General features: G+C 44.1%; 1 protein-coding gene across 2 annotated transcripts; it reads right to left on the reverse strand.

Moving 5' to 3' along the window:
* Positions 1-60,636: 60,636 nt before the first annotated feature.
* LOC115471400 (T-cell surface antigen CD2-like) lies at positions 60,637-120,857 on the reverse strand. Of its 2 annotated transcripts, none has more exons than XM_030205104.1 (5): positions 120,694-120,857; positions 107,485-107,805; positions 100,943-101,197; positions 74,477-74,590; positions 60,637-61,556 (listed from the first exon to the last, which is right to left on the reverse strand). In XM_030205104.1, the coding sequence occupies exons 1-5, from the start codon at positions 120,749-120,751 to the stop codon at positions 61,156-61,158; spliced, it is 1,149 nt and encodes a 382-aa protein (XP_030060964.1). In that variant the 5' UTR covers positions 120,752-120,857; the 3' UTR covers positions 60,637-61,155. The 2 variants fall into 2 exon arrangements, with proteins under 2 accessions (XP_030060964.1, XP_030060963.1); XM_030205103.1 differs by having other exon boundaries at positions 60,637-61,559.
* Positions 120,858-121,896: the final 1,039 nt, after the last annotated feature.

Genomic DNA, 121,896 nt, shown 5'->3' on the forward strand with positions numbered 1-121,896 from the left:
TTTGTGGATGCTCAAACCAGCAAGCTTCTGGGCTAGATCCCTCCTGAGGCAGGCACTCAAAAAGCACAGTTTCTTTTCTTGTCTGGGCACTCAGTGCAAGGGGGGGGGGGCTGTCTCTCTGTCTCTTCTTGTGGGGCTGCTTCCCATAAGCCTCTTCTTTACAGGACAGTCTCACGGCCGGCTTTCTCCTCTCTGGACAGGCAAACACTCACACAGAGGGATGCCCTGGGGGGACTTCTGGGATTCAGGGACCTCACCAAGCTGCTCTCTCTCTCTCTCTTCAGCTCTGCACTGCTCCCAACACACTCCAGACCCCCTTCTCTTTCCCCTCTGCTGCTCTCTCTGCCTGAGTGCCCGTATTTCCTTCAGGACTCACCAGCTCTCTCTTCATCTGGAGCTCATCAGTGGGCCCTCTATCAGCCTGCAGCTGCCTCTTCTTGTCTTGATTGGATCTTATCCTCATCCAGCCTGCCTGAGCATGCCCCTCTCTGCCTGAGTCCGATTTCTTCTCTCAGGCCATGCTTTCAGCCACCTTTCTTTGTCTGTAGCCTCGATTGCCTTCTTGGTTCCCAGGCAGCCTCTGCTGCGTGCTGCACAGTAAAACTTTTTTTTTTCTTCTTTGTTCCACTCCTCCTGCCCCTGGATTGGCTCAAAATTCGCACCAATCTAAGGATCAGACTGCCTCCTGCCACACCATTGGTCCAAATTCGTGCCTCTTAGCAGATCCTGGCTCCTATTGGCTGACTCTCACTCTGTCCCCTCCTCTACTTCCAGTTCTCAAACAGCAAATCAGGAGCCTTGTACTGTGCTCTCAGACAGCCAATCGGAAAGTTGGTAACAAGTCTGCCCTTCTCTCACAGTTACAAACTGTTGAAACTTTATTGACACACATCTAGCAGCCACGAACATCTGAGTTCTTTGTACAACAGTGCTGGAGCATTTTAAACACTCTAAACATTCTAACAAAAGGTGCTAGCATTGTTGCTGGCTCTCAGCTTGTCCTCTGTGTCTCCCTGCTCACTGCAATATGCCCCCTTCCCAGGATAGAGGGGGGGGGGGGGACAAGGTAAAAGCTTCTTTTCTTCTCTATATTTACAGTATTCTCCCACTTAGTGCATTAGACCCTGTGTGTATTCAAATCTCAGTGGAAGAGTAATAAAATCAGAAGGGACTGGGAGATTTAAGTATGGGATTGGACTTTATTGAGTACAAACCTTAATTAAATCATTCATTAAATATTTTTACTAAGGCAATATTTAGTTGAGTACTTTGGACATAGGCTTTAACAGTATTAAGTACTACAGATCTGTTAATAAAAAATATAAAGTGATATTTTTCATTGGACTAACTTAATACATATTTTGACTAGCTTTTAAAGATTAAAACGTTTCTCCTCAGATCAGGACATTATGAGCAAAATGTGACAATATCAGAATATATAAGCAAATCATAAAAGCATTCCAATGACAGGCTGACGGGGGGGGGGGGGGGGGGGGGGGAGAGAGAGGGAGAGATGTCCACATAGCGTACTGGTACAAATCTGCAGTTCAAGCAGTTTAACAGGAGGTCTTTTGATCATTTTGCCTGATGGTGCTAGCAAGAGTTCCCTGCCCAAATAGAGTTTCAGCCCATGCTTAGAGCCACAATAGAAATGGACCTGAAAAATAAGAATAAAAAACACTATGGGAATGGCCTCCCGGTAGACATTCATCTTAAGATGTTTTTTTCAAAATTCAGGTCTGCTTTGAAAACATATTATTTTGCTTCTAGCCAGGGTTGGCATTGGGAGGAGAGGGGGGGGGGGGCAAACAGGGCAGATGCCCTGGGCCCCACAGCTCCAGAGGGCCTCATGGTCCACACATCTCTTCCCCTTCTCCCCACCACAGTCTGTGTCCTCCTCCCTTCCTGATCTTCTTTAAAAATCCACACAGTCACACAAATAGAACAAAAAAAAAAGTGAAGAAAGCCAACCATTATGTCCAGGGTGACCAAAGTTTATTCTTCAATAATAAATGTTGGCAGAATGACCCTACACAGGCCGTGTTTTGACTAACACGTCTTTGTCAGGGATGTCTTTCAAATCAGGACATTGTGGTTGGCTTTTTCCACTTTTTTGGTTCTGATACTTGACAGCAGTGAGGCAGCCATATGGACTGAGGCACTGTGCAGTACAATCAACATGGGGGTAATTGTAAGAAGCATTTTCTACATATAAAGCATATATGTGTGCAGAAAATGACTGTTAACATAATATAGCATAACAATAGTCATACTGGTTCAAACCAGTGGTCCATCTACCCAGTATTCTGCTTCCAGCAGTGACTAATCCAGGTCACAAGTACCTGATAGAAACCCAAATAGTAGCAAGATCCCGGAATCCCAAAGAGTAGCAAGATAGGAGGCAATGTTCTGTTGTGGATTAGGAATTGGTTATTGGATAGAAAACTGAGGGTAGAGTTAAATGGCTATTTTTCTCAATGGAGAGTGAGTAGTTGAGTGCGACAGGGATCGGTACTGGGACCAGTGATATTTAATATATTTACAAATGATCTTGAAATCGTGAGGTGATTAAATTTGTAGATGACTCAAAACTATTCAAAGTTGTTAAAACACATGCAGACTGAGAAAAATTGCAGGAAGACCTTGGGAAATTGGAAGATTGATTGGGCATCCAAATTGCAGATGAAATTTAATGTGGACAAATGCAAAGTGATGCACATTGGGAAGAATAATCTGAATCATAGTTACCTGATGCTAGGGTCCAACTTGAGAGTCAGCACCCAAGAAAAAGATCTAGGTGTCATGCTAGACAATATGCTGAAATCTGCCCAGTGTGTGGTAGCAGCCAAAAATGAAAACAGGATGCTTGGAATTATTAGGAAAGGGATAATAAATAAGACCAAGAAAATTAAAATGCTTCTTTATCACTCCATGGAGCGACCTCATCTTGAATATTGTGTTCAATTCTGGTTGCCGTATCTAAAAAAAATATATATAGCAGAATTAGAAAAGATTCAAAGGGTGACCAAAATGATAAAGGGGATGGAACATCTCTCATATGAGGAAAATTTAAAGAGGGTAGAGCTCTTCAGCATAGAAAAGAGACAGCTGAGGAGAGATATGATTGAGGACAACAAAATCCTGAGTGAATGGGTAAAAGTGAATCGATTTTATACTATTTAAAAAAGTACAAAAACTAGGGGACACTCAGTGAAGTTACATGGAAGTACTTTTAAAACAGATAGGAAGAACTATTTTTTCATTCAACAAATAGTTAAGCTCTGGAACTGATTGCCAGAGAATGTGCTAACAGCGGCTAGCGTATCTGGATTTAATAAAGTTCCTGGAAGAAAAGTCTATAGTGTGCTATTGAGATAGACATGGGGGAAGCCACTGCTTGCCCTGGGATTGATAGTATGGAATGTTGCTACTATTTGGGTTTCTGCCAGGTATGTGTGACCTGGATTGGCCAGTGTTGGAAACAGGATACTGGGCTAGATACACCATTGGCCTGACTCAGTATGGTTATTTGTATGTTCTTATGACCCCAGGACAAGCAGTGGCTCCCCCCACCCCAGCAAAAAAATTCAATTCATAATCCACCATAACCGCACTATCCTTAAAAATAGAGGACCATCAGATAGAACAGGAACCATTCGACAGACCCCCAAACTTCCCAGCTGTCCAAAATAACTATTTTCCTTTGCTCGCTTATCAGAGCGCTGTAACACAAGTGAATTGTTAATGTCCTCCTCTACAGTGCTTCAGCAGAGCTTTGTTCACAGATCTGTGGCAATTTTTTCTGATGTGCTTAGGCAATCAGTGGAGATGTGTGGAGGATTTGTTCTATTGGCTGTATTTTGAAAGCTCAAGCTAATATGGACTGCTGTTTGACATATATGATATACGCAATTGTGTGCCTTTGCGGCTTGATATATGTAGGTCACACTAAGCGGAGCATTTGGCTTCATTTAAATGAGAGCTGATTATTTACAGCAGCATTACCTGCCTCTTTGGTTGCTTACTAGTCACAGAAGAAACATGAGGTTACAGATGTGAAATGAAGCATCACTGAACCTATTCCTAATATTGCAAAAATTGGGGACTGTGATAATTTGTTGAATTACTGGGAATAGTTTTAGATATTCACCCTATGATTTGTTCACTTGCAGGATCATGTGGAGCTTGTGATCAAAAATTTCTATTTTGAATGCCCTGATGCCATGTTGTTTCCCTCGTAGAATGGTTAAGCCATGCACAGCGAAGAGTAGCGATTTGAAGCAGAAGTGCAGAATGGAGTTCCTGAGGCAGAGCAGGAGTATGAAACATGGTGCTATGTTTTGTTATTTTGAACCAATGTGGAGTTTATGGATCTAAGGGACTGGTTTTATTTACTAGAATGAGTAGGGTGACTCCTGCTTCCATCTGATGGTCCTTTACTTTTAAGAATACTGTGGTTATGATGGATTATGAATAGATTATTTTGATTGAATATTGAGGATATGTGTATTTTTTGTGACATGTTTTTCTTTCATATCATTGTTTTTTTTTATTTTTATTTTTATTTTAGCTTTTATAAAATAAGTAATTAAAAAAATATTTGTAGGAACCTGTTATAAAATTAGTTCTAACATAATTACTAGGATGGTGGATCTCAGAAAACTATAATGAACCATCCACATCCTGCTATTGAAGAAGTAGAACTTGCCAAGAGATGGGATTTCCAGGGCCATGAGCTCTCTAATTTGGAAACAATAAATTAAAGTCATAAAATTAGCATGTTTAGGAGTTGCCCCGGTGTCTGTTCATCTCAACCACTTTATTTCTTCTCCTTCCTACACAGCCCAAATTAGCAGGGCCATCTTGCAGGACTGGCTTAACCATTTGGTAGACTCAGCAGTCAGGTAGTGTCTGCTTCTAGGGGGCATTAGAGAGCAGCTGAAACCAAGTCAAAACAATAGATTCCTGCAGACAACTCACTCTAGGAACCATCAGCATCCTACTATTACTTGCAGAGACAGCTGGAAATTTTCAAATAGCCCATTTACTGGGGTAAATAACTTCTGAAACCTGCCCACATATTTAAAGCAAAGTTTAATATTGAAAAGCATGATATCTGATTATTACTTTTTACAGGATCATTTTGAGAGGGATGTGTCAGAATGGTCATGATTGAGTTTAATTATCACCATCATGAAAATTTAATTTTGGAGGGCAAGGGTACAGGTTCTCCTAGGAGTGGAGGAGTAGCCTATTGGTTAGAACAACAGGCTGAGAACCAGGGAAGCCCAATTCAAATCCTATTGCAACTCCTTGTGATCTTAGGTATATTACATAACCCTCCATTGCATCAGGAATAAACTTAGATTATGAGCCACTGAGCCCTCTGAGGACAGGGAAATACCTACTGTATTTGAATGTAACTCATGAGCTACTACAGAAAGAGGTGTGAGCAAAATCCAAAATCTATCCTTTGCACCAGCCCTACTAACTAGGCATTTTAGCACCCAGGACAGGCAAACATTTTTGCTTCCTTCCCTGTGGCTCTGCTCTCTCCACTTTGATCTCCAGTCCCCTTTCCTCCCTCCCTTCTCCCCTCAAAGGCTGGAGGACAGCAGCACTCTACCAGGCCTTCCCTCTCCTATTGTCCCATACCCACATACATTATTCACTCAGATCACTGAAATGCCCTAATTAATCCTTATTTGTGTCTCAATTATATGTCTGGTGGCAATGTGTTTTGCTGCAAGAGTGACATGAGCCCTGGGAAGACCATGAGAGGAGTGTATGTGATGTCACAGACAAGTATAAGAGTCCCTGAAGAAGCTCATCACAGTAGCTTGCATTCTCAGGCCTTTGTGTGTCCAATAAAAAGATGATATATCAGTCTTTTGTCTTTGCCTGCTATTTTAGGACAGGTAGAGAACTCAAGAATCCAAAGCTCCAGACCTTGAGGGATTGCGCCTCAGCAATCAAACTGGTTGGGGTAAAGAAAAAGAAGAAAATTCCTTCATCTGTGGTGGAGAGAGCCAGAAGGAAGAAGTCCCAGGTTTCAGGAGAAGAGAATTCTTAGTTCTATAGACCTGCCTGAGTAGGGTTAGCAGTCGAGCATTAGCCTGGTTGGATTCCACAGTTCAGGGTCCTAGTACTCAAGTGGATTGAAGAAGCTACAGGGTCCAGATCTATAGGGATAGTAGTCCAGTTTCCCCCAAAGGCTTGAGGAAAGTCACATCCAAGTGAAGATGTGGGATAATATTGATTTAAATGTCCCCCCTTGGTTTCAAGGAAATCTGTGAGTGAACTGGAGGAGGAAGTGCATTGAACAGTCATGTAGGCAAGATGGGTGAATTCTTGGATGTTAGAGGAAAAATAGTAAGCTGTTGAAGCATCATGCAGATCACAACGAGCTCTTGACTCTGAGAGTGGCGAGAAGTGGAGGATTCCTGAGAGCTGGAGCAGTAAAGATCCTGGAGTGGCAACTGTGAGGAGGAAGAGGACTCCACTGAGGGAGAAGAAAAGAAAAGCATCGCTTTCCAAAGGGGCTGTATGCGAGAAATGGAACATCCAGGCTGTTTGTTAACATTTCCCCCTGTATTTTTGAAAAGGCTGTGCTGAAGTCAGAGCCTTTTGTAAAATACACATAAGGACACTGGCAAATAGACATGCATTTACCAGCAGTTACAGTAGGAGCAGCAATTTTAGAAAAATATATGCAGGAAGGAAGAGCAATAAATAGAAATAAAACAAAAGAAAAAAAGGAAAATAAAGATGTCATCTTTTTTTATTGGATTTAATACATTTTTTGACTGGTTTTTCAAGGGCAGAACCTTCTTCCTCAGGTCAGGACAGACATCTCCCTGTAGCTGTCACATCTAAGTGTTGGTAATTCTAGATAGAAGTGGCAATTTTGCAGCAAGGTTGCGCAAATGGCAATAGTCTAGTCAGTTATGCATGCAACCAAGTATACTTATATGTAAGTGACCTCTTATAGAATACCAACTAGTGGAGAAGTACATATACATTATAGAATTATTATACATGCGTTTCATGTATATGCTTAAGCATGGGCATTTTTACACGAGCTATAGAGCTGGTGTACATGATCACACATATTTGTGCACGGTCTCTATCACTTGCACTAGTATTTTGTGCAAAAAACTAGGTTTAAAATAGGTGCCCATATTGGCACCTGTTACAAAATTATTCCCACAGTGGCCAGTTTCAATAAACTGTGGGGTTGATATTCAGAGTCATTAAAGATTTTTTTTAAACTTCAGAGACAAAAATCAAAATTGGAGGATTAAGCAGAATTTCCCCCTTAATCCCTCATTTAAAGCCCTGACCAAAACCAGCATTTTATGAAACTTATGCATGTCTCAGAGCTGGTGCACAAGCCACTGCTTACATGTTTTAAAATATATGTGTTGTTCTTGTGTAAATTGGGAAATATGTATGTACATTTTTGGACCAATCAAAACATAGCACCCGCACTCATAGCATACGATATGAATGTGATATAAGCTATGCATACTTGATTTTTCCCATTGGCTGGATCCTACGTATAGTCTCTCCTGCCAGTTACAATGGAAGCAGAGAAACGGGGAAGGGGTAGGGGGAATTAGAGACCTGCAGACAGATGTTTTAAACTCAGAAAAATGCCATTCTATGTAAACAATCTCTTGTCACATGAACAGCCAATTCTACAATACCCTTTTTATTATTGTGTCGTGATATGGTTATGATTTATTTAAACTTTCTATACTGCCCAAACTAGCTAGTAGAGCCGAGCGGTGTACAAATAAAATATAGAAAATCAAAAGATAGAAAAGAACTACAATTAGTGATAGTACAGAAAACATGCACACAAGGAAAAAGGTAAAGCACATCCAAAACCATAGCTGACAGATTAACTAGTGGGTTCACAAAAAATACAATGACACAGTTTCTTCCAGAGTAGTGTAGTTTATTCACTATAGCAATGTTGCTCCCAGAGGTAGAGAGGAAAGAACATGAGGTAAATGTTACAATATATTAAAAAAATTACTTTGCAGAAATTTACAGTACTAGATGTTATCAATAGTACTAGATGGTAATATAGAGGGGAATAATCGAATGTCGCCGGCGAAATAGGTCGCCGGCGATCTATTTTGGCGGCGGCGCAACAGCTGGCCGGAACCGTATTTTCAAAAAAGATGGCCGGCCATCTTTTTTTTCGATAATATGGTGTGGGCTGGCGAAATGCCTTGGATTTCGCCGGGTTTGAGATCGCCACTCTTGTTTTTCCGCAATAATGGAAAAAACTGCCGGCGATCTCAAACCCGGCGAAATCCAAGGCATTTGGCCGTGGGAGGAGTCAGCATTTGTAGTGCAATGGTCCCCCTCACATGCCAGGACACCAACCGGGCACCCTAGGGGGCTCTTCAAACATCTTTTATAAACAACCAAATTAGCTTCCAGGTGCATAGCACCCTTCCCTTGTGTGCTGAGTCCCCTAAATCCCCTCCAAAACCCACTGCTCACAAGTGTGCACCATTACCCTAGCCCTAAGGGCTGAAGGGGGGCACCTACATGTGGGTACAGTGGGTTTTGGGGGGTTTGGGAGGGCTCAACATTACCCACCACAAGTGGAACAGGTAGGGGGGGGGGATGGGCCTGGCTCTGCCTTTCTGCAGTCCACTGCAACCAACAACAACTGTTCCAGGGACCTGCATACTGCTGTCAGGGTGCTGGGTATGCCATTTGAGGCTGGCATACAGGCTGGCAAAAAAGGTTTGTATTTTAATAATTTTAGTGTGGGAGGGGGTTGGCGACCACTGGGGGAGTAAGGGGAGGTCATCCCCCATTCTCTCCGGTGGTCATCTGGTCAGTTGGGGCACCTTTTTGAGGCTTGGTCGTGAAAATAAAAGGACCAAGTAAACCCGGCGAAATACTGCTTATCGCCGGGATTTATTTTTCCATTATCCGTGAAAGCCGGCCATCTGGTAGCCACGCCCAAGCCTGCCCATGTCCCGCCTTCGCTTTGCCGCCAACACGCCCCTTTGAACTTTCGTCGGCGCGGCGAGGGGAAAGTGGCGAAGCTATCACAAATGTAGCTTTCGATTATATGCTTTTCGCCACTTTTGCGAAATCGCCGGCCATATCCCGATTTGTGTCGGGAAATAGCCGGCGATTACTTTCGATTATAAGCTGGATACTGTTTGATTAAGTGTTTGGATGTTAAAGCACAGGTTAGTAAGTGTTCAAGTGCCTCTAGTGTATTTCTAGTACTTTCAAACAGAAATTACACTATAGTTTGAAAAAAGCCAAACAGTTGGCAATCCTAAACTCCTGAGTCCAGAGCACATCTAACAGGGCAACCCTAGACATGTGGACACAGTGTATGAGCAAAGTTTGTCAATAGCTTAATCGTGCCCTGCCCATGGAATGTAGGAGTAGTTGGAGACTAGTATAGGGTTGGGCAAGTTGTGGGGTGGTGTAGATTTTGAGGGCAGTTTACAGGGTACTGAGGAGGTTGGGGAAGTAGGTTTTATGGAGTGGGGCAATCTGCAGGGGGTAGTTTCAGGGCATGAAGGCAGTTTAGTCATGTGGCAGTTCCAGGAGATATTTGTGGGTGTGGGGTCAGTATGTGTGGTAGTGTGGCAGTTGCAGGAGGTAGTTCTTGGGTTTGGAGCAGTTGCAAGGATAGCTTTTGGGGATAGGACAGTTTGCAGTGTGGTGTGGTAGTTGCAGGGGAGTTTTTGCATATGGGGCAATTTACAATGTGATATGGCAGTTGTTGGGGGGTAGCTTTTGGATTGTGGGGGCAATTGCAAGGGTGGTAGTTTGGTGAAGCAGTTTGGTGATTTGGAAGAGTAGGGAATTCCACCTTTTAAACTGCATTGCCCTGCTCTTTAACTACTACAAAATCTGGAGTTCCTTTTCCTACAGAAATACATTGAGCCATTTTGTGTGTGTGTGGGGGGGGGGGGGGGGGGGGGAGCAGGGGGAGCATATTTCTATGGAACCCCTAGTCTGATTTGGCCCATTTTGAAGTCAATGAGACAGATTCAGTAAATGGTGCTCAAATGTAGGTGCTGGGAAAATTCTGCACGAAACGCTATTGTGTTAAGTGAGCTTTGGGATGAGCACCCTTTAGAGAAGAGGTTCTCAACCCAGTCCTCGGATCACACCTAGCCAGTCAGGTTTTCAGGATACCCACAATGAGCACGCATGAGAGATTTGCGTACCCTACCTCCATTGTATTCAAGTTTATCTCTTGCATATTCATTGTGGGTATCCTGAAAATCTGACTGGCTAGGTGTGACCCCTGCTTTACAGACTAGCGCTTTGCTTAGATTCCCATGCCCAACTTTGGGTGTGAGGTCTTACACCTGCTGAAACCTGGTGTAACTCCTGGTGTGCAAATTACACATGTAACCCTGGTATTCTATAACACTGCACCTATATTTTAGGAATGCCCCTGACCCACCCTGCTCCTCCCATGGTCATGACCCCTTTTGAGTTGTGCACAAGACAATTTAAGAATGCAGTGTTATAGATCAGCATGCAGACAGATGCAGACACAAATTCAATTTAGTGCCAATTAACATTAATAATTTATTGTTGAAACCTTGTTAATTCATTACATTGCAATAAACTTCGATACAGCTTGTACCACTAAGGTTTAAAGTACGTTATAAACTCAAGAAAACCGAGACCAAACTCAGGAATTACAAAGTAATAATAATAATTTGTAAAGGATTAAGCTAAAACCTAACATAAAAATCTTTCTAAAAGAGTAGTAGAGAGAAATTTCCTGAAAGAAACGTTAGTATACGTGGAGGGGCATAATCGAACGGAAACGCCTAGCTCCATGGGCGTTTATCTCCGAGAACGGGTCCGTGAAGGGGCGGGCTGAACCGTATTTTCGAAAAAATGGACATTTTTGAGTTGGGCGTTTGTTTTTTTTAGCGATAAAGGAAACTAAAAATGCCCAGCTCAAAAACATCCTAATCCGAGCCATTTGGTCGTGGGAGGGGCCAGGATTCGTAGTACACTGCCCCCCCTGATATGCCAGGACACCAACTGGGCACCCTAGGTCAGTGTGGTGGACTTCAGAAAAAGCTCCCACATGCATAGCTCCCTTACAACGGGTGCTGAGCTCCCAACCCCCTCCCCCAAAACCCACTACCCACAAATGTACAACACTACCATAGCTCTTAGGGGTGAAGGGGGCACCTACATGTGGGTACAGTGGGTTTTGGAGGCCTCCCATTTACCAGCACAAGTGTTACAGGTGGGGGGGGGGGGGGGAATGGGCCTGGGGCCACCTGGCTAAAGTGCACTGCGGTACCCACTAAAAGTGCTCCAGGGACCTGCATACACGCAGGCCTCTAGGACTTGTTGCTGCTGTATAACATTGGCACACCAGTTGACACCTGAAGACTAATCTCTCCAAAAACGTCCTTTATTGGAATAACCGCGTTTACTCACAGTTAAATGCAGATCAGAGGTTGTGCCCCACTGGCAACGAGTCTCCCTGGTACTGAGATGAGCAGTAGGTCAGAGCTGGCAGAATGCTGTACAATGCCCTCTTTCAGCCACATTCAAGGGAAGAACTAAGTTCTGTAACGTGGCTAACACAGGAAAGGGAACTAAAACTGGCTTACAAAAATGGCCACTACCGCATGGACTACAACAGGAAACACAACAGGGCACACTCTGACCCAGTAGGCAGGGGGAAAAGCGCCATGGAAGAAGAGCCTACCAACTACCAACATCGTGAGACTGTAACACAAGCTAATGAAATCACAGAGCCCAATACCCTACACCCACCACAATGCAATGCTGATGTGACCCTGTACTGCACCTGAGAGCCACATCTGACCCAGGGAAAGGCTGTGACAGGATCAAACACATTCTGCAGGATATTGTCTAAACTTAATGATAAGTTTTCCAAAATTCTTGGTGCTTGAAAGGCCAACAGTTGTTTAAGGAGGCTAAAGGCCTTATTCTATAAAGGTTATGCTCCTAAATTTATGCTTCTGAATTTGTGCCCCTAAATTAAGAGCATAATCTGTTTTCGAGCATAGAATATGCTTGTAATTTAGGAGTATAAATTATGCTCATAAATTTTGGAGCATAAATTTTAGAAGCGTAAATTTAGGAGCATAACCTTTATAGAATAAGGTCCTAAGGGCTCTATTTACTAAGCCACACTATAGGCGCACTAGTGTTTTTAGCACATGCTAACACTGAGACATGAATGGAGAACAATTGTTTGATCTTCTAAATCTATTAAAAGTAGTGAATTTCACATAAGACAATAAATATTCTGGGCATTTACAACTTCAAATAACACACATGTGAATTTAAATAAAATTCTCGCCTCTATAAGCAACTAGTGTAATTCAGTATAGAAGCAATCCTGTCATATTTCTATAGGGAAAAAATTAATCTCACTGCTATATTTTGTATTGATTGACGTTTCTGTAACTGAAGTTGGGAGCTCCCAGAAATAAAAGGTTGCAATAATCTAATTTAGACAACAATAATGATTACACAAGCAACCTAAATTGGTCAGTCTCAAAATACTTCCTTACCCGTCTGAGGTTCCTCAGTAATATAAATGAGCTCTTTATCAAAGTATTAAGATGAAGATTCACAGATAAAGTCTGATCAATATATATGGCCAATAATTTTACAGAAGATTGCAGGGGATACTGATAGCATCCAACTGAAATATTGTCATCCATTGGGTCAGGTTTGTAATCCAAAAGCAAAAAATTAGTTTTGTCAGTATTTAATTTTGTACCTCAGCATCCAAGCACTAATAAGCTCTAAACAATTGTTTACAATGACTAAGATTTGTGCTAAGGATGAATAAACAGAAATTAGTACTGTTATATCATCCGCATAACTATAAGTGATAAAACCACTTTGAGACAGTTCTACTCTCAATGTATGGATGAAGACATTAAACAGAATGGGGGAGAGGGGAGATCCCTGAGGAACTCCACAGGGATTACTCCACCTTTCAAACAATCCACCACACTACTTAACTCTGGAAGTACTTGAAACTATAAAATCCCTTAAACCAATTCAGAACCTTATCAACAATTCCAATTTTGTTAAGCTCAAAAGTAAAATATTATGATCCACTAAATCGAAAGCCGATGAAAGATCAAATTGTAGTAAAAGGGCTTTACTATTATCTCTCAAGATACATCTAACTGTATCAAATAGTGAAATGAATACTGTCTCCGTACTGTGGCCAGATCTAAATCTGACTTCGAAGAATGCAAAATATTAAGAATATTTAGATACTTGTTCAGTTGGGAGCATACCAGGCCTTCTGCAATTTTAACAAATACTACTACTACTACTACTTAACATTAAATAAAGGAATAGAGGCAATTGGCCTATAATTAGTCACCAGATGGCAGGGTTCCTTTATATCTTTAAATCATTAATTTATGCGTGCATCTGCTCTGCATGTCCAAATCTGAGCACCCGACTTTGGATGACCAATATGGAATCTGGGGGAATGTGTCTTTCCTCTAGGCAATACATACCTCCAGTCTCTTCATATGTTTTATGGCGCAAGCCTCATATCATTTTTGTTGCCTTCCTCTAGACTATTTCTAGTCTTTTTACATCCTTCACAGAACTGAATACATTACTCCAGGTAGGGCCTCACCAGCTACTTGTACAGGGGCATCAACACCTCCTTTCTTCTGCTGGTTACACCTCTCGAGATGCAGCCTAGCATCCTTCTGGCTATGGCCACTGCCTTGTCACACTGTTTTGTTGCTTTAAGATCCTCGGACATCATCACCCCAAGATCCCTTTCCCTGTCTGTGCATATCAACCTCTCACCTTCTAGGATATACAGCTCCCTTGGATTTCTACTCCCCAAATGCATCACTTTGCACTTTTTTGCATTAAAGTTTAATTGACAAACATTATTAGACCATTCTTCTAACTTTTGCAGATCCCTTTTCATGTTTTCCACTCCCTCTGGGGTGTCCTCTCTATTACAAATCTTGGTATCATCTGCAAAAACGCAAACCTTACCTTTTGACCTTTCAGGAGTGTCACTCACAAATATATTGAACAGAATTGGCCCCAGCACCAATCCTTGAGGCACTCTGCTACTCACCTTTCCTTCCTCTGTGTGGATTCCATTGACCGCCACCCTCTTGCATCTGTCTGTCAACCAGTTTCTAATCCAATTCACCACTTTAGGTCCTAACTTCAGCCTTTCAAGTTTATTTAAGAGCCTCCTGTGAGGAACAGTATCAAAGGCTTTGCTGAAATCCAAGTAGATTACATCTAGTGCATATACTCGATCCATTTTTCTGGTTGCCCAGTCAAGAAACTCAATCAGATTCATTGTCACGATTTACCTTTGGTAAAACCATGTTGCCTTGGATCTTGTAACTTACTGGATTCCAGGAAATTCACTACCCTTTCCTTCAGCAATGCTTCCATTACTTTTCCAGTAACCTAAGTGAGGCTTACTGGCCTGTAGTTTCCCACTTCTTCATTGACCTAGTATTGAAAAACTAATACAATTATGTATACACTACCAAAAACAACAACAACCACAAAAAAAACGACACTGGCTCTAACTAGAGTTGTTGAACTACTGCCCTCTTTTCAGACTATGGTCTCTATCCGAGGCATCACCTGGAAGTCACAAAAAGCCAAAGCAAATAGCATTACATCTAATTGAAATGGACTGCAGTGAGGCATGACTGCAATCTTCTGCTTGGACACCTCATCTGCCATCGCCTGTCTGTTTTTGGAGTGGTTTAGAAGGGAAATAAATGTGACAGCTGCTGTTTTGGCCACAAGCTTTATGGGAAATCAGCTGGTCTGTCCCCATATGTGATTCTTCACAGGGATCCATTTTTTCCCCTGGACCAATACAGCTATTAGAACTTATTCCAGTGCCCAGATACTGAGCTGGGGAAGAGATGCAACTCAACTGCCCTTTGCCTTGGCATTTGCCACCTAGCAGAGCACTGGTGGCGTGTTAAATTCCCTTTATCCAGTCTCCTTGATACACTTTGCTTCTGTTATAGCAGGAGGTAAAGATGAGCAATTGCCATTTCAGCTTGTATCCAGACCAAAGGAAGCATCACTCTTTTCAGTTGGTGTTTCCAGCCAGACATCTGTTGGTCATTTTGGCAGAAAGTTGGGCAGCAGCAGCCAGCATTGCAGACAGTCAGTATTTTGCTGCCCATCTGCAAATGGGTTGGGTAAAACACAGCAGAGCATGCAATATTATTCCTTGGGTAGGAGAGACATTTCAGAATTCCTCAGGTCTTGAGACCCTGCTAAGGCAGTGTGTGAGGAAGGAATGAGGCCTTTCTGTTGTATCCTGTGTCTATGATTCATTAGGACTCTGTCCCTGTCAGGTCAGATACACTTAATTTAGTTACTAGAGTGTTAAAAAGCACTTCTTAATACTATGCAAGGCTTTGTTGAGCTGTAATGAGCAGTGGCAGGAACTGAATTAGGCCAAGTCCATTGGTGCGTTCTAATAGTATTATGTCACCATGGGGATACCAGGCACCAGCGAGTCAGCCAGAGCAGTAGTGTAAGAATATTATCTGTGGGATGTTAGGTGCTCATAATTCAGCCCCTGTGGCATCTGTTTTTTAGAAAGAATCCCACAGTACTGAAAGGTGCCCAGTTCCATAAGCATTTGACCACAGAACGTTTCTTGTTTTCTGTGCCTCTGTAGGAGTGCTATGCTAGAAGCATAGCCAGGTTTTGACATAGAGGGGGAGCAGACCTTTTGTAAAATAGGAGTCATTGTGAAGCTGAAGGGCTGATCTGTATAGGCCCATTTTATTCAAAATCTGGGGGAGCGGCTGCTCCTGTTGCACCCTACCTAGCTACACCTCTGGTGCCATCCCCCCTCTCTCACAGATGGTACTAAATAACAAACTTCAGATTAGTGTTACCATGTCTCCACCTGATAAATGCCAACATCTCTGTATGTAAGAATCCTTGTAGGACCCTTAATTAGCCCACTATGCTCCTGTGTTCAGGACCATACCAAGTCAGAATAGAAAGGAGGTGTATACCATGTGGTTACAGCATTCTCTTTCCTGGGTTGACTGCAATGGTACATCCTGCCCTTAATTACTCATTTGAATTTAACACACACTTTTTTCAGTAGTAGCTGAAGGTGAATTCTAAAAATGGCATCTAAAGTTGGGCATGAAATTGGGCACATGGTTATAGAAAAGAGTCAGTTATGTGTGTAACTTAATTGGCTAATTAACCCTAAATTGACACTTACTGTATTTGCTCGACTATAAGCTGAGATTTTTGGGCACAAAATATTGAGATCTTAGCTTATAGTTGAGTCAGCATGTCTTTCTCCTCTCCCCCCTTCCCCCCTCAGTGTGGTGACCAGCATTTCTCTTACAGGTAAGCCTGAACATTGATGCTGACACAGACACAGACACAGAAGTAACTGCAAGGAGGGCCGGTCGGGGCCTTGAGCATCTGTGCATATTCAAGGCCTGCCAGCTCCTAAGGAGAGCCAGCAAGCCTCGAGCATGTGCAGATGCTCAAGGTTCCGGACCAGCCCTGCTTGCAAATTACTTCTGTGTCTGCATCAGCATCCAAACACCGGCCACTTGGGGAGGGGGGGTGGGGTAGGTTGGAAAAGAAATACGTGCCAGTAACCACAGGGGAAGGAAAGGAAAGACAGAAGTATAGGGCGAGAAATGCTGGTCACTGCGGGAGGAAGAGGCACGGGGAGACGGAGAGAAATGCCAGTCCCTGTGGGAGGAGGAGGGACAAGGAAAAGGATTAGAAATACCAGTCACCATGGGAGAGGAATAATTGAATATAAAGCCTCGGCTTATATTTGAATTAACATTTCCCCACTCCCCCCCTTTTTTAAAGGGAAAAATGTTATCTCTGCTTATATTCAGATGGGCTTATATTTGAGTATATACAATAACTGGCAATAAGTATCAATAATTGGCCTTAACAAGCACTAATTGGAAATAATTTGTAGTTATGTGTATAAGTGATGCCCGTATTCTATAAACCGAGCTCCTAATTTTTATGGTGCGCAAAGGGGGCGTGGACCTCCCACATGCTAAGTGCAAATGCCATAACATGCTGTTATAGAATACTAGCGTTAGTCCATATTTTCTCATCTAACTTTAAGCGTGAACATTTACACCTGTTCAAAGGTTGACATAAATGCTCGGGCCTAAGTACTGACAGGTGTGTAAATGACATTATGTAACATGACACCTAATTGCTTGACATGCACCTGGCCCACCCATGCCCCACCTTAGTAAAAGGACCCCTAAGGAGTGGAGGAATGGCCTAGTGGTTAGGTCTTGACATTCAGAGGTGGCCAGTTCAAATCCCACTGCTGCTCCATGTGACCTTGGGAAAGTCACTTAACCCTCCATTGCCTCAGGTACAGACTTAGATTATGAGCCCTCCTGGCACAAGGAACCACCTAGTACACCTGAATGCAACTCACCTTGAGCTACTACTGAAAAAGGTGTGAGCAAAATATAATAAATAAGTGATCAATTAGTTCACCTAAGGGAAACACTAGCCCTGCCTGTGTACATTTTTCACATTCTGCTGTGTAAAGATATAATTTAAGATGTCTTAAACTAGGAGTTTATTTCACTGATCTGCACTTCTGCTGTGAAATACCCCCAGGGAATATATGCACTTACATTTATACCTGCTTTTTAGCATGCACAAATTTAAGGGTTTAATTTATATACTTACTGCTGAAGTTTCAAAAATGTCCATGTAAATGGAAATCCTTTCACAACCCAACTACCGGAAATGTTTCCACTCCACCTGTGCAAATAACATGTGTGAAGACTGTACATGCGAATTAGGCAGTGTCATACCTACTTTAGTTGCCACCCGGGGCAGAGAACCCCCCCTCCTCTGAGCAAGATGCTACACGGAGCATGTACGTGACTGTTGGCTCTGCTGGTCTCCTGCCCTGAACAGGAAGTTGACGTCAGCAGGGCAGGGGACCGACAGCACCGACAGCTGTATATCTGCTCCTTGTACCTGGGGATCACCGCCCTCCCTTGGTACGCTAGAGATATTGGGTGCATGTTTCTAAAACCACATATCTTTGAGACCTCTGATATCAGATAAAAACCAATTGGCCCAACAAGTCTATCCAGTTGAGATTCTTGACTTTCTTTCTGAGTCTCTACAATTTTGGGGAGATGAGTATACCAATTTTTATTCTTAAAACCAGCGATGTAACCAGAACTGATTTTTTGGCTGGGTCCAAAGTTAACATGAATATGTATTGGGCAATGTGGATGTAGACACCGCTTCTGTTCTCCTGTAATTGGCCTGGGTCACTGCCACTGAGTGGACCTGACTGTAAATTGGAGGGGCCCTGGCCCACTTGGGTTCACTCATAGCTTTACCCCTGGTTACAACTCCAGGTTCCCCCCCCCCCCCCCCCCCCACACACACACACTTCCCCTCCACCACCACTACATGTCTTTTATCCAAACTTTTAACCCTTTTTCTACCACTGCCCTCCACAGTCCCAAGTATGCCCAGAATCTTTTACTGTGCTGGCCTCCATATCTCTGCTGGTAGGCTGTGTCATTTTCCTCGTTCTTAATCCAATACCCAAGCCCCCTGAACACTGTCTTTCAAGCTTTGAAATAATCCATACAACCACCAAAACTAGTGAGGCTGTTGTCCAAAACATCCTTCCTCATGTTCACTGATGTTTGGGTTTCAATCATGATTGCTCTATATGGATTACCCTAGGCTTTTCCAAACCCTGATGAGGTTATATCACCAGTGGTGGAGGGAGGGAGAAGACCAGAGATCACGTAAGAGCTGTGACAGCTCAATACACAGGCATAAATGGACAAAGTGGGTGGACCGTGGTTCAGAGTCGGCATTAGGGTAAGGCTGCCAACTGGATCCAGACTCTCAGAACAGGGTTGATCCAGTCCTGGGTTTACCCGGTTGCATGCAAGGACATAGTTCTGATTTCCTCATTGCATTCCCTAAGAAAAGCAAAACTGCAAGCCCCAGCATGCACTGGAGTAAACCCAGGACTGCACCAACCCTGTCCTGTGAATCTGGATCCAATTGGCAGCCTTGCGTTAGGGAGATGTAAACAGGGCCATCGCCCTGGGCCCCTGTGCTACAGGACACTCCAAGCCTGCCCAAAACTGAAGAAGGCACAGCTTGTTGACAGTATTTAGGGCCCCCTTCCACTTTTCTGCCCTGGGTCCCAGCATGTCTAATATTAGCGCTGCCAAGCATTTTCCATGTTTCTGAGAGCATCTGAAAAAATTAAGGGTCTGATATTAATCCCAGTGGTCAACCTTTTTTAGAATATAACCGCTGCAGGTAATAGAACATCAGATATTCAATGCCAAGATCCAGATAGCAGCAGCTGCCTATCCAGTTAGTGGCAATATTCAGATACCTAACCAGATAAAGAAAGTTAGGTTAGCCATCTGAATATCACTGCTCGCTGGATAACTGGCTCCAGCCGTGCTCTGCCCACTGACCTCCCTGGTTCTGCCCAGATCACTAGCCGAGAGGAAATATTTAGTGGCTCTATACGGTTAGTGCTGCTAACCAGAAAAGTGCCTTTGCGTATCAGCCGGAAAGTATTTTTGTGTAAAGTCAAATGCAGCACTAGCAGCCCCTGCTGGATTGTTTTATTTTTGCAGTGCTAACGTTGGTTCTAAGATTATATGAACATTTCATTTTCAATCTGTGGCACTGTAGCTTGGGAGAACTGGAGGCTCATTTTCAAAGCACTTAGCCTCCCAAAGTTCCATAGAAACCTATGGAACTTAGCCTCCCAAAGTGCTTTGAAAATATGCCTAATAGTCAAACTAGGTGGGCCAAATGGTTCTTATCTGCCAAATAATTACTATGCAGTCAATATTCAACTGAATTATGTCCTAATCGGGTCCTGGCACTGAGTGTCTGACGAGAGTTACTCAGGTACTGCCAATATTCAGAGCATAAGTAATGCCATACTGGGAAAAGACCAAGGGTCCATCGAGCCCAGCATCCTGTCCACGACAGCGGCCAATCCAGGCCAAGGGCACCTGGCAAGCTTCCCAAATGTACAAACATTCTATACATGTTATTCCTGGAATTTTGGATTTTTCCAAGTCCGTTTAGTAGCGGTTTATGGACTTGTCCTTTAGGAAACCGTCCAACCCATTTTTAAACTCTGCTAAGCTAACCGCCTTCACCACTTTCTCCGGCAACGAATTCCAGAGTTTAATTACACGTTGGGTGAAGAAAAATTTTCTCCGATTTGTTTTAAATTTACTACACTGTAGTTTCATCGCATGCCCCCTAGTCCTAGTATTTTTGGAAAGCATGAACAGACGCTTCACATCCACCTGTTCCACTCCACTCATTATTTTATATACCTCTATCATGTCTCCCCTCAGCCGTCTCTTCTCCAAGCTGTATAGCCCTAGCCTCCTTAGTCTTTCTTCATAGGGAAGTCGTCCCATCCCCGCTATCATTTTAGTCGCCCTTCGCTGCACCTTTTCCAATTCTACTATATCTTTCTTGAGATGCGGCGACCAGAATTGAACACAATACTCAAGGTGCGGTCGCACCATGGAGCGATACAACGGCATTATAACATCCTCACACCTGTTTTCCATGCCTTTCCTAATAATACCCAACATTCTATTCGCTTTCTTAGCCGCAGCAGCACACTGAGCAGAAGGTTTCAGTGTGTTATCGACGACGACACCCAGATCCCTTTCTTGGTCCGTAACTCCTAACGTGGAACCTTGCATGACGTAGCTATAATTCGGGTTCTTTTTTCCCACATGCATCACCTTGCACTTGCTCACATTAAACATCATCTGCCATTTAGCCGCCCAGTCTCCCAGTCTCGTAAGGTCCTCTTGTAATTTTTCACAATCCTGTCGTGATTTAACGACTTTGAATAACTTTGTGTCATCAGCAAATTTAATTAACTCGCTAGTTACTCCCATCTCTAGATCATTTATAAATATATTAAAAAGCAGCGGTCCTAGCACGGACCCCTGAGGAACCCCACTAACTACCCTTCTCCATTGTGAATACTGCCCATTTAACCCCACTCTCTGTTTCCTATCCTTCAACCAGTTTTTAATCCACAATAGGACATTTCCTCCTATCCCATGACCCTCCAATTTCCTCTGTAGCCTTTCATGAGGTACCTTGTCAAACGCCTTTTGAAAATCCAGATACACAATATCAACCGACTCCCCTTTGTCCACATGTTTGTTCACTCCTTCAAAGAATTGAAGTAAATTGGTCAGGCAAGATTTCCCCACACAAAAGCCATGCTGACTTGGTCTCAGTAATCCATGTTCTCGGATGTGCTCTGTAATTTTGTTTTTAATAATAGCCTCTACCATTTTCCCAGGCACCGACGTCAGACTCACCGGTCTATAATTTCCCGGATCTCCCCTGGAGCCTTATTTAAAAATGGGCGTTACATTGGCCACCCTCCAATCTTCCGGTACCACGCTCGATTTTAAGGATAAGTTGCATATCACTAGCAGTAGCTCCGCAAGCTCGTTTTTCAGTTCTATCAGTACTCTAGGATGAATACCATCCGGTCCAGGAGATTTGCTACTCTTCAGTTTGCCGAACTGCCCCATTACGTCCTCCAGGTTTACCGTGAAGTCAGTAAGTTTCTCCGACTCGTCCGCTTGAAATACCATTTCCGACACCGGTATCCCACCCAAATCTTCCTCGGTGAAGACCGAAGCAAAGAATTCGTTCAGTCTCTCCGCTACGTCTTTGTCTTCCTTGATCGCCCCTTTTACCCCTCGGTCATCCAGCGGCCCAACCGATTCTTTTGCCGGCTTCCTGCTTTTAATATACCGAAAAAAATTTTTACTATGTTTTTTGCCTCTAATGCTATCTTTTTTTCATACTCCCTCTTGGCCTTCTTAATCTGCGCCTTGCATTTGCTTTGACACTCCTTATGCTGTTTCTTGTTATTTTCAGACGGTTCCTTCTTCCATTTTCTGAAGGCGTTTCTTTTAGCCCTAATAGCTTCCTTCACCTCACTTTTCAACCAGGCCGGGTGTCTTTTGGACTTCAGTCTTTCTTTTCTAATTCGCGGAATATGTATGGCCTGGGCCTCCAGGATGGTATTTTTGAACAGCGTCCACGCCTGTTGTACAGTTTTTACTCTCTCAGTTGCCCCCCTAAGTTTTTTTTTTTACCGTTCTTCTCATTTTATCATAGTCTCCTTTTTTAAAGTTAAACGCTAACGTATTTGACTTTCTGTGTACAGTTACTTCAAGGTCGATGTCAAAACTGATCATATTATGGTCACTGTTATCAAGCGGCCCCAGTACCATAACGTCTCTCACCAGATCATGCGCTCCACTAAGGACCAAGTCTAGAATTTTTCCTTCTCTCGTCGGCTCCTGCACCAGTTGCTCCATAAAGCTGTCCTTGATTTCATCAAGGAATTGTATCTCTGTAGCGTGTCCCGATGTTACATTTACCCAGTCTATATTTGGATAATTGAAGTCACCCATTATTATCACATTGCCCATTTTGTTCGCGTCTCTGATTTCTTTTATCATTTCTGTGTCTACCTGCTCATCCTGGCGAGGCGGACGGTAGTACACGCCTATCACCATTTTTTTCCCTTTTATACATGGAATTTCAACCCACAGCAATACATGGTTAGCTACACAGTTAATCTAGGACAGCTTTTTTGCTACCCTAAGTTAACAGAATAGTTATCTGGACATAACCGCAGAATACTGGTGGTACCTGGGTAACTCCGGCAAACACATAGGCGGTTCAGTCGATATTCAGCACTTAACCAGCCGTGGGTTAGTACATGAAGATAGGACTATGATTTATGTGGCTCCATTTATACACTAAACCTGGCTGGTTAAGTTCTGAATATCAGCACTTAACTGGCCAAGTGCTGACTTCGCTCAGGAACACCTCAAAAATAGCCAGTTTTCACTTAGGCGCTAACGCTAATTTTCAGCAGAGAAAACTGGTTAAGTGCAGCTGAAAATTATCAGATAGCCCCAAACAAGCGATTTAACTGGTCTGTGGCCATTTCTGGCTGGTTACATTGCTCTGATTATTGACCCAAAAAACTTTTAGTTATAACGGTACACAAAATTCATATTTTCTATTTTACATCCTGTAGGCCGAGTCCCATCTTGCTCACTATATTCATGAAGTGATGGCACATGTGCAAACTGCTACCATAGTTAGAAAGAGCTGGGGGGGCGTGTCAAGATGGCGGTGCACTCGGATGTGTTGTGAGACGCTCTTCAGAACGCTGATACCTGTTGCTACTGAATTTTTTAATACCTCTGTTCTAATGCCACATATGAAAAGGAAAGGATTGACGAGAGTGGGACTCCCGCCTTCCTCATCCTCGTCGCCGATTCAGCGAACTCTGGAGCGTTTCCTCACCGGAGGCCCCCAGCCAGGAATAAGGGGGGTAAGCCCCATAGCAGAGGTAACTGGAGAAGAGGAACCTCTGTGGGGAAATGAAATATCTTTGTCTCCCCCCTCAGCTTCGAAAGTGCCTCCATGCCCAGCAGCGACAGCATTTAGGAAAGGAGATTCGAATCTGGCCAGAATTGTGAAGAATGAACCCCTTGGTCGGGATCCCGATTTGCTGCAAAAGACTCTGGAGTTTGAGGCCCCAGATTCTGCTGGTGCCTCAGGAAAACCAACGGAGGTAAATTTAGAAAAGATTTGGTGTATGGTACAGAAAATGGATACAGCTATACAAGAATTTCGAGGAGAGGTAAACGCTTTAACTTCTAAATTTGGAGAATAACAAGGAATGTGTCACATTTTCAAATCTGGAACTGGGTTGTGAGTCCTTGGGCCACTGCCAAGGAGCGGCAGTGGCAGGCAAAACCACCCCACACCAGGGGCAAGGCAGAATTCTGACAACAGTTAGACTTCACCTGTACCTGGCCACTTTCCACCAGGAGTTAAGCTCCCAGCTTCAGATGGCCAACAGGACTTTGCAGGGCAGGGCAGGAGCTGGATAACAGCTAGGCAGCAAAGGGACTGAGTGTCAGAGGGGAAAGGAAGGAACATGGGCAGCAAGGCAGAAAACTGGGCTAGACAATACAACACAAGGCAGGGACAGAAACTGGAAGCTGCAAGCAGCCACTGAAACAGGGAACAAAACACTGACTAACAAGACACAGAACTAAAAGCTGCAGAGCAGCCAGCAGGATACAAACAGACAAGGACTAAACACCAAACTACCACTCAGAGACAAGCAAACAAACAACAATCAATCTAACTATCCACAGACTAGCAAGAACAGACAAGAATCAAGGCAGGCAAAAACTAGAACTGGAAACAGCAGAAGTGCACCAGCACCCCAACATACCAGGGCCTTAGACGCAATGCAAAGGCAAAGCAGAAATGTTCCAAGATGGCTGATAAGCCCAGAAGCAGTTGGAACTCAGCTGCTGCAATCACTAGGCAGCTACGGGTGCTGTGCAGGCTCAAACAGCACAAGCAACCCTGGCAGCCTGGAAGATCCGGACCGGACTGGGCTGAAATCTGGAACGGGTGATGGTCCACAGCAGCCACCAGTTCTGGCCACCAGAGGGCGAGGTGAGCACAGACGTAACAGAATGGTCGAATTAGTTAAAGAGGAGCTTCCTACATGAGTTAAAACTTTACAACATGAAGTAGATCAGTTTCGTGAATTTAAATCAGCTGTTGCAAAAGATAAAATAATTCTTCATAACAAACTTGAACAAATTGAAAATTTTAACAGACGCTTAAATTTACGAATCCTGAATTTCCCTAAATCTCCTGGTATTTTACCTTTAGAGTTGTTTAAAAGATATTTGAATGAAAACCTAAAAATGCCACTTGAAGCTGTTCCCCTGGTAAACAAGATCTTTTATTTACCTCAATGTAAGAGAAAGGAGACAGGAGATGAAGGAACTGTAGAAAATGAGAGCCTGGACCATAACAATTTGTCAGCAATATTAGAAAAAGCGTTGGAGAATATAAAGGAAAGGGCAACACTCTTAGTATCGTTTATATTTGAGCAAGACTTAAATGCAGTTCTGAATTTATATTTCAGAAATTCACAAATGTTACTTGCTGAAGTGAAAGTTTGGATTTTTCCAGATGTTGCCAAATCTACTCAACAAAGAAGGAAACTCTTTTTGGAAATGAAACAGAGAACTCTGGCAATTGGTGGAACTTTCTTTTTGGCCTATCCTTGTAAATGCATTGTTCATTTGGGATTAACAAAATATGTTTTCTTCTCCCCAGATCAATTAAAATCTTTTCTAGATTTAAAACAATTGCAGCAAAAAGAATAGAAATACTGGGGTAAGCACAAAACCTTTTGTTTAATATGATTGTATACTGGTTGATAATCTTCTCTAATATAGACGCGTCCCCCATATATTAGTGGTCTGAGGAAGCTGTTTCTTTATTCATGATGTAGTAAGGGAAGTAATTCCCATGTATTTCCTTATACTGGTTTTCTATTGCTGTATTTCTGTTGGCAAATCTATATTGAAACTTGTCATGTTATTTTTTGAAAATGAGAAATAAATAATTTAAAAAAAAAGAAAAGAAAGAGCCGTGTTAAGACTAAGGGGCTGACTCACAAAGGTCACTGTTAAGTACAGCAGCCGTGGATGAACTTACCGAGTCACAAACAACGACCGATGCACAAAGGGGATGGCATGCAAATGAGCTGCATGGAAATTTAATTGCGACTTTGTGCATTGGTCCCTGGAAGTGACTACAGGATTTGTTTCCAGGACATGGGTGGAGAGGGGAGAGAGAGAGCTCCTGCACTCATGAAAACAAAATTTTGAACCTCCTTAAATCATCAGTGCACTTTTTTCCTTGTTGGAATTTTTTGTAGTTTACAACTGTTAGCTAAACACAACAACGACCACCAGAGGGAGCCACAGGATGACAAGGAGCTAGTAGTAGTCCCTTAAACCTGCCTCTGCTGCTGTTAGGCTGACACTTTAAAGGGGCAGGGTGTGGCCAGTATGATAACAATAAAGCAACAGGACATAGTTTAAAAAATAGATGTAATATGATTTCAAAATGATGATCAACAAGTTGTAGATGACAGCTTTTTTTTTTTTACTGGACATTGCATTTTTGTCATCCAGTTGCCAGAATATACAGGAGATACAGAAGTTACAGGCTTCGCTAGGATGATGGTGTATGTTTTCAAAGCTATCTTACATTTAAAAAGATAAAGATTAGATGCTTTGAAACAAGCACAGAGGGCTGTATTGCAGACATTGGATCTCCTTATTTACTCCACCAGTACTTGCCTTCTGACAACCACAAAATTTGAAGTAAAATGAGTGACAAGTAACTTCCTGATAGAAACCCAAAAAGAAGAGAATGGAACATGTTCCTGCCAGTACCAAGCTGCAACCACATGGAGAAAACATTTTTGCTGTCCTAACCTTATCTGCTTATTTAACCGGTTAGCAGACTGAATCTCACTGCTAACCAGTTAAATGCCACCTCTGCTTCCACCCCGGCAGTAACTGGACAGTGCCGCCTCTTGGCTGCAGTCTTCTTCTGGTCTTACTGTTGGAGGTCTTCAGCTGACTGGTTTCCACAACACCTCTTGTTTTATAGGAGTTTTGATTCATAGACTGTAATGCCTTTCACCTGTCATTGACTGCAATCAGGGGAAATGAGTTGCAGGTGCACAGCTCAAAGCTGTGCTAATATATATACAGGCTGAAAGAATGGAGTGTCCAGCCAGGTATCGTTTATAGGTGGTTGCCCCCTTGAAGATGCTGGGTCTGATCCAGTGTGGCTGATCTTGAGAATAATTCTATAAAGTGGGTGCTAACATTTATGCTCTGATTATCCCCTGCATTCTATATAGTGTGACTTATTTATTTATGTATTTGGATTTTGCTCACACCTTTTTCAGTAGTAGCTCAAGGTGAGTTACATTCAGGTACACTGGATATTTCTCTGTCCCAGGAGGGCTCACAATCTAAGTTTGTACCTGAGGCAATGGAGGGTTAAATGACTTGCCTAAGATCACAAGGAACAGCAGCAGGATTTGAACTGGCCACCTCTGGATTGCAAGACTGGTGCTCTAACCACTAGGCCACTTCTCCACTCTTAAGCTGCACGCGCAATTCTGGTTGTATTCTGGATATGCATGCAATTTAATTAGCTTAACAAGCCAATCAGCACTGATAATTGAACTTAACAAGCAATTATTGACACTAATTGGCTTTAATTAGAATTTACACACACACAACTGTCTAAGCATATTCTATAAAGTGATGTGTGTAAATGTTTTAGACATGGATCTGAAAAGGGGGCATGGTAATGGAAGGAGCATGGGCGGGTCATGTGCATTCCTTGAATTTATATGCAGGGTTATAGAATATGCCTATTCCGCACTTAATTTAAGCATCGGCATTTACACAAGGTTTTCATTGGTGTAAATGGCCGTGACTAAACATAGTCACAGAAAACGGGCGCTGGGTGTATTCTATAAACCACACCTAAATTTAGTTGCATTTATAGAATATGTCTAGGCGCATTTGTTTTCAGTGCTAAATTTTTAGGTGTGATATATAGAATCTAGCCCTATATGTATAAAGGTTTAGAATAGTGGCAAATGCCTGATCTCTGCAACACAACAAAAGTAAAGTACGTAAAGGACATAACACAACTCTTCCGCTGACTGTTCCACATGAACTTTATCCTATCACAACATCACTTTGTATTTGTTCACACTGGAGTCTGCGAACGCCTCCCCGGTACTATGTAAGCCACATTGAGCCTGCAAATAGGTGGGAAAATGCGGGATACAAATGTAACATAAATAAATAAATATATGCACGTATGTGTGCACATATATGCATAAATGCCAAAATTCCACCTAACTGCTTTTCCATAAATATGGGCATATCTTTGACAGGTGGGCATCTACATAAGCATAGTCTGGGCAGAACTTAAATGCACATAACATAGAATACTATATGTTATGCATGTCAGGGGGCCCAGAGGTAGACTGAGGGGGCAATGTATTCCCTAGTCCTCCCCTCTCCCACTACATTAAAAATAATACCTTTTGTTGGCAAGGATGCCAAAGCCTCGCCAGCCAAAGAAATTCCCTTCTGAGTCACTCCCCTCCTCCTTGCACAGCTGTAGTAACCCAGAAATCGGAGGGGTGCCTCCCGCTGCCAACTCCGATCCTCCCTGAGCATGCTTAGTTCGTGTGTGGACTGAGTATGTGGGAGGAGTCCCAGTGTCGTAATCGGGAGGCACCACACCAACTTACAGATTACTGCAGCAGCATGAGGAGGAGGGGAGTGGCTTAGCACCAGCCATTTAATGGGTGCAGTGCAGGTTTGGAGGGGGGCCTGAGCCTAAAATAGGGGGACCCAGGCCCCCCTTGTGGCTATGCCACTGACTACAAATATCTCTGGAAGTTAGACACAAGCACTTACACTAGCTATGTAGCTGACATAAGTGCTAGCTCCTAAATTATGGGCATGTGAGCCCATTAGGGACAGTGCAAGTACCTGTACAATTGTATGTCAACTGCCTCAACTCATGCTCAAAAGAGGCGGTATATCAAATTAATAAAATAACAATAATATTAATAGGTGCTGACTCTCCCTTGTAGAATAGGCACACTGTTACAGAAATACCCCCATGTGTTCTTAAGTTTTTTGCCTCTATGGGATATAGTTATCAACGTGGGTCAAGAAATTAAGGTGTGTTATTTTATCACTAACTTGTGCTATTTTAGCACAGGTTTCATTTTATATAATAAGATCTAGTCACTAATAACTTGGTTTAACAGTAAAACGTCCCACCAGTGGATGAGCGTGAGCTAGTGTCATGAGTGGCTTACTATTGCCTTTGAGGCACCTGGCTTAGTTCACCACCTCCTCTTCCTTTTCTTACTTGATATAATGATTCCTCCTTTAGCTCAAAGTAGATATTCTACCACTTCTTTATTAATAACATCTTCTTTCATAGCCATCTGCTTGAAAGCCTGCTTCAGGATTTCATCATTTACGTGTTCCTTTTGAAATCTGGATACTTTTTTTAGAATTTGCTGCAATGCTTTCTCTAAATCTGCACATGGTACATTCCTATTTCCTGCTGTTTGAGGGCCTTTATTTATTTTCTGCTTTTCTCTGAGGACTTCCTACTCTTCCCTAGAGTCCCTATTCTCTTCCTCTGCAAGATAAAAAAACATTCTCTTATTTTCTCACTTATGTCTTAATGAGTCTATTGGGTTTTTGTCATTGCCAAAGCTTGTTTTCTTTCTATTTATTTGTTACATTTGTATCCCACATTTTCCCACCTATTTGCAGGCTCAATGTGGCTTACATAGTACCTTAGTGGCTATCGCCACTATCGGTAGAACAAATACAAGGTGATATGGTAGTAGAGTAAAAGTTCATGTGTGACAGACACATTGGGGAATTATCAGGAGAAGGATAAGTTATGTCCAGTATGAGCTTTGTGTGTACTTTGCTAGTAGGCATGTACAGGAGCAGAGTTTCAGCAGAGCATGGGCTGAGTTTCAGCAGAACGTGGGCAGAGTTTCAGCAGAGCATGGGCGGAGTTTCAGCAGAGTATGGGCGGAGTTTCAGCAGAGCGTGGGTGGAGTTTATGCAGAGCATGGGCAGAGTTTCAGCAGAGCATGGGTGGAGTTTCAGCAGAGCACAGCTTGAGCATGTAAGTACACATGTAGATTATTAAATACACTGATTTTCATGGATACAATCTAGGGACCATTTACACCTACTTGGGAGAAGTGTAACTGTCTACAACTGCAATGTGCACCCAATTTCTATGCTTACACTAGTATTTCATAGGTGCCAATATGTCTTTATAAAATCATGTCCAAGTAGACACCTACTCATCCTCTTAAACTAGGCACTCTTGTAACACAGTAACCACTAGTGTTCTCTTTGTCATTTCCTCCCGATCTCTTCCTAGTATCACTGGAAAGGATAAGGTATCCATCAACATTATACATAGTAACATACATAGTAACATAGTAGATGACGGCAGAAAAAGACCTGCACGGTCCATCCAGTCTGCCCAACAAGATAAACTTACATGTGCCATATTTTGTGTATACCTTACCTTGATTTGTACCTGTCTTTTTTCAGGGCACAGACCGTATAAGTCTGCCCAGCACTATCCCCGCCTCCCAACCACAACTCCTTCACCTTCCCCCACAATCATCAGTATACAGCTAGCTGTCACGGTTGTGGCCGTGCCCTTGTGTTCAGACCTACTGTTTCTCTGTATCTAGCTCTGTGACCTCTCCAATCTTCATTTCCTATTGTTGTTCTTCCTATAAGCCAAGCCTCGCTTTGGTCTCCCTGCTTCTGCTTCTTTTCCTACTTGTGACATCATCAGCCTACTCCTTTATAAGGACCCAGGGAGCTTTCCTACTTTGCCTTTGCAAGAGGTCTCTTAATCTTTGTTACCTGTTTAGATCATATCCATGCTTGGCTTTGTTCCTGAGTGTTTTACTCCTGAAGGTCTGTGCTGTGTTTCTTTGAGTCTTGTGTTTCAATGTTTCCTTTGTTTCTGTGAGTTTGCTTTTGAATCTTGTTTCCTGAATGCCTGGCTGTAGAGCCACACTCTGCCCTTGGTGTCTGTATCTGTTTGATTCTAACCTTGACTCCTGCTTTTAGTCTAGCCCTGCTTTTGACTCTTGCTATAGTTAAGCTCTGTTTAAGCCAACCTCTGTGTTTTGCCAAGCTCTGTTTCTGTATTCCCTGTTCTGTTTCCTGTGTGTGTGGTTCTTGTCTGTTTATTCTGAGTCTGTAGAGGCCAGCACCATACCTGATTACTTCACTGTCCCTTTCAGCTGTGGATGCTGGTAAGCACATTGCTTCTTTGTTTGTTTTTCTTCTCTTAGTCTGCTTAATCCTTTGCCTGCTATGTTTGCTTCCTGGCTCTTGAGCTCTGTTTCTGCTAAGTTCTGTTCCTGTTATGTGTTTGAGCCAGGTTCTGCCCCTGCTATATGTTTGAGCTAGTTTCTGTCCCTGCTCTTTGTCAAGCCATGTCCCTTTCAGTATCCTGTTCCAGCCAAATCTGTTCCAGAATAGTTCCTTTCAGACTCCTGCTCCAGTGAAGCCAAGTCCCTTTCAGACTCCGGTTCCAGTCAAGCCAAGCCCGTTCCAGAATCTGGTTCTAGCCAAGCCAAGCCCGTTCCAGAATCCGGTTCCAGCCAAGCCAAGTCTATTCCAGAATCCTGTTCCAGTCAAGCCAAGTCCATTCCAGAATCCTGTTCGAGAATCCAGAATCCTGTTCCAGCCAAACCTGTTTGAGAATCATGAATCCTGTTCCAGAATCCTGAATCCTGTTCCTGCCTTGAGTATTGTTTTGCTTCTGTTATTCTGTTGCCCAGCTCCTGCCCTGTCTTGCCTGTCTAGTTATGCTTTGTCTTGTCTTTTTTAGTCTAGTCCTGTCTGGATCCAGTCCTTGCCTTGTCCTTGTCTTGCCCTTTTCTGGACCCAGTTTTAATCTACTTTCGTGTTTTGCCTTGTCGTGCATTTCTGGGTCCCAGTCCCAGTTTTAATCCAGTTCAGAGTCTTGCCTTGTTTTGTCTGGGTTCCAGTTCTGGCCCTTTGCCTTCCTTTCCTTGCCTCGTCTGGATCCGGTTCTTGTGTTGTCCATTGTGTTTAGGATGAATGGGGCAGCGAGATGGGAGATGGGTTCAGAATGTTGTCAGACCCAGTAAGATACTGAGTGCCTGGTGCCAGATAAATGTTTATTAACAGAATGTTTGTAACTAATAGGAGATGTATAAGGTAAAGGGGGGGGGGGGGGGGGGGGATAGGTGGGAAGGGAGAGGGTAAGACTGTAAATAGGAGAAAAATGGGAATAGCAATAATATGTATTGTTTTCAAGAGTCATAAAGCACTAGTCCATGGTTGTATGTAGTTTACTGATGGCTAATGTCTGTACATTGTGGAGTATGTTTCCCAATAAAAACTGCTTTAAAGTAAATACAAATCAGACAAAAGATTGCAAATTAACACTGTCAACTGCTGAGCACGATGTAAATAGGAACAAGAAACATAGTTTGAAATGTCTATATGTGAATGCCAGAAGCCTCAATGGAGAAGGATAGTGTTGTGACCTCATAAGTGTGAGCCCTTGTGCCCCGACTGAGCACGGCGAAAATGAAATGGCACCGCACTCGGTCAGGCAGCCAGACAACCCCTAGCTTCACCTGGGAAGCGACCACCGTTCCCTGGGAGTTGAGCCCCCAGGTGCAGGCGGCCACCAGGACTTCTGGAACCGGCGGGGTTGCACAACTGCTGACCAGGCTGGCGGGCAAGCAGACACAGTCCAATAGCCAAGTAATCCGTAGGGCAAAGAATAGTCAAAACAGTCCAAGGTCTAGGCAGGCAGCAAACAAGCGTGGTTAGGAAAACAAGCCAAGGTCTGGAACACAGGAAACACTGGAATCCGGATAGCCGATATGGATCACGGATGAGAACCACGACCTCTACGCAGCAGAAGCCGAAGCAACGAAGGGCTGGAGGCAGAGCCTTAAGTATTGGAGGAGTTAGGCTCAAACATGTGCAGCTGATTCAAGATGGCTGCCCCCATCAGCAGAGATGCTCTACGCCCAAATATGGGCTTCCTTCCTGTTCTCGTATACAAGATGGCTGCCCCCTCTTGAGCTAGCCAAGATGGCTGCTGTCCTTGATCCAACCAAGATGACGGCTGCCAGAAATAGGAAACAGAAACAGACCCATCCTGGAGAAACCACATCCAAAATAGCCGGCTATCTCTGCCGGACCGCGCCTCGCTGGCGAATCGGCCGCGTAGGCCTGGAACCAGGTGAGGAACGTAACAGATAGATAGTGGGTTCCCCAGGGGTCTGTTCTGGGGCTGCTGCTTTTTAACAAATGTATAAATGATCTAGAGATGGGAGTAACTAGTGAGGTAATTAAATTTGCTGATGACACAAAGTTATTCAAAGTTATTAAATCACAAGAGGATTGTGAAAAATTACAAGAGGACCTTACAAAATTGGGAGATTGGCATCCAAATGGCAGATGACGTTTAATGGAAGCAAGTGCAAAGTGATGCATATGGGAAAGAGGAACCCAAACTATAGCTACGAAATGCAAGGTTCCACATTAGGATCACTGACAGGAAAGGGATCTAGGTGTCATCGTTGATGATGTGTTAAAATCCTCTGTTCAGTGTGCGGTGGCAGCTAAGAAAGCAAATAGAATGTTAGGTATTATTAGAAAAGGAATGGAAAACAAAAATGGGGACATTATAATGCCTTTGTATCACTCCAAGGTGTGACCGCACCTCGAATATTGTGTGCAATTCTGGTCAATGCATCTCAAAAAAGATGTAGTGGAATTAGAAAAGATACAGAGAAGGGCAATGAAAATGATAAAGGGGATGGGACAACTTCCCTATAAGGAAAGGCTAAAGCGGCTAGGGCTCTTCAGCTTGGAGATAGAGGTCTATAAAATAATGAGTGGAATGGGTAGACGCGAATCGCTTGTTTACTCTTTCCAAAAATACTAGGTCTAGGGGGTACGCAATGAAACTACAAAGTAGTAAATTTAAAATGAATCAGAGAAAATATTTCTTCACTCAACGTGTAATTAAGCTCTGGAATTCGTTGCCAGAGACTATAGTAAAAGCAGTTAGCTTAGGGGGGTTTAAAAAAGGTTTGGATGACTTCCTAAAAGAAAAGTCCATAAGCCATTATTAAAATGGACGGGGAAAATCCACTGCTTCTTTCTAGGATAAGCAGCATAAAATGTATTGTACAGTTTTGGGATCTTGCCAGGTACTTGTAACCTGGATTGGCCACTGTTGGAAACAGGATACTGGGCTTCAGTGGTGTACCAAAGGGGGGGGGGGGGGGGCGGTCCGCCCCGGGTGTCGGCGGGTGGGGGGGTGCTCCGTCGTCTCCTGCCACCACCCTGCGTTTTTTTAAAATCCATGCAGCAACGCAGGCAGCACCTCGTATCTGCCCTGCTGTGTGCTGTGAAAAAAGAAAATCGCTTCGCTGGCGTCGGGCCTTCTCTCGCTATGTCCCGCCCTCTTTTGAGGTAACTTCCTATTTCCTCGAGGGCGAGACATAGCGAGAGAAGGCCCGACGCCAGCCAAACGATTTTCTTTTTTCACAGCACACAGCAGGGCAGACACGAGGCGCTGCCTGCGTCGCTGCATGGATTTAAAAAAACCGCAGGGTGGTGGCAGGAGAAGAGGGCTCTGTCGCTCTCCACGGGGGGGGGGGGGGCTCAGATGGGAGAAGGAGGTGGGGGAACTCAGAGGGGAGAAGGGGACTAGGGAGGGGAGTGCTCATAGGGGCCAAGGGGAGAAGGGAATTGGGGAGGGGTGGGGGAGCTGAGAGGGGTTCTCAGAGGGGAGAAGGGAATTGGGGAGGGGTGGGGGAGCTGAGAGGGGTTCTCAGAGGGGTTCTCAGAGGGGAGAAGGGAATTGGGGAGGGGTGGGGGAGAGAGGGGTTCTCAGAGGGGAGAAGGGAATTGGGAAGGGGTGGAGGGAGCTCAGAGGAGTTCTCAGAGGGGAGAAGGGAATTGGGGAGGGGTGGGGGAGCTGAGAGGGGAGCTCAGAGGAGTTCTCAGAGGGGAGAAGGGAATTGGGGAGGGGTGGGGGAGCTGAGAGGGGTGCTCAGAGGGGAGAAGGGGATTGGGGAGGGGTGGGGTGCTCAGAGGGGAGAAGGGGTCTGAAGCTGGAACTGGGGTCTGACAAGGGGGCAGGAGGGAGAATGGGTCCATGCCTGGGGCAGGTGGGTCTGGGGCTGAAAAGGGGGGATGCAAAGCATGTGGTGGATGAAGGGGGCTGGAACTGGGGGCTGAAAAGGAGGGTATTTTGGGATAAGGGGGCTAGTGCTGGAACTGTGGGCTGAAACGGGGCAGGGGCTGAAACTGAGGGCTTTAAAGGGGACAGGGAGAACTGGCTGGGGGCTGAAGCTCAGGACTGATGGGAGAAAAAGGCTGGGGACTGGTGGAATAATGGGGCTGAAAAGGGGGACAGGTGGGAGATGTGGGCTGGGGCTGGAACTGGGGGCAGGTGGAACTGGGGGCAGAGAGGAGGGGACAGACCCTGGATGGAAGTGGGGAGCGTGAGGGAGGGCAGACCCTGGATGGATTGGAGAGGGAGGGCAGACGGATTGAAGGGGCAGAGAGAAAGGGCAGATGGTGGGTGGAAGGGGGAGACAGAAAGAGGGCGGACTGGGGCAAATGGTGGATGGAAGGGAGAGAGAGGGCAGACAGTGGATGGAAGGAGCAGAGCGAGAGGGCAGACAGTGGATGGAAGGGACATTAGAGAGGGCAGACACTGGATTGCAGAGAGAGAGCAAAGACAGATCCTGAATGGAAGGAAGACAGTGAAAAGAAGATGAGGAAAGCAGAAACCAGAGACAACAAACTGTAAATATATATTTTTATTATTTTGCTTTAGGCTATAGTATTGTAGCTGTGTTGTTTATAAATAGAACATGTAAATAAGGTAATCTTTTATTGGACTAATTTTAATACATTTTGACTTAACTTTCAGAGAACAAAACCCCCTTCCTCAGGTCAGGATAGGATACTGTAACATCTCTATACTGTACTGACCTGAGGAAGGAGATTTTGGCCTCTGGAAGCTAAATGTATTAGTCCAAATAAAATGGTATTATTTTATTTTCTGTATTTGTTTTATTTCTATTTGTTAGTTTGTAAAGTGGTGATTGGTATTTGTTAGTTTTTTCAAATTTACATCTGCTGTCTTTATATTTTGCACAGTACTAGGGGACATTTTCTGTTTCTGTGGTGTTGCATTGTATGCAGAGTCTGGCATCGGGGGTTCAGTTTAATTTTTGTCTAAATAGAAAGTTTATGATTACTTATTCTATAGTGGATTAGGGTGTATCTGTGTTTGTGAAAAAGACATGGCTTTCGGTTGGCATTGACTGCAGGATCGACGATCTGTACTAATCTGTCTGTTTTCGTTTTACAATAGGTGAATTGATGTTCTAGTGCTCACTGTAGTGTTTAAGATGCTTTCCTTTTCCTTGTGTGACTCGTAGAAATTACTGCTTATGGTATGGTAGAATTGTTCTATAGGTCCTGAGTGTTTTGTATTCTTGGTATGTCTAGTACTGGATTTGGGTGGGGGGGGGGGGGGGGGTGTTAAAAAATGACCAGCCCTGGGTGTCAACTACCCTAGGTACCAAAAATACAGAAGAAACCTGTCTTCGCGAAAAACACCAGTAATCAAAAACAGCGAAGATGACGCAAAAAAGGAAAAAAGGAAACAAAAGAAAAAAAGGAAAAAATCAAAAGAAAAACAGTGGAAAATGAAAAATAATAAAAAGTAAAAAGTGCAAATTACACAAATGGAAGAAAAAACTATAAAAAAACAAAACTATAACTAAAATACAAAAGTCAAAAAAAAGGGGACGACACAAGCAAAATGGAAAAAACTAAATGAATTTATTGAGGTGATATGACTCGACACAGCTGTGTTTCGGCCCAACTGGCCTGCATCAGGAGTCTGTTACACCATGTATGTATTTTCTGGTAATATCAGTCCTTGAAAAGTATTCAATGAAACGCACCTTTATTCAAAATCACTCTACCTTTAAAAAGGCTGTGTGCATGATCTGACAAAAATCGTTATGGAAGACTCTGGCTCAGAAAATATATATATCTCACTAGAATAGCCAGAGTCTTCCATAACGATTTTTGTCAGATCATGCACACAGCCTTTTTAAAGGTAGAGTGATTTTGAATAAAGGTGTGTTTCATTGAATACTTTTCAAGGACTGATATTACCAGAAAATACATACATGGTGTAACAGACTCCTGATGCAGGCCAGTTGGGCCGAAACACAGCTGTGTCGAGTCATATCACCTCAATAAATTCATTTAGTTTTTTCCATTTTGCTTGTGTCGTCCCCTTTTTTTTGACTTTTGTATTTTAGTTCTAGTTTTTTTTTTTTAATAGTTTTTTCTTCCATTTGTGTAATTTGCACTTTTTACTTTTTATTATTTTTCATTTTCCACTGTTTTTCTTTTGATTTTTTTCCTTTTTTTCTTTTGTTTCCTTTTTTCCTTTTTTGCGTCATCTTCGCTGTTTTTGATAACTACCCTAGGTACGCCACTGCTGGACTTGATGGACCTTCGGTCTGTCCCAGTATGGCAATACGTTTGCTCTCATGGTCTTATTAATTCATTTTTTTCCACATTTCTTCTCCCTTCTGGTTTGTAAGTTTTTTTTCTTTTGTTACCCATTTTATTCTCTCAGCATTTTCTCTAGATTTTTCCATCTTATTGCCATCTTTATTTTGCTTACATTATAAGTTCAATTTCTTTATCCTTCCTATATCTTTTCATTCTGCTGTCCCACTCTCTCCCCTCCTGCTCTCTCTCACATACATCCTTACTTCTCACCTCCTCACAAACATTCTTCCTCCCCACTCACTCACCCTTCCTCACATCTTCACATTTTTTTCTTCCACCTCCTCCTTGATTCTATAGTCGCCACACCACCTTTTCCTTTCTTTTATTTACTTCTGCCCTTTCTCACAGCATAAGAACATAAGAATAGACATACTGGGGCCAGTGGTCCATCTACCCCAGTATCCTGCTTCAAACAGTGGCCAATTCAGGTCACAAGGATCCAAATACTAGCAAGATTCATGCTACTGATCCCAGGGACAACCAATGGCCTTTTCAATAGCAGACCACGGACTTCTCTTCCAGGAACTTGTCAAAACCTTTGTTAAACCCAAATACAATAACCACTGATACCACATCCTCTGGCAGCGAGTTCTAGAGCATCACTATTCTTTGAGTGAAAAAATATTTCCTCCTGTCTTTTAAAAGTAGTACCTTGTAATTTCCTTGAGTGTCCCCCTAGTACTTTTTTTTAAAGAGTAAAAAACTGATTTATGTTTACCCTTTCTACACCACTCAGTATTTTGTAGACCTCTATCATATACCCCCTCAGCTGTCTCTTTCCAAACTGAAGAATCCTTAACCTCTTAATCTTTTCCTCATATGAGAGGAGTTCCATTCCCTTAATCATTTTGGTCGCCCTTTTATGAACCTTTTTAAGATACAGCAACCAGAATTGCACACAATTGCACACTGTAGTGTGGTCGCACCATGGGGTGATACAGAGGCATTATAATATTCTTTGTCTTATTTTCTATCCCTTTCCTAATAATTCCTAGCATCCTGCTTGCTTTTTTGGCCGCCGCACACATTAGGCAGCAGATTTCAGTGTTGTCTCCATGATGACACTTAGATCTTTATCTTGGGTGCGGACTCCTAGGCAGTGGCGTAGCCAAGGGTGGGCTTGGGTGGGCCCAGGCCCACCCACTTTGGGCTCAGGCCCACCCAGTAGCAGCATACCTATGATGTAGCTGGCAGAGATCCCCAAGCCCCACCAGCCGAAAATTCCCAACAACTGTCTCTCCTGCATACCTTGTAAATAGCAGATCTTTGTCTGCAGCAAGCAGCGACTGATACATACTGCTCGCATCAGCCCCAGAGTCTTCCCTCTGATGCATTCCCATCTATGCGGAAACAGGAAGTTGCATCAGAGGGAAAGCTGTGGGGCCAACATGAGCAGTATGTATTAGTTGCTGCTTGCTGCCGGTGAAAATCTGCTATTTAAGTGGGTATGCGAGGGAGGGGGGGGGGGTGTTTGATATGGCATGCAGGCGAGAGAGGGAGAAACCAAATCACTTGTGGGACAAGGCGGAGGTCTTCTGCCCACCCATCTTGGGCCCAGGCCCACCCAAAATTGGGTGTCTGGCTACGCCCCTGCTCCTAGGATGAAACCTAGCATCAAATAACTATGATTTGGATGATTCTTCCTAATGTGCATCACTTTGCATTTGTCTACATTAAATCTTATCTGCCGATTGGATGCCCAGTCTTCCAACTTCCTAAGGTCTTCCTGCAATGTTTCACAATCCGCATGCATTTTAACAACTGAATAGTTTTGTGTCATCTGCAAATTTGATCACCTCACTTGTTGTTCCATTTTCCAGATCATTTATAAATATGTTAAATAGCACCGGTCTCAGTACTGATCCCTGGGGCACTCTACTATTCGCCCTCCTCCTCTGAGAGAATTGGCCATTTAACCCTACCTTCTGTTTTCTATCTATCAATAATTTGTCTTATAGAATACTAGCCTAAGTCCACATTTGGGTGCATAACTTTAGTTGCGAGCACCTATGCCAGCTCATTGGCTGGTGTAAGTGCTTGCATGTAATCTTGCATGTAATCCATGCACATAAGTTCTAGGCACACCTCTGACCTGCCCATGCCCCTCCCAGGTCCACTCCCTCCTCCTGCCTTAAGGTACAGAGGTGTTTGGGATTGGGTTTGACTGGGGGGCTTCAGGGGGTCTACTACCTCCTCCTGCCTTAAGGTATGGGGGGTTGGGGTTTGGGGTTGGGGATGGCTGGGGAGCTTGGGGGGGCTACAACTAGAGTCCCGCTGGACCACCAAGCATTTTTTTTTTTCGAGGGGGCTGGAGGTCCACTGGATCTCCAGCCCCCCATGTCAGGTTAAGTTTGACAGGTCTGAACGTTTTTGTTTTATTGACAGCCTGGACCTGATAAACAACTTCTGTTGGAGGATTGTACCTAGGGCGCATGCTCAGTCACAATCTTCCCACAGAAGTACCACAATGATCAAAAGTAATAGCGCACATGCTATTATTTTTGATCATTGGGGCATTGTTTCCCCATACTGTTCCATTGCTAATTTTACAGTGCTGTTCAGAATAGCGCCGGGAAACTGATCATTGGGGCCTGAGTACAGAGAAACAGAAGATCCTCAGGTGCCTCCAAATGCAGTCAGAGATCAAGAAATTATGGCAGAAAAATACAGAAATTGTCCTAATTGTGCTAGGCACCACCAGCCTGTTAAAAAGAATTTCCAAGCTTCATGTATTGCCTATCATGGTAGGCACAAAATGAACCCATTTGGAGACATTACCCTGAATAAGAGATATTTGCTCCGAGTTCTCTCTAGCTATGTCTCACAAGGTGATTTTGAAGTTGTCACTAGGGATGTAAATTAATTTCAAATTGTATTTCTCATGTCATTTTGTGTCCTTTTTAGTCTGAAATGACATGAACCCCCCCCCCCCCCCCACTGTGCAGCACTAACCATGTTGCTTTAATAACAATAACAACAAAAATATCCCCCCCCCCAAAAAAAAAAAAAAGAATAATTAACATTCTTGTAAATTACACTGGTAATTAAACAAAAATGTTTCTGCTGCACACCCTTAGTATTCACTCTATCTGCCCCATGGCAAAAGAATATAATAATGCAAATTGTACAGAAATAGAGATTACAATGATAAGGACTCTACACCATTTTGTTAACCTCTCTCTGCATTCCCTTCACCTGTTAATATCATTTGAAGGTGAGGTCTCTCCAACAACTTGTACAGATGCATTATCACTTCTATTTTTCTGATGGTTATATCTCTCTTTTTGTACTCCAGAAGTTCTCTAGCTCTGGCCACCAACTTATCACACTGTTTTTATAATAATATAGTACATGATGCAGATAAAGACCTGCACAGTCCAATCAGTCTGCCCAACAAGGTGTCCAGACCCACACAACAATGTTGCAAACTGACAACAATTTACTCACTGTCAACCTTAAGGTGTCTTCCCCTCTCCCTCTGATCTCTACCGTGAGATCATCTAACATGATCACCTCAAGGTCTCTCTTCTGTACAAACCTCTGTACATTGATAGCACCACATACATTTGAGGCAGTATTATGAAAGTAATTGGTTGGACCTCATTTAAGGGTCGCATCAGTGGTACCACCCTCATTTCTTTTTCCAAACAAAATGCAACCATGTTACACAAACTTCTACTGTTTGTTTAGAAACCCATGGATGCCATATCTCAATAGAATACACTAGAAATGGAGAATATTCCAACCTACAAAGCCTGTGGAATATACAACCATCCATCTCACGTGGATTGACCCCACAGTGTCTCAGAATCCCCCTGATGGGTACAGGTAGGAGAGGGGACTATATCCCAAAGTTGTGAACTGTCTGCCCAGCTCTACCAAATGCATCAGCTACCAGAAAGCGGTAGGACTGTCTGTCTTGCTGTACAAAATGTACACATCTCTGACCCACTGTCAGCTTCTTATCTGACCTTTCATATTTTCTCTCTTTTCTTTTTTTCTTTAAAGAAACTTCTAGAGGAAATGAATTGTGTGCATCATGGGTTGAGTATGACCGAGTACTGCCTACCCACGCTAGATGCTGGTGCTTCTGAAGGCATAACCAACCTGAACTTTATTTTTAGAAATTAGATGAGACTCCTTAAAACTGCAGAATGAAGTCTAAACCTGCCCCACTTCTAGTGAATAGAAAAAAGATGTGACTCGCCAATCGCAATGTTGTGAAAAATAATTTATTCACCACATTATTTAAAACAAGCCTGGCACGGCCGCGTTTCGCCCTCCTAAAGGGCTGTGTCAGGGGAAAGCATATAAGAACCCAGTGGTGCAGTAAAACCAATTCCACCTACTGGACTAAAACAACTCCTCTCCTCTCAGGAGGTGGAATTGGTTTTACTGCACCACTGGGTTCTTATATGCTTTCCCCTGACACAGCCCTTTAGGAAGGGAAACGGGACTTGATATACTGCCTTTCTGAGGTTTTTTGCAACTACATTCAAAGCGGTTTACATATATTCAGGTACTTATTTTGTACCTGGGGCAATGGGGGGTTAAGTGACTTGCCCATAGTCACAAGGAGCTGCAGTGGGAATCGAACTCAGTTCCCCAGGATCAAAATTCACTGCACTAACCACTAGGCTACTCCTCCACTAGCAACATTCCATGTAGAAGCCTGCCCTTGCAGATCAGCAATGTGGCTGCGCAGGCTTCTGTTTCTGTGAGTCTGACGTCCTGCACATACGTGCAGGACATCAGACTCACAGAAACAGAAGCCTGCGCAGCCGCATTGCTGATCTGCAAGGGCAGGCTTCTACATGGAATGTTGCTAGTGGAATAGCAACATTCCATGTACAATCTCAAATAGTAGCAACATTCCACGTAGAATCTCAAATAGGGAAAGGGGAAATGGGACTTGATATACTGCCTTTCTGAGGTTTTTGCAACTACATTCAATGCAGTTTACATATATTCAGGTACTTATTTTGTACCAGGGGCAATGGAGGGTTAAGTGACTTGCCCAGAGTCACAAAGAGCTGCAGTGGGAATTGAACTCAGTTCCCCAGGATCAAAGTCCACTGCACTAACCACTAGGATACTCATGTGGCTGTGTTGGACTTATTTTAAATAATTTAGTGAATCAATTATTTTTCTCAACATTGCCATTGGCAATTCACATCTTTTTTTCTATTCTGTGCTGGATCTTGAGAATCGCCTGCCTATTTGTTTTCTTGCTACTTCTAATGGATCCTTTTGTCATAGGATATAACTTTGAGCTTAATAACGTATATAGCAGATGATGGCAGATAAGGAGCAATGGGTTCAAACAGTACTCCTAGTTGTCTTCCTACCTGGTTCTTTACCACTTTGTGTAGATGAACTCTCGTACTTAAACTCAACATCAGCTCCCCCTCCCCATGTCAAGAATTCCCTCCTGACACTGCAAAACAAAGGGCTTTTATTTTAACCTTTTGTTTATTTTCATGGTACATTTTCCATTCTCTGAGTTCTCAGTATGTTTCCAACATGCGAATACGTCTGCCTCCCTGGGGTTTGTATGTGGTTTATGAACAATATCACACCGGAAAAAGAAAAGAAGCAAAGTGGAAGACCACAAGTTAGTGTTCACACTTCTGCAGCTACAACCTGAGAATAACAAGCAAGAAAAGTAATTGTTCCCATAAGCTTTACTTATCTTACATACTCAACAAACTCTGGTCCCATATCTCACACCCACACATATGTCTATCCATTGCTGTCCACTCAAGTGAAGGAAGGAGGAGGGGTTAAACTTTCTAAGGGCAGAAGGGAAAAGCAAGATTATTATTCATTATAATTACAACTTGTGAAGAGGTCACGTGATGGTCTGAAGAAGGAAGTCGCGTCTTTCTTCTCTCTGGGGTTCCCCTTCCTTTATCCCCAGAAAAACGAGTGAAACCCGAACGGAACCATTCCGAAATTGAAGGCTTAACTACTGTTCATCGATGGATCCTTTTGTTACAAAAGAGACTCGGGCATCCGCGCTGAAATCCGGAAAAGAAAGCGCCGAGAAACAGCGTGGAACAGGGGAAGCCAAAATGGCGCCTGACCCGAATGCAGACTCCCCCCCGAGATTCCACCCGCTACAGGTGCAGCAAATTACAGAAGCAGTGAAAGAGGCATTACAGCCTGAGCTGACAAAACTTTCTGCACAGATGGCGGGTGTGGAGTCGCTGCTAGGAGAAACAACTAGAAGAACGGGGGAACTCGAAGTGCGTGTGTCTGAGTTGGAGGACTCGAGCAGGGACAGAGAATCCGCGGTACAAGACCTGCAGGCAATGCTGCGAATGCAAACAAAACACTTGGATGACTTAGAAAACAGATCTCGGAGGTCTAACCTCCGCTTGATTGGGATTCCGGAGTCGGTGTCTGATCGTGCCCTACCTACCCAGCTGGAGAATTGGTTGAAATCAGAGTTCGCGCTTTCGGACAGCGTTGGCCCGCTGTGCCTGGAGAGAGCGCATCGCCTGGGTAGGAAGATTGTAGGAGGCAACCGGCCAAGAGTGGTTATAATTAAAATACATAACTTCCTGCATAAGGAGGAAATCTTGAGAGGGGCCCGCTCCAAATGGGACTCATTGTCATTCGACGGAGCAGCTGTAAAAATTTTTCAAGATTATTCGGCGGCCCTGCAAGAGCGCAGGAAGGCGTTTGGGCCAGTGTGCCGCCATCTGGCATCAAAAAATCAAAGATTCATGTTACTTTATCCGGCCCAGCTTAAAGTGCTGGAAGCAGGAGGCTGGAAAATGTACCACTCGCCAGACGAGGCTCAGGGCCTATTAAGGGAGAATCCTCCCTCTCCTCCGGGACAAAATGGCTGATGGAAATCACAGAAGGAGGGCCGAGGTGGAGCCCGAGGATAGGTAACAGTTGCACATTGATAGTTGGTAAATGGTGCACCCAGTTGGCATATGTTATGTTATATTGCTATTGGAACCAGTTTGTTTGGGGACTGTTATGTATTATGCACAAATTGTATTTGAATGTAAGGGTAAAAAGGAATGGATGTTACAGGTGCGAGTGATGGGGCGGGGAAGGGGACCCCTGCCATCAATAGACCAGCACTCTTCTAGTAGATGTTGCGAAAGAAGAGGGCATGGGTAGATGGGAGGGGGGAAATAAGGGAGGGTGGGGGGAGGGCAAGGGTGGGAGGAAGAGGGGGGAGGGAGGGATTAAAAAACATCAGTGGGTTAAGAGTCAGGGAGTAGGCATAGGACCACAGGTTAAGATAGAGGGAGACTCAGGTGGAGCTGGGCGCCTGGGCTACCCGTACGTTATTAGATATTTTACTTATGGAACGTACTATATTGATGACCAGGGGTGCCCGGACTAGATTTATAACTTGGAATGTAGGGGGCATAACATCTCCAATTAAGAGGACAAAGATCTTGCAGGCTTTAAAGAGACACAGGGCTGATGTGGCCTGCATACAGGAAACGAGATTATCACAGGAGGAACTGAAGAAATTGAAACGTGCTTGGGTAGGAGAGGTATACGGGGCAGAGGCTGAAGGCAGGAGAAGTGGGGTGGCAATTTTAATACGAAGGGGGGCGGTGGCTAAGGCGCACTTGGTGGGTAGTGACCCTGCGGGGAGGTATGTGGTGGTACGTCTTTGGCTCCATCATGTTGAATATTTGGTAGTAGCGCTATACGCCCCCAACCAGCATGGTAGACCTTTTTATGACCACCTGCTCCAGTTGTGTCTTCCACATAGATCATTACCTTTACTTATAATGGGTGATTTTAATCTAGTAGCCGATCCCACTTTAGATAGCTCCTCCTCCCGCTCAATTCATGCAGGCTCTTGAAGTGGTGGATTCTTGGCGTGTTTTACACCCAGGGGAGCGGGATTATACCCACCTTTCGAGGGCTCATGGGACTCTCTCCCGATTGGATTATATTTTGGTAGACCGAAGGGTATTCCCGCATGTGAGTGCAGTAGAGATTGGCCCGGAAGAAATATCAGATCATTCGATGGTCTGGCTGGACTTAGAAGACCGAGATCCAGGGGTGGGGGGAAGAGGGTGGAGGTTTTCCACATACCTGGCTACTGACCCTGCGTTTAAACAGTATTTGTTAAAGAGCTGGGGGGAATACGTACGATTTAATGGGAGACACAAGGATGACCCTACACTGTTCTGGCAGGCAGCGAAAGCGGTTATACGGGGCGCAGTGATTGCATTTACGGTGAAGCGGGAACGTAGAATTACAGGGGCGATCTTTAATTTGGAACGTACTTTGGGGAAAGCTAAGCGTAGGTTCGCCGCGGCCCCAACAAATTACAACCGGGAACAGATGAAAATAGCCCAAATAGCTTTAAACTCCCTATTACATGAAAGAGCCTCCAGAGCTTTAGTGACCAAAAAATTTCGTTTCCAGAGATACGGGAATAAGGCCGGAGCAATGTTAGCAAGGGTGGTTAAGTCCTGGGATGGGCCTAGAGTAGTAGTGGCGGTAGAGGATCAGGCTGGCCACATTCAAAATGGGAGAGAAGGAGTGCAACAGGTGTTCTATAAATTCTATAGGGATCTATATAAAAAGCTCCCCTCCCCATCCTTAGTAACTATTACAGATTATTTGAGAGAAGCCGGCATGCCAGCGCTGATGGCATTGGAAGTGGAGGAACTAAACGGCCCTATTACAGGAAAGGAACTGCAGGGAATTATTCAGACTCTCCCTTCAAATTCAGCTCCAGGCCCGGACGGGTTCACTAGCGAATTCTATAAGATTTTGAGTCCGCACCTGGTGGGCCCCTTACATTCATACTTTGAAGAGGTAGTAGCTCAGAGGCAGTTCCCAGCTTATGCTAACGAAGCCCTAATAACATTATTGCTTAAGCCAGGGAAATCCGAAAATCAAGCGGGCTCATACAGACCGATCTCATTAATTAATGTAGATGTAAAAATTCTCACAAAGCTGCTGGCTAATAGATTGCAGGAGTGCCTACCTGGGCTCATCGGCCAGGAGCAAGTGGGATTTGTCCGTGATAGACACTCAGGAACCAATGTGCGGCGATTGTTATTGGCCCTGGCTCAGACTCAGCATGCGGGCTGCGAAACAATGTTGGTCAGCCTGGACGCTGAAAAAGCGTTCGATAAGGTGGGATGGGACTATATGTTTGAGGTACTACAGTTCGTGGGTGTGAGAGGCTGGGCCTTAGGGGCCATTAGATCACTGTATTCTAACCCCAAAGCAGTTGTGCTGATTAATGGAGGGAGAACCAAACAAATAACTATAGAGAGAGGGACTAGACAAGGATGTCCCCTGTCCCCACTACTTTTTGTACTTGCTATAGAGCCATTGATTAGAAGCATCCAGCGGGGGGAAGGGGTGGCAGGGGTGTCAGTGGGAGGAGCTCGGGTAAAGACATTTGCCTTTGCAGATGACTTGTTGATCATTTCTACAGATCCAAGGGTAGCCCTACCAGCCCTCTTGAAGGAGATAGAAAGTTTTAGTGACATATCAGGATTTCAAATTAATCGGGAAAAGTCTCAAATGATGAGGCTGCACGATCATGGAGATGGCCCTTCCCCCAAGGATTTTTCACTGCAGAAGGCGGGGTCAGAGATGAAGTATTTGGGAATATTAATTCCTCGGACATTAAGCTGTCTATATGAGGTGAACATTCGAAAGCTAATGAGGGATACAGCTAGAAAACTGGAGCAGTGGCGGGGTCTGCCAATTTCCCTTTTGGGGCGAGTCGCGCTTTATAATATGATGGTTATCCCATGCTGGTCATATATGTTTCAAACGCTACCACTACATTTTACTAATGAGGATGAAAGGCGATTGAATGGTTTGTTAAGGAAATTTCTGTGGCGGGGAAAGAAACCTAGATTCCCATTAGACAAAATGTATGTTCCCAAAGAGTATGGAGGGCTGGGCTTGCAAAGTGTGCGACACCTGGCGGTTGCAAGTGCTATGAGACATGTAACGGACTGGTTCCGTAACACTGTGGATTTTTCAGCAACAGCCATGGAATTGAATTTATTTGAACCAATTCATTTCAGTAGCTGCCTCCATGGGAGTGGGGGGGCCTCCCCACTTTTGACCATTTCCAACATCCTACCCCAGGCGCAGAAGGCATGGCACTGGATATGCAGATTGCACCACTTCTCACCAAAGGTTACTCCATTGCTGCCAATGTGCGGGAACCCTGAATTTCCCCCAGGAATGATGTATAACATCTTTAAACAATGGAAAGAGCGAGACATTACTTACTTGCAACAGATTTTAACCATAGAGGGGAAACTACAATCATTCCAGGAATTACAAAAAAGAGGCCTATTTCACCCTAAAGACTATTTCCATTACTGGCAGTTACTACATTATACAAGGAGCCTACCATGGGAGTTGCTGGCGGAAGATGTACAAGACGAATTGTCAGGGGCATTTACCTTAGGATCACAACTAAAAGTCCCATTGAGATTCCATCTCAGACATATCAGAGATACCATTACAGAACCGGATTTCGGCAAATATGCAGAGGCTTGGAGTAGAGACTTATCGGTAGAGGTGTCACCGGGCTTACTCAAAGAACATGTGTTATCACTGCATGGAGTGTCTTCCCTGGCGGATCATTGGGAGCTACAGTATCGATTTGCTTTTCGGATGCACATGCCACCCAGACGAGCATTCTATGCAGGGGCCTCTCCAGATGGGAGGTGCCCCAAGTGCTATGCTGAAGGGGCGACATTAGGTCATATGTTTTGGGCCTGCCCAAAAATTCATAACTTTTGGACGACTCTGCTTGCAGGGGTCTCTGCTCTGTGGAGAACTCGGTGGTCTGGCTCGCCGCTCTTGCTGTTTGGGAAGCCTTGCTTAAGTAACCCAAGGCCGAAAGGCCTCACTAGCTTTGTTGGACGAGTAATTTTGATCGCCAAAAAGTCCATTCTTGCAGTGTGGTTATCGTCGGAAGGCCCATCTCTTCAAAGTTGGCGAATGCGGATGATACAATGTCTGCGAACTGAACGTATGATGATAAAAGAAGGTGACATGAATGAGTTTGAAAAATTTTGTCTGCGCTGGGGCCCGTTTTTGGACTCTTTGCCCCCTAGAGCGAAAAGCTCCCTTTTGAACATTTGACTGATAAGAATAACTCTGACTGTTGTCCTATTGACTTGCACCTAGTGTTTTGGCGGGGAAGGGGAGGGTAGAGGGGTGGGAATAAGGGATAAAGTGTAGACCTTGGGGGGGGGATCTCGGGGGGCCATCAGAGTACAGGCTCTTCGGGCTACACTCTCTTGGTAGATGTTGAGTGTTATAACAGAAGAAGGGGATGGGAGATAATGAAAGGGGGAAAATATTTGATGACAATGACTTTAAGAACTAATGTGGTATAACTTGCATGCTTATTGTGCTTAGTATTCAAATGTTTCTTATCTTGCTATAAGTGAATCTTTTATTGTGGATGTTCATCAATAAAAATTATTGAAATATAATTACAACTTGTGATTTTCAGTTATAAACAAAACATAAAACCCCAAAAAAGGGGTGGCGGGGGCATTTCCAAGATGGCGGATTAGACATGTTGGCACTCGGAGCGTGTTTGAACTTCCTTCGCTTTACCTTGGAACTATCGTAGAATATGACTCATAGCAAAAGAAAGGGTGTCGTCAGAAGCGTACCGCTGACAGCTTTAGGTACGACACAAATTCAGACAACGCTGGACCGATTTGCCACAAGCACCCCACGATTGACCGGCAAAAGTTTACCTGCAGTGGGGGAAAGTGAAGGAGCGCTTACCCCACAGTGTTTAGAAACATCTTTGTCTTCGCCGGAAGTGAATCCACTGCCATGCCCCGCAGTCGCCTGGGAGTGTTTGGAGGTCCAGAAGCACTCGGAAGTCATTGCTCAAGAATCACCGGTCGGCGGAGACACTCCAAGGGCTGTGGGGGAGAGCATGGCGCCAACATTGGAATCTATTTCGTCCGCGATTCAGTCTTTAACATCCATAGTTACTAAAGCTGCTCAGGAGACAACACAAATAGTGAGTAAATTGGATTCGCTAACCATCGCATTCGAGACATTGAAACAGGAAACTTCTTCTAATAAAACACAGGTTCAACAAGACATTTTATTGCTGACAAACAAAACGGATTTATTGATTAAGGACAAAATAATAATTCATCGTAAAATGGAGAATATTGAAAACTAGTAAAAAAGGCCCGTTTCTGACACAAATGAAACGGGCGCTAGCAAGGTTTTCCTCGGAGTGTGTATGTTTGGGAGAGTGTATGTGAGAGTGACTGTTTGAGAGTCAGAGTGAAAGTGTGAGTGTGTGTGTGTGAGAGAGAGAGTGAGTCTGGGTGTGAGTGTGTTTGTGAGAGAATGTGTGTGTGAGAATGTGAGTGTGTGCAAGTGTGTATGTTAGACACAGTGTGAGAGAGAGTGTGTGTGTGTGGGCGAGAGAGAGAGTGTGTGTGAGACACAGATTCTCTGTGAGAGTGAGTGTATGAGACCAAGCGAGTGTGTGAGTGACTGTGTGGCACATAGAGTGTGAATGTGATACAATGTGAGACAGAGTGTGTGAGAGTGAGAGTCAGAAAGACATTGTATATGAGAGAGTGTGAGCCCTGCCCTCCCAATCCATGCCCATCTGTCACCTGTCCCCTCCATTCGTCAGAAGAAGGCGGAACACAGCGAAGGGAAGGCTGGAGACGTCGGGAGCGCCGCCTCCTTCCCTGACGCTGCACTGCCGGATTTGTTTGTTTTTGTTTCCGCCCTCGACGTCATGACGTTTGACGCGAGGGCGGGGCAGAGACGGCTGGGTGGCTTCACACCACGAACGCCACGAACCCTACAGCCAGAGCCAGGGAGTGAGGTCAGATGGCTTCAGAACGTTGTCCTCATTAGAACGTTCACGGTGCGTTTTATTATATTAGATTATAATAGACGTTTGAACCTTCGGATTCTAAATTTCCCTCGCTCTTCTGAAATCAATGCTACTGAGTTGTTTAAAAAGTATCTTGTTGAAAATGTATCTGTTTCTTCAGATGTAATACTGCCTATCAGCAAAATATACTATCTACCAATTCCTAAAAGGAGAACAGAGGGGAATGAAGGATTACAGGACTTACCGGCCTTTTTGGAAAATTCCAATGATGGGATTTTTGAGAGGCAAACTCTCCTTGCTTCAATGGTCTTTGAACAAGACCTGAATATGATCAAAAAATTGTATTTTAGAAATCTGGCGATAATGGAAACTAAGGATGCCCATCTCAGAAGCGACCAAATGCAAGCCCTTTGGTCATGGGAGGAGCCAGCATTCATAGTGCACTGGTCCCCCTGACATGCCAGGACACCAACCGGGCACCCTAGGGGGCACTGCAGTGGACTTCACAAATTGCTCCCAGGTGCATAGCTCCCTTACCTTGTGTGCTGAGCCCCCCCAACCCCCCCCAACCCACTCCCCACAACTGTACACCACTACCATAGCTCTAAGGGGTGAAGGGGGCACCTAGATATGGGTACAGTGGGTTTCTGATGGGGTTTGAAGGGCTCACATTTACCACCACAAGTGTAACAGGTAGGGGGAGATGGGCCTGGGTCTGCCTGCCTGAAGTGCACTGCACCCACTAAAACTGCTCCAGGGACTTGCATACTGCCGTCTTGGAGCTGGGTATGACATTTGAGGCTGGCAAAAAATATCTAAAAAGTTTTTTTTTTAGGGTGGGAGGGGGTTGGTGACCACTGGGGGAGTATGGGGAGGTCACCCCCGATTCCCTCCGGTAGTCATCTGGTCAGTTCGCACACCTTTTTGAGGCTTGGTCGTAAAAAAATGGACCAAGTAAAATCGCCCAAGTGCTCGTCAGGGACGCCCTTCTTTTTTACATTATCGGTCGAAGGACGCCCATGTGTTAGGCCCGCCCCAGTCCTGCCTTCGTTAAGCTTCCGACACGCCCCCATGAACTTTGGTCGTCCCCACGACGGAAAGCAGTTGAGGACGCCCAAAATTGGCTTTCGAATATGCCCTGAGAAGGACGCCCATCTCCCGATTTGTGCGAAAGATGGGTGCCCTTCTCTTTCGAAAATAAGCTTGATGGTGCTCTTGTGACTAAAATTTAGGCACACCCATTTAGGTCACCCAAAACCAGGCCTAAATACCTGCGCCTAAGCTAGGCATACATTGGGTGTAATCTATAATAATGTGCATAGTTTTTTGAAATGCCCACAACCCGCCCATTCCATACCCATGGCCCCTGTTTGACTGTGTGCATTAGAATTTACGCACACCATGTTATAGAATATGCCTATAAAGTCATGCATATAAATTCTAATTAAAGCCAATTAGTGCTGCTAATTGGTTGTTAAGTACCAATTATTGGTGCTGATTAGCTTGTTAATCAGTTAAGTTGTGCATGCAATTTGGTCATACGGCCAAATTAGTGCACACAACTTAAGGAAACCACATATAGAATTTAGGGGTATGTGCATGCATCTCTTATAAACAAACTGTTGGATCAATTTTCAGTTGCAGCAGTGGCTAAAATTTTTTCTCAGCACTGGCTGTGGCATTCCGTGCATATATGCCAGTATACATGAGTGAAATGACATGTACAAAATGTTTAGTGCTACCAATGATAGGGTTACCATATGTCCGGATTTCCCCGGACATGTCCTCTTTTTGAGGACTTGTCCGGGGCGTCCGGGGGGTTTTGCCAGCCCGCCCATTTGTCCGGATTTCTGGACAAATGAGCGGGTGGGCGGGCAGGTGAGCGGCGCCATGGGTCTCCCTTCCCCTTACTATCTGCCCTGGCGGTCTAGTGACCGCTTTGGGGCAGGAAAGGGGGGCTCTTCCTGCCTGGAGCGGTGCCTGCCCTTGCCCTGCATTCTTCTCAGTCTCGGCTCGGGATTCAAAATGGCCGCCGAGAGTTGAAGCAGCCTTGCGAGACTTCAACTCTCGGTGGCCATTTTGAATCCTGAGCCAAGACCGAGAAGGATGCAGGGCAAGGCAGCACTTTGGGCAGGAAAGAGGGGGCTATTTCCTGCCCCGAAGAGGTCACTAGACCACCAGAGCAGTAGATAGTAAGTAAGGGGAGGGAAATATGTGACAAGGGGGAGGGGAGGTGATGGGGGGGCAGGGGAGAGGAATATGTGACCCAGGGGGAGGGGCATATGTGACAGGGGGCGGGGTGAGGATGTGAAAGGGGTGGGGCGTTGGCGGGACAGGGACGGGACATGTGTCCTCTTTTTAAGAGGGCAAAATATGGTAACCCTAATCAATGACAAATGCTGACTAAGCTCATTGAGGATATTGTGCTTTAACAGTAAGTTTTAAAATGGTTTTGAAATAATTTTAATAATATGTTCACAACTGTTCTGTGAAGTACAGTTGACTGTATTTAATTATATATGATAGACTTACAAATTGACCCCAGTATGCAGGTGTAGGCATGTTTGGGGCTGAGATATGGGTGCGGTGTGGGCAGAGTTGCAATTTATACATGGCTTTATAAAATACATGTGCTTGAGTGTAGTTTTTAATGTTTGCAGCTTCATTTTAGGTGACTATAAACAGTAAGTCCACACCAAAGGTGCTGCATAACCTTTATTGATCTTCAATAGACTCGACACGTATCGTGTTTTGACCATAACAGGTCTGTGTCGAGTCTAAAAAACAGCAACAAAACAGATACATAAAACAAACATTACAATACAAAATCAAATATATGTTCAAAATGTAAAATACAGTGTACTAAAAATGAAAATATGGATATATTTACTTTGTTTATTAAAAAAACTGGACTTGGGAGGTCACGTGATGCTGAGGGAGCAGTAGCCATGCTTTCGCACTGCTCCGGGATCCCTGCCCGATTCCCGCCTGATACTGCCTGCAAATAGCCCCGAAATCGACTGACCTGGACCACTATAGTTGGCTGAGAGTGCATGGACCAATATCTGGTGTCCATGTCGCCGGGAACATCACGTAAAAGCACAAAGCCAGAGAAAGAAAAAACGGCTGGCGCTAGCGGCGAATCCAAGATGGCGCCCGGAATGCCGAGAAACGAAGCAGAGTTTTCTGCCCGCCAATTGTCACAGCTGGTAGCGGCGGTGGAAACGGCACTGGAATCCAGGTTCACGTCGCTGAATGACCGCCTGGGAAAGGTGGATGGGCTGATGGCAACGCTAGTGAGCCGCGCAACGGAGGTGGAAACGAGGGTGTCCACACTAGAGGACGCATGGCAGCAGTGTGCCCCGGAGCTGAAGAGCCTTAAAGAAAAGCTGAACCAGCAGGCGGAGAAGCTGGATGAGCTAGAAAACCGGGCTAGACGGAGTAATCTCCAGTTAGTGGGGTTGCCAGAAACTATCCCGGAGAAGAATTTGAGCACAGTTTTGGAGGAATGGCTTGTGAAAGAATTTGCCTTGTCAGACAGCCGTGGGCCGCTCTGTTTAGAGAGAGCGCACAGGATCGGGAGACAGCACCAGAACAACCAGCGCCCCAGAGTCATCATCATAAAAGTACTGAACTATATTCATAAAGAAGAAATCCTTAGGGGATATCACTTAAAAAGGGAATCCCTGACATATGCTGGAGTACAAATACGAATCTTTCAGGATTATTCAACCAGCTTGCAAGAGAGGAGATGGAAGTTTCATCCAGTCTGCACCTCGCTAGTGGAAAGAAACCAGCGCTTTATGTTGCTGTATCCAGCTACTCTAAAGATCCAACATGAGGGGAAATGGATCCCTTTTGTATCAGACCAAGCAGCCATGCAGTTTATTAATAGAGAACTGAACACAACTGGGACACCTACTTGAAAGAAAGCATTGGACTGGTGGGTCAGTCGGACATGAAAGAAATTATATAATTGCAGAACGCAGGGGCAAGTATGCAATGTTTTGTAAGTTTGTGTTCAGGAACATTCTATTTGGTTAAAAAGTGTGGTTGACGGGTGGGGGGTGGGGTGGGGATTGCAGCATGTTGTGACTCAGGTATCATGGGAGTTTCTCAGTTGTGGGTTAATGAAGGGGGAGAGGAAGTAGGGGGGAGGGGGGTGGGTGGGCTGGTAAAGAGGGGTTTATTTGGGGAGCATGGGGGACGAGAGTGTTGCACAGGAACTTGAACTTGGGGGAAGGGGAAACTATGCACTATGTGGAGTGGTCAGGAGGGGATGGCTCCCGGGGTGGGGGCTGGGCACCCAGGGGCCTTAACATCATCATTGAATTTGAAGGAAGCTGAGATGGAGTCCTGGGACCCGGGTTAGATGCATTCGACTAGATTAATATCATGGAATGTGGCTGGGATTGGATCGCCAATAAAAAGAGCAAAAATTTTAACAGCCTTGCAGCGTCACAAAGCCTCCATAGCATGTTTACAGGAGACAAAATTGTCTGAGGAGGAAAGTCAAAAGCTCAAGCAAAGGTGGGTGGGGGAATTTTTTTTTTCACCAGCTCAGGGGCGAAGAGGGGGAGTGGCAATCCTGATTCACAAATCTCTACAATGTAAGGCCCGGTTAGTATCCCGGGATGCACAGGGGAGATATATACTTGTACACTTGAACATAATGGGACAAGAAGTATTCTTGCTTAATATTTATGGACCAAATGTACACGATCATACATTTTTTCAGCACATAATTCATCTGGGTCTCCAACACACAACTGCCCCATGGCTCTTAGTGGACGATTTCAACCAGGTGATGGATGGGCAGTTAGATCGGTCGGCGCCCTCAGCGGGGATGGCATTGGGTAGGGGTAAGGGCATACAACACCTGTGCAGGGCGCTGAACTTAGTCGACCCATGGCGCTTGGTCAATCCCACTGCGCGCGATTATACTCACCTCTCCCGAGCGCACGGCACGTGGTCTAGATTAGATTATATCTTAGCTGAGGGTACACTTTTCCCACAGATCGTGAAAGCAGAGGTAGGGCCAATGGAGATTTCAGACCACGCTATGGTATGGGTGGATATGGAACTAGGAGCGGGTAGACTTAGAGGACACCAGTGGAAATTTCCATCTCATCTAGCGGGGGATGTACACTTTCAAGAACATCTTAGACAGAAATGGCAGTTGTTTGCGGACACCAATGTACAGCATGAGGATGATGCCCTTCTCTATTGGGAAACGTCAAAAGCAGTTATGAGGGGGGAGGTCATCTCCTATATGTGTGCCCGGGCAAAGAGGTTAGCACAGGGTATTGTCCAGCTGGAGCATAAATTCCAGGCAGCAAAACGTAAACATTTAGCAACCCCCTCATCTAGGAGTAGGGAAGAGATGGTGTCGACGCTCGCGGCACTGAATTCTCTTATCCATGAGCGTACTAAAAAACAACTGTTTCATCGATCATTCACCTTCCATAGATTCGGCAATAAATCAGGGAAATTGCTGGCAAGAGTAGTAAGGAATTGGGGGGGGGGGGGTAATAGGTTCGTCCCATCTTTGATAAAGCCAGATGGCTTGCGTGAAGCCCGGCCTGAGGGGATAGTACAGATTCTAAATGATTTTTATGCATCCCTTTATAGCAACCCAGGCGAGCGGAGTGGACCCGCTTTGGTAGACTATTTAGAAGATTCGGGTATCCCACAATTAACCGTGGAGGTAATAGATCAGTTGAACTCCCCTTTGAGAGCTAAGGAAATTCAGAAAGTGGTCAAAGCGTTGAAAAGGGGTACGGCCCCGGGTCCCGATGGGTACACGACAGAATACTATCAGTGCATGTTGCCGCAACTATGTGGCGTCCTGGTTTCCTTTTTTGATGCCTCGATGGAGAAAGGTGGGTTTCCGCGGAACTCCAACGAGGCGTGGATCACACTGATACCGAAACCGGGGAAAGACCCAGAACATCCGGAGTCATACAGACCGATCTCTCTCCTTAACGTGGATCTCAAAATTTTAGCTAGGGTGCTAGCGGAGAGGCTAAGCCCACATATGACCACATTGGTGGGAGAGGGACAGGTGGGATTTCTGAGGGGTAGACATTCCTCTATTAATGTCCGTAAAGTTTGCATGGCTGTGGCCTATAGCCAACTGTCACAAGAACCCTTGCTTTTGGTGACCCTCGACGCCGAAAAGGCGTTTGGCAAAGTACGCTGGGATTACTTGTTTGGAGTTCTCGACTACGTGGGTTTAAGGGGCTGGTTTGCACACGCAATTGCGGCCCTATATTTCCACCCCCTGGCCGCTATATTAGTAAATGGAACTCGTTCAGCCACGTTTCCGATAGCGAGGGGAACAAGGCAGGGGTGTCCACTTTCGCCGTTGTTGTTCTTGCTCTATCTGGAACCTCTATTGCGCACGATTCAAAGAGACCCTGGGATTGCGGGAGTTGAGATGCCCTCCCTATCAGTGAAAACTTTGGCATTCGCAGACGATATTCTGTTGACCTTGACACGCCCCTGCAGGTCGTTGCCGTACCTCCTGGATACTATAGGAGAATTTAGCTTCTTTTCGGGGTTTACCCTTAACCTACAGAAGTCAGTGGCGTTCCCAGAGCAGAGATCGAATAGGGAGACATGGGAGGGAGAGTTTACCCTTATGTGGTCTACGGGGCCCTTAAAATATCTGGGAGTACTAATCCCTGCTGATTTATCTGATTTGTATGACGTGAATATTGAACCGCTTCAGCAAGGTACACGACACGCACTGCGGGGTTGGCACTCGCTCCCGTTGCCCCTCATGGGACGAATTGCACTATATAACATGATATTGGTGCCTAAGTGGACTTATGTGCTACAAATGGTGCCGCTGTGCCTGTCACAGAAGGACGACCAGTGGGTAACACGGTTGTTAGCGAGGTTCATATGGCAGGGTAAGAAATCGCGTATGCGAGCGTCTCAGCTCTTTTTACTGAGATCAGGGGGGGGGGGGGGGGTTGGGGCTGCTGAGTATCAGACTCCTTTCGATTGCCAGTAACATGCGTCACCTTACGGATTGGTTCAGGGGATCGTCTTACTTCTCATGTACTGGGGCTGAGACGAAGCTGTTTGCCCCGGAGCACTTTAGTGCCTGGTTGCACGCGGCGACGGGGAAACTGCGGTCACCTCCGGCTTTTGCACCAATACTTATGCCTCTGAGGAAGACTTGGAGGTGGGCCTGTAAGTTTTATGGCTTATCCGCGGAATCCTCTCCGCTGCTGCCAATCCAGGGTAACAGAGACTTCATGCCGGGTACCACTTCGGCGGATTTTGCCATGTGGGGCACAAAAATCTTACAGTATTTATACCAGCTATACAATGAGGATGGCACACTAAAATCTCAGGTGGAACTGCAGTTGGAGTATGGGGTTAAGGGACTAAATTTCTTTTCTATGTTCCAGCTGCGCCATTATCTGAGATCCCTGCCGGCCCCAACTATGACAGCGCAGGTGTGGGAACAATTAGTTACCATATTGGGGTTGGATGCACAATTAAGGGTCCCTCTCAAATACTATCATGCTTCCCTGCGGGAACATCTGGGTGAGGTGGAATATGGTAAATTAACTAATTGCTGGAATAAAGAGCTAGCGACAAACCTCCAGATGGAAACAGTAAAGGTTTGTCTCTTGGGAACCCAAAGACTGACGGAGAATGTGACGTTGCAAGAAACACATTATAAATTTTTGATGAGGATGTACATTTCACCCCATAGAGCATATAGAGCATCAATGGGGACGGAGGATAGGTGTAAGAAGTGCGCTCAATCCCCAGCTGACCTAGGACATATGTTTTGAAGGTGGCCGAGGATCCTTGGGTTTTGGCGCCAGGTCTGTCAGCATGTGTCTGGGCTCTGGGGGGTTGTTTGGAAACCAACTTCATCTCAGCTATTTGAGGTGTTCAGAGTGACCCCGTTTGCTCCTCGGGGCCTTAGATGCTTTTTGAAAAAAACAATCCTGGTTGGAAAGAAATCGATTCTTCAACAGTGGATAACCGGTGACCCGCCTACACTGCAACACTGGCGATCTAATATGATACACCTCGGCGCTTTGGAGCATAGGGGAATAGAAGACCTATCCTCGCCACAGGGAGACAGGCTTTGCCAAGTCTGGTCCCCCTTTTGGGACTCATTGACTGCAGTAGCGCGTAGTAGAATTTTGAATTCTTAAGTGCGACATAGAGGGGAGAGGATTTGGGGGGGGGGGGGGGGGGGTGGGGGGAGTTGAGTTGTTCAAGGGGATGGGGGGAAGGCGGGAGGGGGGGAAAAGTAAAAATGTATTTGCACTGAGTTGTATTCTACCATCATGAGATGACTTTAGTGGTGTATGGAGCGTTTCTCCAAGGACAGCATTGTGTTTGTTTATTATTGCACCAATAAAAATATTTAAACATAAAAAACTGGACTTTTGGATGTTTTCCAACCTTAAAGTAGCTAATAGATATCTCCTATATAATAATTTGTCAATCTGCGTCCCTGGCTGGCTGGCTGGGTTTGTAACCGTATGCAAATGAGCTACTACGTAATTGTTTCGCCTCCAGCCTTCCCTCTCAGTGTCCCGCCCTCGTGGAAAGAGGAAATTACATCAGAGGAGGGCGGGACACCGATAGGGAAGAAAACGGGAAGGCTGGAGGCGAGCCGAGGCGAGCCGAGCCTAGCCTGCTGCTTTCACTGCTGCTGCCGCAACTTGAGGTAACATATGAGTTTTAAAGCCAGGGTGGCAGGAAGGAAAAGAGGGCTGTTGTGGGAGCCGAGGGCGGGCAGGTGAGGGCTGGGGTTGAACTGCAACTCGGGTGCTTATAAGGGGGGCAGGTGGGGGCTGGGGCGAGTCACTGGACATGGATGGGATAGGAGGGGAGGACAGAGGAGAATCGCTGGACAGGGATGGGATGGGATGGGAGGGTAGATTCGCTGGGCATGGAGTGGAGGGCAGGGGAGACAGGAGAAATTGCTTAGAAGATAGCCTTCCTAGGGCCCATTTCATTTTTAGCGAAACAGGCTTTTTTTGCTTGTATATTTTAAAATGTGGAGTTTGTTTAATTATAATGTTTGATATATTTTGTTTTTCTGATTTCCTTTAGATGTCTCTTTTTATTTTCATTTTTATTTCCATTTTTAGTACACTGTATTTTATATTTTGATCATATATTTGATTTTGTATTGTAGTGTTTGTTTTATGTATCTGTTTTGTTATTGTTTTTAGATTCCTAACGCAGGCCTGTTGTGGCCAAACACAATTTGTGTCGAGTCTATTGAAGATCAATAATGGTTTTGCAGCACCTTTGGTGTGGACTTTCTGTTTTTGGTCACTTATACTGTTTTTGGTTTTTTCCTGTGTAGTACCTGTGGAGGGTTCTTCTGGGGCTTTTTTTCTTGCAGCTTCATTTTAACCATGATTTCTGCAGGATTTGTTCTTGTGTTTTATAAAGACACATAAGTGCCAATAGGTCCTTATAAAACAGGCTACGGGTAAGTGCCTTCTAGCTCTGTCTCTCCAGGTGACCCATTACAGAATGATCTTCATAGAGTGATGTTCAGCCACTATAAGGGCAATTGTATAGCAGGGTGCCTGCATTTACGCACCACCTGCGTGTGCAAAAATGACAGAATATGAGCACTTTCACACGTAAATGCTAGCAGGATTCCTAAATGCTATTCTGTAAGATTGCACTTAGGTGGCATAACGCGTCAATGCAAGGGGTGTACACATGGGCGGAGCATGGACAGGGCTCCCACTTAGGCAGAATACTGTAAATTCCATGTGCCTTTGCCATATATATGTGGGTGCAGTTATGCCATGGCAGGGCTACCAAGAGGGGGGGCAAGGTTTCCCTGGGCCCAACTTCCAAGGGTGGCGCCAGCTATAGAAAAGCTGCTTTTTTCAGGCTTCTGGTGGCAGGCACAGGCAGAAGGCTGGATTGGGCTCCTGCTCCTAAGTGCCGAGTTATTGCTTATTGTGTTAACTCTGCACTGCCAGCCACGTTCTTCCTTCTATATGAAGTACTTCCTATTTCCTCATAGGTGGGAGGGGATGCAGAAGGAAGAAGGGCCTGTGGCCAACTGTGCAAAGTTAACACGATAACCCATCACACAGGAGCACGAGACAGACCGAACGAGCAGTAAGCTACTGCCAGGTGGGAAGCCAGGGGGTGGGGACCCTCAAGATTGTTTGCGCCAGGCCCAACTTGGTCTCTCAGAGGCCCTGTGCCATGGCTATTTGAGCCCGTAAATGTAAGGCATGCTGATGCCAGGTTGTGTTGATTTTGTTTAAGGGAACCCGGTCATCCAAATGCAGTTATAGGATAGGCTTTCACCGCTTGGCATTGTGGAACCTAAACAGTCACTCACTCATAGAATTGCCTCCTGCACATATACACAATTCAAGGTCTACATTAAACTGCTTAGCTATATCAATAGCAGCTAAATATCAGTAGTTTATGTATACCTAGAAGCTCCATCCTAACTCTGCCCAACACTGTGCAGATAGAGCCAAGGCAGTTAAAGGGATTTTTTCCAGCATTTTCTGGCTAGTGCTTTGAGAATCCATGGATAGTGGACTCATACGTTTCATGGTCACCAATAAATGAATAATTCCGTTTGAATATTAACCCCCAGGTTTTCTTTGCCCCTATGGAAACCCTATAGCAAACTAGTAATTGTAATGTTTGCAGTGATGTCCAGGTTGATCTACCAGACTAATGACAGAACTAAGTCCATTTCACCGACACACTTTAAAAGCAAAGCTGACATTCTCCCAAGGGAAACAGATTTTTTTTTAATAGCTGCTTCGTGCATGAACCTTTGACTATAGAACCAGTAAAAAGTTTGTGCTCCCACATAGACCAAAGAAGATACCCTCGTGAACCTCTTTGAATAACCTGTTAAGTGTTCAATTAAGTGTGTCATTAATCTTCAAGGAATCTACTTTGTTTCCAGTACCAATATGGATTCTAGTCCTCTATAACTCTTAATACAGAGAAAAGTCAGCTTTCTTCCACATAGTAATCAAATAACTTCTGCTTCGTACGTGGCAGGGGACGTGCTTCCTGCTGCTGTTGAGGGCCTGAATGATGCAAGGACAGTTGGGGTTTCTCCTTTGGTGGCTGGCTCTGCTCATATTTCTTTATTTGCCTCCTGGGCTTGTTCTGTTTCTTTTGCTGCAGCTGTGGTATATGTGGATGCCGGATTGGAGGTTCTGGATGCTTGCGGGGAGGTTCAGGCAGCTGGCGGGGAGGTTCAGGCAACTTGCAAGAAGGTTCAGGCAGCTGGCGGGGAGGTTCAGGTAGCTTGCAAGGAGGTTCAGGCAGCTGGCGGGGAGGTTCAGGCAGCTGGCGTTGGATACCTCTGGAAAGGGGTTCCATGGTTGATAGCTCTGTTTCTTTTCCTGCTTTCAAAGGAATAACATTGAATCCTCAGTCAATCTGACTTCAAACAAGAACAGAAAAGAGTGAAGTCTTGTCTAAGACACTCAGTAAAACCACCATTGAAAGTTTCAGTTATGCGCTAGAGGATTTAGGCACAGGGTGTTCTAGAATAGTGCTCAGGAAGATGCATACACAAATCCAAATTAGTGCCAATTAAGTGCTATTATTGACTGTTAAGTCCTATTCTTTCTTCATAGATCATTAACTAGTTTAGATACACGTGCATCTTGGATCCGTGCCTAAATTTAGGCACCAATCTTACAGCCCCATATATAGAATTTGAGGGTTAGCATGTGAATGCAAGGTGTGTACACATGACTGAAACATGGACTAGGCAAGGCTCCCACTTACAGAATACTGTACTTTACACAATAAAATACCACATTTAGGTGCAGGCATTTACGCGTGCTATTGACATGTGTAAGCAGGGTGCTGAGAAAAGGCAGGAGGGAGAGGAAAGAGCCAGGAGGAGAGGAGCTAAGGTTCTAAGAACAGGAAACTACAAGGACCAGAATTCCCTGGGGGAGAGGACGCCCTCTAGTGGGTCAAGATCGAATGAGGCACTATAGACAAGGGGAGAACTACAGAGACCAGCACCACTTGCAGGGGAGGAGGGAACACAGGAAATGGGACTACACTACCCAGGAGGCCATAGGGCCAGGAGAGGATTGGGAAATGGAGGATAATCAAAGGGAGGAGGAACACCTGGAGGAGAGGGTGGGAAATGATTCTATGGAGTGGGAGGAGTGGGCACAAAAGGGAGAAGGAGAGATGGAGGAAGGAGGTGAAGAGCAGATGGAAGTTTCTGTTCTGGACACAAGAGAGGGTTTTGCCTGAGAGAGAGCAAGGGGTGTGAATATAGGTGATAATTGCTGGACTTTGGTATCAGGAAGAGACTGCTATACCAAGAATGTTATGGTGGTCAATACCTCTAAGACAGGTCAGTTTGAACAGCAGGTGGTTGTCAGAGAGTTATTGGCTGACAAAGAGGGTGGAGAAGTTCAACCCAGTCTCTTGATTGAAATTAAAAGAGAGAGGGGTAAAAGACTGAACCTGATATATGTAGGACTAAGGATTATATTGATTTATGAGGTATTGGGGGGGAGGGGAATTAACCTAGAGTGTGCAAAGAACTGTATGCTAAAGCAAGCGCTGGGAACTGAAGCAGTAATCAAGAAGCCTGGGGAACAGGAGCCTGAGGTCCAGGAGGAGGGATTGGATTTCTTTTGTGGTTACCCTTACTGGAGGAGGAGAAGTGCAGCCTGAACAGTGTATTTTGAAGTAGGCTGTAACTGCTCTTGGAACTTTGAACTAAAAGGGTCAGGACCAGAGTGGCTGTTTTCCCAGGAGGCAGATATCGGAGGTGATATCAGTGAGAGAAGGTCGGTGAACAGCACAGACGGTTGTGGCATTCGGGACAAACAGCACAGACGACTGTTCAGCCAGCACGGACGGCGGTTCCAACAGCATGGACCAGTGCGGATCCGGTATCGTACAGTACAGACGGAAGCAACTGGCGGACGAGTGCTGACACATGGAATAAGTGGGCGCATCTAAATGTAGGTGCATAGATGCCGACTTACACTAGTATTCTATAATAGAATCTTGGTGCCTGATGCCCAGTGGCGGCTCTACCATTAGGCCACTTGAGGAGGGAGCCTCAGGTGGCATTCTTCATGGAGTGGCATCTTGCTCCTTGTGCCCCCACACCAGCCGCATCTGGCTTCTCCCTCCTTCCTTTCTCAACCCCCTCCCAAACTGTACCTTCTTTTTTTTTGTTTTCCAAAAGGCAGCAGTGGCAGTGATTCCCTTACGTTGCCTTGCCGCTGGCACTGGCTTATTCCCTGTACTGCGGCCGCCTCTCTGATGTTACTTCCTGTTTCCTTGGAGGCGGGCCACAGTAGAGAGAAGAAGTCAGTGCCAGTGGCTGGGCAGCAAATGGGATCGCTGCTAACGATGACTTTTGTAAAACAAAAAAGAAGGTACACTCGAGGAAGGGGGTTGAGGAAGAAAGGGGGGAGGGGAATGCCAGACCGTAGCTGAGGGGGGAGGGAGTTGGGAGAGACAGAGTGTGAAGGGCTGCACCAGGGGCACCATTTCATCCTTGCCTCAGGTAGCAGCTTGCCTTGGGCTGCCCCTGCCGATGCCATTATAGAATTCACAATTGGAGTTCTGCGTCTAGGCGACTAATTGAACAAACCTAAAGAGTTTAAAGTTGTACTACTGGGTGGCAGGAGTCCAGTGTTTTACAAATAGCTGAAAGGATTGTGAGGAGGTTTGGCTGGCACTTGACAGGTTTTCAGCTGATAACCTTTGCTAAGGACACTGTTTGTTGTGGTTGCCTGTCTCCTGAAAGCCTGAGACATCTGCAGAAGTAGCAGGTTTGGAGAGCAGATTGTTAGTACCTAAGTATAGGCTCCCAAGAATTGTCTCTCTCTCTCTACTTAAAAAGAGGAAATTTTTGGGTCCCTACTCCTTATGTGACCCATGATTGTCCTTCACTGGGCAGCGAGTGATCTTAGTAAGAATTGGAGGGAAGTACTGAAGACCCTGTGTATTGGGGTTGAGCATTCTTCTCCAAGTGTGGAGATGTAAAGGGGCAGCAGGGAGTTGCCTCTCTTCATGACTTGCTAGGTTTTGTACAGGAATAGGAGCTGTTCTAGGCCAGCTGGGCCTAACCCAGGGCTGAACTAGGAGGGCTATGTGGTGTGGCTGCACAGGGCACAAGGGAGGTGGGGGTGGAAAAATGGCTCCCTATTATGTTCTTTTCATAGCTGTGGTGCAGTGGGTGGGGCAGGGGTGGCTGGGGGTGCACTGCAGGGGCGTAGCTACAAGGCGGGCCCAGGCCCATCCAATCTCGGCTCAGGCCTGCCCACCTAGTTTTACGCACGGTTGAATTAAAGTGCACAGAGTAAAGCCAAAGCAGCAGCCTTTCACTAATTCATTTCTACCGTCGTTGTGCCGCTGCTCGCTCAGCTGATCTCCCAGTCCCACCTACCTTTTGGGCAGACTTGGCACAGCAGCAGTGAGAGGCTCTTAGCTTTTGAGAAAGCCTAGCTGACTATAGAGGATATACCTTTTGTCAATCCCTATTAGACATGTGCTCCTTATTTAAACTGTATTTGATTTTTTTTTCTTTGTCTCACTACACCAAACACATATGTAAAAAATGTGTTTTGTCCCACAACACAGTATGCATTCCATATTATGCACTTACTCTTTTTGTATTAAAGCACACTGCACTGTTCTTTTTAAATAGTCACACTTCTTGAGTGCATGTAACCACACCTGTACTTTCTACATTTGATAAGTAAGAGATGGCTTTGTTCTTGTTTTTATTTTAAACTTTTTTTTTTTTTACTAATGCCCCTGACATAGCCTTCAAGCGAAATGTGGTCATGTTGGATCATTTTCAATAAAGTTTTTTGGTTTGTTCTTCATCTGTGATTCATTCTGTCCTTTGATATACATTTCTTATAAAGCAAAGTTGAAGGATATGTGCCAAACTGTGGCAATTTTATTTTGTCAGCATCAGAATAGAGAGAAAGCAATAGAGCCAAAGGAAGGGAAAAAGACTTCAAAGGTTTTCTTCCTGTTTTGCTTAATCAGGCATTTACATTTGTTATAAGCAAAGCATGTGCCATTGCTGTAATTATACTGTTATGTGTGTTGACATATTTGCCATTATAGTAGACATATCTGATCAAGTTTGATATGGCCACCCATATTAGCTCTGGGCCCAGCCAAAATGTCAGGTCTGGCTATGCCACTGGTGTGCTAATTTTTAGTATGTGGTAAAAACACTAGCATGCCTTTGCAAACAGGCCCCGGTTTGTTGAAACGAGTGAATCAGGTCATGGCGAGAAGTGGACTAAGTGGTTTGATTTGTACTATTGGGGGTATTCTTTTGTTACAACCCCTTTTAGTTTTTTTTCTTTACCCCTGACACAGTCTGAGGGCGAAACGTAGCCACGTCGGGTACATAAGTACATAAGTACATAAGTAGTGCCATACTGGGAAAGACCAAAGGTCCATCTAGCCCAGCATCCTGTCACCGACAGTGGCCAATCCAGGTCAAGGGCACCTGGCACGCTCCCCAAACGTAAAAACATTCCAGACAAGTTATACCTAAAGATGCGGAATTTTTCCAAGTCCATTTAATAGCGGTCTATGGACTTGTCCTTTAGGAATCTATCTAACCCCTTTTTAAACTCCGTCAAGCTAACCGCCCGTACCACGTTCTCCGGCAACGAATTCCAGAGTCTAATTACACGTTAGGTGAAGAAAAATTTTCTCCGATTCGTTTTAAATTTACCACACTGTAGCTTCAACTCATGCCCTCTAGTCCTAGTATTTTTGGATAGCGTGAACAGTCGCTTCACATCCACCCGATCCATTCCACTCATTATTTTATACACTTCTATCATATCTCCCCTCAGCCGTCTCTTCTCCAAGCTAAAAAGCCCTAGCCTTCTCAGCCTCTCTTCATAGGAAAGTCGTCCCATCCCCACTATCATTTTCGTCGCCCTTCGCTGTACCTTTTCCAATTCTACTATATCTTTTTTGAGATACGGAGACCAGTACTGAACACAATACTCCAGGTGCGGTCGCACCATGGAGCGATACAACGGCATTATAACATCCGCACACCTGGACTCCATACCCTTCCTAATAACACCCAACATTCTATTCGCTTTCCTAGCCGCAGCAGCACACTGAGCAGAAGGTTTCAGCGTATCATCGACGACGACACCCAGATCCCTTTCTTGATCCGTAACTCCTAACGCGGAACCTTGCAAGACGTAGCTATAATTCGGGTTCCTCTTACCCACATGCATCACTTTGCACTTGTCAACATTGAACTTCATCTGCCACTTGCACGCCCAATCTCCCAGTCTCGCAAGGTCCTCCTGTAATCGTTCACATTCCTCCTGTGACTTGACGACCCTGAATAATTTTGTGTCATCGGCGAATTTAATTACCTCACTAGTTATTCCCATCTCTAGGTCATTTATAAATACATTAAAAAGCAACGGACCCAGCACAGACCCCTGCGGGACCCCACTAACTACCCTCCTCCACTGAGAATACTGGCCACGCAATCCTACTCTCTGCTTCCTATCTTTCAACCAGTTCTTAATCCATAATAATACCCTACCTCCGATTCCATGACTCTGCAATTTCTTCAGGAGTCTTTCGTGCGGCACTTTGTCAAACGCCTTCTGAAAATCCAGATATACAATATCAACCGGCTCCCCATTGTCCACATGTTGCTTACCCCCTCAAAAAAATGCATTAGATTGGTGAGGCAAGACTTCCCTTCACTAAATCCGTGCTGACTTTGTCTCATCAGTCCATGTTTTTGTATATGCTCTGCAATTTTATTCTTAATAATAGCCTCCACCATCTTGCCCGGCACCGACGTCAGACTCACCGGTCTATAATTTCCCGGATCTCCTCTGGAACCCTTCTTAAAAATCGGAGTAACATTGGCTACCCTCCAGTCTTCCGGTACTACACTCGATTTTAGGGACAGATTGCATATTTCTAACAGTAACTGTTTCAATAAACCACTTCTCTTTTTATTTACTTGTTTTTGTACTTTGTATGTGATCTGCTTTTACTTTGTTTGATATAAAACATTAGCTATGCTAGTGGCTGGCAGTGCAGAAATGCCGAAACAGCCCATTCACTTTGAATTGGCTGTGTCAGCATTGCCGCACGGCTTTGTAAACAGGGGCTTAAGCGCCCTGTTTAAAAAGGTGCACTAACGTTTTTAGTATACACTAAAATTAGCACTCGCTAACCATGTTGATGCCCATAATATTCGTATTGGCGTGTACATGGTTAGCGTGTGCTCATTTTTAGTATGTGCTAAAAACACTAGCATGTCTTTGCAAACAGGGCCCTAAGAAAATAGATTTAAAATGTGAAAGACTATAGACAATATAAGGAAAAATAAACAAAACTGGAGAAATATACACACAAGACAAGTAAACAACAAGTGAACAACATATCCACTCCTACCTGAGATAATATTTAACCATCTCTCTGACCTCATGTGCAACTTTCTTTAAATTAGTCACCTTACTTTTTTAACTCTTCTTACTCTCTTACCTATCTGTGGGGTTCTTTTACTAAAGATTACCTTGAGTTATCTGCACCAGTGCCCATAGGAATAAAATGGGCCCTTTTGTAGATAACTCGAGCTAATCTTTAGTAAAAGACCCCCTATATGTTCTATCTTTGCTTTATATGTTCCATCTTTGGTTATATTAACACAGTAAATGATGGCAGATAAAGACCTGTACGGTCCATCCAGTCTGCCCAACAAGATAAACTCATTTTACATGGTATGTGATACTTTATACCCGAGTTTGATTTGTCCTTGCCATTCTCAGGGCACAGACTGTAGAAGTCTGCCCAGCACTGTTCTTGTACTAAATGTTCTGAAGATAACTTCGAAGCCCCTTAAAATTTACACTCCAGCCCATCCCTATCTATTTAGTCACAATCCGGGCATAGACCGTAGAAGTCTTCCAAGCTCCCGTTTTGTTTCCCAATTACCGGGATCGCCACCCAATCTCCACTAAGATTCTTCACTATCAATTAAAATGTTCTATTATGTATTGTGTGTAGTATAATATGCTATACTTTGTATTGTTATTTGAATATTTTTACTGCTGTAATTGCCTATTGCTCATGTTCGATCTATTCTTACTGTACACCGCCTTGAGTGAATTCCTTCAAAAAGGTGGTAAATAAATCCTAATAAATAAATAATTAAGGGAAAAAAACACGATAGTCCTCAGAAACAACATACTCCCCACTGAATTTCTTTAAGAATTCTAGGGGTCATTGTTGACTCAACGTTGTCTTTTGATGTTCATATTAATTTACTAACTAAAGTGTTTGGGAAATTTTGCCAGTTGCGGAGAATGAGGAAGTATTCTGATCATTTTAGAATTATTATTCAAGTGTTTGTCCTTTCAAAGATTGGCTATTGTAGTTTACCGAATGTTGGCGGGTCTGAAAAACTAAAAAAATAGTGCCTGCAAACTTTAGAAAATATGATGGCTAGATTGCTTTGCTTGCAGATTTGACCAGGTAACACTACTTTTTCAGAGGTTGCCTTTGGAGGGCAGAATAACCTTTAAGTTAACTATGATATTCAAAATTGCAGATAGATTAGTCCCATTATATATTTTATTTACACCTTTTTCAGTAGTAGCTCAAGGTGAGTTACATTTAGGTACACTGGATATTTATCTGTACCAGGAGGGCTCACAATCTAAGTTTGTACCTGAGGTAATGGAGGGTTAAGTGACTTGCCCAAGATCACAAGGAGCAACAGTGGGATTTGAACTGGCCACCTCTGGATTTTAAGACTGATGCTCTAACCACTAGGCCACTCCTCCACTCCATATGTTTTCATTACTGACTTTTTCCCTGTCAAGGAGAACATTATGCAGAACAACTTCATTTTCACTTAACTTTCCAACTGTAAGTAATGTGAGATATAACAGCTTTCTTTCCTTCTTGTTTTTATATCAGGCTGCTAAAATTTGGACTTTGCTCCTTAAGGGGTGGACTGGCCAATGGGACAATAGGGCAGCGCCATAGGCCCATTCTCCCCTACCTTCTATCTAATTTAACCATTTTTGATAGATGGATAGGGGCCCATGACCCTTAGTGCCCAGGGGCCCAGATCACTGTCAGTCCACTTTTTTTGTTTTCTAAAAACTATCTAATTCAGTCTTATCTTTTGAGTTATCTATGTCAAAATTTTCCAGAGTTCTGGAAATCATGGAATATAAGAAATGTATTGTTTTGAATTCTGAGGACTCCAACCCAAGGAGAAATGCTCGGGAGCGGCCCCGTAGGAGACGCCGGCTTAGTGGAGGAGCTTTCAGCGTCTCCCGGTCTGGAGAGCAGTACTGACTTTGCCTCGAGTCAAGCCCAAAGTGAACAACTCCAAAGGGAGCCAGTGGAACAATTGGTTCCCCTGGATGGAAGGACTCCAATGATTTCTGGAGCGGGACAAATAGAAGCAGGTACTGGGTCAAAAACTGATTTGCTTGAAATGCATTTGCCATTATTAGAGAAGCCCTTAGTGGTGACTCTGGACTCTTTATGGGGCCTATTCTTGCAGATGACTCAGTCACAACTCCTGCAAATGAATGTTTTAACCCAAAAAGTAAATGAAGTGGAAAAGAAAGTAGATAAAATGGACACAAAAACTAAATTGGACTTGGAGAAGGTTGATAAAATGGAAGAGAAGGTTTTGAAATTAGAGACTACTTAAACTGTTATGATGAAAGACATTATTAATACCAAGAAAAAATGGAAAATTATGAAAATTATATCCAAAATTATAATTTAAGATTTATTAATTTTCCAAAATTAAGGATGATAAAACCTCTGGAAATGCTTCATCGTTACGTTAAAGAAATTTTAGAGATGCCAGAAGTTAACTTTCCTCCATTAACCCAAGTCTATTATATACCATCTAGGGGTCAAGAAAAAAACGCAACAACAGGATCCATTGAATCTTATATACTTCTTAGAAACATCAGACTCGGAACACGCAACTGCCGCAACTTTGGTTGCCACAGTTGCATTGCTTCCCGATAAACAGTGGTTGTTTAAAATGTTTTTTAAACACAAAGATAAAAAGTTTTTGGGACTCAAGATCTCTTTGTTTCCTGATGTATCTAAGGAAACACAAAGTAAATGAAAGCAGTTTTTGTTATAGAAGTCAGAAGTGTTGAGATTGGGCGCAACTTTTTTTCTTTGTTTCCCTTGCAAATGCATAATATGTTATAATTCTGTTAAATATGTTTTGCTAAAAACGTGAGCGCGCCTTAGTAAAAGACACCCATAGTTTTTATTAAAATACTCCCCATGAATTTCGTTTGGAGCTTTGAGGTGTGGAAGATTTTCCTGTAAGTCAACCTGTGAGGACCTTGAGGCATCTGGCTCTCCCATCTATCAGAACCCTTAAGTAGTTCTCTTCTACTATTTTGTGTACCTGGTGAGGCAAACCCTCATAACACTTAAGTTTGCAAGAAAGGAAAGGGAGTGCTTCACTGGTAGCTTCCTTTGCTAATAACACATATTTAAGTATGAATACTGTTTCCTTTACTAATAATGCATACTTATCCACATACACTGTTTCTCAGGTAGCTCTTGCCTGAGTACTTGTGACCCAGACTGGCCACTGTCAAAGACAAGATGCTGGTCTCAATGATCCTTGGTCTGACTCACAACAAGAAAGAGGAGAGTGATGGCCAAGGGGAGGGATGATACATGATGTAGGAGTCCACCAGATATGAAGAATTATTTCAGATCCAAATTAGAATGGCGTTCACAGAGGCCCCTGGCAAGAAAAGCCTGTAGGAGGGGTTCTCAAATTGTGACATGCCATATTTCTAATTCTGAGTTATATGCTACAACTCTATTAGCCTCGGTGCTTCTACCAGTAATGCGATGGCTTCTAACTTCGCCTGTCACAATGCGAGGACCCCTGACACAAGCTTTTCTCACAGAAACATGTTCTGTGTCAGCCCTCTGTGAACATCATTCTTATTTGGATCTGAAATAAATCTTCATATCTGGTTAACTCTTGTCATGTATCATCCCTCCCCTTGGTTGTCACCGCTCCTTTTTCTTGTCCTGCATTTTTGCAGTGAATTATCTTTGTTTTTTTCATCCTTGAGCTGACTCAGCGTGGTTTTTCTTATGTTCTTAGAAAGGATGATTAGAAGAAAGTGTGGGCTATTACTGGAAGTGTCTATATGATTCATTGGTGTTTCCTTTGTTGAGTAGAGTGATTTCCATGCCATATACTTGGTCAGTTTTTATGTAATTTTAAGCTTACATAAGTACATAAGTATTGCCATACTGGGACAGACTGAAGCTCCATCAAGCCCAACATCGTGTTTCCAACAATGGCCAATCCAGGTCACAAGTACCTGGCAAGATCCCAAAACAGTATAATACATTTTATGCTGCTTATTCTAGACATTTGGATTTTCCCCAAGTCCATTTTAATAATGGTCCATGGACCTTTCCTTTAGAAAGCCATCCAAACCTTTTTTTAAACTCCGCTAAGCTAACCGCTTTTACTACATTCTCTGGCAATGAATTCCAGAGTTTAAGTACACGTTGAGTGAAGAAATGTTTTCTCCAATTCGTTTTAAATTTATTACTTTGTAGTTTCATTGTGTGTCCCCTAGTCCTAGTATTTTTGGAGAGAGTAAACAAGCGATTCATGTCTACCTGTTCCATTCCACTCATTATTTTATAGACCTCTATCATATCTTCCCTCAGCTGTCTTTTCTCCAAGCTGAAGAGCCCTAGCTGCTTTAGCCTTTCCTCAAAGGGAAGTCATCCCATTCCCTTTATCATTTTTGTCGCTCTTCTCTGTACCTTTTCTAATTTCACTATATCTTTTTTGAGATGCGGTGACCAGAACTGAATACAATATTTGAGTTGCAGTCACACCATGGAGCTTGTTCAATATATGTCGACTGGTGCTATAATTTTTTACTGTGTGACTTTTTTTTGTATCTGTTGATTTTGTTAAATAAAGGGTTTATTTACCACACTACACAATTTGAGTGATAATTAGTTATTCCGTTCTTGATGAGCAAAAAAGTCATCCAGATCCAGGAACTGAGAAGGCCACTGAGCTCCATGTTATTGTAGATTTTATTACAACTAAAATGATAAAACATTTCTGAATAATAAATGGATAAATAATCTAACAAAACCAAAGTATGTGTATTTTACAGAAGTTTAACAAGGTTCCTATCTGCTAAGGAAATTCATGTTCTGAACAGCTCCACTGTGACAGGAGAAAGGCCACTGTCTGCTGCCAGTTCCACAATGCCCCATGACTAACTTTTTTCATTTTCAGGTAAGCGTGGGCCTTCAAGCATTAAAAAAAAAAAAAAAAAGATGCAAAATATGAAAAGTCTGTAAGAGTTTCTGCTTGTGGTAGGGACTGAGGTGGTAGGTGCAGGAAATGATGTCATACTTTGCATCTTAATCAGGTCACATCTGTCTCTCTACTAGTTTATTGAACAGAGATCAGTTGTAATTTCAGCAACTTTGTTTTTGAAAATCACATTTATCTTGCTTATCTCTTGTTGTTTTTTAAAATCTAGGCTTGCATTTGCACTTGAAACAACAAAATCTAACCTGAAGCTTTTTTTTCCGTTCCCTGCACTCCCTATCTAGGTGAGAAGATTGCCAACTGCTTACAGACAGGCACAAACTGCCTGAAATTGCTGATGGTTGTTCCTGATTGCTGTCAGACCTTGTGTTTATGGGTTTTATGGTTTGATATACTGCGAAACCTAAAAAGAAATCTAATCATTTTACAAAAATGGATGATTAAAATATAAGAGGAAAACAATGAACAATAAAAAACAATGTACAGAACACAGGGCTCCTTTTATTAAGCCGTGGTAAAAAGTGGCTTGTGGTAATATAGGTGCATGTTTTGGGCGTGTGTCGGGCCAATTTTGACTGCGTCTGCAAAAAAGGTCATACTATGGAGCAATAAACAGGTATTATAATATTCTTGGTCTTATTTTGCATCCCTTTCCTAATAATTACTAGCATCCTGTTTGCTTTTTTGGCTGCTGCCGCTCTCTGGGTAGATTTCAGTTTGTTGTCTACAATGACACTTAGATCCTTTTCTTGAGTTTTGACTCATAAGGTGGATCCTAGCATCAAGTAACTATGATTCAGATTTTTCTTTCTAATGTGCATCACTTTGCACATTAAATTTCATCTGCCATTTGGATGCCCAGTCTTCCAGTTCCCTAAGGTCTTCCTGCAATTTTTCACAATCCGCATGTGTTTTGGCAAATTTGAATAGTACTAATTCTTCCAAAAGAAAAATCTAAGGATTTCTGCCCATGCCCACCTAGACTTGATTCACAAACAAATTTCTCCTCTTCTATACTTCTGAGGAACACAACTTAGTGAACTGGGCCCTTAAAGTAAACTTGGACTTCTATCAATCACAGCACATTCTCAGTTTGGATGTATTGCAGTTTCTGTCTAGACAGATTCTACATCCAGAATGTACTATGTCAGATCCAGCATGCTCAGCAAGGGCAATGGTACACCTTTTTGGATCAGGGACCTAATCAACCAACCACCAATTAGATGTAGAGTTTAACATACTCTTGTTCACATATTTGTGGAGGTATAAAAATGTTTTATATTGGTGGCAGGCTCAATCTTGTTTGTTTAGGGCCTACCAAAGGGTTAATCCTGGCTTTCACATATGAGAAATGATGTATTTATGGGTTTTCTTCATGGTCTAAGACAGGAAAGATTTTGTTCCCTAGAATGTAGAACTAGTTCATATAGAAGCAGTTTGGTGGAGGGCTGGGCCAGACTTCTACTTGTTGGGCTAAGTGAGGCTAGGAATATTATGGCGACAGCATTCACACTCCCTGGGGGAAGGAAGGCTTAACATCAATTCAATAGAAACACCTACTTACTGTATGCGGTTAGCCAGATTCTTGGCTGAGCTGTAGTTTGTAGACCCTGGTTGAAGACTGTCACTGTGATAGCTGAGCCAATTGGGTGGGGGGAAATGACCCTGGAGGATGTTTTATTCAAGTATTTATTTGCATATCTAAACTGCAATTCCACACTGTGTTTAAGGCAGTTTAACAATAAAGTCAGTAATAGTACATACCATACCATAATAAATATATCATATAGTTAAGCAATTAATATATAGTTACTGAATGAAGGTTCATGATACTGTAGCCATTGAGCTGGAAGGAACAAGACGAGTCTACTCAGCTACCTGAATCCCAAACCCTGCTCTTGCCCCCTAAACAATTCTTACCAGGTTTAGGCTTTGTCCGTGTTCGTCTCCTCAAACAATAAATTATCAAACTCAAGAAGCTCACAAATACAACTGCACCACCAGCAATGCTTAGAATAAAAATCAAGTTGATCTCTGCAATGGAAAGAAAAACAAAGAGGAAAATTACGAAGTAGCTCTCGGAGGATGTGGTTTCCCACACTGTCCCACAGGTGACATGTACTGGAGAGAGGCTGGATCATGTGGTGCATTAACCTTTACATGTGAGGAGAAAACAGCACAGGCAGACTGAGCAACTCCACAAAATGTCTTTCCTTAAAAATTCAAGGCCCTATATTCAAAGCAATTTTACTGGACAGGAGAGTCTCCTGCCCAGTTAAATCAGGTCAAGCGGGCTGGGAGGGGATATTCAGTGGCACTTAACTGGGCAGGTGCCACTGGCACCAGCAATTGGCAGTTACGCATGTAAGTGCTAGGGGCGAGACTATAAATAGTTGGCCTAAATTGTTTTCCCTCTGATTCTATAAAGGTCGCCACAAATTGTGCATGCAAATTTAGGTGTGTTTCCGATTTGCATATGCCATTTAACAGAATAATGAGCCAATTAGTGTAAATTGGCTTTTTAACAAGCAATTATTGGCATGAATTAGATTTAATTGGGACCAACGCATGTAAACTTAGGTGCAGGATCAGCGCCTAAAATTTACACGTGGTCCAAAAAAGGGGGCACAGAAATGGGAGGGTCATGGGCGTTTTGGGGCAGAATGTTGGCGTTCTTTCGAGTTATGTGTGTAATTACAGAAGAATAGTGCACCGTGCGTAAATTTAGGGGTGGGCATTTGCACCACGTTTTCATTGGTGCAAATGGTTGCACCTAAATTTAGGTATGATTCTCCGCTTAAGCATGTATTCTATAAATTGTGCTTAACTTTAGGCGCAGCTTATAGAATACCATTTAAGCAGGTATCATTCGCTGTCAATTTTTTAGGTGCCATATATAGAATCTAGCTCTTAGTGTGCAACCTTCAGGGTGGTGCACATATAGGTGGATCACAAATCAACACTCGTGTCTTATAGAATACTGTCATTTCCACGTGTTGCCTGGCACACTAGCTGCACCCACTTATGCCAGTCATTGACCTGTCATAAGTAAGCACACCTAACTTTTGGCACACCACTGCAGCTTTGTGCTAGTACTCTATAATGGCTTAGTAACACAATAGGCGTTAAGTGTGCCCCATTGTGGTACCTAAAATGAGGCACCAATGTATAGAATCGCCACCATTGTGCCTAGGTGCCATGGTGATGCCTCTTAGAAGTGCCCTAAAGCAAGTAGAGGACGGCTCCATTTTGGCCTGGGTATTTGGTGCTTTCTATCTAAACAGCCTATGAAGTGGTGGTGGATTCGCTAATATACAACTCGAAAAAATATAATAAAAAAAATCCACTCAAGCAAATTCTGAATGAATAAAGTGCTATAGAGTGGTACACGTCATCTGTCTGCTCAGATTATAGAAGGAAAAGCCTCAAGGACATTTCAGATAAGAAGTGAAAGGTATGCTTTAGGATATTTGATCCAGGATGAAGTCCATTTCTTAAATACACTGCACTCTCAAATCTCTAACTTTTACACGTTACCTAAGATCCATAAAACTCTGCATAAACCTCCTGGTAGACCTATAGTCTTCAGTAGAGGATCGATTCTAGAACCTTTATCGATGTGTATAGATTGCCTTATACAGCCGTTGGTGATAAAGGATAAATGTTGCTTAAAAGATACCACTCATTCCCTGCATCATTTAATGGAGGTACAAGGAGATATTCAAATGGCTTGGATGGTAACCCTAGACGTCACATCGCTGTATACTGTGATACTGCAGGAAGAGGCACTGAATGTATTAAGAGTTGCCCTGCCTAGATGGTAGACCAATATCAAGAATCCCCACAACGTCTATCAATGTTTACAGGGAGTGGCTGGCCTAGTGGTTAGGGTGGTGGACTTTGGTCCTGAGGAACTGAGTTCAGTTCCCACTTCAGGCACAGGCAGCTCCTTGTGACTCTGGGCAAGTCACTTAACCCTCCATTGCCCCAGGTACAAATAAGTACCTGTGTACAATATGTAAGCCACATTGAGCCTGCCATGAGTGGGAAAGCATAGGGTACAAATGTAACAAAAAATAAAACTTGCAAATTTGGCACTGAAGAGGAATTGTTTTCAGTTTGAGGACAAGATCTATCAACAAATATCAGGTGCAGCCATGGGGGCTATGATGGCCCCCTCAGTGGCCAATTTATTCATGAGTGAGCTGGAGGAACAGTATATCTATAAAGAGGAGCTATTTCAGCATGTGCGTTTATGGGTGCAGTTCATAGATGATATCTTTTTGTTATGGGACGACAGTTTACATCAGTCGCAGCCCTGTGCCATGCCGGTTATCTATTTTCACATACTCCTCGCCCTGCTGGCCATGGGGGCGGTGTTGGACTAGTTCTCTCTCCCTCCTCCAGATTTCAACCCCTTCTTCCACCTCAATCTCACTGTTTTTCCTCCTTTGAAGTCCACTCTATCCGCCTTTTCTCTCCTCTGCCTCTTCGAATAGCGGTCATTTATCGTCCCCCTGATAAGTCCCTTTCATCCTTTCTCAGTGACTTTGATGCCTGGCTTGCCTTCTTCCATGATCCTTCCTCCCCCTCTCTCATCCTTGGTGACTTTAATATTCCTGCTAATGATCCTTCCAACTCTTATATTTCCAAGTTACTCGCTTTAACGTCGTCCTTTAATCTCCAACTATGCTCCACCTCCCCCACTCATCAAAATGGTCACTGTCTTGATCTCATCTTCTCCTCCAACTGTTCACCCTCTAGTTTCCTTGCCTCCGATCTTCCCCTCTCTGATCACCATCTTATAACTTTCACACTTAAATCTCCTCCCTCCCAGTCCCGTCCTATCCTATCTAATTTATCTAGGAATCTTCACGACATTGACCCTTCATCTCTATCCTCCCATGTTTCAAACCTCCTCTCTACTGTGGCACCATCCACGTCTGTCAACGAGGCTGTTTCTTCTTACAACAATACTCTATCCTCTGCCTTAGACACTCTTGCACCTTTGATGACCCGCCCTGTAAGGCGTACAAAACCCCAACCTTGGCTGACTTCTAATATCCGCTACCTATGTTCCTGTACCCGCTCCGCCGAACGCCTCTGGCGGAAATCTCGGGCCCTTGCTGATTTCTTACACTTTAAGTTCATGCTGACCTCCTTCCAATCTGCTCTTTTACGTGCCAAACAGGATTATTATATCCAACTGACCAACTCTCTTGGCTCTAATCCTCGACTTCTCTTCACCACATTGAACTCTCTCCTCAAGGTGCCCCCTCCCCCAACTCCCCCTTCATTATCTCCTCAGACCCTTGCTGAATTCTTTCACAACAAGGTTCAAAAGATAAACCTTGCTTTCTCTACCTCACCACCTCTCCCTCCACTAGTCCGTTCCCCTCTCTCTCCTTCCCCTCATTCCCTTTCCTCCTTTCCTGAAGTTACTATTGAGGAAACTACACTTCTCCTTTCTTCCTCAAAATGTACCACCTGTTCCTCTGATCCCATTCCCACCCACCTTCTTAATGCCATCTCTCCTGCTCTTATTCCTTTTATCTGTCACATTCTCAACCTCTCACTTTCCACTGCGACTGTCCCTGCTGCCTTTAAACATGCTGTGGTCACACCTCTCCTTAAGAAGCCTTCACTTGACCCTACTTGTCCCTCTAATTACCGACCCATCTCCCTCCTTCCTTTTCTCTCCAAATTACTTGAGCGTGCTGTTCACCGCCGCTGCCTTGATTTTCTCTCCTCACATGCTATTCTTGACCCATTACAATCTGGTTTTCGCCCTCTCCACTCAACCGAAACTGCGCTTACTAAAGTCTCCAATGACCTATTACTGGCTAAATCCAGAGGTCAATATTCCATCCTCATTCTTCTTGATCTTTCCGCTGCTTTTGACACTGTCGATCACAGCATACTTCTCGATACCCTGTCCTCAATTGGATTCCAGGGCTCTGTCCTTTCCTGGTTCTCTTCCTACCTCTCCCTCCGCACCTTTAGTGTTCACTCTGGTGGATCCTCTTCTACTTCTATCCCTCTGCCTGTCGGCGTACCTCAGGGTTCTGTTCTTGGTCCCCTCCTCTTTTCTATCTACACTTCTTCCCTTGGTTCATTAATCTCATCCCATGACTTTTCCTACCACCTCTATGCTGATGACTCCCAAATCTACCTTTCTACCCCTGATATCTCACCTTGCATCCAAACCAAAGTTTCAGCGTGCTTGTCTGACATTGCTGCCTGGATGTCTCAATGCCACCTGAAATTAAATATGACCAAAACCGAGCTTCTCATTTTCCCCCCCAAACCCACCTCCCCGCTCCCCCCGTTTTCTATTTCTGTTGATGGCTCTCTCATTCTCCCTGTCTCCTCAGCTCGAAACCTTGGGGTCATCTTTGACTCTTCTCTCTCCTTCTCTGCTCATATCCAGCAGACCGCCAAGACCTGTCGTTTCTTTCTTTACAACATCCGTAAAATCCGCCCCTTTCTTTCCGAGCACTCTACCAAAACCCTCATCCACACCCTTGTCACCTCTCGTTTAGACTACTGCAATCTGCTTCTTGCTGGCCTCCCACTTAGTCACCTCTCCCCTCTCCAGTCGGTTCAAAACTCTGCTGCCCGTCTCATCTTCCACCAGGGTCGCTTTACTCATACTACCCCTCTCCTCAAGACCCTTCACTGGCTCCCTATCCGTTTTCGCATCCTGTTCAAACTTCTTCTACTAACCTATAAATGTATTCACTCTGCTGCTCCCCAGTATCTCTCCACACTCGTCCTTCCCTACACCCCTTCCCGTGCACTCCGCTCCATGGATAAATCCTTCTTATCTGTTCCCTTCTCCACTACTGCCAACTCCAGACTTCGCGCCTTCTGTCTCGCTGCACCCTACGCCTGGAATAAACTTCCTGAGCCCCTACGTCTTGCCCCATCCTTGGCCACCTTTAAATCTAGACTGAAAACCCACCTCTTTAACATTGCTTTTGACTCGTAACCACTTGTAACCACTCGCCTCCACCTACCCTCCTCTCTTCCTTCCCGTTCACATTAATTGATTTGATTTGCTTACTTTATTTATTTTTTGTCTATTAGATTGTAAGCTCTTTGAGCAGGGACTGTCTTTCTTCTATGTTTGTACAGCGCTGCGTATGCCTTGTAGCGCTATAGAAATGCTAAATAGTAGTAGTAGTAGTAGTAGTAGTTTGTAGGTGTCCTGAATAACATTCACCCTAAAATTAAATTTGTAATGCAAGCACACCAGTCAGATCTTTCATTTCTGGATGTCAAGATCAAGAAATCTGAGAACAATTTCTTCACGACAGTTTTTCAGAAAAGAACCGATAGGAATACATTTTTAAATTACCACAGTTGTCACCCTCCATCGCTGAAGAATAGCCTCCCCTTCTCCCAGTTCTTGAGGTACAGGAGGATCTGTTCCACAGATGCTGAATTTCACCACCAATCGAAATCTAGAAAGGAGAGGATATCCAATGCACGTATTGCAACAGGCATATTGTAGAGCCAAGTTTAACAATAGAAATTTGTTATTGACTCCAAGTGGACGCCCAGTTGAAGAAGAGGATACTTTAACATATGTAATCAGATATACTAGCAGTTCCTCTAGAGTGGTTCAGGCAGTAGGGAAATATTGGCCAATGTTGTCATCAACAGAGACCTTTAAGGACTTTGCACTAAGATTTGCCTGTAGTCGGGGAAATCATTTAAAGGAGCTCTTGAGCCCTTCTGTCCTCCCCAAAGAGCCTTACCAAGCACAATTCAAGGAATTGGGTAGGCATATGAAATGTGGAACATGTTCAGTCTGCAAGATCATACTGAAAACTACTGAGTTCATCAATCCGGTAACTAACCGCAGATATGTTCTGAGACAACAGACCTCCTGCACATCTGAAGGAGTTATTTATTGCCTACAATGCCCCTGCATGAAGATGTATGTGGGTCAAACAACAAGAATGTTACGAACCCGACTGATTGAGCACAGGAGCACCATTCAAACACAGAAAATGAATGTACCCGTAGCAGTACACTACCTGACACATCACCATGCATTTGAAGATTTACGCTGTATGGTGCTTAAGTCCACCCCTCAAGGAGAGGAGGGGACTTTAAGAAAGCACTACTACAGCAAGAGCAGGAGTGGGTTTTCCTTATGAGAGCATTAGAACCGGATGGACTTAACTCCCGTATTGAATGGAGCCATTTCTTTTGAGCTCGGTTCTGATTGGATGAACCCGATTAAAGTGTCCGACATCACAGACAGTATATAACGGTTAGGGCTTGATCATGCCAGTGTCGTCCGACAGCAGAAATAGAGCTGGACTACTGTCATTGTCAGGCTTATTTTTGAAAGAGAAGGGTGCCCATCTTTCGACACAAATCGGGAGATGGGCGTCCTTTTCCCAGGATCACCCAAATCAGCATAATAGAAAGCCGATTTTGTGCGTCCTCAACTGCTTTCCATCGCGGGGACGACCAAGTTCATGGGGGCATGTTGGAAGCATAGCGAAGGCAGGACTGGGGCATGCTTAACACATGGGCGTCCTCGGCTGATAATGGAAAAAAGAAGGGCGTCCCTGACGAACACTTGGCCGAATTTACTTGGTCCTTTTTTTTTTTACGACCAAGCCACAAAAATGTGCCCTAAATGACCAGATGACCACCAGAGGGAATCGGGGATGACCTCCCCTTACTCCCCCAGTGGTCACTAACCCCCTCCCACCCTAAAAATATTTTTTTTAATATTTTTTCCAGCCTCTATGCCAGCCTCAAATATCATACCCAGCTCTATGACAGCAGTATGCAAGTCCCTGGATCAGTTTTAGTGGGTACTGCAGTGCACTTCAGGCAGGCGGACCCAGGCCCATCCCCCCCCACCCGTTATACTTGTGGTGGTAAATGTGAGCCCTTCAAAATCCACCACAAACCCACTGTACCCACATCTAGGTGCCCCCCTTTATCCCTAAAGGCTATGATACTGGTGTACAGTTGTGGGGAGTGGGTTTTTGGGGGGGGGGGTTGTCAGGCTTAGCATACAAGATAAGGGAGCTATGCACCTGAGAGCAATTTGTGAAGTCCACTGCAGTGCTCCCTAGGGTGCCCGGTTGGTGTCCTGGCATGTCAGGGGGACCAGTGCACTACGAATGCTGGCTCCTCCTACGACCAAATGGCTTGGATTTGGTTGTTTCTGAGATGGGCGTCCTCTGTTTCCATTATTGCCGAAAATCGGGGACGACCATCTCTAGGGATGACCATCTCTAAGGTCGACCTAAATGTTGAGATTTGGGCATCCCCGACCGTATTATTGAAATGAAAGATGGCCGCCCATCTTGTTCCGATAATACGGGTTTCCCCGCCCCTTCGTGGGGACGTCCTGCGAGGATGTCCTCAGGAAAACTTGGGCGCCCTATTCGATTATGCCCCTCTTTGAGTAAGAATGAAATAAAAAGTGTAACAACATAGTGAAAGTTTTCTAGTTGTAACTTTATAAGTCTCTGTTTATTACAGCCCTCATGTGGACCCTGACGCAACATAGCCCAAATGAGATTGGAGCGAAACGCTGGCCATCGTTGGTCTGGGTTGAAGGAGTCGAGCTAATGAATGTGCTGATAGAGCAAGGCTGGGCAACAGCAGAAGAAACCCCCAGCGGACAGAGACGACCGCAAACGCGATTAGACTAAAGCTAAGTACATGTTTCATGATTGTGATCTCTGCTACTAACTATCAGTAGTAGTTCAGTAAGCGATGTAAAGAGGACTTAATGGAGTTTTAAATTGCTTATAGAAGAAGGTTTTTGAGCCGATGATGAGGACAGATCAATTCGACCAAACCTTTAGGTCGTTATGATCGTGAGTAGCTCCTTAGACCATTGAGTCATGAACTCCTTGAGGCTTTTCCTTCTATAATCTGAGCAGACAGATGATGTGTACCACTCTATAGCACTTTATTCATTCAGAATTTGCTTGAGTGGATCTTTTTTATTTTATTTTTTTGAGTTATTTGGTGCTTTCAACATCTGGTGTCCTAGGCAGTTGCCTATGTTGGCTATGCCTAAATCCAAGCCTGGTAGGCCGACACTTTCCAGGCACGTACATTTTACATGTGTATGCAGTCTTTCAATTTTATAAAAAGCCTTTTCTGCATGTAAGACAGGATCTACATACAGACACAAACATTTTAAAATTACTCTCCAGATGTGTAGCCTGCTCTGTGGTGGTTACTAAAAGTTATATTCAAGTCTACCCAGGGGTGTGCTGGTAAATTTTTAACAACAGGCTCTTTCTCCGGACGTAGCCAGCTCTGCAGTTGGAAGGGCCAGGGGTGGCCGGGTGGGGGGAGAGCAACACTTGCCTCTCTCTCCTCCCTCCCTCCCTTCGTGCGGGCACGCTAGGCATACCTTTGCTGGCAACCAATAAATGGACTGCCACCACTCCCAAGGTCTTGCTCTGAGCAGCATGCTGAAAATTCTCACACATGCTGGAGAAGTCCTAGCCTGCTGCTCAGAGCTGGAAACAAGGAGCTGGGAGCAGCAGCAGTCTATTTACTTGGCTGGCAGGGCTCAGCATCCCCACCAGCAAAGTAAAAGAGAATTCAGCAGGGGGCCCAAGCCCACATTTTGGGAGCCAGTTGTTAAAGTAGCCATGGAGGGCCCTACTTTAACAACTGGCTCCCAAAATTCTTAAAAACTTAACAACCGGCTCTTGCGAGCCTGTGAGAGCCTGCTACAGCACACCACTGAGTCTACCTCTAAATCAGAGCTGGCTTATTATTGTGTATGTTATGATGTTATCCATTTAGAATTTCAGGTAATGCAGGATATAAAAGAGGTTTAGTACACTTCTTAATTTATAGCTTTGTTGATATATTCTGGCAGAAGACTGAGGAATGAGGAGCACTGATAAACCTTAGAGGCTCAACTGTAAATCTGCTACAGGAGGGACACCCTGAAGTGCAGAGACAGTGAGATCTGCCAAGTTTGGCTCAGAAGGAGTTTGTTTTAGTTCAGCACAGACTCCATTGCTTTAACATGGCCTGTCTGGGTCCTAGGAGTTTCCCTCCTAAGGGTTTATATTGTCAACACAGTGGATGTCTACACTCACAAAAAGGCTGTCCAGGAATGTGCAGTGCTTCGCTTAAACCTCAATCTAAATTTATAGAAATAAATTTGAAGTATTCTTTAAACAATTAATAATTGTGGAAGGAAAAAGTCTCAGACTCGCTGTCATGGTTAGTGAAATTATGATTCAGGGATCAACCACCTCACTGGTTAAAAACACTTTTCCACCTATGATGTCTTTAGGAAAAATACTTAAAATACACACCTTTTTGAACTTATTACATTAGCACCCTGTTATAAAATCAAATCATTAATTTATGATTAACATAAGCACTCAGAGGAGAGACCAGGGCAGACCGGGTATTCCAAATTATATCACAGAACTGACTCAGTATCATTTGAGGGGACATCAAGGTCCTGAATCTTCCTGAGATGATAAGGGCTAGATTTAAGAAGCAAGTACAAATAAGAAGCAATAAAAAATAAATAAGAAAAAAAAAAGAACAAAGTGCAAAAGCCAGTAAGTCAACGTGTATGCGGAATCATGAAATGATCAGTACATCCTTTACTTAGGTGTTTAGTTTCGTTAGGAAAAAATGAATGCAAGCAAAATCTGGTTGAATAAAACTGCCTGATGTTGTTCTCTGTAAAGACACCATTGTGGGGAGTTTTTTTTTTCTTATCTCATCAGTATTTGCTTGCAAGAACATTTCCCTATAAAAAATATTTCCCGTTTAGAAGTTACAGGAAGCGAAAGATTTAGGCAGAAGATGATTTTTTTTCCAGCTGTGCAAAGCCAATCAACTCTTGGGCTTTGTGCACTCTTGTCATCCATAAATATGGTCCTAAGCCCACCTCGGAAAAGAATCACCACATAAATGCTTGATCTCTGAGTCTGTGAGTGAAATTTTCTGAGTCTGGGGGGGAAATTTTCAAAGACTTTGGTCTCGGATTAATATGTTGCAGTTACTGCATGTTAATGGTGGTGATTAAGAAATGGTAATGGCAAAGCCTCTGCGTTATCTGTTGGGAGTGTGTCTAGCACCTGAAGAGACAGTACACTTACTGCACACTAACCCCTGGATTCTATAAAAAGTGACTAAAGTTGCACATGCAAATTAGCATGCGTAGGTGATTTCCGCGTAAAACTTAATTGCTTAAGCCAATCAGCGCCAATAATTGGCTGCTAACACAAATTATTGGTATTAATTGGCTTTAATTAGGATCTATGTGTAGATCATATTCTATAATGAGCCACACATAAATCCTAACACATGTAAATTTTTTTTGGGGGGGGGGAGTGGCTAGGGGGTGTTTCAGGGGCATTCCAAATTTATACAGCCCTGCATTCCACTAAGGACTAGATCTAAAATGGCTCCCTCTCTTGTCAGTTCCTGGACCAGTTGCTCCAAGAAGCAATCATTTATTAAGTCTAGGAATTTTACCTCCCTAGTGCTTCCTGATGTAACATTTATCCAGTCAATATTGAAGTAATTGAAGTTGCCCATTATGACACTGCTGCCCAATTTGCCAGCTGTCCTCATTTCTTTTAATATTTCTTCGTCTGTCTGTTCATTCTGATCTGGCGGAAGATAGTACATCCCTACAAGAATACTTTTTCCCTTCACACATGGAATTTCTATCCATAATGATTCCACGCTGCTGTTTCATGTAGAATGTTTATTTTGCTTGATTCAATTCTCTCTAATATATAGTGCACACCCCCCTCCAATATGATCTTCTCTATCATTGCAATATAATTTGTACCCTGTTAAAACAGTGTCCCATTGATTGTCCTCCTTTCACCAGGTCTCTGAGATGTCTACTATATCTACCTCATCATTTAGTGCTATATACTCTAACTCTCCTATCTTATATGTTAGGGGTCTAGCATTTGTATACAGACACTTCAAATTGTGTTTTTTCCTTGCATCTACAAGTTGCTTAGAAGTTGATGGGGAGAATGGGCATCCTCTACCCTGCTCTCTCCTTAAACACTTCTGGCTTTCTTTCACCATTGTTAATAAATGGAAATAAAACAAAATATAGAAAGAAAATAAGATGATATCTTTTTTATTGGACTAAATACATTTTTTGATTAGTTTTTGAAGGCAACCCTTCTTCTTCAGATCAGAAATAAGCAAATGTTGACAAATAGTATATATAAGTGAAACACAAAAGCATTCCAATGACAGTTTCATAGGAAGAGGGTGGGGTGGGTTAGGTGAGAAATAGGAGGGAGGGGGCTGGATGGATGAGAGACGGGGGGGGGGGGGGGGGGGGGGGGGGGAGATGGATGGTAGATAAGAGGGTGACAAAGCAGTAGAATTTTATGGTTCATAATGGGCTAGAAAACCCAGATCTTTGTTAAGTTGTTATGACTCTGTAGAATTCTGCTAGTCAGGCAGGGGAATGCTTGGAACCGCTCCTGATTGGCTGTCAGGGGCTGAGCTGATGTCAGTCTGATCTACTTAAGCTTACCTTTCCCTACAGCCCCTGCTTTGGCGTTATTCCTGTTCTGCTGAAGCCTTACCTTTGCTCTGTCTGAGCTATTAGCTCTGTGATTTTGTGGAGTTTGGTTACTCCTTACTTTGCCTGCAGTTTGCTGTTGCTGTCTCTGTCTGCCAGCTGCTTTCAACATGTGTCTAATTACCTCTCTCACTGCACCTGGGATTCTCTCTGTGTGGCTGGGGTGCTGTGTGGTGCAGGGGCGTATCTGCGTGGGGCCACAGGGGCCTGGGCCCCCGCAGATTTCGCCCTGGCCCCCCTCCCCGCCGTCAACCCTCCCCCGCTGCTTACTTTTGCTGGCGGGGTCCGACCCGCAATCTCCATATTTCGGCTTCCTCCGTGGCCATGTGCTTCCAGGAAGTAACGCTGCAGCGCTGATTCGTTGAATCTAGTTCGGCGTCTGACGTCCCACACGTCAGATGCCGAACTAGATTCAACGAATCAGCGCTGCAGCGTTACTTCCTGGAAGCACATGGCCACGGAGGAAGCCGAAATATGGAGATTGCGGGTCGGACCCCGCCAGCAAAAGTAAGCAGCGGGGGAGGGTTGACGGCGGGGAGGGGGTGGAGAGAGGCGGCGGCGGGGGGGGGGGGGAGGCAAAAATGTGCCCCCCCTCTCTGGCTCTGGCCCCCCCTACCGCCGGATTCCAGATACGCCCCTGGTGTGGTGAGTTCCTTCCTTGTCCCGTTTCAGTTTGTTTGTTTTGGTTTCCCTTCCCTTGGAGTTACCCTTTTGTGCTGTGTCTGTATTCTGTTTTGTATGTCCTGCCCTTGTAGCAGACTCAGGACCCTTTGTTTCTCTCCCTGGGGGTTGTCTGTTTGTTTTTTCCCTGTACTTCCTATTAACCCATTGTCTGCAGTGTTCCTGCCTCTGGCAGCTGTGTGTGTCTCAGAGCTTAGTTTAACCCTTTGTCTGCAAAGTTTCCTGTTTTGGGCAGTTGTCTGCTTGGTGCAGTCTTCCCTTGTGACCATGTAGCAGTGGCGTAGCAAGGTGGGGGCGGTCCGCCCCAGGTGCACGCTGCTGGAGGGTGCAGAGAGCAGACGCGCGCCTGTCGGCTCCGTTGGTTCCCTGCTCCCTCTGCCCCGGAACAGGTTACTTCCTGTTCCGGGGAGCAGGGAACCTTAGCACAGAATGCCTGTGTGGCCCGCGGCTGTGGCAAGTGCCAGAAGTGTAGCCAGGTTTTGATGTATGAGAGAGCAAACCTTTTGTAAAATAGGTGCTAGTATGAATCTGCAATACAATGTTCACCATGCTATGGAAAACCTTCATATTATCTGGTTTCACCACATTGATAATCATTATTGCTGTATTTGTACTTCTTGGCTGCTGTATAACACCCTGTATTAGAAGCTTAGTACAACGTTTAATTGAAACTGCTTTAAGTAAGAGAGAACCCATAGGACACTATGTTCTGTATGAAAAACTACACATTAACACAGATTGAAGATGTATGTTGTTGATGATGTTTAAATCTTTTATGATTTCCTTGCCTAGCATTGTTATCTTCCTCCGGGATCATTTAGATGGGAAGATATTGTAAGTAGCATAAGGCCCGGGGAAGGTTGTCCGCAACTATATGCACTGTACTTGCAGAACAACCAGGTACATCAGAGAAGTCCAAAGTATAGTAATAAGGACATCTTTCTCGTAGAACCGGCGAAGGACGTTGATATGACAAATTGGCAAGTACAGTGAATGTTTTAGGGACGTCCTTCCATGGTTCTGGAAGATGGGCGTCCTTTTTACTATACTTTGGGCGTCCCTGATTTGGGCGTTTCGCACTGCGATAATGGAAAGTCTAAGGACGTCCATACTATTTTTCGATTATACCTTCCTCATTTTGGCCGACTTCGTGAGGACGCCTTAATTCATACTTGGACGACCTTTCAAAAATGCCCCTCTATAAGTTACAAGCCAAGGTGAAACATTTATCTGCTAACATTTACGCCTGCCTTATACATGGCGTAAGTGATAGCGCCTACATGTGGGTGAGCAGATGACAATTTACACACTATTCTAAAACAGAATTTGGGTGCCCAGATGCCATTATAGAATTTGCGCTCAGCACCCTGCATTTTAGTACATTCTCTGATCTATACCAACCCCTCTTGAAGTGCTCATTCTGCTTTGCTTCACCTTAGCACTTCTTCAAAGAGGGGGGATCTGCTCTGATGTTACACTGTCTTATAATGCCTCTATGGTATCCTTGGGCCAATATCATGGAGGCCAGGTGAAGTTTCTGTCATGCAGTACATCGTGCGCCATGTAGGTAAAAGAGGTGGGGGAGCAGAAGTAGGCATCTGAGAGATCAATTGATGTTCTCAAACTGCTTCCAGGACTGTGGCAGTGTAGCTCCCATTATGTAATTGGTAGAGCATCTCTTCATTTTGATGTAACATAGATATACAAACAAGTACATATAAAATGCGTGGAGAGCCAGTTGCAATATTATTACTTACCCTCAAGGAGTAATCCTGTCACTTTCCTCAAGGTGGAAACCTGAGGTAGTAGAGTACTACCAACACCCAGGAAAACTGAAACAAATGAATGTAAATGGTAGAGTTAGACAGAGCCACTGAGAGACAAAGCTGGGTCAGGGACAAACGATCTTCAGGGCCCTGCTGTGGCTCCTCCATTGCCACCACTGCCCCCCAGCTGCTACCCCCTCTGACCCGCCACCCCCCTCCCGCAGCAGCGGAGAGAGAGTGCTCTGCCGGATATAGGTCCTTCTTCCTGCCGTGTCCCGCCTCCTGTGAAGTACCTTCCTGTTTTCTCCTCATAGGCAGGATTGCCTGTGGCCAGCAGGAAACACTCTCTTTTGATCGCCGGCACCGGGCTGTCCTTGGAGGCTGGGCCAGGGGAATCTTGTCCCCCCAAACCCCCGTCCCCATCTCGGCAGCACTGGAGTTAGATTGGTTTTTTTAAACATATATGGTATATATTTTTTAAAATCTAACTCTACTGTTTACACTCATTTGTTTCAGTTTTCCTGGGTTTTGGTAGTACCCTTCTACCCCAGGTTTCCACTTTGATGAAAGTGACAGGATTACTCCTTGAGGGTATGTAATGGTATCATAACTGGCTCCCCACGCATTTTATATGTACTTACTTGTTTGTATATCTATGTCACTATGTATTTGTTGATATGATTATGTAATTTTATTTAATCGATTTGATGCGTATGTATATGGTTTTATGCATATTTTAATTTATGTATTTATGTTTACTAGTATTGTATTGCCCCTGAAGCAGCCCAGCAGGGCGAAACACAGCCGTGTAGGGCACCCTTTACCCGCATTTTACAATAAAAGTTGTCATTCATTTCTCACTGTGTCAACTTCTGCATCTTTCATTCTACTGGGACTAGCGGATTGCTTGCCCATTTGTTTTCTAGGACTGTTCAGTTAGTGTCAGGGCAGTCCATGGGTGGGGTTTGGGCAGAGCCAGCACTTGATTGGTTAGTGGCAACATTCAGTCTAACTGGTTGAGTAAACAAGTAAAGTTAGGAGATCAAAAAGGCTGTCCTAACTTTATCCACCAAGCTAGCCTGGCACTGGCCTGAATATCAGCTGGTATGCAGCTAACTTCCAGGTGACTGCACTGACCCAGATATTCAATGCTGCCTGGACCTAGCCCAGCATTGAATGTCAGGGCTTAATTCAGCCAGCAGATGTCAGTGACTTAAAAACTGCTGACTGTCGCAGGCTGAATATTGAAGGAGGGGGGGAGGGGGTTGTTTTTTGTGAACTTTCAGGCTATACTATCTATGTTCACAGATATAGTGATGAAATAAAGAAGATCACTCAATATCCAAAAGATAACATTTAAATCAGAAATAACGCTAAGTATTTACAAAAAATTAGCAACAAAAATGGGCCAGATGAGGACCATCCTAACAGTGGTAGCAGTGGTCTTCAGAGAGGCAGCAGCAGCAGTGATGGTCTCATAGGGGGCAGGAACAGTGTTGTCTAAGCTGCTGTTACCTGTTAGATGAGAAAAAGTGATTGTTAAGTCACCAAGTTGTATGAAGACTTTGCCAGCTTCAGTAAGCAGACAGTGTACGTTGTAAACCTTATCCACAGAGAATGGGGTATAGAGAAAATATCATTCTTAACCTGTGTACATTTTCCCATCCATGGTCCCCTGCCCTGTGGCTTGCCAAATGAGGCTTGCTACTCTTTGTAGCGTACGGAGTTACCTGCCAGTTGTGTACTATTTTACTGTCCTGACCAAAGACCTTCAAGCAACATTTAACCTTTGTTTCCTGTACTACAGTTCCCTATACCGAGAGAAAGAGGAAATATAAGAAATGTACATACTTTGAGCAGTAGCTATGCAAATAATACAAAGGGATGTCTTGAAGGGTATCATGCCTGTAGAACAGATAGGAGAGACTCAGAGCCAGCTATGGACAACTATGGACAAACTGGCACCTGCCTAGGGCAGCAGTTTCTAGGGGGTGGCAAAAATGCAGCTCAGTAAAAGCAAAACAGGTTCTGACAGCCACAAAAACTCAAAGAAACATCAGCTGATTCTTTTACCTTCAAGGAGGGTGGGAATTTTTTTAAAGTAAATATATAAGTACACTACATATAATTATGTATAAGAGCAGATGGAGGTGCAGGTTTTCTGTTACTACTCCATATGCAAACTATCTAGAAGGCAGTTGGGGTTTTTCCATAGCATTCCACTTAAAGAGGGAAGCCAAAAGAAAGCATTGCAGGAGCTCATGAGGTAGAAAGAATGTGTGTGTGTATGTGTGTTGGAGGAGGGGGGGGGGGGGGGGGGCTGGGCAATAGAGTAAGAGAAAATGTGCCAGGGAGAGAAGGGGGTGGCAATGAAAGGAAATGAGATCATATGGGGAGAGGGGAAAGGAAAGAGAGAGAGAGAGAGTGCCTGGGGGAAGGAAGAGGGGGGAGGGAGAGAGACAGAAAGACAGATAGGGCCCGATATTCAGACCACAGGAGGCAGCCCGCAAAAGTGCCACGATTGGCGCTGACTCCGGATAGTCAGATATTCAATGCTGGGCTGTTTCCAGTGACCAGCATTGAATATCTGGGTTATTTTGTGCTATCTCAAACTTAACCGGCTAAGTGAATATTCAGCGCTGGCTGGCTAAATTTGTAGCAGCTAAAGATAGGACTGCTATTTAGGTGGACCAATTTGGCTGCTAAACTTAGCCGGCCAGTACTTGAATATTCGCAGATGGCCGGCTATATCACACGTTATAGCTGGTTAGCTACTATGCGCTAACCACAGATATTCAGCAGAGATATCTGACTGTATCCCACTGAATATTAGCAGTTAGCTGGCTAACCAGCCAGGAGCCATTCCTGGCTGGTTAAAAAGCACTAAATATCAACCGGACAGTGTCGGGGGGGGGGGGGGGGGGGGGAGAAGGGGAGGGAGAGTGCTTAGGTAGAGTTGGGAGAAGTGGCGAATGCTGACTTTACTGTAAATGTTTTGCAGATATCTGCTACTGTATATTTATTACTGTGTTATCCTGGGTCTGTTTTTGAATGAGTAAATATAAATTGAATATATCAATATATCACATAGAGGACATTCTAGGAGTGATCTTGAAGTGATCACATAGAAACATTGAGAGGCAAAAAATGTATTGGGGGAAGATGAGCATGAAAGAAAAAAATCAATGTCTGAGTGGAAGACATTGAGAAAATATAACATGGCAAATGAACAGGAGGCCCTGGACAGTGATCTAAGGGATACAGAGAGAGAATGAGACTACTATGCTTAGAAAAATAGCATTACCAGGCATAAAGGTAGAAAAATAATTTTATTTTCCATTTATTGATTGAAATTTGTCAGATTTGGGAATTAAAATCTGCTATCTGTATATTTTGCACTGTACATAAGGAAGGTTGTTGGACATGGGTGGATGGAGGGGAGAGGAGGGTTGCTGGACATGGATGGAGGGAAGGGAAGAGTGAGGAAGGAGATGAGATGAGGGAAAAGGAAGAGAGAAAAACTGCACATGGAGGAAGAAAATAGGCAGAAGCTGGATCCACTGGACAGTCAAGTCTGCGCAGGACCCAGCTTTTACTTACGGATGTAGGGCAAGAAATGAAGAAGAAAGGCGGAAAGTGAAGAAATAAATGGAAAGGAAGCCCTGGAAACGGAGTTAAGAGGACAGATAGCAGCAGAATTGGATACTGGGCCAGCATGATCAGAAAAACAAAGTCACCAGACAAGAAAGGTAGAAAAGATTATTTTATTTTCATTATAGTGTTTGGAATATGTCCACTTTCAGAATTAGGTGCTCAACATTAAAAGTTTATATTTACTTATTTATGGCATTTTATCCCACATTAAACATGAATTAGGGTGTTTTGTGGCTCTACACGTATCATGATATTATGATCTCTTGTTTCATATTGTTGACGGTCTGCATTTTCCATATGGGTGGTATATTGGTGTATTAGGTTCTGCCCAGTGTAATATTTATGGTACAGTAAGGTTCTGAGTGTGTTTTTGCACAAAGTTGTGCATAGTGTTTTGCAGTTGAGCGATTGTGCTTAGAATATGCTTTGAGCAACCACTTTATTCTTTGACATATGATACATAGCTAATATCTAAATTTAATAAAAGGTATTAATTGTGACTTTTATTTTTATTTATTTTTTTTCTGTGTGTTATCAGACAATTATGGATTTAAGCTCCACTCCTGGCCCCACCCCTAACCCCGCCCCCTTTAGCCTCCCCAAACAGTTTGGCCACCGACCGCCTATGGTCTTACTTAAGTCAGAAATAGCCAGTCAAATGATACCTATTGACATAGCTGAAGGCTTTTCCAAGATAGATGCAGACAAAGAAGCAACATGCCCCCAAGATAAACCTTCTTCTCAGCCACCAGAGGGCCCTGGGCATGGCTGCCTCCACTCCACTAATCCTGCAGCAGCTAGATGCCACACAGGTACCTCCTCCTCTAGCAGGGGGAAGCATGCTTAGTTTGCCACCCACACCTAACTCTCCCTCCAGAGCAAGGTGCTTCACTTCCGGGTCCAGGGAAGTGCCTCAAGTCCAGGCTCAATGTTGCCTCTGCCCAATGTACGGGTCCAGTCTTCCCTTGACAGAACTATGTCCCAGCATGCTACTATATGTACCTAACCGCCTTTCCCCTGCTCAGGTTACATAATCTGTCGGGCCCACATAAGGCATGGCAGATTTCAAGAAGGTCTTACTTGACTGCCGGCCTTTATACTTCTCCATCCAGAAGAAGATCTTCAGAGCAAAAAGAATACCAAAGATAAAAACCCAATGCAGCAGTTCAGCACAAAGCCACCATCTTGGATCTAGGTGCCAAGTTTATTTTAGATTGAAAAAAAAAGGCTCTTTAAAATTGTGTGGCATACATATGCATAAAAAGTTGGCTCACAGAAAAAGTGTGTCTGTTTTCAATCAATCTGTATGTAGGAGTTCATGACGGCATAGTTTGGTTAGTGTTGTAATGTATGTGTGTATTTGACAGTATAAAATGTATGCATATGCATAGAGACCATGCATGGTTTTTACATGTGTGTTGGAACAGGTGTAAATTTGTGTGTGAGCTTATGTGCATTACTGGGTGTCATTGTAGGGGCCTTTTTATGAAGGTACACAGGCTCTTTACAAAATAGGTGCCTTTTTGAACTTTTCACACAGTTGACTTCTTATAAAATAATCCCCCACATCAGCAGAAAGCAGTTCTTGCAGTCCAGCTTGGAAGCTGAGAATTGGCCATCTCTGCCTCATCCCAGTGATATAGCCAAGAATAGACATGGAAGATCTGGGCTCCTCCACTTTTACTCCAGGCCCACCTAATTTGGAACTTGCTAGTAGGGATGAAGCTAGTCATGGACTCATGCCCTGACTCTATTGGTCAGTGCCCCAAATCTCCTTCAGCAGGAAATAACCCTCTGCATCTTGCTCCAACCCTTCCCCTCCTAGGCAGCCTGCTGGAAGCAGGAGGGAAGGAGAGAGGCTGAAGCAGATAAGAGCTATTCTGCTCCCTAATTCAGCCTCTCTCCTCCTGTGACTTCCATTTTCTCTTCCTGAACAGGGAGCAACAGACAAAGTAGAGAAGAGCTACTTTCATGTCCTCCATTCCAGCCAGAAGCCTACAGGAAATAGGTGGTGAGGAGGGAGGCTGGAGTGAACTGAGGGGCCGATGCACAAAAGTCCCCGGAAACAACTGTTTGCTATTTCCACCTTGGTAGAAATTACCGAGGTGGAAACGAAGAGCAGAAATTGTATGCAAATGAGCAGCATGGACTTTTAGCGTGCAGCTCGATAGGGAAAGCACCAGGACATGCGTAGAACAGTCAGTCGGTAAGTGTGGCTGCTCTGTGCATGCCCTCAACAGCATGTGGTGTAGACGTGGCTCCATGGCAACATTTTTTAGGTCCTACCAAGCTGGGCAAACCCCCAGACAACAGAAAACCTCTGCGATCAGAGAAGCATGAGAAAAGGAAAATGTGCAGTGACTGTGAGATAAAGCAAAGTCTGAGCACATAAAAACTCATGAGATACTGGAGAAAATTTTAACAGCTGCTCGGAAAACAAAAGCCTTAAAAACAGAGGGGCCATGTTGATTGCAAACGTGGAGAGAAATGGGACCCATAACTGATGAAAGAAAATATCAGATGCAACTTGTTCACACTGGAGTTCACCAGCCATGGAGTCACAACAAGCACAAATCAGTTCACAGAAGCCAAAGCAGCACTGCCTTGAATCAGAACCAGCTTTATTTATTTATTATCTCATTTATACCCCACATTTTCCCAACTGTAGCAGGCTCAATGTGGCTTACATCGCACCGCAGAGGTGAACGCCAATGCAGTAAATTAATCTAATACAATAATAATAATAGGGAGGAAGGGGAAGGAATGAAAAGAACAGGGGAACCAGGGAAGAAGGGGGAGGGATGGTATGTACAAAGTAGTCAGTAGATTGAAGTGTATCAGGCAGTGGAGACATATGTTGAGTCCTTGGAGTAGGCTTTTCTGAATAATATAGTCTTAAGAGATTTCCTGAAACTCAGATGGTTGTGGATGATTTTTATAGTTTTTGGTAAAGAATTCCATAAATGTGAGTTTATAAAGGAGAAGGATGAAGCATATGTGGATTTATACTTAAGCCCGTTGCAGTTTGGGTTAATGAAGATTTAGATATGAACGGGATAGTCTCAATGCATTCCTTGGTGGTAGGTTGATTAGGTTAATCATGTAGTCAGGGACTTCATAGAGAATTTTGTGTACAAGGGAACAAATTTTAAAGGTGATTCGATCTTTGACAGGAAGCCAATGTAGTTTCTCACGGAGGGGTTTTGCACTTTCAAATTTGGTTTTTCCATAGATTAATCTTGCCGCTGTGTGTACGAAAGCTGTGTGTAGCTTTTTCCACACACAACTTTCATATATACACAAATCTGCCCCCCAGCCCTAGAGGAGGAAATTTCATTTTATTGGATTTATGCTCCACAATCATCCGAATTATGAGCTTGGTCCTATGTGGCTTGCATAAACTTAGGCAGAGATACAGATACAGTTTGTGGATGCATCATTGGCATGAGAAGCCCAAAGGTGGGTTAACAGATCCTAGGTATTAGGCTTGAAACCCATAGGTGGGTTAACAGATCCTAAGGTAGGAGAGGGAAGATATACATGTTCAGGTCGCGACTGTCAGGAATATCTTATACAACCCAGATTTAAGTCACATCTATTAGCAGAAATTTCTTGTATAAAAATGTTTTCATTTTTTTTTTTACAAAATCTTTCATAAGATAGGTCATGGCATATATCTTTGTGCAATACATTCCAACATTTGGTCATCTTATATTGAAAGCTGGAAATATGGGCTGATTTATAGACCACCTCTTTACAGCTAGGGAGGTGGATTATTAGATGATCTCTCAGCCTTTCCTTAAGATTCTGCAATGCTAGCTCTACCAGTGACATCATGTAGCTTGGAGCTGTGCCATAAACAACCTTGTATACGAAAACACAAATTTTGAAAACTACTCTTGCTCTTACTGGTAGCCAGTGCAAAGATTGCAGCAATGGTGTGGCATGGTCGTATCTGGATAAGCCGCAGATCAAATACACAGACATATTTTGTACTGTTTGCAGCTTTTGGAGATATATTCCCTGCATCTCGCATAGACAGCATTACAATAGTCTATCTGCGACAGAACAAAACTTTGGACCAAAATGCGGCAGGTCTAGAACATATCCATCTCCCTCTCCTTCTAACCCCCCCCCCCCCCCCCCCCCATCCAGCACATCATCTCCCTTCAGTGCCCTCTTCCTGCCCAGCACATCTCCATCTCGTTCCTACGCCCCCCCGGCCCTGCACATGTCTATCTCCCTCTAGCCCCCTGGCCCAGCACATTCCCATCTCCTCCCAGCCCCGCTCCCTGGCCCAGCATAGGTCCATCTCCCTCCATCCTCCCCTTCCCCAGCCCAGCTCATGTCCATCTCTCTCTAGTTCCCCCAGGTAAAGACCCCCTCTCAATAGTCCAGCTTATGTCTATCTCTCTCTTCCTCCCTCCCTCCCTCCCTGACAGGTTCAACATATTTCTTCCTTCTCCCCACCTCGAATCAAGCGTCATTCCCTCCCTCTCGGATCCTCTAAAGTTACTTCACCCCAGCGCCAGCTGCAATTGAGGCACACTGCTGCAGGGCTGGCGCACCCTGCAACCTATAAATTGGTGCCCACCCTCCACTTCTGTAGCATCTCCCCTCTCAATGCCAGCACCTATCCTTCTCTCCTTGCCCCCTTTCAATTCTAGCATCTACCCATTTCTCCTTGCCCCCCCCAAACCTAGCACCTACCCCTCTCTCCTTGCACCCTGAACCCAACACCTACCCCTATCTCCTTGCCCCCTCAACGTAGCACTTATCCCTTTCTCCTGCTGGCAGACAAAGCTTCCTCTGCATCGTGACAAGGGCAAGGGCAGCATCCATCCTGCTCTTGAGGGGCTTCAAAGAGGGTGAGACGTGGCTGAGGGAAGTCCTCCGGGGCTGCCAAAGCAGCCTGCTTACATTGTTGCCCTTGCCCTTGTCACAATGCAGAGAAAGCTTTGCCCACTGGCAGAAGAGAAGGGAGAGACAGAGAAAGGTACCTGGGGGGAGGGGGGCAAGGAGAGAGAAATAGACGCTGCATGCAGGAGGATAAAGAAGGTGAGAGCATGGTAGTTTAGGGTGTCAGGTCCTGCACTGCTGTTGCCGACTTCAGGGCATTCCATCTGCTGGTCTCATCTTCTGTGATGTAACTTCCTGTTTCTACACGGGCAGGACCGGCAGAAGGAAGGTCCTGACTTCGGCCCCAGCAGTGTGCCTTAATCATAGGCAGCTGCCAGCTGGTGCCGGGGGGTGAAGTAACTTTAGACTCTAGAGGATGAGGGAAGGAGAGATGCTAGATTCAATGTGGGGAGATGGAGAAAAAGGGACATGCTGAGGCCGCCGCCGTGGGGCCCCTGGGAGCACGAGGTCCTGTGCGACTGCCCCTGTCGCCCCTGCCTAAGACCGGCCCTGACCAGAGGAGATACTGGGGTATCCGCCAGGTGCGTTTGGTAGTTAGACACATTTTTTTTTTTGCCAGGGCTGTGTGCATTACTGTCTGGTTCATACTGCCTATGAGTGGCACACCCATGATAGCACATTGCAGGTTGTGGTTGCTGTTGGAGCCATCTGTAAGACATTCCCCAGAGTGAGGTGTCATCTGGTGTCACATCACGATGGATTTTTGTAGGGATGGATGAGGAGAATGTGAAAGGGTGACCTGTCCTTTGTGGACAGTCCTGGCAGGGCTGGCTGGTGCAGGTAAATGCACTAGACAGGTGTCTTTGGCATGGGGGGGGGGGGGGAGTCCTAGGTTTATCTTCTTGGACATGGGTGCTGCATTAGGCAGCCTGTGTGCAGTGTGATGGTGCACTGTTCACCCTGCCACTGTGCTGTGACCTCAGCTATCTGCATCTGGGTACATGTGCAATCTACAGTGGGGTAGTTATGATGCTTACCCTGGTCTAAGATAGGTGTGGGGACTTGTGGACAATGTGGGTCCTTACCTTGCCAGGGTCTTCCGAATATCCTCCCAGAACCTTCTTGCTGCTGCCTGTGATGAGCGGTGCTTTTTTTGGATCACTAGAAGGGTCAGCAGCTTGCTCTCTTTCTATGAAAAGTTCCACTTCCTCTTGGTTCCATCACTTCCATGCACGTGAGAATTTGATTGTAGGGACTGTATATGTTCTGCACATATCTTGACATTTACCACTGCAACTGGAAGCTGTACAGATAGTGCTGTATGTATAGTGCTGCACGTTTAGTGCCACCACCCAAATTCTGCTAAGTGTTTTTCCATGCAGGCGCTAGACGGGCAGTTTCCACAGCCAGGGGACTTTGTGGATGCTAGTTACTCACATGTAGAGGCATGGCATATACATGTTTACCCATCTGGAGCTGGTTTCTGCATCATAGGCACCCTTTCAGAACATTCTGGATTTCTGTGTTTTACCATGGCAATATTTTGTGAGATCATACATTTTTCACATTTTTTATGCCTCTTGGCTGAGAGGTGGAGATAAATTGATTTTACTATAAGCTTACGCATACAATCCTGATATTCTAAAATATGTCGCAGGCTTGACATGTTTTCATTAAAATGTCTGCATTTCAACATTCATGACTTACCTAAAGTGGTACTACACTTATAAATGTCTCTGTTGATTGTATTGGTTTTATTTTTTAATATTTTTATTGCTATTCTTTTTGTAAACCACTTAATTCAATTGATTTTATGAAGGTGGAATAGAAGTCATTTTAAAATAAATAAATAAATAAACCCTATATAGTCTGCCCAATTGTATTCTTGGTGCAGTGTCATAGACCCCAGTTGATCCCTCCCTGGCTGAAATACTTAGGATTATTTACACCTCACTCTAGTAAATCTGTATTCATGCAACATGACCACATTGCTCAATGAGACAAGACTCTGTGTTAAAAAAATGGCAATGTTTGCCTACCTCTCTATGGGGTGGAGTGCAACTTTTTAAAATGATTATTTTACCTAAATGGTTGTATCTATTACATCTTCTCCTTATTTTGAAACCCTGTGATTTTAGTTTTTTGGAACAGTAAACTTTTTGTGGAGAACTAAGAAACAGAGGCTAAGTCTCTGCCATTTACAACTTCTAAGGCAGTAGGGCAGTCTAGGACTGCCATACTGGAAAGCTTACTGTATTGTCATGTATGTGATGTTTGGAATTGACATTTTGAAACATCTGAATTCTGTGGTGTGACTTTGGAACAGTCTATAGCTTTGTCCTTTCTGATCCATGAGAAGGCACAGTGTCTTCCATGTTCTATTGTGAAGTAACCGGTCTCATTCAAGGTGAACCAAACTTCACAGATGCAGTGCTTTATTACTGTGCCTTTTTAAAGGCTCATATGCTTTCTGCATTGCTGTTGCATTTTAAAGCATTCCGACCCCTGAGGAAGGCTTGTTTGCCAAAACACGGACCATTTAGGGTCCCAATAAACTTATTTTGATGCTCTTATTTCCTGTTTGGGCTGGTCACTTGGAATCCATTCGCTTCCACCCTTGTGTGTTGTGCTTTGTTGCTTTGTGGAAGGTATGGATCCCCCTTACTTGCCGTTCCTGGTTTCCACGTTCTATTAAAATTAATTTGTTACTTAGATCACTGCGCTGGGCATGGATGATATTGAGGAAGCAATTTGGCCTCCATCATTTGTTCTAAGTATTTGCCTACCTGTGGTAATGCTGATTTTGTTCCAGGGCTAGTTGATCCAAGATACAAACATTGGGGTCAAAATGAATTAAAGCAAGTGCTCCATTGAGTAGAGGACGATAAGGCTGCTCTTCTTGACTATGATACAGTAAAAGCTACCTATGGACTCCAAGCCAGGAACTGGAATGCTTATTTGCAAATCAGACACTATGTTCATTCTTTACGGACTGATTATTGGATTAATTTTCAAGAATACATTTTTGATGACTGTTAATCCTTACCAGCAGAATCCAAAGGTTTGGTGGGAAGATATTATGAGGGGGTCATGAAACCATTGGGTATCTCGCCCCTTTCTGGGGTAGTGGCTTAATGGGTTTGAGATTTTGGATCATTCAGTAGAACATTTGCTCACAAGTTTACAAGGGGTATCCTTGATAGAAAGTGCAAAACTTCACGAACTACACTATACATTTTTAATGCATATGTACATCCTTCACGTGCTAAGAAAATGGGACATCCATCTAATGCTTAAAATAAATATGTTCTGATGTTGCTTCTGCAGTTGCCCTCTTAGAACTTCATATAGTGACCTCTTGTTCTAGAACATTCTTTCCTCTGAAAAAGGGTTCTTTCTTCCACATTGCTTATCCTTTCGAGGTATTTGAATATCTGTATCATATCCTCCCACCTCTCCTCTAAGATATCTATATTTAAGTTTTATTCTGTGGATACAGCATCCTGTTATTTGGTCTTCCTTTATGAATACTATACACCTGGTATACTGTAAAACATTAGATTTTCATGTTAGAGATTTGGTGCACTGGAGCATGGTGTGTGTCACCCAGACATTATAACAATTACACTCGGGGGAAATGCTCTCCACGCTTCATAGTTGCTCATGCAGTATGGGGCAAAAACTTGGACTGAGCCATAGCTCCACTGGTCCACCCCACTCTGCTATCTATACTTATACTGCAAATAGGATTAAAAGAGCAAAAGGGCACATATGTCACAAAGATACCTGTGTTTCAGAAACTCTGACACAAGAAGCACCAAGTCTTACCTGAAGGGCAGGAGATGTTCATCTGTGCACTTTTCTCACTGACTTTGTTTTGGGTGATGCACTTGAAGCTGTTCCAAGAATTGCTTTTTTTTACTTGTTTGGTCATCTTGGTGGTAGGAATCTCTCTAGAATTTTCCAATAATTTATCTTCCAGAAACAAGCTCATCTTTGGGCTGCCCCTGTTGTTCACCTCACAACTGAGTACAATATTGTTTTCCAAACACACTGAGCTGACGTTTGGTAAAGAAACAGATTCTGAAATGCCAAGGAACAGGTGGTGTTAGTGCTCTGAAAATCCGGATGGGGAAGGAACAGAATGAAAGCAGTACTGACAGCACAATAAAGCAAAGTTGCATCTGCCATAAGGAATTTTCATTTCATTTACTTGTTTTTTATACCCCACATTTTCCAAAACTCACCCTGGTAGGAATCATTTGCAGTCTTTGCAGCTCTGTAAAACACTGCAGATCATTTATAAGTCTGGGCAGAGTTGTCCCAACCATTAGGCAAGAATAGGCAGGTGCCTAGGACTTTAGTTTCGGGGGGGGGGGGGGGGGGGGAGAGCAAAGAACAGCTGCAGTCAAAGCAAAACGATAGATCTTGACAGCCCCACAAACGCAAAGTACCTTCAATGAGTACTTTTAACTGCTGGAAGGGTGGCCAATGTTCTCTTAGCCCATTTGACTGGGTAAATGACTTTTGGAAATTGGCTTCTTTATTTGGAGGGGGTGCATGTGATACACTCATACACACACAATGAAGTTTAATATTTTATTATTAGTTACATTTGTACCCCACGCTTTCCCACTCATGGCAGGCTCAATGCGGCTTACATATTATATACAGGTACTTATTTGTACCTGGGGGAATGGAGGGTTAAGTGACTTGCCCAGAGTCACAAGGAGCTGCCTGTGCCTGAAGTGGGAATTGAACTCAGTTCCCGAGGACCAAAGTCCACCACCCTAACCACTAGGCCACTCCTCCACATGGGGAAGGCAGATTAGGGGCCTGAAAGTTAATTGAGGGTGGATATAAGACTGAAGGTTCACCTAGGACACCTAACACCCTTGCACTGGCCCTGAGGCTGGGTACATTTTTTTTGCCATTGCATTTGATGGGAGTTTCTGTTTCACACCACAACCATTTCAGCATTTGCAGTTTTTCATGGGGTTTCCCAACTTCCCTTGTTTTCTTTTTCAAACAGGTGGAATATAGTGAATTTTGCTAGGTTTTATGTGCTGGTGCAACACTTAATTACCCCAAAGGGAGTAATTCTCTAAGACAGTGGTTCCCAAACCTAGTCCTGGAGGCACCCCAGTCAGTCAGGTTTTCAGGATACCCACAATGAATATTCATGAGAGAAATTTGTATGCACTGCCTCCACTGCATGCAAATCTATCTTATGAATATTCATTGTGGATATACTGAAAACCTGACTGGCTGAGGTGCCCCCAGGACCAGGTTTGAGAACCAGTTCTCTAAGAGATCCTTTTACTAAAGTTTAGTGTGAAATAACAGACATTAGCATGCACTAAATGCCATGTGGCCCATAGATATGAAATAGAATGTGCAGCATTTAGTGCACACTAATTCTGATATTGCACACTAGGCTTTAGTACAAGGACCCCTAAGTGACTTGTAGAATAATATTTTATGCACTCAAATAGGCATTTATAAAAATATAAAAGTAGGTACCAAGAAAGCATAGCATTTCCTTTTATCTGGCAGACAAGCACATGTTCCTATGGATAGAGAATGGGCAGAGTGTGGGCAGAATCAGCATATACAGTAGATAGGCGAGGCCCCACCTGATACATCCCAGAATGCACCATGAGGGACAGAGCACCACCATTTTGCAGATGATGGCACACAGAGGCAGGAGCAAATGGGCATCTGTCCTGCCTCTTTCATGGTATGGGGTCGGGTGGGGGGTTAGGTTTGGAGTTGTGGGGTGTGGGGGGGGGGCCCACTAGACTATCAGGGATTTTGGGGGGACTTGGGGGGGAGGGAACTAATGACTACCAGTTATTTGGTGTGGGAGGCAGGGATAGAGACAGCTGGGGGCACTAGACCATTAGGGCATTTTTTTAATGTTAGGGGAAGGGGGAGTCGGGTCAAGTTGGGGAGGAATTTTTAAGCTGGGTAAGGAGGGGATGTTTGGGTAAAGCTGGGGCTGGGTTGGAGGGATAGAATGGTGCCACTAGACACTGCTCCTCTCAACCAACCCTTCTATGCATACCTGGTGTAAAGCTTTCTACACGCAACGTGCATGAGAAACGTTGGCCGGGGAATACCAAATGACCTCATTAACATTTTAATGCAGTCTGGGATAATAGTTTCTTTGTGAGTTAATACCTGCACTGAAACCATTTGAGCATTGCTTAACCAGTAACAACTATGGTAAAACCAGGTAAAAGCTGTGCTAATGTTTTGTGCATCGTCCCCTAAGCTAGAGTGGAGCCAAGACTCTGGTTTTCAATGTGCTCTTTGCGTAATATGACCAATTTTTAAAAATCCTCTAGAAGTCAAAAAGATAATCTCAGATAGATGTTGGACGGAGTGTGGAGAAGAGGGAACTTTTTGGCATATATGGTGGGTGTGATATCAAATTGCTGAGTTTTGGCAGCAAGTTGTAGGGGAAATTTGTAAGCTGGTAGGAGAACGGATAGAGGCGGTGCCTAAAGTGTGCCTGCAGGGCTTATTGCCAAATGTTTATGGAAAGACTAGAAAAGATTGGTTAAATGGGGTCTTACAGCAGCAAAGGGCCTTACCGGAGCACTTGAAGCAATTTTCAGCAGGAAACAGCATTTTACAATATTTGGGGTGCTTCTTTCTGAAATTTTAGGGGGAAAACTTTTTTTTTTATGTCTGCAATTCATTTAAAGAGTTTTCTTGTGGGTCAGTCTTGTAATAATTACACAAATGAGGCTTCTTTCTATTCCTACAAACTGAGGGCATAATGGCAGTTTGGGATTACTGGTACCATTAGCTGTCTTATCTGGTCTCAGTTTTTCCTTTCATTCAGTATTTTGTCTGTTTACAGAATTGTGGACTTAAGGTGTAGCAGAACACCACAGCATGCCCTCTGTATCTGCACAGAACATTCTGGAGTCCCTAATCCTGTTCTGATCCTGGAGGTGATGAGGTAATGGGGGCTGGGCATGCCTGTCCATTCAAAGGGGCAGGATATGTCTCCTCTTGACTTTTTGGAGGAAGTATAAAAAGCCTCATCTCTTGGAGTTCCATAAGAAAGGAATGAAAGCTAGAGCCCTCAGCAAGGGGAGCTGCTTCCCTGATGCCTGGCTAAGTTATACAGATCAAATGGAGCTGCTGCCTCTAAGCCATCAAGGTTTTCTATTGCTGGAGGAGAGGGAGAAAGAGTGAAGCAGGCTGGAAACCACCTAGAGGGGCCTGGATAGCAGAGGCAGTGGAGAGAAAGATCAAGAACCGCTAAGACCCCCTGGGACTTAGCTCTAGTGCCCAGTGGAATCCAGCTGCCTCCATGAAGTATTTTTTGCTTAGAAAGAAGACTGGAACCAGCAGTCTAAGAAGAGGGCAGATATGCATCATTGACATTGCTAGAACCGCTCCTGGGAGTTGGGGTACCTTTGAGGGGTTTACCCTGCCTCCTCCTGTTATAACAGCTGGAAGAGACGATGCCCCTACAGGAATACTCAACCCAGAAAACGTATTTGTAGTGTCTCTCAAGAATAGGTGATGTCACTGATCCTTTTTATTCTTTCAAACCCTTTGGAAGTAGGAAAGAATTATACAAAGTGGGCCAAGAAACCTTTTTCTGTCTGTCTGAGAGCAAAATAACAGGGGGAAACAGGCAAAAAGACACATCAAGTTCAAAAATGGGCCAGATTGGATTGGGGTTCCAGAGAAATAAATCCCTCTCTAAAAATGGCCCAAACTAATTCCAGCATCTGCAGCACAGAAACTTACATACAGTGAAACATAGCAGTTAGGGAACTGTTTGTTTCAAACTGCCACCACCCCTGAAAACTATCTCCTGCAACTGCTCCATCTCCCTTTAATTACCTCCTACACAGGTGCTAGCAAGGGAAATTCCCACCCATCCTCCCTCCCTGCCGAGTTCCATGCCCCCCCCCCCCCCCGCCCTCCCTCCCTCCCTCCCAACCCCCCTTTGTCCCTCCGTTTCTCCCTCCCTGCCAAGTTGCAGACCCCCTCCCTCCCAGTTCAAGGCCCCCTTTACGCCCCTCCCACGGAGTTGAACCCCCCCCTTGGCGTTACTGCCTGCCCCCCCCCCCCCGTGGCGCGACCCTCTGGACACCACCCTTTCCTCCGGAAAACCTCCCCCGAAGCCTCTGCGTACCTCTGCTGATGGAGGTGAACTTCTCTTTTCGGTTGCGGGGCGTTCCTTGTTGAATGAGCATCTGTTGAAGTTTCTGTTTGTGCGTCTGATGTCAGACGCACGCACAGAGACTTGGACAGATACTCTGACGCATTCGGCCTTTGCTACTGACTGAACATAGACCAATCCACATTCTTCTTCCAGCCTCTGCTTCTTATGCCAGAGCAGGACATCCCCTGAATTTCTGGGGTCTCAGCTGGGTGCATGAGCAGCCAAAGACCTTGTGAACCCCAGCACATGCAGGTTTTATTCCAACCAACTCTACCCCTGAAGCACAATCATCTGTCAGTCATAAAAATCATATTTTTCCATAACTCAAACAGCTTATGAACATGAACCATATCAACCCTGCCCCCTACATGGAGGGGTCAAATTATACTAAACTCTTCTGGGTCCACCCTCCAGCAGACCACCACTCGCATCCCCCCGCCCCATGACAGGCATTCTCATTTAGCAATTCCCTGGGGAAAACTGTCCCAGAAACTCTCATTATCAGTTTTCCCAGGGGATTACAGAAGCATGTGGACATCTCAAAAGGCCGAAATGATAGTCCATGCACTTTAAATGTACAAATCCCAATTCTGCAAAGGCAGAATATGGATGTCCAACACTGCAGTATGTCCAAAAAGCATGGGGGTGTGTTCTGGGCTGCACTAAGAAGGGCCTGAAGTCTGGACGTCCAACAGCAATTACCAAAGGGGAAGAAATGTCTAAAAAGAAGGACATCCTTATTTAGACCTGTTTTAAGAATGTCCAGGTTACAGAAAGATGCTTAATTGAGCAGCTGTTCACTGGAGAGATTAAGTCATGACACCCCCTTACTCCCCCAGTGATTGCTGTCCTCTTCCCTCTCCCCTGAAAGTGAAACTGGAAGGGGATATCAGGCCTTATGACAGCTTCAGGTGTAATGGCATTTTTAAGTGGGGTTCAGGTCTGAGGAGTAACCTAGTAGTGGTTAGTACAGTGGATTAGGAGCCAAGGGACCCAGGTTCAAGAACCACTTTGACTGTTTTTTAAACATTTATTTTTATTGTGAACCCTCCAGAAACAGAAAAATAGCTCCTGTACCTAAATAGATAAGACACCTGGAAGCCTGAAGGCTATTAAAGTGGTGTACATTCAGGTACAGGAGGTACCTTCTATTCCTGAAGGGCTCACAGTTCCAAAAACAAATTTAAAGTTGGATTTGAACCTTGGTTCTTTGACTTACAGTGCATTGCACTAACCACTAAACTGAGCCTCTGCTGTGCATAGATATCTGTGTGGCTCTTTTGTGCTATACAGATGTCCATGTCCCTTGTTTCCCCCCCCCCCCCCCCCCCCCCCCCCCCCTTCAAAATGTGGACATTTTAGTGTGTAAAATGGATGTTCATGCTGGAAGTTTCCAGCGTATGAACATCCATTTCATGTATTTAAAGACTCTATCCTGTTCGAAAATACATGTGAGATAGATGTCCATTTGAGATGATCTGACCTGAGATGTCCCTATTCTGACTCGGCTGTCCTGAAAATGCCCCTTGGTGTGTCAGCATGGTTAGTGCACTATCTGTAGGGCAGTATCTGTGGTGCCACTGCTTGTATGCACAGCAGCACTGAATCTACTGATTAGGTTAAACATCAACATTTAACTTACTGTAAGCCAGTGACCACACTGGCTGAATGTTAACCGTATACTGCTTAGAATATTGCAATGCCTCTTATCAGGGTAAGGCACAGACTAATTTTAAATGTCTACAACTCATGCAGAATGCTGCTGTTGGCGCTGGTGTGACCTGCACCACCACAGGCCTTCCTCTTCTACTAACAGTGGTTAGGAACTGTACCAGCACTTCAGCATTATTCATTCCACTATGCATGCGTGTAATTCCTGCCACAAATTTGCTGCTCTGATTGCGTATGCACCCAGAAATATAAGCGTATGGACAGCCACAGCTGCAACAAGACACACTCTCAGTTTTAGGTGAAATGCACCTTAAGACCTAACAGTGCATTTTTTACATTTCTGTAAGTCCCTTTGGTATTTTAACTTTTGAAATACTGCAAAAAAATGCAGAGAATACAGTTTAAGAAAGAAACACATTACACAGAGAGAAAATAAAATGAAAGCCGATCGGCATCACTAGCAAACAGAAATACCACACGAAAAGGCGACAGGATAGCTTACCGAGTACTGTCAAGTTGAAGTGTTCTATTCTTGAATGTCCTTGCAAATCAAATATTTCCACTGTGTATATTGTTTCATCATATTTCTTCAGCTGATCTATCCGGAGAGTTCCATTATCAAATATCTGACACCTTCCATTATTTGGAAGAAGGCATGTGCTGGGTTTTGATGTTTGGGGGGAAGTTTTAAATTTACCAATAAGCTTGTCTGAAATCTTCCAGGTAACTTCTTCCCCCTTCTCCAACTTCTTTGAAATCTTCAGGAACACCAAATCATGTAATTTTCCATAAACTACAGGAGGATTGCTGTCAGCCACGGCATCTTTAATGATAAGAGAGCATGTTATAAATCTGTTCCCATAATAGAGAGAGTAAAAAGACCAAGACACAGATTCAAGTAGAGAAAGGTAGTAAGAGAGACAACTTTTGTGCAATAAATTGAGAGAATTTAGGAAGGTAAATAAACTTTAAACACTAGCATGGCAATTCTATATATTGGCACCTCAGTTTTGCTGCCCCAATGCTATGTACTTAGTGCCAATTCTATAAGGGCATCTTGGTGCCAAGATTCTTTTAAAATACTAGTATAGGTTGGCATTGGTGCACCTGTGTTTAGGTGTGCCCTCTTACACTACATCAATGGGAAGTGTAAGTTGACACACAAGTGCACTAAGTGATGTGCATAATTTATAATAATATAATAACCCGACTAATGACCCAACTTAACCTTATAAGCCCACCCACAAAACTCCTGCTCTGACGCTGATTTTATCTTAGACCATTTCTCCCAATCTCCTCTACTCATCCCCCAGTCTTTTCTTCTCCATCTTTCCTACACCATACTCCTCCCAATCTCTTTTCCTTTTGCTTATCCTATCGTTGTTTACCCTTCCATGTTCAATTAAAATACTCTTAAAACCCTACTATTACTATGTTTTATTACAGTTGGAAATTTTCTCCTCAAAACTTTGTAATTCCATTTACTATGTAAGCCGCATTGAACCTGCTGTGTGTGGGAAAGCGCGGGGTACAAATGTAATAAATAAATAAATAAAATACATAACTGGGAGACATGCCCATGGTCCATCCATGCTTTGCCCAAGTGTACTCCCCCCTGGCATTAATTAAGATTGACACGCAGAACTCACTAAGTGTATACTTTAACGTGGTGCACCTACATTCTAAGTCGCTTAGTTGAAAAGGGGGAGTGACCATGGCCAGGGCATGGGTGTTTCCACAATCTATGCACATTATTATACAATAAACTCGTTGGCTGGCGGGCAGGCAAGCCCAGCGGCTTACCAAGGGCAGGGCGGTGGGGGCAGTCCGCCCCAGGTGCACGCTGCTGGGGGGGGTGCAGAGAGCAGCCGCACGCCTGTTGGCTCCGCTGGTTCCCTGCTCCCTCTGCCCCGGAACAGGTTACTTCCTGTTCCGGGGCAGAGGGAGCAGAGAGCCAGCGGAGCCGAGAGCCGCACGGAAATGCACCGGGGGGGGGGGGGTTGATGCGCTGTGGGGTGGGGGGTGCGCGCATCGGCGATCCGCCCCGGGTGGCAGCTGACCTAGGATCGTCACTAGGCAAGCCTCAGGATGTCCTATCCTCCCCTCCCCTCCTTTACTTTATTGTAGTGCCCTGGTGGTCTAGTGACTTCTTCGGGGCAGGAAAGAGCCCCCTCTTGCCTGCTCGGTGTGGCTGCAGACTATCTTGCTCCCAGTGCTGCTTCAAAATGACTGCTGAGAGTTTGAGCAGAAGCCTCGCGAGGTCTTGCAAGGTCACTACTTGAACTCTTGGCAGCCATTTTGAATCAGTGACAGGAGCAAGACAGGTCTACAGCCGCCCAAGGAGGAAAGAGGGGGCTCTTTCCTGCCCTGAAGAGGCCACTAGATCACCAGAGCACTATAGGCACCGCTTATAGAATACGCTTAGGTAGGAATGTTTTCCGTGTGGATTTTTCAGGCACCATATATAGAATTTGGCCCTATACCCATACAAATACTCTTCTCAAGCCACTTCATTAGCTCCCTATTTCTGCATATAGTTCAAGCTCATGCAAGCTCCTATGCATGGATTTATTCTGTGGCTTTTCATTGTCTCTCCTTTCTTTTCTCTTTGGGCACGTCACTCTCCTCTCTGCTCTTTTCCTCTGTTACCAACTCCTGACTCCACATTCCATCTGTTTTACTTACTACTCCTACATATGGAACAGACTTGTTTGTGCTGATTAAATTGTAAACTCTATTATGCAGGGACTTTCTCTTAGGTATATTTATAAAGCCCTGCATACACTAAGTAATGCAATAGAAGTATTCAAATATTTAGAATGTGCATTGACATGGAGGGTACAAGAATGAGAGAAATGTGCCAAGAAACTGAATATGATGGGGCTCTGAACTCTGCCACTAGTGAATATGATTGCTGTTCTTCCTTTACATAAACACTTCTACATCACATTTAAAACACAGAAATACAGCTTAACATATGTGGGGGGCATTTTTCATGGTACGTCTAAGTCAGACTTTGGATGTTTTGCGCTAAATCCGAATAGGAAATACCTATTTTCGAAAAAAGAAAAACATATTTGGGTTTTTTTTGAAAATACTATTTCGAACAAGGTTTTGTGCTCTGTGCATTTATCTTTTTAGGCGCTGCCGTTTTGTTCTGGGAGGGCCCGAAGCAGGAAGGAGGAACTGTTGCTCCTACCCTTCTGCCTCCACCTTGTTGTAAATGTACAGGGAGGGGTGCGGGTGGGGGACAGGGTCGGGGTAAGGAGGGGTGGTGTTCATGCATGGGAGAAAAAATTGTGGGGTTGTGGAGGATCCAGTGCATCAGAGCTGTCAAGTGCATTTGCGGACTGGCAAACAGCCAGCGATGCACAATGGGGGATCCCTGTAACTCATTTGTATGTGATCCTCTTTGTGCATTGCTAGCTGTTAGTGAGTCACTAAATTTTACTGAGGCAGCCATATTTTATGGCTGCCTTTGTGCTTTGGGCCCTTAGTATACTTGTCAAGAAATACTGCTAGTCCAATTAAAAAAAAAAAATATATATATAGAGAGAGAGAGAGAGAGAGAGAGAGAGATTTTTTTTGTTAACCCTTATTTCTAAGCATTCAAGTGGACTAACAGCAAGCTCACTAGAAGAAAATCAGAAATATCCCCTTTTCACTAAACACGTAATTAAGGTCTGGAATTTGTTGCTAAATGGGTAAAAGTGGTTAGAGTATCTAGGTTTGGAAAGGTTCCTGGAGGAAAAGTCCATAAACCATTATTAACAAAGTAGACTTGGGGAAATCCACAGCTTATCCATGGGGGTAAACAGTATGGAGTGTTATGGAGTCCATACTGTTTAACTTTTTGGGATCCTGCCAGGTACTTGCAACTAGAATTGGCAACTGTTGGAAACAAGACACTGGACATGATGAACCTTTGCAATGTTGATTGTAATGCTGATTTTAATAAATGACAGTTTTAGACAAGCTTGCATAGAAGTGAGGAACATCAAATGGAGTATTTTAACACTCCAAATTCACTCCAGTTTGGGTCACTCTAACTTTTTATTTTGAATTTAGTTAGTTACATTCAAAGGATTAAACCTTATCAGTATCAAAGGGGTTAAATACACCTCTGGGCACACGAAAAATGTATTTCTGAAGTGTACTGATTAGCACATAATATCCACAGTAGTCCTAACAATGAGGTTATTATTTGTAGATCCTGCAGAGTGTAGATAGCCTAGTGGTTAGAACAGGGAACACATCAAGCCTGTCTGGTTGTCAAGATATCCACAATGAATATGCATGACATAAATTTCTATATATTAAGGGGTTCGTTCTCAAAACAGAAAAACATTCAAGAAGCGAAACAAAGCAGCAGATGGACATAGTTTTTTTTTTTTTTGCCAAAACATCCACATCTCTATTTTCAAAACCTATTTTTAAGAAGATTTTCTATGCAGTTCATATGCAGTGCCCCCATGTTGGGGGCAGGATTTCAGCATTCCCAAAACTTGGACGATTTTCTGCCATAATGGAACAAAGCAAAAACGTCCATGGCTAAAAGTTAGACAAGATTAAGTCACAAAAAGATGCCCTAAATGACCACTGGAGGGATTATGGCATGACCTCCCCCCTTATTCCCCCAGAGGTCACTGACCCCCTCCCACCCCCCCAAAGATGTGAAAGAAACAGTACATACCAGCCTCTATGACAGATTCTGATGTTATGGCCAGTCCTATTCAATCACTAGGCCACTCCAGAGACCTGCTTGCTGCTCTATGTAATGCACTGTAGAGAAGGGAACCCAGGCCCATAGTCCACTCTAACAGTTACACTTGTAGTGAAAAGTGTGAGATCTCCAAAACAGACCAAAAACCTACTGTATCCACATATAGGTGACACCTGCAGACATAAGGGCTATTGTAGTGGTGTACATAGGTGTATTCTGGGTGCTATGGGTGCTCGAGCACCCCCAATATTTTGGGGCCTGACATAGGTGGCAATGGCATGGCAAGTGCAATGCTCCACCAGAGGACTCTCGATTCATTTGATGCACTGTCCCACTGCCGGCAGCACTCCTGCTCCCCGCGGTTCACTGGTGCTATTAATTACCTTGATCGCTGCCGGTAGAGGCACTGCGGCGATTAAAAGGAGCTGCCTTGGGATCTTGTTCTTCCTTATGACGCATCTTGCCTCCTCTGATGCAACTTCCTGTTCCACATGGGCAGGACGCGTCACAGGTAAGATCGAGGCCCCGAGGCAGCGTCTTTCAATTGCTGGCACTGCGGTGCCTCTGCCATTAGCAGCAATCAAGGTAGCAGCACCAGTGAGCCGGAGAAACAATGGACCTACGGGGCTCAGAGAGAAGGAGAGAGAGGTGTTGTTCTGCTGGACCAGGAAAGGGGGAGGGAGGGAGGGACAGACAGGCAAGAAAAGGTGCTGGATGGAAAGGGGAGAAGGAGAGGGATAGATGTTGGACTAGCTTGAGGGAGGAAAAGAGAGAGAGAGAGAGAGAGAAACAGACAGACCGTGGGGGGGGGGGGGGGGGGGGGGGGGGGGGAGAAGAAAGAGAAGAAATGGGGAAAGAAGATGCTGGATGGAACAGAGGAGAAGAGGCACTGGGGACCCAGCAGGGAGCCATACTGAACTGTGAGGGGTGGGTGGGTGGGTGGGTGGGAAGAGAGAGGAGAGATACTGCACCCAAGGGGGCAGAAGGGAAGAAAGAGGGGAGGGACAGAGAGACAGAGAAGAGATGCTGGGCATGGAGGGAGAAGGAATAGGGACACAGAGGGGCAATGTTGGACACAGGGGGGGAACAGGTAGGGTTACCATATATCCAGTTTTACCCAGACATGTCCTCCTTTTGAGGACCATCCGGGCGAGTTTTTCCAGCTTGCCCGGGTTTGCAGACAAACGGGCAGGCTAGAATTGGATGTCCCACAGTGTCCTCAAAAAGAGGAAAGTAAGTCTCCCGCAGTCCCGCTTGCTACTGGCGCTGCTTCAAAATGGCTGATGAGACTTCAAGCGGCGGCCTCGCAAGACTTCCGGACTAGGAACAGGGACACAGAAGAATAATACTGATCACAGGGGGAGGAGCAGAGATAGGGACAGGGACACAGAGGGGGAAATTCAGAATACGGCAAGACACACACACAGAGGGAAAATGCTGAATATAAGGGTTGGATCAGGACACTGATAAGGCAAATGCTGAAAATGGGTGGGGGAGGGGGGAGCAATTGCAGCCTGAGTGGGGGATGGTGGCCCTGCCCTGGTTCTGTCTCAGCTGCCCTGACCACTTCCTAAAGAGGTGCTAAGTGCTTCCATGTTAACTGCTGGCAGGTACTACATGCTAGTGGGAACATTAATGCGGGACCTAAATGGCTCTGCTTTCCCTAAGTGTGTATCTTATGACAACATGAATAGTGGTGGATATTGACATTGTGTACTGTTGAGCCTGATTGGCTATTTCAAGTGCCAGCATTTGTGGATATATCCAGTGGACATCTTGAATCTGGGCTGTACGTACCCAAGAAAAGAACTTACCCCTGAAGCAGCTTCGGCAAAACAAGGATTCCTTGTTGGGATTTTCCTGTTCTAATGAGATAAGTGACTATTCTTCAGATTTTTTCACTGAAAAGTTATTTTTATTTATTTATTTATTTATTTATTTATTTATAACATTTGTATCCCACCTTTCCCCAATTATTTGCAGGCTCAATGTGGCTTACATAGTTCCATAAGTGGTGATTACCAGTTCCGGACAGGAGAAATACATAGTTGAGGTAGAGGGACAGAGTGGGTTAGATTACAGGAGGAAAGTTCGTCTTACGATAAGAGCTGAAGGTAATAGGTTAAACTTCATTCATGACAAAATTAGTTTGGATGGGGATTAGCTTTAGGGAGGGGGATTGGAATTTGTATTTAAAGAATATTGTGGAATGCTATAATGGACATCATTATTTACACTTTTGGAATGGACGTTGGCTGGCTGAGTCAAACACAATTTTTCATGAATTGTTATGGGGGGCGGGGTTGGTTTTAAGGTTGCAAATTTTCAATTGTTTTCCCTTTGAAATGTGAAGATCTCAATGCTGAGGATCTCTCCCCCCCCACCCCCCCATTGTTCAGTTAAAGCTTATAGTTGATTGTTTCAGCCAGTGTGTAATTTACTCTATCCGCTGTGTGCTTTAAGCAGAACATTTTGTTTTGGGGATGATATTGTAATTTCCCCCATACAGTGATATATTGATTGTAATATTTAATTTCCTGTGTAGAGTTTCTTTATTTGGAATGATTGTTTCTTTAGCATCTTGAAACTTTGGCACCCTAGGTAGTTGCCTATGCATAAATCTATGCCTAATGATCCAATTACAATCCCTTATTTTTAGTTTATGCCCTCTGATGTGTTTCTGTATGTTTGTACTTCAGTATATGGCTGTATCAATTTATTCATACATCAGAGATTATAAACTTATTTACCAGATATGTTGTGGAATTCTGAATCTGCCCATGTACCCCCTAATTCCATAAAAGCTACCAAAAATTGCATGTGCAAATTTGGGCGCCTACCTAATTTGTGCGTACAATTTAATTGAATTGCAAGCTAATTAGTGCCAATAACTGGCTTTTTATCAAGCAATTATCAGTACTAATTAAATTTAATTGAACTTTTCACATATGAATTTAGGTGCAGGATCCAGAAACGGTCTTCGTATCCCTGCTAGATGATCTTCACAGAAACCGAGACAAGGGATTTGCCTCGATGTTAGTACTGCTAGATTTCTCAGCAGCTTTTGACTCTGTGGATCATGATATCTTGCTAGCACAACTGACAGAAACAAGTATCAATGGAACAGTACTTGCCTGGTTCAGATCCTATCTATCAGACAGGCAACAATCCATAATGATTGGCAGCAACTCATCACCACCATGGACACTGACCTGCAGGGTACCATAAGGATCGAAACTGTCACCTATTCTGTTCAATATCCACCTCAAGCCACTAGCTGAGCTGATTTGGTCAATGGATACTCAGTTCTACATCTATGTGGCTGATGTGCAGCTACTCATACCCATTGAACCTGACTTACCTACAGCCTTGAATAAACTGATCACTTGTCTAACATCAATTCAAGAATGGGCTAAACACAACAAACTTTGCCTGAACCCAAGTAAAACCGAGCTTCTCTGGGTCCCTAACACAAGTGGATACATACCTGACATCATATCTGACAACTTTTTGGACACCACAGTCTCAATCAGCGATGGCTATATACAAACAACCATATACAAGAAACCCACAGACAAATGCAGCTACCTGCACAACTCCAGCTTCCACCCTTCACATACAAAAAGATCCATTATTTACAGCCAATCCACAAGATATCACCGTATCTGCTCTGACCCAGGGGACAGAGATAGAAACCTCGAAACCCTGACTGCATCCTTCAAATAGAAAGGCTACAACCCCAAAATAATCTCCAAGAATATTGCCTCCTCCCTCAAAACACCCAGGGAAAATCTGCTACAGTACAAAGAAAAAAAAGCCACAGACAGAATCCCCCTTATAGTGACATACAACCGAGAGCTAGAAAAATTAAGAAAAATCATAAGAGACCTGCAGCCTCTACTCCAGGAGGATGAATTACTGAAAGAGATATTCCCATCCCCACTAGTGCTGGCCTTCCGACAGCCACCCAATTTAAAACACAAGCTAATTAGAAGTAAGCTCCCAACACAGACTCAAAAAGAAAAGAATGGCACACATCCATGTAATACATCCAGCTGCAAACTATGCCAAAATATCTCAGGACCCCACGGTCGGAAGAATATTCAACATTAAGGAATCTTTCACATGCTTATCTTCCAATGTGGTATATATAATTCAGTGTAAAAAAATGCGATGAAGGCTGCTACATTGGAGAAACAAGTCAGATGCTAAAGAAGAGATTTAATTTATACAGACATCATATGAAAAATGCCAGTACTAACAAAGATGTCACGCCTGTGGGACAGCACTTTACAAACCCAGAACACTGTACCAGTGATTTTATGGTAAGGATCCTTAAAGGGAACTTTAAAACAATACAGGAACGTAAGACCTTTGAAGTCAGAATGATCAAATATTTTGACATCCGCCAGACAGGACTTAACAAAGTTCTGGGTTTTCTAGCCCATTATAAAGCATAAAATTGTATTGCTTTGTAAATTGTATTGCTCTGTAACCTTGATTTGCTTACTTTATTTCTTGTCTATTAGATTGTAAGCTCTTTGAGCAGGGACTGTCTTTTTTCTATGTTTGTGCAGCGCTGCGTACGCCTTGTAGCGCTATAGAAATGCTAAATAGTAGTAGTAGTAGTCTCCCTGACTCTCACCTATCCATCCCCATCCTGTTAGACTGTTACTGTTTCAGATATACTGTCATCTACCAACATTTGCTTATTTCTGATCTGACGATGGGCAACCTTCAAAAGCTAATCAAGAAATGTATTAAGTTATATACAATAAAAAGGTATCATCTTATTTTCTTTTCCATGTTTTATTTTGTTTTATTTCTATTGATTACCTTTAAAAGTGGACTAATACGGCTACCACACCTCTCTATATCTGACATCAAAATCCCTTTTGGGAAGTATGAACTCCCCCTCAAATCACAAGTCAGGAACCTTGGAATACAGTTAGATTCAACACTTACTCTGATTCCCCAAATCAAAACAACCTTCAAGAGCTGCGTCTACTATTTGCGACAGCTACACTGCCTCTCTCCTTACATCGAGAAGGTAAATCTTATCCCAGTTGTGCATGCCATGGTAACATCAAGACTGGATTACTGCAATGCACTATACAATGGTCTGACTACAAAGGGCCTGCACCAGCTCCAGTTGATTCAGAATGCAGCAGCAAGACTCATAGAAGGTTGCAAGCGACGTGACCACATCACACCATTTCTGCAAAAACTTCATTGGCTACCAGTACAATACAGTACAAAACTCTATGTCTGATCTTCAAGGTCCTGAAAGGAAATGGCCCAGAGTATCTGAAGAATAGGATGATCCTCCACACACCGCCAAGGACACTAAGGTCCTCCCAAGGATTTTCACTAACTACACCCTCTCCAAAAGACATTACACGATGTGATACCCGCAAGCGAGCCTTCTCCGGAGTATCCCCCACATTCTGGAATTGCCTGAAAGGCTCCGCTTAACACAACACTACTTCTACTTCAGGAAGCAGGTGAAAGCTTGGCACTTCAACCAAGCCTTTAATGGAAGAAGTAACTAACTTGTTAGTCTCACTCACACACACAAGGATTGACTCGGGCTGCACATACTGCAGTGGGACATGTTTATCCACTCGTACCCTAGCTGAGATAACATTTAACCATCTCTCTGACTTCACGTGCAACTTTCTTCAAATCAATCACCTTACTTTCTAATTCTTCCTACTTTCTTACTCATCTATATGTTACAAATTTGCCTTACCCTTGACTACCAATTATAATGTTCTAGTACATATTGTGTTGTCATTGCAAGTAGTATACTATGCCATACTTTGAATTGTTGTTCGAATATTTTTACTGCTCTAACTGCCTACTGCTCATGTTTGATCTATTCTTACTGTACACCGCCTTGAGTGAATTCCTTCAAAAAGGCAGTAAATAAATCCTAATAAATAAATATCTAAATTTTACGCATGATCTGAAAAATGCATGGAAATGGAAATGTCATGGGTGGAACAGGGGCATTCCTAGTACTTATGTGCATTGTAGAATAGCGGGGATATGCGACATTTGCACCATGTTTCAGTTGGTGCAAATGGCCACACCTAAAGTTAGGTGCGATTCCCAGGTGTAAGTGCTATTCTATAAACCGCGCTTAACTTTAAGCGTGGCTTATAGAATAGGGCTTTTTTGGCACTGATTTTTTAGGCACCTTATATAGAATCTAGCCCATAATGGGAGAGAAAAGAGAGATTGTTTGTGGATGGTGGAGTGGTGGTTTTGGCAAATAGAACAGTCTTTTCTACTTTGATACTGGTACTGTGTCTGTGTCCCAAGATACCCCTATATTTCTCTCCCACTGTTGTATGCATTCTAGAGCATCAGCTCTAGAGGTTAAAAACCGTGGTGGCTTCCTGTATATATCCACGGATAGATAAATGTACTATTAGGGAGGATAAAAGGAGAAGAAATAATCTGCAGCTCCATGGATGGCCAGTTTTAAAAGCCCAGAAAATAAAAGTAAAAAGTACAAAAAGTGTAACACACATTCTCAGGAATCCCAAGAACTGTATGGAAAAGTGTCCGGGCTGGGTTCCAGCCCTAAGCACTAATGGTATAGCACTCAGAAGCCTGCTTCTACCTTTATTATACAGAAATAGAAAGACTACATCACAGGACACTAATCTTGTTTCTCAATTTTCAGCATGATTTTCTAGTGCAGTATTTTGGCAGCTGAAAACTTGATGTAAAAAATAAAATACATCAGTCTTATGTATTTATTTACTAGTGCTCGGTACACTGCACTTAGGGGCCCTTTTACTAAACCACATTAAGCTAGTAATGTGATTTTTAAGGAAGAACATAAGATGTCTATTGTGAAAGCATATTTTCTAAAAAAAAAATAAAAAAAAGTGGACAGAAAATTATGGCTTTCCCCAATGCGGCTAGACCAACTGAGTTGTGTAGAAAGGCATTTCTACAGCTTAGCCCCCGTGTCTTGGCTGTAGGAGCCTCCTTTTTTTTGTAATTTCTTTGTAAATGTCTGGTCACATCGGGGAATAATTCCTATACTTTTTTTGGATCCCACTCATTTAGAACATTTCTTGTTGTAAAAAGAGAAAACATGAAGTTAATTTTTTTTCCTGATTGAAGATGGTTAAATAGGGTTATTTAATTTTGTTCTTCATCCCTACTTCTTATTAAGGGTTAAACAATTTGGATGTGGTTTATGTAGGCTTTGGTTCTCCATAAAGTGGACTTTTATGCTACATTTTCTTTTTTCTTTGCTTATTGATAAGTATTTTGCAAGCATATTTCTGGTTATGCTTTCATTGTGCAGGATGTCAGACTCACAGAAACAGAAGCCTTGCAGATCAGCAATGCGGCCGCGCCGGAGAAGAGGACTTTGGCTGGCGGGGGTTGGGGACCCCTGCCAGCAAAGATACCCAACGGTGACGGGGAAGGGTTGGCAGCGGGGGGGGGGGGGGGAGGGCCAAATCTACGGGGGCCCATGTCCCCGTGGCCCCACGTAGCTACGCCCCTGGTGCTAAGCATGACTTCTATAATGACCCACATTTTGTAGAACAGCAACTAAGGGCAGTTACATGCGTAAATGCAAATTAGTGCCAATTAATAGCAATTATAACCAATTATTGTTCATTCACATCAATTAACAGCTGCATATTAAATTAACTTACACGTGCAACTACCACTATTCTATAACTCGTGTGGATAATTTTAGAGGATAAGTGCCTCTGCAATATTTTCAACTGGAGTGTGCGGTAATGGGCATTTCAACACGGACCACCTGCAGCAGACTTGCTGGGAATACCTCTCACTTGTAGCTTGCATTAGTTTTGCATTTACTGCATGGTAATAAGTTGTGTTACAGTGTAAGTGCAAGTTTTAATGTATTTTGTCCCTTAAAGCACAAACATTCTTGAGATAAACATTTATATTCTGCTGTACCCTAAAGTTCAAGCATGGCAAGTGTAAGCATCAGTATATAAGGTGTTCCAAATTTATATTTGTTTTGGATCCAGATCAGTAAGCTCCAGGGAGAAAACCACAAGTCATACCCCAGCTAAAAGTAACATTTTCTCCATGTAGGAAGCTATCCTTTCTACAGCCTAAAAAACTGCAGGTACCCAAAGTGGGGTGTGTGATTTCCAGGGTTAATTACTTTTTTTTTTATTGATAAATGTTTCTCATTTTTTAAAGACATAATTAGTCCATACCTGAGGCTGAAACTTGGCGGTATTATGCAGTTGATATCCCTCTATCTTATGGTATAAACAAGTCATGTACTCCACTTTTGATACCTTTCACTCAGTGGGCCATATATATGTTTTTGCTGCAGCCCTCTAGTATGAGTTCACCATATTCTACAATCAAAAATTTTCATTCAAAGTGCGTGTGTGTGTGGGGGGGTCCCCCCCTTTTTTTAAATGTGCCTTCTTCTCCTTCTCCTTTCTGGACAGTCACATTTCTCTACAGACCTCACCATTCTTCAATGATATTTAAATTCCCTAAAAGAAGTCTTTAGATTCCAAAGTAGAGCTCGCAGCCTTTCTAGATCCAAAACAGGAGGTGAATACTGTTCTTAAGGTAATCGAATTGAATGTTTATGAAAGGTGCGCAAATGAACAGTAGCTAGGGATGAAGCCTTCACAACTGGCATAATTATTCATAAACTTTTGTTAAACCAATCCCTTTTTTATGTCTATTATCGCGTGTCCAATATACAAGTGCGCGTTTTTCATTTTATGGGTCACATCTGAATAAGGGATCGATAGGATCTGGAAAATTCAGGCACCACAGGGCCGTCAGATAATTCTTCCATTGGACAATAAAAGGTGTCACAACGTGCAAAAATTATTTTCTTCTTCAGGACCAGTAGAGCTATACACCATGGAAAAAAACCCTCTATTTTCCCACAAATTTGAGAAGCCAACACAATGAAAAGCAGAGGACTTAGAATTTTGAATCTCCACCTACCTGAGTAAATCCAGACACAAATTGTGAGGAAATTTAAGAGAAGGCTGCACAGCTTCATTGTTAAACTATTTCCTGAGCTCTTCTAGTTTGAAATAAAAGCTTGGCAGAAACAAAAGTGGTGAAGAATCTGTAGCACCTAGAATGAAGTTAAGGCTGCCCTTTGTTGCTAGAGCAGATGTGCAGTGTGAAAGGGAAACAGTGAGGAGGGGCAGAGACAAAAGCCCATTTTTGAATGGCTCACACAGTTTGGTTGTTAAGTCTCATCACAGGACCCAGCAGTTGAAAAACATTCAGTAGAGAGGAATCTTGTAGCATAGGCAGCCGAGACATCTCCTGCCTGCCAAGGACTTCATGATGACATAAATGAAAACAGGACTCAAAAGTATTTTATGAACATGGCAATAACTTGGCCACAGCTTTACTTAAATACAACACAACTTACACTGAGTATATCCAAGCCAACCAAAGCTTTCCAGCTTTAGAATGCCAACCCAGTCCGCTGCCATTAGCAAGACTGATACAAACAGTAACCAGAGCTCCCCGCCGCGCACCAAGGGGGCTCAACCGTAAGTGCAGCTGTCCCAGCTGCCTAGCTTATCTCCATCAGGCTTGGGTACACCCGCCACCAGCCCAGGGTAGTATTACTTGCCCCGGGCCCCGAGTTCAAAAAATAATAATAATAATACCCATTAGCTGCTGCCAGTTGTGCCAAAAATACATCTTCTAGTACGTTCTTCAGATAATTATTGAACAGATCATTCCCGATATTGGACAGGTGCACTCCATCCTTCCAGAAGAACCCTTTGCACAGTTCCTCAGCCCATGTATGTGTCACCTGCAAGCCACCTATTTGCATAACGCATGTTGCAATTTACCTGTTCAGCTTTTTTCTTGCTCTGCCCCATAATCTCCACTGTTTGTGACACAATCTGGGGATTATAATGGACCAAATCATTTGGGTATGGGGAAAAGGTTGTGATATGATGGACAAGTCAAACTTAGCCATTTGCACCAATTCAAGACCATGCTCCTAGATCGTTTCTTCCTAGATGTATCACCATTGTGCGCGGGGGGAGGGGCCAAATTGGCCGCTCGACACCAGAGGAATGGGACCAGCTGCGCCCATCTCATTCTTCCAACTCCCATCCAATGCCCTTTAATGCCCTTGGGAGCCAAGCCCAGGTAGGTGCCATAAGGTCTTGC

The sequence above is a fragment of the Microcaecilia unicolor genome, chromosome 5 (genome assembly GCF_901765095.1).
Source record: "Microcaecilia unicolor chromosome 5, aMicUni1.1, whole genome shotgun sequence".
NCBI classification, from domain to species: Eukaryota; Metazoa; Chordata; class Amphibia; order Gymnophiona; family Siphonopidae; genus Microcaecilia; species Microcaecilia unicolor.

Coding starts and splice junctions, on each gene's coding strand:
- LOC115471400 (XM_030205103.1), bottom strand. CDS start 120,751: ATGAAGCTGTGCAGCCTTCTCTTAAATTTCCTCACAATTTGTGTCTGG. Junction 101,198..107,484: donor CTTCAACTTGACAGTACTCG/GTAAGCTATCCT, acceptor TTGGCATTTCAG/AATCTGTTTCTTTACCAAAC. Junction 74,591..100,942: donor GAACATCTCCTGCCCTTCAG/GTAAGACTTGGT, acceptor TTTCCATTGCAG/AGATCAACTTGATTTTTATT.